General features: G+C 46.1%; 3 protein-coding genes across 9 annotated transcripts; 1 reads left to right on the top strand and 2 right to left on the bottom strand.

The window, feature by feature from the left end:
• Window positions 1-4,741: 4,741 nt before the first annotated feature.
• On the bottom strand, window positions 4,742-8,752 carry CD164L2 (CD164 molecule like 2; the record flags this gene model as incomplete). 4 transcript variants are annotated; one of them, XM_080655194.1, is made up of 6 exons in its annotated part: window positions 4,742-5,060; window positions 5,588-5,732; window positions 7,234-7,278; window positions 7,817-7,888; window positions 7,987-8,154; window positions 8,593-8,751. In XM_080655194.1, the coding sequence occupies 6 exons, from the start codon at window positions 8,678-8,680 to the stop codon at window positions 5,054-5,056; spliced, it is 525 nt and encodes a 174-aa protein (XP_080511320.1). The 4 variants fall into 4 exon arrangements, with proteins under 4 accessions (XP_080511320.1, XP_080511319.1, XP_080511322.1 ...); XM_080655193.1 differs by having other exon boundaries at window positions 4,742-5,330; window positions 8,593-8,750; XM_080655196.1 differs by lacking the exon at window positions 7,234-7,278 and having other exon boundaries at window positions 8,593-8,752.
• Window positions 8,753-16,448: 7,696 nt separating this feature from the next.
• On the top strand, window positions 16,449-19,680 carry GPR3 (G protein-coupled receptor 3). Its single transcript, XM_080655192.1, has 2 exons — window positions 16,449-16,576; window positions 17,650-19,680. Exon 2 carries the CDS (start codon window positions 17,658-17,660, stop codon window positions 18,645-18,647), a length of 990 nt encoding a protein of 329 aa, XP_080511318.1. The 5' UTR covers window positions 16,449-16,576; window positions 17,650-17,657; the 3' UTR covers window positions 18,648-19,680.
• A 9,532-nt stretch (window positions 19,681-29,212) lies between these two features.
• On the bottom strand, window positions 29,213-99,419 carry WASF2 (WASP family member 2). 4 transcript variants are annotated; one of them, XM_080657839.1, is made up of 10 exons: window positions 99,215-99,396; window positions 88,541-88,657; window positions 47,567-47,739; window positions 40,054-40,188; window positions 39,387-39,540; window positions 37,202-37,319; window positions 36,236-36,366; window positions 33,386-33,538; window positions 31,141-31,658; window positions 29,213-30,009 (listed from the first exon to the last, which is right to left on the bottom strand). In XM_080657839.1, exons 3-10 carry the CDS (start codon window positions 47,694-47,696, stop codon window positions 29,852-29,854), a joined length of 1,497 nt encoding a protein of 498 aa, XP_080513965.1. In that variant the 5' UTR covers window positions 47,697-47,739; window positions 88,541-88,657; window positions 99,215-99,396; the 3' UTR covers window positions 29,213-29,851. The 4 variants fall into 4 exon arrangements, with proteins under 4 accessions (XP_080513965.1, XP_080513963.1, XP_080513966.1 ...); XM_080657837.1 differs by lacking the exon at window positions 88,541-88,657 and having other exon boundaries at window positions 99,215-99,419; XM_080657840.1 differs by lacking the exon at window positions 99,215-99,396 and having other exon boundaries at window positions 88,620-88,639.
• Between the last annotated feature and the right edge of the window lie 22,307 nt (window positions 99,420-121,726).

Below are 121,726 nucleotides of genomic sequence, written 5' to 3' on the forward strand. Positions count from 1 at the left end.
ACAGTTCGTATGTCGCCTCTGATCCTCACACAGCCCTGCTCATAGTCATTATTATTGACCCTGGGTCTTAGGCCTGGTACAAAGCAGTTGTTCAACAATTATTGGTTAAATGAAGGAATAAGCAAGGAGAAACTGAGGCCCAGAGACAGGACATGACTGGTGCTCTCTCTGGCACTTATATGCCCAGAGCCACAGCGATTTTGCACAAGCCCCATGCCCTCCACCAGAGAGAGGGACCCTTAGCAAAGTGACTTCATGCCCACCCTCAAGTCCCTTGGGGAGCCCCTGGCTGGGCCTAGGAAACAGCTGCTAATATAGGCCAATTGCATGGGTGGCCCAGGCAGTAAGGAGGCAACAGCCATGATCCAGAGGTGAGGACTGAGGTCTGAGCTGGAGAGGGACCACAAGTGGTAGGGGATGTGAGGGCAATCTCATTCATTCATTCACTCACTCATTCATTCATTCATTCATCAAACCCTCCCTGAGGGCTTCCTCTATGCTAGACCCAGAGCTTGTGGAGGTGAGGAGGGCTCAAGTACAATGGGGCTTCAGGAAAGGGGAGGCCAAATTCCCAGGCAGGATGGATCTGTGACATGGGTGCTCTGAGGACCCCTAAGTTCCAGTTCTGGAAATCTGTCCTCCCCAAACTCTCCCACTGGTGTGCCAAGATCTGCGGGCGAGCCTGTTTATCACGATGCTGTTTATACTAGTAATATCCAATGTGGAAATGACCCAACTGGACATTGAGAGGATGCAGGCCAATACGTTATCACCATGTGGACAAGTCATAGGGCGAATCTGATGGATAATGAAAGGGGCAAAGTTGCAGAACAATATGTACAGCACAGTCCCACTGTGTATTTAAAGAAGCTAAACTTTGTCAGTTTACAGGAAAAGGTCTGAAGCATACGTGAACCACGGTCACGTCTGGGGAGTGAGACCAGTGGGACAGCGATTCTCATTCTTCCTTTCTTTTCTTTCTTTCTTTTTTTTTAAAATATATTTTATTGATATTTTACAGAGAGGAAGGGCGAGGGACAGAGAGCCAGAAACATCGATGAGAGAGAAACATCGATCAGCTGCCTCCTGCACACCCCCCACTGGGGATGTGCCCCCAACCAAGGTACATGCCCCCAACCAGAATCGAACCTGGGACCCTTCAGTCCGCAGGCCGACGCTCTATCCACTGAGCCAAACCGGTCAGGGCTTCCTTTCTTTTTTTAAAATCCTCACCCAAGGATGTTTTCCCATTGATTTTTAGAGAGAGTGGAAGAGAGAGGGAAAGACAGAGAGAAACATCGATGTGAGAGAAACACATCCATTGGTTGCCTCCTGCATGAGCCCCGACCAGGGCCTGGGCCAGGGAGGAGCCTGCAACCAAGGTACACGCCCTTGACCAGAATCGAACCTGGGACCCTTCAGTCTGCAGGCCAACGCTCTACTCTCGCAGGTGTCCTCAAACTACGGCCCGCAGGCCACATGCAGCCCGTCGAGGACATTTATGCGGCCCGCCGGGTGCCGCTGCCTGTCCTGCTTAGAAGCGGACTCGTCCCGGGCCCGCAGTGCGCATAGGAATTTGTTCATAGTTTTTTTTTTAAACTATAGTCCGGCCCTCCAACGGTCTGAGGGAGGGACAGTGAACTGGCTTCCTGTTTAAAAAGTTTGAGGACCCCTGCGTCTAAGCCAGCCGTGGGCAAACTACGGCCCGCGGGCCGAATCCGGCCACGTTCGGCTGTTCTATCCGGGCCCGCGGAGCCGAAAGAGAAGAGGGTTCTCTTGCTCTCCCCTCCACTCCTTCACCAGCAGCAGTGTTAACATGGCAACGTCGGGGAAACACGGCCACAGCTCCTTCTTCTGAGTGGGTGGATTTATATCCACCCATTCAGTAGAAGGAACAACCTCTCAATCTTCCAGAGGCTCCTTGTAATGCCTGCGGACGGACGCGTCCCCCGACATCACCCTGGGAATGCGTAGACACGTTATGGTGGTGATGTAGGGAGACACGCCCCTGGAGAGCACAGTATCAGAGCATTAGCTAAAAAGGAGACCAACAACACTGTTCCCACTGAAGTTGATGTTTTAAACCTTTCAACCCAGTCTACATTGCCATCTACATCTACGTCCCAGACATAATTTGGAAGTTGCACTAAAGAAAATGTTTAATTTACTGTTTACACATTTTGTTCTTTTCTATTTGTTTTAGTTTTAAATTATTTTATTATATTTAAGTTTAATTTGAAAGGCTTTTGTACCTTTCCTTTGTTAGGCAATTTTATTTTGCCTTTGCCATCTTCAATAAAAGGTATGTTATTGTGCTATGATTCCTCCATTTTTTGAAGTTTCAAATTATAATAATTAGTGTTTACATTCTTCTTGTTAAAATGTTTGAAATGAATAAAACTATTGAAATAAATTTAAAAAAAGACCGTTCCTTTTTATGTAATGATGTTTACTTTAAATTTATATTAGTTCACACAAACACTCCATCCATGCTTTTGTTCCGGCCCTCCGGTCCAGTTTAAGAACCCATTGTGGCCCCCGAGTCAAAAAGTTTGCCCACCCCTGGTCTAAGCCAAACTGGCTAAGGCTCACTCTTTTTTTTTTAAAATATATTTTATTGTTTTTTTACAGAGAGGAAGGGAGAGGGATAGAGAGTTAGAAACATCGATGAGAGAGAAACATCAATCAGCTGCCTTCTGCACACCCCCTACTGGGGATGTGCCCAAAACCAAGGCATATGCCCCCCTACTGGAATCGAACCTGGGACCCTTGAGTCCTCAGGCCAACACTCTATCCACTGAGCCAAACCAGTCAGGGCAGTCTCACTCTTTTTGTTGTTGTTGTTAATCCTCACCTAATGATATTTTTCCCCATTGTGTTTAGAGAGAGTAGAAGCGAGGGAGGAGGAAAGAGGGAGAGAAACATCGATCTGAGAGAGACACATCCATTGGTTGCCTCCCACACATGCCTCTGTTGCGGGGAGGTTCAGGGCTCAAATCTGCAACCCAGGTACTTGCCCTTGACAGGGAATCGAACCTGAGACCCTTTGGTGCATGGCCTATGGTCTTACCACTGAGCTAAACCAGCCAGGGCTTCCATTCATTTTAGAGAGAGTGGGAAAGAGAGGGGATAGGAAGGGGGTGAGGGAGACATCAATTGGCTGCCTCCTGCACTTGCCAAGACCAGCCAAGGATCCAGCCTGCAACCCCGGTACCTGCCCTTGACCGGGAATCAAACCCACGACCCTTTGTTGCATGGGCTGATACTCTAACTACTAAGCAACACTGGCCAGGGCAATTCTCATTCTTTATATAAACCTCTGTATAGTCCTTTTGTTCCTTACTGGCATTTACTACTTTAGAAAAAGAAAACATTCAATGAGTAAATTTTCTTAACTGCTCGGAAAGCCAGTAGGAGGCGGGGGCATTTCCTCCCTTGGTCCCAGAGAGAATGGGCATTATTCCTGCCAGCTCTTTTTTTTTTTTTTTTTTAATATATATATATTATTGATTTTTTACAGAGAGGAAGGGAAAGGGATAGAGAGTTAGAAACATCAATGAGAGAGAAACATCGATCAGCTGCCTCCTGCACACCTCCTACTGGAGATGTGCCCACAACCAAGGTTCATGCCTTGACCGGAATCGAACCTGGGACCCTTGAGTGCGCAGGCCGAAGCTCTATCCACTGAGCCAAACCGGTTAGGGACCTGCCAGCTCTTAGGTGCTGGTTGGAGAAGGGAGAAGCCGGGGAGGGGCATCCAGGCAGGAGAAACTGCATGTGCAAAGGCTTGGAGCAGGAAGACAGGCTGTGTAACAAGAGGTAGATCCAAGTGGCTGGAGGCTCAAGGGGAGGCTGTCTGAGAGGGTGGTGGGCACTGGTGGAAGTGTGCGTGGACTGCTTTGTGTGGATGATGGTGTGATGTGTAGGCAGGTGAGCCCTCTGTGAGGCCAGGGAGCAGCCAGAACTACCCGTGGACATCCATCGGCAGTGGAGACCCTGGAGAAGAGGTACAGAAGGCTTGGCTGCAGGCTGCGCAGCTGGCAGAGTGGGTGGGTGCGCTGGCATGAAGCAGATGGGGCACGTCGCCTGCTCTGAACCTTCCCCAGTCGCACTGAGATGGATACTGCTGTTACCCCTCTTGACAGATGAGGACACTGAGGCCCAGAGCTATTAAGTAACTTGCTCCCGTCCACACAGAGCAGTTAGGTTCCACAGGCTGAACTCAGCTTCCTAGGACAGTCCTGGGATTATGGATCAGACTCTTGGCCACATGCCTGGCATCCAGCATGCGCCCTCCAGCGGGAGATGCTATTAGTCAGGGAAGACTTCGGGGCCCAGGGATTGGGGGAGGGGGGGAGGAGGAGGGAGGGCATGGTTGGGCCTCCCAGGAGGGCCTGAGTGAGGAAATGGCTGTTGAGAGTTATGGGGTGCCTCTACCTCGGCTGAGGGAGCCCGGAAGATGCCTGGGAGTTCTGAAGTTCTGCTCACCTGGAGCTAGAAAAACCTGGATTCCAGCCCAACCCTGCCCCGTCCCATGTGTGATCTGGAGAAGTATACCTATCTTTCTGAGTCACTGTACTCTTATCTGTAAAGGGGCGGGGGAGGGGCGGGCTAAACACGTATAACAGATGGGAATATTTTCACAGGTGACAGCAGCAGCCCAAGGCTGAATTCTCACTAAGGAAGGGATAGTGGCATTCCCCCATCCAATCCACGCACAGTCCAAGACACGGACACGAAGCACAGCTGGAAAGAGTTCCTTTATTTGGGGGCAGTGCCCAGGCCAGGTCGGTGGGAAGAGGCGGGCACAGCCCCAGTGCCAAGCAGGTACTGGAGGGGGCCCACAGGGATGACAGATGAGACAGGAGGTGGTTGGCCGATGCTCTCAGCTGCAGGTACCAGGCCCAGGTATTGACACTGAGACTGCTCGGTGCCTTCAGGGGCCAGAAATTGGCGGCCAAAGTTTTTCCCATCCCCAGTGCCCTCAAGGGGGCCAAGAGGACCACCTCTTCGTCCTCCTTCCCCTCAGTGTGGAATCCAGGCCTGAAGGGGGTCAGATTCTGCAGAGGCCAGACAGAGAGGGCACTCGGAGGGGGCCCTGCCTCAGCCGGGCTGAGGCCCCCACCCCAGAGAGCAGGCAGCAGCTGGAAGAGCAAACACTTGGATGGAGGCTGCAGTGACCCGCCCCACAGCACACACGGCACACGGGGGCCTCTGAGCAGCTCCCTGCGCAGAGGAAAACCAAACTGCACACACAGCCAAGGTCCTGCCAAGGCCGCAGAGCTGCAGGCCAAAGTCGCGCCTGGGCTGTCACCTACTGGTTCTCCTCCCTGCTGGCAGCATGAGGGAACAAAGACAAGTGGGCTCAGCTGGGCTCTCAGAACCAGGCCAGGCTGAGTCAATACCTGGCAGAGAGAACCCCACAACTGGAGGGAGGAGAGGGGTGTGACTCACATGGGGGACACTGGGAGGGAGTCATTGCCCTTAGGGAAGACAGCACACTGTCACTTAAAGGGACCCCAGGGGCAGGAGTGGGGTGGGGGAGTGAGCCGGCCTCTGCTGGCTGACTGGCTGGTCGGGCACTCACAGCGTCTGGTAGGTGCTGTCCTTGGCCTTGAAGAAGCGCACGACGAAGAAGGCCACCGCCTGCAGGCTCAGCACCAGCACCATGCCTCCGATGAAGCTGGCCCCGTCAAAGCCAGGGTTGTGGGCTTCGGGGACAGGAGGACTCCCTGCAGGGTGGAAGTCATAGCAGGCCACCAAGGACCAGGACCCCAGGCCTACCCAGTCACCCACACCTGGAGGCCCCAGTCCTCACTCTGGGGGCCAGAGCAGCGGGCCCTCAGCAGGATCCTGTGGGCAGTTGAAGGGAGGGTGGAGGAGGGGGCAGGGCCTTGGCTGCAGCCCTGGCTCTGCTCCTGAATTGCTCTGTGTCTGGATGCTCTTCACACCCTCTCTGCCTCCTGGCCACACGGACCAGATGGCAACAGAGCTCCCTTCCAGACTCCCCTCCACACTGGCCCAAGAGGATGAGGATGGACCCAGGACTCAGACATCCAGATCCCTTTTGACCTTGGATCTCCGGGCTCAAAGTCCAGGTACAGATGATATGGTCCCCTTTCAGGACTTCTGAGACCCTGGAGCTACCCAATGTCAGAACCCTAACTTAGAGAGGGAGGGAGCAGAGGGAGAAGGGGAGGCCCACACCCTTGTCTACCACACGGAGTGGATAAATGGAGACTACATGATGTATGTCTGAGGGAGAAGCCAGGTTCCGAGGGCCAGACCTGTCTAGAGTCTCCTCACAGTTAGGACATAGTCCGGACGTACACAGTGTCCCCTAACCCCTCCCCATCTCCACCGTAGGGACCATGATTGTTCAGACTGAGCCTGGGTGGCTCCCAGGTGTGCCACGTTAGCCATCAACTCTCAATAGGGATTTGATTTCAGGCTCTGGGCCCGGTGCCCAGGGCAGGGCAGGGCTGGTGGTGGGAGATCATTCTGGGGTAGTGGACAGGAGCCCCACTGGGAGCTGGTCCACTCCCCAGAGGGTGTAGCTTGTTGTTAGGAGGTCTGAGAATATGAAGGGCAAAGGTGGTCCCAGCTGCAGCTCAGGGAGCCCTTTCTGGGGGAAGAGGAGAGAAGAGGGAAGAAATGAGCTGCACAAGACTGATCTGGGGCTTCAGCTGGAGGGAGATGACCATCAATAATTCAGCCTCTGAGATCACGTTTCTGGCTTTAATTAACCAAGAGCCTCTTCAGCCATCCCTGCCAAGGCTGCTGAACTCCAGGTCCCAAGGGGCAGGGGGGGCCCAGGGGAGGGGTTCTTGCCTCTGTTCTGCTGGGATCTGCTTTGTGACCCTCTCTGGACCAGCGGGTGGTCACAGTGGACATCTCATTGGCAAACTGAGCCATACACCCTCAGCACCAAGCGTAGGTCCCTGAGGGGGTCACCCTGATTCTCAGAAGTGGTGTTGGGGAGAAGGGATTGGAACCATCATTGCTTATCGCCTTCCTTCCATCAGACACGGAACTAGGGGCTACACGTCCTTTCATAAAATCCTCACAGCAACAATGTAAGGTGGTTCCCAGACAATTTTACAGACGTGGAAACAGGCTCGAAGGAGAAGTCACAGGTCTGAGGTCACAAAGCCTGTCAGTGCCTGAGCCCAGCTCTGCCTCTCCCTGCACCTCTAGTCCTGCCACTGCCCAGTTCCCCTAGGTAGTACCTACCTGTTGTGATTGTCTTCGGTTCATAGGTAGGGTGGTGGTGGGCAGCTAAAGAGATGGGGAATCCATAAAAACCCAGCTCTCCCAACCCGCATCGCCCATCACGATCCCAGGCCTGGCCTACAGCTGGGCTTCTGACTCAGATCAGGTCCTCTGTCCCAGGTCCGGATCCACCCAACACACTCTCAGGCCTTAGTTCATGCAGTTCTTTCCACCAATGTGCCCTCTCTCCATCTCGACCTTTAAGGGTCATCTCATGCTACCTCCTCCAGAAAGCCCTCCCCTGTTCGCTTCTGAACTTCCGAAGTCCTCATTGTGCTTTAAATGGGAAGAGCTAACTCCCCCGCCCGCTGGCTCCACACACCTGTCCTGTATCCTCCATCTGTGCCAGTTTACAGACGAGGAAACAGGCCAGAGAGGGAAGGAGTTCTCTGTGAGCTAAAGGCAGAACTGAAACTGGGCCCAGGTGCTCATAGGCATGGTCTGCTCCGCGAGAGAGGAACTTCTCCTGGAGGGCAGGCTTTGGCTGGGGACACCTCAGCCCCCCCCCCCCCAGTTGGGCTTAGGCCAGTGGGAGCCCCCCTACCTGGACACGACTCGGAGTGGTTGTAGACAGAGCAACCTTCCTGGATCACCTCAGCTTGGTCCACACAATGTCCTGGTGGGAGGAAGTGCAGGGGAGAAGAGTGGGGAGAGGGCCAAGGCCCTGGGGTTCAGAACTGGGGCACTTGCCTTGGGGAGGGCTAAACGCCATACCTGGCTCCTCGGGCTGACATTGCTCCCACACGCAGCCCGAGAGGTTGTGCGCTCTGTCCTCCCCCACACAATGCTCACAGAGCTCCAGCTGTTTGCAGGTCCCTCGGACAGCTGGCCAGATGTTCATTCGGAGCAGGGCTCCCCGCCCAAAGCCTCGAGCTCCTTTACCTGGGAGTGGGATGGAAGCAACTCCTTGAATCCGAGCTGCAGCCCCCCTTCCTCACTACTGTGCCTCTCCCTGTCTGCACACATACACTCACCTGGATCCCTAAATCCCCACTGCACACCTGGAGCTTCCACACAACACACACTAGAACCTCCTGACATTCACCCAGAGTCCCCTTCCTTTGCTTATACCTGTGGTTCCCAGGTACATTTGAAGTTGCCTCCCTCAGACACACCTGAAGCTCCCTACTATGCACATACACGGGGCACCACACACAGCTAGAGCCGCCTTTACCCACCCCTGGGGCTCTGCACACCTCTGGAAGGTCCCCTCCGCACCCCACCCCCACCCCTCCCAGCCCTGACTGCTCCTGGATGGGCGGCTGGATGAAGGGCGCGCTCCACCTGCCCCGCTCCTAACCAGACCCTGGCCCGCGTTACCAGCCACAGCGAGCTGGGCACACAGGAGGAGGCAGCAACAGCCGCCACAGAGCGCAGCCCGTAAAGCTCGGGGTCCCGGCACGGCCATGGGCGCGGGGCGGGGGCTGGGGGTCAGCGGAGAGCTGGTGTGGCGCGTCCCTTCTGGACTGGCTCCGCCGGGGTGTGCGGAACAAGACGGGGGCGGCGGGGGCTGGGCCGGGTGGGCGGGGCCAGTGGCGCAGCCAGGGGGCGTGGCGTGAGGCCCTGGGAGGGGCCATATAGGGTGTGGGCAGTGGGCGCGGTCAGGTGGGGCGGGGCTCCGTGGTCTGGGGCGGGGCTCAGACAAAAGGGGGCGGGTCCAGGACTAGTGGCCGGCCGGGTCCTGGATACCCCCAGGGCAGCTTCACGGAAACTGCTGAGTAGCGAGTTATGCCTACTTCACAGGTGAGGAAACTGAGGCTCAGAACAGGTGAGTGTCTAGTTAGAGTTAATGGCAAAATCTGTATTTGAGGCAAGGTCACTTTCCTGCCTCCCAGGCTCGGCGCAGGCGGGGCCCTGTGAAGTGCACCCTCCAACCAGGCCCCTCTGCTGACCTGCTTCCCTGGCCCCAGGCTCTGGCTGCCACCTGGCTTTAACATTTGCACCCTCCTTTCTTTGCCCCGCAGCGCAGCGCACCGTGTCTGCCTCCAGCCCACCGCCTCTGACCAAGTCACGGTCTCATTGTTACGGGCAATTGAGCCTTTTCACACTTTCCTTTCTGCCTTGACTCCTGCCCTGGCACCGACCTCTTCTGGTTCCTCTCCCACTACAGCCACTTCTCAGGTTCCTTAGAGAATGCATCCTCTTCCTCTTTTTTTAAAAAAAATTATTATTAATTTTCAGAAGGAAACATCAATTTGCTGCCTCCTGCACGTTTCCTACTGGGGATCAAGCCTAAAACCCGGGCATGTGCTCTTACCAGGAATCTAACTGACAACCTTTCAGTGCACAGGACGATGCCACACCGGCCAGGGCCCCCTCCTCCTCTCCCCCCTCCTCCTTTCCTCTCCCCTCCCTTTCTTCCCCCCTCTGCTTCTTTTCCTCCTTCATCGCTAGTGGCCCAGTTCAGTCCTGAACACCGTTCTGCCTCTCCTAGGGTCAGCTCAGTCATTCCTCTGCCATCAATTCCCATTTGAAAGCCAACAAGTATCTCTCCATCTCCAGCCTTGTGCTCCCTCCCCAGCTCCCTCCCCAGCAGAATGTACATTCTACAAAGAGCTTTTACTTGCAGCTTCTCATCTAATTCCCACTACCCTCTTGGTATGGGTTTTGTTATCACCAAATTGCAGGTTTCAGAAGTAACATCACCTGCCCAGGGGCACATGATTACAATGGGTGTGTGTGTGTGTGTGTGTGTGTGTGTGTGTGTGTGTTAGAATGTAGCCCAGGATCCAATGGCCAGAGGCTGCTCTCCCCTCTGGGTCCATCTGTTTCCTGGGCACCTCTACCTGAGTGTGCCTCAGGCCCCTGAAACCTCCCTCTTCCTCCTGTCACCCCGATTGGAAACCATGGTCTCATTCTCACCCCCTGCCTCCACATATCTCCTTGATCCTAGCCCAGGGGTGGGCAAACTTTTTGACTGGAGGGCCACAATGGGTTCTTAAACTGGACCGGAGGGCCGGAACAAAAGCATGGATGGAGTGTTTGTGTGAACTAATATAAATTCAAAGTAAACATCATTACATAAAAGGGTACGGTCTTTTTTTTTTTATTTCAATAGTTTTATTCATTTCAAACATTTTAACAAGAAGAATGTAAACACTAATTATTATAATTTGAAACTTCAAAAAATGGAGGAATCATAGCACAATAACATACCTTATATTGAAGATGGCAAAGGCAAAATAAAATTGCCTAACAAAGGAAAGGTACAAAAGCCTTTCAAATTAAACTTAAATATAATAAAATAATTTAAAACTAAAACAAATATAAGAGATCAACTGAAGGACTTGTATGCATGCATATAAGAGTAACCAACAGATGCAAAACATTGGGGGGTGAGGGCATGTATGGGAGTGGGGTGGGGGTGGGGGGCAATGGTAAGATATGTACACATATAATACCTTAATAAAAATTTGAAAAAAAAATAAAACTAAAACAAATAGAAAAGAACAAAATGTGTAAACAGTAAATTAAACATTTTCTTTAGTGCAACTTCCAAATTATGCCCGGGACGTAGATGTAGATGGCAATGTAGACTGGATTGAAAAGTTTTTGGTCTTTAAAACATCAACTTCAGTGGGAACAGTGTTGTTGGTCTCCTTTTTAGCTAATGCTCTGATACTGTGCTCTCCAGGGGTGTGTCTCCCTACATCACCAGGATAACGATAACGTGTCTACGCATTCCCAGGGTGATGTCAGGGGACGCGTCCGCGGGCATTACAAGGAGCCTCTGGAAGATTGGGAGGTTGTTCCTTCTACTGAATGGGCGGATATAAATCTGCCCACTCAGAAGAAGGAGCTGCGGCCGTGTTTCCGGACGTTGCCATGTTAACACTGCTGCTGGTGAAGGAGCGGAGTGGAGAGCAAGAGAACCCTCCTCTCTTTCGGCTCCGCGGGCCGGATAGAACAGCCGAACGTGGCCAGATCCGGCCCGCGGGCCGTAGTTTGCCCACGGCTGAAGCCCCTTATCTTCTCTTTGCTGGCCTCACTGCCTCAGCCTCCGGGCCCTTCCCCAAGTTGGTCCTCACAGTGCAGGGCTCTATTGAAACCATGAATGTGACCATGTCTCTTCCAGTTAATCATGGCTTGGCCTCCACAACCCTTTAATTCCTGGCTCTATAAGTCTCTCCAGCATGTCTTGGGCTTACCCCAACACCTTCCTATGCCCCAATAAAATAGAATAGCCCCTCCCCAACACACCTTGCATCTTATACCTCCTTGCCTTTATCCGATAGCTGTTCTGTCCTGGAGAGTCCTTTCTCTCCTGACTCCATCTGCCTGGCAAGTTAATCTTTCATGACACCACTAAAGGGCCACCTCCTGCAGAAAGCCCTCTGTCACTGCCTCAGAGCTAGGCTGAGCTGTTGCAACACTCGTCTAGCTGGTAGATCTGAATCCATCTGCTTCCTGCACCAGAGCACTCCCCTCCTCACCATCTCTTGCCTGGGTGACTGCAGGCCTCCTAATAGGGCTCCCACTTCTGCTCCCCACTCCAGTCTGTTTCCCACCTAGCAGTCAGAGCAATCCTTGGAAAATGTAAGTCAAATCCTATCACTCTCTGCGTCAGCCAACCAATGACTCCCATGATTTACATGATCTTCCCCTCCCTACCCTCAACCCCTTACCCCACCCACCTCCCTGAGCTCAATTCCTACCCTCAGCTCATTCACCTCCTCTCCATTCCTCAACTCTTTTCCTTCTGAGAGACTTTGCACTTGCTGCGCTCACTCCTTGAAACTCTTCCGTTCTCTCTTCAAAGGACTCACTCCGTGGTCTCCCTTCTTAAAAGAGGGCTCCTGGTTATGCCACATCATAACACCTCCTTTTTCCTTCAGAACATAAAGTACTCATTTGTTTCCTAGGCTGTAAGTTCCACGAAGGCAGGAAAAATGTCTGTCTTCTGCCCTAGCCAGTTTGGCTCAGTGGATAGAGCGTTGGCCTGCGGACCAAGGGGTCTTGGGCTCGATTCTGATCAAGGGCACTTACCTTGGTTGCAGGCTCCTCCCCAGCCCTGGCCCTGGTTGGGGCTTGTGCAGGAGGCAACCCGTCGATGTGTTTCTCTCACATTGGTGTTTCTCTCTGTCTTTCCCTCTCTCTTCCACTCTCCCTCTCTCCTTAAAAATCAATGGGAAAAAAAATATCCTTGGGTGAGGATTAAAAAAAAAAAGTCTATCTTCTTCCAGAGTTAATTCCCAGCACACATAGGGCTAAGTAGGTGTTTATGAAATAACCATACTGTGCCGTGTTGTGACTGTTTGTGTATATGTTTGTCTGTCCCATTGGTCTGTGAGACCCTCAAGGGGTTCCTACTCAATATCATATTAAGTACCTGTTTGTGATTGTCCATCTCTCTCCATTAGACTGGAAGCTCCAAGAAAAAGGCAGGAATTTTTGTTTATTGCTGTGTCCTCTGTGCCTAGAACAATGCCTGGCAAAGGGCAGTTGCTCAATAAATACTTACTGAATGTTGAAAATGCAGGATGTGCCGAAACCGGTTTGGCTCAGTGGATAGAGCGTCGGCCTGCGGACTGAAGGGTCCCAGGTTCGATTCCGGTCAAGGGCATGTACCTTGGTTGCGGGCACAATCCCAGTAGGAGGTGTGCAGGAGGCAGCTGATCGATGTTTCTCTCTCATCGATGTTTCTGACTCTCTATCCCTCTCCTTTCCTCTCTGTAAAAAATCAATAAAATATATATTAAAAAAAAAAAAAAAAAAAAAGAAAATGCAGGATGTGACCAGGTCATCTCTCCACCGCACCCACTCAAACCCAAGCCCAGGGAACTGTCCGTGAATGAATGGGTCTGTGCTAAGGATGCTTGCACTGGTGAAGCCCAGATTCTCTGTGCTTGGCCAAGGAGTTTATGTGGATCTTATCTGGGTCTCACTCACACAAACCGCCTTTGAGAGCCTCCACCCCCAGGAAAGTCTTACCTGGACCTGAGTGCTCACAGCCATCTGCTGGTCACCTGGGGAACTTCAGGTGTTGTCATTCCTGGTCAAATGTCATTTCTGGGGAGATGGTGGCCTTAGGCTAGCTAGCATGGGAAGGCACACTGGACTTGGTTACAGACAGCCCTGGCTTCAGATCCCAGCTCTGTCATTTGCTGTGTGATTAGGGGCAAGACTTTCTGCTTCTATAGGCTTCATCTATGAAATTGGGATGCAGGGTTGTTGTAAGCACTGGGCTCTGTTTTGGTACCTGGTAGGTGGAAAGGACTGGAGAGGGCGTTGATGGTGGGGAGAAGCAAGGAGCTAGAGCAGAGGAGGAGAGAGAAAGAAGGGCTGCCTCTTCCTCTAGATGGCAGATCTTTGGAGAAGAGAGACCTGGTTGGCATCGATGGCCTCAATTAGCCTGTCGGCATGGTGGCAGCTTTGGAGCATGGAAGTGTGCATGTGAAAATCCATAGGCTCACTTGAGTCTCTGGGATCTCAGGGTTAGAAATATCACTGCACGCTTTTCCTCCCTGACTGCCTGAGGATCAACCTCCACCATGAATGACACAGTAACTCCCTGGATCAGGAAGTACTGGCTAATCAACTACATAGTCATTGCTGTCCTTCCCCCTGGGAAGGCAGTGGTAGCTAAGACAGAAATTTGGGACAAACTAGCCAGATTCCATCTTATAGTTGGAGTCAGAAGCCACTTGGTGGTGGTAAAACAGCTGGCTTTGACATTATTTGTGATTCCTTGAATGTAAAGAAAAATGGACCCAAAACAAGCTTGCAAGATATGACCTACGGAAGCAAAATACCCCAAGGAAACAGCGAATGGAATGCAAGAACAGAATGAAGGAGGTCAGGGCTACAGGAAAGGCCAATATTGGTGCAAAAAGAAGGAGTAAGGACTCTGCAATGACTTAATCTGTGGTGATTGTGCAGATTTTTCATGAGATAATTAGTAACCTATGAATAAACAAGGATCACTGCCACTCGGAATAGCAGAAGACAGTCAATAGTACACACCGTTCTTGCCAACCTCCCAGCAGCTTTCACCTTTCTCCGAGACCAGCTGGACAGCTGTTGGGACCCAGCTCTGATGGGGGAGGAAGTGGAACCCTGAGTCCTGGGGTGCTGATGCCCCTAGACTTTTCTCTTTGACACCCCCACCTTCCTCGACACCGTGGGTATTACTACTCTCTGTTTTCCTTCTCTTTTTCTAGATGTTGCTTTTCAGTTTAATTATCCAGTCAACAAAATATATGTTGAACATCTACTACTTGCCAGGCACTGTAGGAGAGTAACCATCTAGGACAGAGGTCCGGGGAGTCTGCTTCGGAAGAAGTGACTTGGATGCAGAGATCTCAATGAAGTGAAGGATTCTAGGCAGAGGGAACAGGCAGTGCAAAGGCCCAGAAACAGGAATACGTTCACCCACAGTCTGTGCCCTTAATGGTGGGGTTCCCCGGGGCTCCTCACTCTCTGCTTCCTCCCCTAGGTGGTGTCATCTACCCCTCGACCTCAGTCACTACCTGCATACCTATGCCTCCTGGTGTCCTCCAGCCAGATATACCGTTGGTAGCCCACACAGCCAGTGCTGACAACGTGGCAGGCCCTTCCCAACAATCCTGTGAGTAGATACTAACATCATCCCTATCTACTGATGAGAAAACAAAGAGTATAACCAGCTCATCCAAAGTCACACAGCTAGAAAATGGAGGCTCTGGGGTTTGAATCCAGCCCACCCTCCTGACCACCTCCATTTGCTAAGCACCCTAAACTCACTATATCCAACCTAAGTGCGTTATCTTTCCTAGCCCAGCCCTCTCCTCTTCCCATGTAGCCTGCCACTGGCCCACCACCTCCTTCCTCCTTCCCCACACTAACTGGGAACTGCAGTGGTGCTGTGTTGCGGGAGAAGTCAGGTGGGGCCTGGGATCTGGGTCTCTCTGGTATCCTAAAGCCCTAACCTGATTCCTCCCTCCTCCCCCATTCAGTGGGGCCTGGGTGATTCCAATGAGGATCAAAGCTAGAGACAGGGAGGAGGTGCAGGCAGCTCCTCTCCCCAGGACTGGCCACATTTGTCCCATCTGGAGAAATCTGGGAGAAGGACAGACAGCATTGGGGAGGATGGGGCTCCTTCTCCATGCCCCCGCCAGGACGCCCGAGATGGGCGGTGGAGAGCGGCCTGTCCTGGGACTGAGCTGCCAGGTTTTCTGCTTCCAAGTTCTTCCTGGCTCCCTCTCTCCAGCTGCTTCGGGGAAGTTCTCCCCCCCCACACTTACTCCCCCCGCCACACACTATGCTGCTGGCTTTTCAGATTCTTGAATAAATATTTCAGGTTTTGAAATCTTGCCAGACTCAACCTTCCTGTGCTGTGAAGGTGCTGCTGAGCTGACATGAGTGAGGTCGCCCAGCCTCATCCCAGCCTCAGCATCATGAGGACCTGCCCTGGAAGCCTGCTCACTGTCGGTGCAGACCCTCTACCCGGTCCATCACCCTGGGCCCCTCACCACAGTCACCTGCTATCTTCATTCGAGGACCCCACAGCCCTCCTCACTGGAGTAGCTTTGTCACCTCAGTACCTCAGCACCCATGACAGGGTCATGGTGACCCGAAGTTCCATCCCCTGAACACTCCATCTTCCCTTGCCACTGCCTCTGCCACCCTGGGATCTCTGAACCCCATCATGCCACAGTCATCCCCACACTGGTATGGTTGCCCTGGAGGCTTCCCTCTACGTCAGCGTCCTCAGCCACCATCCCCCAAGATCCTGTCACCAGGCTCATACCGTCACTGCCACCCACCTCCCCGCGAGGCTCCCTCGCGCTCCTGTCACCGTCACCTCACCGGGGAGGCCCATTAGCCCCATCACTCGGTCTCCGTCACCTGGATCTCGTCAGACTTCCTCTGCCACCTGAGGTCCCATCACCCCACAGCCTATCCGGGCCCCTTTCCGCTGCCCTTCCATCCCCCGCAGCCCCTCTGATACTTTTCCAAGGCTCTCCCACCTGCGCCCCCAAGCCCCCGGCCCCGCAGCGGGCGCCGCGTCAAGGACAGCTCGGGCCAAGTCGGGAGGGGCGGGGCCGCGGCCAGGCGCTTTTTATGAATGGGGGAGCGGGCGTGCGAGGCCTCATTAATATGCCTCGCGACGCGCTCTGCGCCCGAGCGCGATGCGCCCATTGGTTCGCCGAGCCGCTGACGTCACCAAACCGGTGGCCGGGGGCGGGGCGGGGCGGGGTGACTCACGCCGCTGCTCCCGCGGCTGCGGGGGGCTTGTCGTGGTCCCGTGGTCCGCTCACACCCTGCGCTGCCCAGACCCGACTGGAACCTTCCTGCGCGGCCCGGCCGCGCCTGGACCCGAGAGGTGAGTATCGGTCCCCGCCGCGGTCACCAGGCGTCCGGGAGGGCACGCAGGATGCTGGGGCGCTGGGTCGGCTGTCAGGCTCCCAGCAGCGGGCCAGGGTCGGAGGTCAAGACCTGGGACCCAGATTCTGGGCTAGCAGGTGGGACCCAGTCACCGGGTGCTGAGCGCCATCAGCACGGTGACCCGGCGGGGGGTGAGCACTCCTACAAGGACCCGAGGCCCTGGGGGAACTGATGGTCATCTGAGGTTGGGCTGGCAGGAGGCGGCTGGACAGGACCTAGGAGTCTGGGAAGGAGGAGGTGTCTGACTTAGGGATCCAGACTTCCGGGCAGGAGGCGGAGTCAGGCCCAAGGTCCAGGTGTCTGGGCTTGCGGGGTCTGCCTCAGGAATCCAGGCTTCCAGCAGGGGGTGTCTGTTCCAAAGACCCAGAGGTGTAGGCAGAAAGAAGGGTCTGGCCTGGGCAGAAATCTGGGCGGGTATGTTTGCGGATAGAGCTGAGTTCCCAGGTGTTGTTACCCTAGGAGTGCTGGGTGGGGGCTGGCGAGAGCTTCACACGCACTCCCTAGGGGCGGGGCCTGGGGCTGGCTGTTCTGAGTATCTTGAGGGGTCTGGCGAGGCTCAGAAACTGAGCGTCATCCTCCCTGATGGGGAGGGAGCAGAGCTGCCTTCAGTCTTGAGATGTGTTTCCCTCCCCCAGTCCTGCCTTCCCCAGCATCTCCTGGGTCTTACAAGTTCCCATCTACTGGTACTTGTGGTAGTCCTTCATCTGGTTGGGCTCTAGTCACACATGCGGAAGGAAGAGGCCTGCAGGACCCAGGGAGTTGGAAGGGAGATGAAGATACTAGGACAGGGATCCCCAGGAAAAGAGACCTGTGCTGGCCTGGGGACATGGGAGGGGACTACGGTATCCTGGAAGGAATCCTGGGGCATGAGTGGGGGGATAAGACATTGGGACCAGCTAAGCATCTTGTGGAGAGACTCCCCCAAGTATCCAGAGAAGCACCTCAGCTCCTGTAGACCCCCCTACCCAGCACCTAACCCTGCCAATTTCTCACAGGGCCTTTCTCCTGCAGGTACCAAGATGTGGGGTGCAGGCAGCCCCCTGGCGTGGCTCTCCGCTGGCCCAGGCAACGTGAATGTGAGCAGCATGGGATTAGCAGAGGGGCCCACAGGCCCAGCCGCACCACTGCCCTCACCCAGGGCTTGGGATGTGGTGCTGTGCATCTCAGGCACCCTGGTGTCCTGCGAGAATGCGCTGGTGGTGGCCATCATCGTGGGCACTCCCGCCTTCCGTGCCCCCATGTTCCTGCTCGTGGGCAGCCTCGCCATTGCAGACTTGCTGGCAGGCCTGGGCCTGGTCCTGCACTTTGCTGCTGTCTTCTGCATTGGCTCAGCTGAGATGAGCCTGGTGCTGGTTGGCGTCCTGGCAATGGCCTTTACCGCCAGCATTGGCAGCCTACTGGCCATCACTGTAGATCGCTACCTTTCTCTGTACAATGCCCTCACCTACTACTCAGAGACAACGATGACTCGGACCTACGTGATGCTGGCCCTAGTGTGGGGGGGTGCGCTGGGCATGGGGCTGCTGCCTGTGCTGGCTTGGAACTGCTTGGATGCCCCAACAATGTGCGGCGTGGTATATCCACTCTCCAAGAACCATCTGGTGGTCCTGGCCGTTGCCTTCTTCATGGTGTTTGGCATCATGCTGCAGCTCTATGCCCAGATCTGCCGCATCGTCTGCCGCCATGCCCAGCAGATTGCCCTTCAGCGGCACCTGCTGCCTGCCTCCCACTATGTGGCCACCCGCAAGGGCATTGCCACACTGGCCGTGGTGCTTGGCACCTTTGCCGCCTGCTGGCTGCCCTTCACCGTCTACTGCCTGCTGGGCGATGCCCACTCCCCATCTCTCTACACCTATCTCACCCTGCTCCCTGCCACCTATAACTCCATGATCAACCCCATCATCTATGCCTTCCGCAACCAGGATGTGCAGAAGGTACTGTGGGCCATCTGCTGCTGCTGTTCCTCTTCTAAGATTCCCTTCCGGTCCCGTTCCCCCAGTGATGTCTAGTCACATACTGGTGACCCTTCAACCCTGATCACTACAGAATTCCAGAATGTGAGGTCCTCCAGGGTTTTGTTCCAACTTCCAGCTCCACACCCCCAAGACCCAGCTAGTTCTGGAGTTCTAGGACATTGGGTGTTTCACAGGATTCTGTTCAGATCTCTGCAGGGCCAGCTGGCTCCATGGTTCTAGAATGTTCAGATGGTCAAGGTTCCACTCAGAAAAGTCCTACAGCCCAGCTGGCTTGGAGATCCAGAATGCTGCTGGGTGCTTTACAGTGCCATTTCAAGTCCCTGGACTTCCCCCTTCCTTGACCTTGATCATGTCACTTTACTTTTGAGTTTCTGAGCTAGAGTCCGAGATTTAGCCACTCAGTTGCCTAGATAGGAGAAAGAGAAAAATATTTATCTATATATGCGTGTGTGCACATACAAAGAGAATATCTAGTAATTATTTATTTATTTATTTATTTATGAATTTATTTATGGATATAAGGGGGGAAAAGAGACCAACACCTTGAAATCCAGGCCATACCAGGGTACTCCCAGTCCCCACACCCCCATTTCTGACCTCAGTTCCTAGAGGGGGGGGGGGAAGGGAGAAAGAGAAACCACGTATTTTGTTATTATTTTCGCTTATTTTTTATTGAAGAGATCACATAAACCAGAACCTTCTCCCCAGGCCCGCCCCTCTGGGGTTTGTAAGGGGAACACACCAGCCTCTGGTTTTTTATTTTTTTAAGAAGCCATCACCTGAGCAACCGAGAATTCCTCTGCGCTGGGGGCCTGCTGCCCTCTGGTGGCGGTTTGGGGAAAACCAGCCTGGCCAAGTAGCCAGGATAAAACGTGGCAACCCCAACCCCACTCTAGCCTGGTGTCCAGCGCCACAGCCATGGCCTGGGAGCCAGGTCTCACTTTGAGGTGCCCTCGAGGAGGCAGGATGCGAGCCAACACCTGACCCTCTCTGCAATCTGGGTATGGCCCCCAGTGCATTCCCTATTCCTGTCCCTGACCCAACCCTCAATAAAAACTGATTTTGTAATAAATATTGCTGTCTGTGTGCGGAGGGAATGGAGTGGGGCCTGATGGGAGAAACCATGGGATGGGAGGATTAACCCACACCTGGGTGCCTGTTGGGGGACATGGGAAGCTGGAGACCCAGGGTGGAGAGTGGCTGGCAGGTGACACAGGTGACACTCCCACCCCAGGATGCTAATCTGATGGGGCCCCTCTGCTCAGACCCAGGTACTACCAGACAAGGACCCCACCTCCCGGGGGACAGGAACCAGGATGCTGGAAGCATCTTTGGTTGAGGATGCCCCCCCATCCTGCCCATATAAGCTTTTGTTTGGGGCTTTAGCATAAAGTATATACTCAAAGCTTTTAATTTCCTTAGCAACAACCCATTCTAATCGTGGGTTTGTACTGTGTGCTAGGCACTGTGCTGAGTGTACTGCATGCGTTACCTCATTTATGCCTAACAAGCATCCCAGGACACAGGTAATATCTTCTCCATTTTACAGATGAGAAAACTGAGGATGAGGGGGGGTTGGTGAATGGATCAAGGGAACATGTTTCCAGGACTTTTGCCCTATCTACTGGCCTCTCACTACCTTTCCTTCCAAGCCTGGGACCTCGGACATTCTGACCCCTGATTGGTGTTGGGGTTCATTCTGAGCCAGTGGCCACATTTGGGAGGTAGTTGGGTGGGGTCTTGTCATTCTGGAGCTGGAATTGCTTCTTTTTGTATGCAAAGGTGAGCGATGGTAAGCATGTACATGTACCCTTGGGTGCATTTGAAGACTAAGGGTGCAGGACCCTGAGTTAAGGGGTTTGGGAACCAGAAACAATGTGTTCACCAGGAACGGGCAAAAGCCGGTTTGAGGTGTGGCTGAAGAGGAAGCTCTGACTAGCACACCGCCCAGCCCCCTGGGTCAAAGCCTGGAGATGGGGCCCTCAGGGCTGGGGAGTCTGAGGCTGGAAGAGGAATAGCCATTTGCTCAAACTCACACAGAAGAGTGGTGTGGGGAAGGGCCTCCTCACTGACTCCCGATGCCCCACAGAAGCCCCCACCAAGGCCCAGAAGGAGAGCGACCAGTGCCCATCCCACCCTGGGCGGTGTGGTCCTTGGCTTCCCCATCCCAGCTTCTGGCTCCAGGGCGTAATGCTGGCCAGCCTCCTATCTGGGAAGGCCTGTGGGGGGCCCCCACGCTGTGGATGCCCCCGGCTGGGTGTGGTGTGTAGGTAGGAGGTATTTCTGGACCTGCATCTGGAGTCTCTGCCTTGGGTCCTGGGCCCACCCTGAGGGGTGTCTGAACCTGCCTCCAGGTTGCAGCCTGTGTGTCCATGGGATGGCTCCTCTCTCCTCAGAGTCTTCAGATCCACCTCAGGGTCTCCCTGCGCACCCACTCCAGGAAGCCTCCTTGGCCAAGCCCTGTAACGGTGACGTGCTTTATACAACACACCTTGCTGCACTTCTCCTGAGTAAATGTTTATAGTGAAGTCTCGCCTTCCTTGTGAGAATGGGGGCTCCTGGAGGCAAGGCTGTGTGTTCCCCCTCCAACTGAGGGTCCCTGAGAGAAGGGATATGTCTGCCCCTCACACTGAAGCCTTCTATGTCTCTTTCAGCCTCAGACTCATCTGGTGCTTAGCCTGGGGCTGCTCAAGACCGCATGCCTGTGTGTGTGTGTGTGTGTGTGTGTGTGTGTGTGTGTGTGTGTGTGTGTCTGTGTGTCTGTGTGTATGTGTGTTGGGGGTGGGTAGCCAAGACTTCCAGCCTCTCTGTCTCTGCCAGTTTTCCAACCCCACCCAGCTACAGAGGTCTGGGAGGGTGAGCTGGGCCCCCTGGACTGAGGGAAGCAAGGGTTGGGGCCCAGAGCGCTGCCTTCCTTCAGGGGTGGGCCCTCGGCTGGAGGTGGGGCCCATCTTTACCCTTCCTCCCAGGTCCTGGGTGGGGAAAGGGGGGCAGCCCAAGTGCTGAGCCCCTGCTGGGGCCATGACCGCTTCTCCTTGCAATAAGTGAGGAGACAGCAGCTATTAATATAAGATGAGTTCACGGGCTCACAGCTTCTGCAGGCAGGAAAACAGGCTCCCGGGGCTGGGGGCTGCGGCAAGTCTGTCTGTCAGATTCTCCTCTGGAGCCTGGAGCCCTCCAGCCCCCATAGCCCAGCTCCCTATGTACTGAGACCTTTGTGTACACAGGCACTTGCACACAGGCACGTGCATGCAGGCCCATGTGGTGGTCCAGGCCCCTGGCTGTTCAGAGAACACACACATACATACTCACCCAGACATGCATGTATAGCCAGATTATCTGAACACTGGTACACACATTTGTACACAGATATATCATTGCACACATAGTCATGTATATACATTTGCACACAGGACCACATTTAATGGAGGCCAGCACATGCCCTTTTGCACACAGTGTACACAGTTGCACAGGCTCCCCGCTGCTATCAATGCTCAGCAATCATGAATTCACAGGCAGGCCCTTGGTTTCTAGCACCATGGAGCTGAGCTGGTTCAACTTCCCCTCCCTGCCTCTCCCCTCCTCCAGCCTCATGACAGGCAGCGGCAGCTCCTGCCAACCCCAATGTCTGCCTTCTGACTTCCCACCCCCCGGGGGTCCCCAGATCCCTGATTAACCCCCTCGCTAATTGGCCACCAGCCCCTTGACTTTGCTGCAGGCCTTCTCAGGAGCTGGGAGCAAGAGGCTGCAAATTGGCTAGGCAGGATGGGTCTGGGGAATAGAGTGCAGGAACAGGGCGAGGGTGCTGTAAGCCCAGTGCCTGACTGCAGCCAGGCAGGGCACCCCCTATACCAGGGCTAGGGGAACACCAACATCATATTTTCTTGTGAGGGCCCTCCTCCAATTCACATGTATACAGTCCTATGAAGCCATCCCTTCCTGCACACTTACACACCAGTCGTGTGCATGGACATGCCTCACCCTCTTCTTCACACAAATGAATGTGAACATTTGCACATATCCAAGTACACTCATGAACAAATCCAGTACACATGCAAGCAATATCTGACATGTACATAAATGCGCCTGCCAGATATCCTGAGACCATTTATATGTACATCAAAACACACTTCGAACCCCGGCCAGGTAGCTCAGTTGGTTAGAGCATCATCCCCCTACACCAAGGTTGCAGTTTCAATCCCTGGTCAGAGCACATACAAGAACCAACCAATGATTGCATAAATAAGTGGAACAATAAATTGATGTTTCTCTTCCTCTCTCTCTAAAATAAATAAATAAACTTAAACACACACACACACACACACTTTACCTAAACACACAAATGCAGTCACATGTGCAGGCTTGCAAACACATATACACATGCCTATGAATGTTCTCCCAAGTATATTTGCAGGTATGCACGACCATACACCTACATGTGTGTGAGTGCACACTGTGGAGTCCAGGCACACATGTGCACCCCACTCACATGCATGTAAATACTTGAACCAGCTACCAGTGACCACAGCCTAGGGAGAAACTCCTATAGCCTGCCTCTGGCTCTGCAGAGGCAAAGGAAGCTGAAGGTTGGTGCAGTCTGTTGGTGGGGGTGGGGAGTGGTGGAACCCACCCACGTTCCAAGTTGCCTGGCAGAGCTTCTGGCTTTAGCCTCTGTAGCTCCTGTCTCCTTGGCTCTGAGACAAGCCCACAGCGTATTCCACTCTGTTGTAGGCAACCTGGGGCAGTGGAAAAAGAGTTTCTATTTCCATGCTTGATACCAAATGGCTGTGTGACTTTGGGCTGTGTGACTTTGCTGTGCCTCTCTGTGCATCATTTTCTCAACTGTAAAATAGGAATAAAAAGCTTTGTGTTGGTAACCCTCCTAGGACTGCTCTGAGGAGTCCAAGGGTCACGTTTATGGATGTGCTTTACTCAGGCACACACGTCTGGGGAGGTGCTAGTTCCCAAGATGATGAGATGCCAGAGTGGAAGGGCCTGCCAATGTCATCATGGTCAACTCCTCACTGAATAGGTGAGGCCCACCTGGCTGGTGTGGCTCAGTGGTTGAGTGTCAACATATCAAGTAGGACATCACGGTTTGATTCCTGGCCAAGACGCATACTGATTAATAATGCTCTCTGATCTTTCTTTTTTCTTTTCTTTTATCCTTTCTTTCCTTTCCTTTTCTTTTTCCCTTCCCTTTCCTTCTCTTCCCTTCCCTTCCCCTCCCTCCCTCCCTTCCTTCCTTCCCAGAAAGGAAGAGAGAGAGAGACATCAATGACGAAAGAGAGCATCTTTAGAACATCATTGATCGGCTGCCTCCTGCACGCCCCACACCAGGGACCAAGCCTGTAACTCAGGCATGTGTCCTGACCAGGAATCTAACCGTGACCTTTTGTTTTGGTTTATAGGTCAATGCTCAACCACTGAACCACACCAGCTGGATTCATTGATGTTTCTATCTCTTTGTCCCTCTCCCTTCCTCTATGAAATCAATTTTATATATATATATATTTTATTATTATTTTTTAAAAATAGGCGAGGCCCAGAGAGGGAGAGCAAGGTGGGAGCCTAAAGATATGACTTTTGACCTCAGCCAGCACGTCCGCTTCTGTGTATGTATGAGAGTGTGTGTGCAGTTGCAGCACTCCTCACACCGCGGTTCTGACAATTCAACCACATGGTTTCTTTGGCTATGAAAGGCTTTTTTGTCCTCCAGCTTCAGAACCCCATCTCCTGGGGCTGAGGGGCAGCCCCTGGTGAGCACCTGAAAATGCTCTCTGCCTCGTGATCTAGGGGGGGACTAGCTGACAACCACCCCCAGAATTTATATGGAAATAGAGCCAGATTGCCCTGGCCACTGGGTGGCCAGGAGGGGGCAGTGAGGAACTGGCAGTGAGAAGGGAGGGGTGGCTCCCAAGCACTTTGTGTGAGGTTTGCCTGCGATTTTGTGTATTCCTGTAACCGTGTGCGGATGTCTTTGTTTACACAAGAGCAGGGCTCTGTGGGTGTGCCAGTGTCCCTGTGCCCACTGACGTGTGTGGGTGTCTATTTGCGTGTATACATCTGAGTGTGCATGAATGTGTGCATCTGAACAGGTGTGTGTGCCCGTACCAAGTAGGGTGTGTCTGTGGGAAGCCCCATCCGAAACCCAGGGAGCTTAGGGGGCAGGTATTTCCAACTCTGAAGGCCTACAACAGCTGGAACCTCAGCCTAGCTCCCTGGATTTCAAAGCAAAAGCAAAACTAACCATTACCTGTAAAACTGGCACCTGGAATGGACAAAAAGGGAAACCCTTTAACATGCCCCTTATGACACCAACGTCCACGCTTCCAGCTGCAGATTCTGAATGCTGGTAAGTTGCACGGTGAACAGAGCACCAGCTCGGAACTGTGGCTGTTCCTGGCCAGCTGTGTGATCTTAGCAAACTCACTTTAACCCTTTGAACCTGTTTTTCTCATGTGCAATTTGGGGGCCCCTTGCCTCCTAAGGTTGAAATAAAATGTCTGCAGTTTGGGGCAGGTAGTAGGCACTCAGTAAATGCTCCTTCTTCTCAGGATTAGCCCACGGGGGAAGCGACGTGCAGAGGGACAGCTCCAGTGGAGAAGCCGGAATGTAAGCTCGGACCTCTGGCTTCCCAGAACCACATTCCTTCCCTCCAATTCCCCAGCAAGGGCGGCTCCCCACACCATTTTGTCTTCTCCCAGGGCAGGCGCCTGGCTGCCTGTCAGTCACCAGCCTTGGGAAGCCAAGTGCTGACTAAACACAGGCCTGAGCAGGAGGGTGGAGCGAGGGGCTCCACAGGGGCTAGCGGCTCCCACACCCCCTCCCCTGTACCCCCACCTTCAGCGATGAGCTGAGTGGCTGGCGCAGCAGTTGCTGACGATTCAAAACTTCTGCCCCTTCTCCTGGGACGCCAGTGGGTGACTCTCTGAAGCACAGGCATGACCAGTCACCAACCCTGCTCCCGCCCCTCTTCTGCTGGGCCCGGAACTGGGTGTCTGTTCCTAAATCACCCCCAGGGACAGTTACCCACAGCAGCTGTGCTCGGAACAACCACAACCGTTGCTTCCTGGGCAGGTCATTTTTTGGGTCAGAATAAAAACCCAGCCCCCTCGCCTGGGAGAGGGGCATGCAGCAGCCTAAACCTTTTATCGGATTCCACTGTAAATTGTTCTATTTAAGGTAAGTTGCTTGGGTCTGAGAAACAGACAAGATGCCGGCCAGATGTTGGGAGGTGGCATCAGCATTCAGCCTGTGCTCCTCTCCTGCTGCAGCACGGAGTTGCCAGCAGCACACTCCCCCCAGCTAGCTGGAGGGGCCTGTGGATCTGGGCGTCTAGGTCCCCAGACCTGGGTTTCCTGCCTTCATCCCCACCTCCCACAGGGTGCACCATCACATCCTGGGCCTGCTGCCTCCTCTCCCCCGCCCCCGCACTGGACCTCCCTTGGGAGCTGGCTCCGTGTTGCCCCCTTCTAACCACTTCTCCCATTAAACACACACACATACACCAGAGGTGGCTGAGTGGCTACAAAGATTTTATCAAATTATTTAAAACATTGGCATTTACGTATTTGCGTGTATACAGTTACATGGAATCTTCAGGTCACTGGGGAGCTAATGTACACATGAGCCTGGCAGGGAAGCAAATGAGACCAGACTTGGAGCCACAGGGCTTTAAGAAACTGGACATCCTTCTAAGGACCTGAGAGCAGTAGGGCAAAGGGAAAGGGTCACTGAGGGGTTTGGCTTAACCCCACAGCTCAGATCTCTAACTTAAGCTCCTTCTCCATCCTGGAGGAGGGGGGGGGGGAGAAAGGGACCCATTTTCAGACTGTATCCCCATATCCCCACTACATATGTGCTCACTCCCTAAGATCTTGATGTGGAACACACACCCAAGAATCCTTTGGTCCAGGTCCTTCTAAATGTTTGTATCAGAGAAAAGAAGGCACTTGGGGAGCATTATGGTCACTCTCCTACAGGCACATCATTCTAGACAGGAAGTAAAAACCGGTTAGTTTCTCAAGTGAGTGAACTGAAAGTCAACACAGTAACATTGTTCCCTAGCACTCACTGAGGCACCGACAGAGGTGGTCCCAGGTCAGCTGGAGCCCAGCAGAGCTCAAAGCCCGAGGAGGCCCTGGCCTCGGGAGGGGGCTGCAGTGGGAGGCACAGGAGAGCAGAGCTGGGACGCGGTGGGAATGCTTAAGCAGAGGGTCACCAAAGCCAAGAGACCTCAATCTGTCCAAGCCGGCGCTGTGGAGCCAGAGGATTGGCGCCACGGGAAGAGATTTCACATTAGCCTGACAACACCGTTCGGCTCTGCGGTGACATTGGCCAGGTCGTTCCTGAGGGCGCTCGAGCTCCTGGAGGCAAGCTGAGCTTGGGCCCGCTGTTCTGAGCTTCCGAGGGACAAGAGCCTGCCCCCACCCCGAGGCTGCTCCTTTGGAATGTACTCATCTCACCACCTGGGCAAAGCCACCAATCACTTCTGACACTGCCTGACGGTCAGAAGCTGGGCCCCTGGGCCACAGGAATGGGGGCAGGTTCCCTGGGCTGAGCAGACCAGAAAGGGAGGTGGTTTCTTGGCCTCAGCACTTAAGAGTCCTTATGAGCCATTGTTCCATACACTTACCAGCTTGGGCCCAGTTTAAATAATCACTAAACTTTGCATTCCACAATTACAGGATTCTAAAGACACATGATTACCTGCATAGGGTCCTTTATCATTTTAAAGGGCTCTGGGTTTAAAGCAGCATTTTTGGGGGTGTACCAATGCATAAGTAGAGCCCAGCTGACTGGGTCCCAGCCCACCCCTCCCCCTCCCCCCAGCCGAGGAAGCCGGCTGCTACAAAGCGCAGAGCTTGGCTGCGTAGATTTTAATGAGAACGTCAGGCAGAGCTATGCTGTTGCTCTCCGGGACTTGCAGATCATTACCAAACCAGCTGTAGGATGAGAACACAGCACATCGAAACCCTAGGAGGTCACTGAGCTAATGATCTAATCCTACCTTCCGCAGGCAGTGCCCCTCCCCACCTCCTCCTGCCCCCAGACCTTTCCACAGCGGACTGTCCATTCCAGAAGCCAGGCCAACACCGCCCCCTTCAAGGTCAGAGCAGAATGATAGCGAGTGGCACTGACTCCCCTCTTCCGGAAAGGAGGGGGATGGGAGTAATTTAGTCAAAGCCATTAGGCCCAAACCCTGGCCTGGCCAAGCCCCAGGACTCCTATTTGGGAGAACCACTGCCCTCCGCCTGCCTCTACCACTCCTGGCTGCAGCGCGGACACCTTCAACAGCCATTTTAGGGTTCTGAAGAATGTACCTTCAGCTTCCAAGAGCAAGGTGGGAAGCAAGGCAGGGGCACACACACAGCCTGGCATGCTCAGCACTAGAGCCAGGTGCTGGCCCTGTGCCAGAGACACTGACCTGGGGAAGGGGGAGGGGCCCTCCGAGGCAGCCCCAGGGGGAGGGCATGCTGGTCCTACAGACCCGAGTTCAAGGAAAAGAGGCAGAGGGGGCGCTTTCAGCAGGGCACAGCGGCGGTACCCACGATCACACACGCTCCTCAGGCCGGAGGGTTATGAGGGCTTTGGCAATTACCACAACCATTTGCTGTGCGGCACAGACAGATCCTGTTTCTCTTTGTTTCAGGGCTCTGAAAGCAGGAGAAGCCAGGAGAAGCCGGTTTCAGCATAAGAGGCTGCACAATAGTTGGGGCAGAAGAGAAGAAACCTCACTGCTGGCCAAAGCAGACCAGGTTTTTCTGAATAATAGCACCTGTGTATTAGCTCTGGGAAAAAGGGGGAGGAAGGGCGGGAACATCACTGTGTACTGAGGAGGGGAGCTGGAAACAAGATCTACAGTCCCTCTGCTGATTTCAGCCTTCCTCAGGGCTGCCAGGCCCCCCAGGCAGCTACCTGCCACGGCTGCCAGCCTGAGGGACTGAAGCAGAAATGGGGGAAATAAAAAGGGGAGGAGTTGAAGAGGAATTGAAAACAGCACCTGTCAAAGCTGCCCACCCCCTTCCTTCTCTCACTACCTCTAAGTCCCCCAATTGGGCAATTCTCAAGGCCAGTTGGCTGGTAGATAGCAAAGGGGAAGCAAAGAATCACGAGAGGCCATAAGGGTCTGAGCAACACTGAGGGCCTGGCACAGGCCCCCAGCCCTCCTGCTGGAACCGCCCCCCCCCCCCCCCCCCCCCGCTTATGGTGAGGTCGGAAGCAGCAGAGCCGAGAATGCTCGGCCCAGGCCCTAGCAGGTGCCCATTAGTTGGTCCCAGAAAGCACAGGTGACTTGGAATCAGAAACCCTGGGCTCTAGACCTGTTACGATCCAACTGCATGACCTTGAGCAAGTCACTTCCCATCTGTAGACTTCAGCATCACTAAGAGGGTAGGACCCAAGGCGTGCCACCATTTCTCCGGTATTGCAGTTCCAAGTCTCTAAGCTTGGCTCCCGACATCCAGCAGAGGCCCAGATCCCTGTGTGTGAGGGCTAGTTTGGTCATGGGTATTAGAGGTCAGAACTGGGCTATGGTGCCCAGAGGCACCTGGTGACGACAGAGGGGTGTGTAAAGGAAACCCAAACACCACACTCAGGAGACGGGGCCTGGGAGGGAGGCAAACACCTCATTCTTCATAAAAGCATCATTTCTGGGCAGAGGGGTTGAGACCTTCTTTAGGGGCTTGATGGCTCCTGGAATAATGGGGATCCAGATACAGAAAGAGCTTAGCAAAAGGCAGATCGGGGCAGAAGGGTGCAGCCGTCTGGCTGCTGAGGCACGTGGCCTGCTGACCTCCCAGGGCATGGGAAAGGGGCCAGTTGTGTCCATGCAGGCTTTAGGACCACGAAGTGGCTGGCATTATTCGAAGTAGCTGAGGACAAGGATTTAGAGAGACCACAGTGGAAAATGGCTCCTCGGGAAAGGCACCAACTCCAATTTACACCCACTCAAAGGGATCAGCTTTGGGGTTTTCCCTTCTCTTCAATATGAAGGGAAGAGGGAACATCTCAGCTACTGACCCTCAGGGGCCCCGTGGGGCCTGACTGTGGGAGGTGGGAAATACATGTTGATTTGGAGGAAGCACATGGATATATCTTTGGTAGCTTCAGGGAAGGCTTTGGCCCCTTGAAATTTGTTTCCCCTCCCTCTTTTCCCCCTGGGACTGTGGGGGTAGGCATTAAAAAAGGCAGGTAAGAAGAAAAGAGAAGAGGTGGGCAGCAGGCAGAAAGAGCTAATCCGACCAGTCGTCCTCATCAAACTCAGAGGAGTCATCTTCTGAGTCACTGTACTCAACAGCAATGCGACGCGACAGGATGGTGGCCACGTCGTTGCCCACCACGTCCCGCTTCTCTTGTTCCTGCTGCTCCTCAACCCTGCGCAGCTGGAAGCCTGGTGGGAGAGACAGAAGGGTTAAAAAGGTGAGTCGGTCTCAGAATCCATCCAGGAATGAGGAAGGGGGAATGGCCATTGGCTGGTGGAACATGGGAAAGGACAGTGAAAAAGAAGGATCCTCTTGGAAAGGAGGAAGCAAGAAAAAAATAAAGATGGAGGTTGATGAAATGGTGGCCCTGATGCTAGAAGTGTCTCTGAAAGGAAGCCTGTCATCTTTCCCACTGTCAGCTCTCAGGCTAGTGAGGATCCTACTCCGCATGAGTGGGGACTGGCCACCACACCCCACCTAGTAGCACACAGTCTGCCCAATTCATCAATTACCACAAGGCTCAGCTGCCCTAGGTTGTCTCCTCTAGACCCGTGGTTGGCAAACTGCGGCTCGCGAGCCACATGCGGCTCTTTGGCCCCTTGAGTGTGGCTCTTCCACAAAATAGCACGGCCTGGGCGAGTCTATTTTGAAGAAGTGGCGTTAGAAGAAGTTTAAGTTTAAAAAATTTGGCTCTCAAAAGAAATTTCAATCGTTGTACTGTTGATATTTGGCTCTGTTGACTAATGAGTTTGCTGACCACTGCTCTAGACAATCCTTCAGTTCCTTGGGGATCCCAAGCAGAAGAAACCACTCTAGCCCCGTGGTATCAAACCTGGCTTCTGACAAAGAGAATAAATGCTCCATGAGGGAGAGGAAGAAGGAGGGGAGAGGTGACAAAAGAGGGAGGAGGCAATGGGTGAGAAAGAGGGAAAGAGAGTGGGCAGGAAGGGTATGGAAGGCAAAAAGGTGAAGGACAGGAATGACTGAGTTCAGTTGAACAAGTAACCTCCAGGATGTGATTCTTGTTCTCTGGGGTACAAAATGGATGCAAACACACACAAAGCACACATTTTCAAGAAGTTCAAAGATCCCAGGTTAAGAATTCTTTACTTTAAACCAGGGTGGAAAGAAATCCAAATCCCCTATTTTTAGGGTGAAGACTTTCTTTAGGCTGATCACAGGCCTGAGGTCCCAATCTCTCCCCATCCAATGAAAGCTACTCCCTGGGAAGGGCTCAAAACCCCCCACCCACCCTCAACCAGTCATCCCAGCTGCAGAAAGACAATGCTTCCTGGTCCTGGACCCACTACTGCATTTACCTTGGCGGATGGCTGAAAGCAAGTCGCTGCGGGCGTCGCTCACAGGAGGCAAGGAGGACTTGGACTTGGGTGTATCAGAAAGTGGTGGTGGTGGTGCGGCAGGCTGGCCGTCTGTGCCACCATAAAAGAGAGGAGGTGGCCCAGGAGGAGGAGGAGGAGGGGGAGGAGGAGGTGCTCCTCCTGTTGATTGGGATAAGGGAAGTGGGGGCAGGGTCGGGTAGTCAGCTGCCGGCGGTGGGGGAGGAGGGGGAGGGGCAGCAAAATCGGGGTGAGGTGGGAAAGAGGGTGGTGAAGGTGGCGGTGGGGTCACTGGAGACCCAAGTCCTCCAGGTGGAGGTGGAGGAGGGACGTTTATCATTGGAGGCGGAGGCGGAGGGGCTGAGGGTGGAGCGTAGCCGGATTTGAGGCCCAGTGGAGAGCCCAGAGGAGGAGCTGGTGGTGGATGGCTTGGGCTGACCACACTGGATCTTTTGGGTCCAGCTAAGCCAGACGCCCTTTGGTTGTTGTCTGCTGGGTAGCTAAAAGGACAAATAAAAAGACCCACCATCACTTTCAGGATGCAAATACTACCTATGGTTAAGCTACTCTATAAGCCTAGGTTTATTTTGGTTGATTGTATCATTTCATTTTGTTTCAAATAGAAAGAAAAAAAAATGGAAATAGTCAGAACAGACCAATAGCAAATGGGCAGTCTTGTAAAGTAATGAATGAGCTTCCTTCCCATTAGCAGGAGTCTTAAGCAGAGATTGAGAAAAACTACCTGAAAGAAGTAAACTTGGGATTCCTATATCAGGTAAGGGCGAGCCAAGATCACCTCCTAGTTCCCTCAAACTTTTAGCTCTGCAAGAAAAGGCACTCTCCTGAACCTCCCCCCGGAAAGGAACAGCCAGTTTAATCCTGGAGCCAGGACTACAAAGGCATGCAAGAAAGAACTGGAATAAAAATTCAACCACCACCCACCCACCCTCTGTTCCTCAGGTTATTAACATTCACTAGATCTTCTGAGGGCAGGAAACTCAAGCCAAGCTGACCAAACCTGAGGGGGTACAGATTTAAGCAATGGTACTTTCAGTGTTCATGTGTAAAAACCTGAGAAAGAAGGGAGGGTCTGAGGGTCAGCAGAGACAGGAAATGGATGTGCCACCAAACTTAACTCAGGTTGAGAGAGGGTTAAGTTGCACCTCTCCTGGGTCTGGTATGCTTGGCTGCAGGCTCTCAGGCCATGTGTGAGGATGAGGGCTTCTTTTCCACCTTTGTATTTGCCCTGTACTAACAGCTACTCCTTAGAAAAACTACCATCTTGCAATTTACCACAGACCTTCAAGCCTTAGCTGCATCTGACAGGACAGCCGGCAGGGAGTGATTTGGGAGGCAAAGATTTGGGATTAGTGGTTTCAAGAGCCAAGAAGAATGGAGCGGGGGTGGGATGCTTAGAGCATTTGCTTTAGGTTTCCATCTGAGGGGTCCTCAACATATCCAATCTCTAACTGAACAGTGTCCGAGGAGAAGAGTGTGCCAGGCACCAGAAAGGGAAAAGTAACTGTGAGGAAACAAACCCCAACACTCCTCAGAGCCCTTGTCAGCCATGACTTGCTAACTCTTCCCCGTATATCTCTGCCAGGGACACGGACGAATATCAAAATGAACAGATTTTAACTTGCATCTCTCCTTCCCTTTGTTTCATTCTTTCTGGAGAGTCTATCCAACAGTGAAATTAACCAGAAGCAACAGAAGAAAAAGATGACTGTAACTTCCTAGATAACTGAACAAGGTGTCATAAATAAGTGTTTTATGGGCGGTAAATATACCACTTCAATTCATGCGGAGTTAAAGCTAAGTAACATGCAAGAAATAAGTTTGGTGACTTCTCTATCTTTCCAGGTATAGGTAGTAGTAAAGAACACAGGTTCTGGAGTCAGACTGACCTGCTTTCCAATCAGGTTGGACTCTGCCTCTTACTGGCTCAGTGATCTTAGGTAAGTTCATTGACCTCTCTGTGCCTTCTTTTACTCAGCTGTAAAATGGGTACCTATCTCAAGAGGATTCTTGTGGGAATTTAGTAACATATATACTGTTTGGTATAATGCCTGGCACCTTACAAACACTTAATACATGTTAATTATTTCTATTATCTAGACAGATTTGCCTGAACTTATTTTAGTGGTCCTGGCCTGGATTTGGAACTCTTATTTTGTTCTTGAGTTTTTAAGCATCCAGAGTAGATGGAAAAGGTACCACCATTTACCTGAATTCTGCTGGTGGCGGAGGTAAGCTCTCCTCAGAGAAGGAAGAAGGTAGAGAAGTGGAGTCTGACTGTGGTGGTGGTGGGTAGTTGCTTGCATCCATATTTTCAACAGAGCCGATGCTACCATTCTGGTACACCAAGGTGGGTGGATACCTGACAATGAACCCAACACAAAAACTGTCATTTTAAAAATCTGGCTGGTGTGGCTCACTTGGTTGGTCCTCAATCCACATCAATGTTTCTCTCTTCCGCTTCTTCCTTCTTCTCTCTCTAAAACTCAATTTTAAAACTTTTCTAAAAAGTCTAAGTGATACTCCCATTTTTTAAAAAGACCCCACAAAAATGCATTTGATACAAAAGCTATTAAGAAAAATAAAATAAGTATATTCCCCATATAGTTTCTGTTATACTGAAATTTTATTTTAGGACTAAATATTCCATCGTTACCATCTCCCAGGTATTTCTGCTGGATTGTTTGTAGGAATGGGATTCAACCCAGATTATCAAAACCATGCTGTTCCTTTCTCAGTGTTGGACTTGTCAAACCCAGCAGTTCTTTTAAATTCTCTCCCAAATGTTAGGAGCAGCCTATACCCAAATCCTCAAGTATGTCTGTGGCAAAGGGCAAAGCCAAGCCCCAAGGCTAATGAGCTGGTTGTAAACACGTGACTGGCACACAGCCTGGTTTTGAGGTCGGCAAGCCTCTGCAGTGCTCTAAGGCCAAGGAGGCATCTGACTGCAAAAGCAAGCTGAGGACAAATCCAAGGTGTTGGTGGTTGTTAGATGTGGTCTCTCCGCCAGCACTCTCTTATCAATAACAAAATGAGCTGCCAGTTAAAGTAGGATGCTAGGGCTTGCCTTATGAAAATCTGCCCCTCAGAGCACTGGGCTTTGGGTGAATCTGCTCTGGGTGAACAACAACAAACCTACAAACAAGCACAAAAATACCAAGCAGCAGCTAGCAAAATATGGCCTGTTGTGCTCCCCCTCCCCCACTTCCACAAAGAACCCTTCTCAAATAGACCTCAGAGAACCAGGAGGTCACAGTTTTGATTCCTGGTCAGGGCACATGCCTGGTTGTAGGCTCCCCAGTAGGGGGCGTGCAGGAGGCAGCCAATCAATGATTCTCTCTCATCATTAATGTTTCTCTCTCTCTCCCCCACACACACACCTGCCTTCCTCTCTCTCTAAAATAAAAAATTTATATATATGTATATATATATTTATTTAAACAACAGAAATTTATTTCTAAAAAAATAAAATAAAATAGACCCCAAGGAGAACAGAGTTGAAGGGAACTGAATCAAATGATGCTCTGATATGAAAAATCCCCAAGGCCTGGAGCCCTATAGTCTTGACACATCTCTTTATAGGTTCGCCAACAAGCACGTCCAGGTAAACCAGCCATGCAACCCAATTCCAAATCTCTTGTAGAACAGGGAAATGGGAGGCGAAGTCCTTGTTTTCACCATCCCCATTACACACACACACACACACAAAACAACAAAACCCAACCCCACAAAATAGTAGGAATATTGCCCGGCTGGCATAGCTCAGTGGTTGAGCATCGACCTATGAACCAGGAGGTCACAGTTCAATTCCTGGTCAGGGCACATGCCTGGGTTGTGGGCTTGATATCCAGTGTGGGGTGTGCAGGAGGCAGCTGATCAATGATTCTCTCTCATCACTGATGTTTCTATCTCTCTCTCCCTCTCTCTCTGAAATCAATAAAATTTTTTTTTTTTTTTAAATAGTAGGCATATTCTGAACATGCAAGCTTCTGGCCTTAAGAGTCACTGAACCTATGACAAGGGCCTCTCTGAACAGGATGGGACACTACAGAATAAAATGGCCCTTTTACTGGGAGGTGAAGGTAATGGAGGACCCTCAGGGCTGATTTCCCTGTAGAGAAAAAGGTTCGTTTTTCCTCTCACCATCTTCATCACTCATTAAAACAAATCTCTTAATCCAGAAAGAACAAGTGTCAGAAGTGTCAAGATTTTTAAAAGTCAAAAATTTCATGGTAGAGTTATTTCTAAAAGCAAGAACAACTCAACTCTTTCCTTTTATCATTCTTAGACACCTGGCATGGGCTGGTATGGTTCCCTGACAGTCAGGATACAATGTATTTAGGGGAAATACAGGGTGGCATTCACACCAAGCAGTTGTGGTGACTTGACTTTGAATGTCACACAGGTTGGGCACTAGGATAAGCATCAAACCAAGCTTTAAGACCATTCTTTTTTTCTTTTAGACCTCGAGTGTGATTTGGTATTGGGAAATGGGGTCAGACTGACATCTACTATTTCTCCATGGAGATATATAGCCTCAATCTGGCTGAGCGACCTTTCCCACACTGTCTCTGAGACCTGCTTTCAGTCCCTTGGCCAACTTCTCTCCTGAGACTGACAAAGGCTGACTGAAAAGTTGCTTTGGTGATGTGCACAAATTCTCTGCTGGGCCTTCCCCATTCTTGGGAAAGGCCCAGCGCTTAGGCACTACCTTCAGGTCAATGCTCTGGAGGCAAAGGGCTCCCAAGACCACTTTTCTCCCCTTCCAGTCTTTCCTTTGAGGCCCTTAGTTGGGCCAGTGCCTGGCAGAGTGAGGGCACTAGAAGCCATGGTTTTTCCCCCACACCACTTCAGTCACCTCATTTAAACTGCTGAGTCTTGATTAACTTAGCAAATTTTAATCACCAGATGGATGCACTTTAAAGTAGTTAACAGTGCTATCAATCTAAGCCACACAGCCTGACTTCAGGGGGTGTGCAAGGTGTCACATAAAGCTGTCAGACTGAGGTCCCCAGCCCCTTCAAAGAATGCTACCAATGGTACAAAAAATATCACCTACCCAGAAGGCCCCAGCTTTTCTTTGGATTCCACAAATTCTTGTCCCATCTTCATTTTCTCCCACTCTTCCTTACGTGTCTTGATTTTACGTGGGTTTATGTTACCTCGATTTGGATTATCTTTCTTTTCTTTCTATAATAAAAAGAAACAGAAAATCCTATGTAAAACATTTTCCAATGTTCTTCTCTAAAATTCCATCCACCTCCATGGATGCACACTCAAGAGATGCTTTACCTAGACAACATATAGTAACTACAGAATTTATAATAGAATTACTCTGCCACAAAAGTCAGTTAAGAGAGATGACAAGTAATGATAGCTCTGAATATCTGGGGTAGATATAAGGAAATAGTTAAAACAAAACAACCAATGAGGGTTTCTTCAGCCTGTGCAGCTGTACTAGCCCCTGGCACTCTCCTGGGCCTCCTGGCAGCCATGCTAATGGGAGTGTGAGGTTGCAACAGATAGGTCATATATGCTTACACACATCACTGGGAGTCTAAGGGGAGCATCTCCTAAAACCAGGCCTACCCCCCACCTCTACTACCCACCAGTAGTGAAGGTGTTAAACTGCTCCTGTTGCAAATCAAACACTGTAGAGTCTTGTGCTGATCTCTCAGAAATGAGCTGCAAAACTGGCAGGGAAGGGACTAGCCTAGCTTGAGTGTCCAGCAGAGTCAGGTGCAAATTGCAAGAGAAATAAATGGTGAATAGAAAAGTCAATTTCTAAAACTCAGCCTGAATATACTATTGTTAATAGTGCTGGGGGGAACAAACACAATTCTGGTGTGATTTATACTTTCATCTTGGTTGTGCTTGGAGTGGACACATTTTTTTAAGTGTTTCACCTGGCATCCAAGCAAGCAGCCACTCAGAATGATTACTTCACATAAGACTGGCTTCCTTTTTATCCCCCCTCCACAATCGTGCCTACTGATGTGTAGAACAGAGGCCCCTTTCCCCTCACCCTATGCTTTCTCTTCTCTTTCATGATATCCTTGGTGTCCTGCAGCATCTTCTCCTTCCAAAGATCAAAGAAGTACGAAGGGTCGGTGTAGAATTTGAGTGCCTCTTTCCCATCGTCCCTGGGATAGAAATGAAGACAAGTAGCTGTCAGTAGACAGATGAGCTCCTAACCAAATCCAATATTCCAAATACTTACCAGTTAGCAGTTTTCACACTCAGGAATCAAGTCATTCAAATTGATGGCATACTTCCTCTCCCATACCAGCGTTCCAATGCCCCTTCAATGCCACCTCTTTATTTATCTGGCTTTTAAAGAACCTTAGCCTTACTTTCAATTCCTGGTAGAGGAATTTGCATGGTCAGGGAAAAGAATGGGCTTAGCAGCAGGGATCCCGATTATTTCTAATGATCTGCATGGCCTCTGACATCTCCCTGAAGATATCCTAGCATATCAGAGGGGATTTCTGCCACTGGTTCCCTTTCCCTGCACCAATTACTCTGGCTCTCTAGGAAGCATTAGTGGCCTCCCACTTACCTGAAACCTGTGCACACATGTGTAGGTTCACATGTGTACGTATATACACACATCAATGTACATATGTGTGCAGCTGGTATTCCTCTGTGAAAACACATAACCACAGCACTCCACCTTCTTGCTTCCTTCTAGAATAGCTCAGCATCCACCCAGCACCCACCCCCCCAGCTCCCCATCCACAAGGGGGCCCTATTGAGAACAGATGGCCAGATGTTTTATGACCACAAGATTTAATTACCATCTCTTTGTGGCTGTGACAGAACAGAGTGAGTGACTGAGTGTTAAGGTAAGAGTTATCTGCCAGACTCAATGACCCTAGTGGAATCCTACACTTTGGCATAAGTCTCTCTCACTTTCCAGAAAGCATGTACTTAGGACATTTATTTTAACACTATTCTGAACTAAAAAGAATTGGAAAGGCAATTCTATATCCTGGCTTCCAATTCTATTACAACACACAAAAAGCATTTCCAAATCAAACACTAATGATTTTTATATTAAATCTTGTTGTGTTAGCTACACCTCCACTCATTTATGTTAAACCAAATTCAGATAACTGAAAGAATGTTAAAGAGGAAAATACCTTTATCTAAAATATAAACTTGTTTTATATTGTTTGTTTATCCTATCCTACCACACCCTATATCATATTCACTTTGATATTATCAGGTGTGTACTCCCACTGCCCAAATCCAACTAAATAATAGAGCCTGCAGAGTCAAATCTCTGCCCTACTATGATAGCTAGTCCCTTTGAAAGTCAAGGGACACACATAATTTCACACAATAATAATATACGATAGATGCCAGGTACTTTCTCAATATCTGTGTCAGAAGCTACCATGCTCCTATTCCAGGCTCCCTGGACCAGCAGGTGTCCTTCAAATCCTGCGCACTGGTACCCCCCCCCCCCCCGCCTCTGCATTCTACTTTGTAGTATACCCATGTCTCACAGAAGATATCTGCCTCCAGCTAGCTGTAATTACTTTTTACCTGTTCTAAAGATATTTATGGATGCAAGCAAGATAAATATTTGCTTTCTGTCCTGCTCAGTGGTTATTTGCAGGATAACATTACCAGACCATTAGAGGAGAAGGGCTACCTTCTTCTTTAAAGTCCAGCCACATTCCTTTCCAAGGGGACTGTTCAAAAAGTGAACAATACTCATTTGGAACAATGCCAGTCACTCCTTAAGCTTTGGAAGGACCCCCAGGGCCCAGAGCAGCCAGTCCACAAGGCTGGCCCCACTAAAACGCCCCAACATCTGGTAATCCAGTGGTTTCTGAGTACCTGGGAGCCTTGCTAGAATGTTGCCCCTGGGATGTACTATAGGACTGCCTTGTAACAAAGTCCTTTTGGTTCTATAATAACTAAATTCCTTGGATGGAATCCAAGATGGGTCTGGCTCTATCAAACTAAACTTGTGGCATACAATAATATAGCCAACTTTCAATATATGAATTTTAGAAACCAAACAATAATAAGTGACAACTGTTTATGTGGTAAATGTTAGTTTCTGCTGCCACAAGTAACTCTGGGGTAGGTAGTAAGCTTTTTAATACAATTCTCTGATGTACACAATACCTTTAAATAAAAAGACAATCTAACATTGTTAACCACAGGTCAGAAAAAGGAGGAGCTAGCCAGGTTACCTGTAAGGGCTAAGGTTGTTGAGAGGTGGAGGAGTATCACACGTGTTGTATGTTTCCAAGACAGGTACAGGGAGAGAGTTTCTGTCAAAAAGCTTCTGGTCTTGAATGGTAGAGCTTCTGAAGGCCTTTCGGGTGTTGATTCCTTGTAGTGACACTGAGAGAAGATGGAGGCATTAGAAAATGGACGCCAGGCTATTCGAGCAAACACTGAGTCACACCAGTCGGAGAGGCCTCAGCTGCTACATTTCTTGGCTGCGGCTGTCTGCAGCCAGGCTTTTTTTCTCCCCCTCTGGGGAAGCCCCACAAGGCTGTCAGCAGCCCAGCCATTTCAGACTGAACAAAATGAGGCAACACAAAGGTTTACTATGTGGCCAGATCTAGCAGGCCTCTCCTGAGGAGGAATGAATCTTCCAAGTACTTTTATGGTAGCAAAGTAAGATTGGGGGAGGGGGAATCTGAGAAAGGGAATTGGGGGAATGGGAGAGAGGGAGTGTGTGGGAGTGTGGTAGAGCTAAAAAGATTTCTCTATACCACCCAAGCTTGTGCTACTTCAAAGCAGAACTCCATAGGTTTCTGTGATTTCTCCTCTCACTTTTTTACAAATCAGGAAAAAAATTATAAGAAACTGCTCAGCAGAGCCTGCAAATGCTGAGCTCAGCTTCCTTACCTTCTTCTTCCTTGGGATCCAGCTGAGTGACTTTAACTTGTAGGCGGTCAATCCTCTCAGCAAGGGAGCTTACCCGAGAGGCAAAGGTATTTGCCTGAGTAAAGAGCTCTCCAAAAATGTCCTCTGCATATTTACCTGCACGAACAAAGAAACCAACTCATTAGTGCATAAAAGTGACATAAATGGTCAGAAAAACTGGCTACTAAAGACCATATTCCCCACCTCCGAAATAGCCTTCCCTCCCTCAAGATTGTTTGGGTTATATGCAGATGGTTGCTCCTGGAGACAGAGACATAGCCTCCATAGCGGGGCACTCTGCATATGTTCTACAACTGAGTCTTCTTGGCAAACTATGAACAGTCACAAAACGCAAAGCAATCTGAATAAAACTGAAAGGTATGATACAAAAAATGAATCCTGGAAGGGTAGACAATATGTCTACACCTTTGCCTATAGCCTTTAACCCGTTGCTACTCTGTAAAAGCACCTTGTAAATGGTTCTTGAAAACAGACGGGAAGTTAGGACCTTCTAGGTGTCTACAATTAACATGAAAAACAAGACATTACATCCTCAGTGGAGCCTCAAAAGTATATTGAACAATCATGATGAGTAGCGCTATCTTCGAGGAGCCTTGAACTCACCAGCAGCTCACAGCAGAGACTTACAACTTCTTTTAAGGGGTGAAAAGCTTATTCTATGTTTTATAACTTACAGTTCTGAAAGTCTTTGCTCTAGGTTATAATCCTTCAAATCCACATCTCAGGGAAAAAGTGAAAAGCTAAAACTTTCAAGCCCTCCATGAAAAAAACAGCATACCAGTGGTCTCTTTCCACAATGTCTTGTTTTTAGAAAAAGAAAAGAGTTCCATCAATTTCTGTACTTTCAACCCTGGAATGCAAGGAGAATTTGCAGCCAAAGAAACATAAGAGCAATTTGATGCTACCTTCATATTGTCACTCCAAGCCACAAAGCACATTCTTGCTAGGAATGAAAAGTGGTGCATATAAACAAATACACCATCTGAGTTTCTTATTTGCACTGTGAAGGCAGGCATAAGCGACCATGTTCAACCAAAAGAAAGATAATTTCTTTGAGAACTATTCAAAATGGACTCTGGCCCTAACCGGTTTGGCTCAGTGGATAGAGCGTCGGCCTGCGGACTGAAGGGTGCCAGGTTTGATTCCGGTCAAGGGCATGTACCTGGGTTGCAGGCACATCCCCAGTAGGGGGCGTGCAGGAGGCAGCTGATCGATGTCTCTCTCTCAACGATGTTTCTAACTCTCTATCCCTCTCTCTTCCTCTCTGTAAAAAATCAATAAAATATATTTTTAAAAAATGGACTCTGATTTTTAGGTTCTAAAGTTCATTTATGCTTAGTCCACACTTGGGGGTCGGGGGTTAGTCCAAAACTGCACCTTCAGGGTGAACTGTAGTTCACCTTCCCAGTGTAACCTGGCGAGTAAGGATGAGACTAATCAACTGCATATTTTGAATTGCCGGTAAATTTAGTCAATAAGGAGTTTCTAATCAAGGAAAGGAGCAAGTCTTTGCATACTGAACGGTTTTGTGATCTAAACAGCTATGGGGAGCTCCTGGGCTCAAAGGACTCAAACTGGCTGACAAGCTCAAACCACACTGTATCCTGCTCATCCAGGTAACAGAAAATTGTGAGTGGAAGGCTAAAGCAGAGAAACATGCAACATTATGAGTGGAAAATAAACCAGGCTCAAAAATATTTGTTGTCCATCCAGCTGTTCTGGAGGAAAAGAAAACCCCAAATTAACTTATCTTTAGGTCACCATGAGAGTACCTAGGATTTCCTGCTCTTCAGTGAAGGGAGCAGTGATAGAGAGAGTAGAGGGTTACTGTGTGGCACAGTGGTTTTCAAGATAAAAATCTTACAAAGAAACCCAACATATAAAAATGGCAACACTGAGAATGCTATTTGAAGAGAAAGTGAGGTGGTGTGAAGGCTCCCCCCGTCACATCCCATCAGGCCCAACGTATGCTTAGAGCTACAAGATGATACATGGAAGCAGTAGCCTTCAAACCAGAAAATTTAAGTCTCAGTTTCTTTCTGTTTACACCTGTGCACTCTTCAGCAAATCACAATCTCTCCGCTTCAGTTTCCTCATCTGTAAAACAGGGCTAACTGTATCTACCTCACCAAGTTGTCATAGGATTAAATGTAAGTTGTTACAATGAGATTCTTCCTTATATTACTCAACCATATCAGATGACTTTTAAGAGTGTGAATATCTAAAAGTCTTGTTGTATGCTTAGAAGAAATTTTAAATATAATTCCAGTCAGTAATTTGATAGTCCCTATTCTTCAAGTACTAAAAATTACTTCACCTGTAGGAGAAAACCAGAGTGCCTTGTTCAGAGTTACATTTCACTCATTCAGATTACCAAGATAGACCCACTATCACATCGGGACATTCATAATGAACATCACGTTTTGCAAATCAGTCATCATTTTTCTCCCTTTGCAGAACTCTTCAAACTAAATATTACATGGAGTTGGAACAGGTAAAACTGAGTTTTTTAAAATGTGAAGCTACTCTTGTTGAAGCCTGAGTGGGACTCTTGAAGCACCTCCCTCTCCAAATGGCATGACCCCAGTACACTTGGTTATTAAAGTCAACATCATAGCATTTCTTAATGACCCAAATGGGGGCGGCACTCGCCTGGGTGGTCAAAAGTGCTGGCTGGCTGTGCCTTTATTTCCTAAGATATGGCAACCTAATATGGGAAATACCAATCTCACTGCACTAAGGGAAAATACAAATTCTGGATATGCTATCACAAAGCAACCCACAGCTATGGAATTTTTAGTTTTGTGCTTTATCCATTCCATAATCACACTTTCCCTACTAGACTGAGCACTTCTGGCTACAGTACAATACATGAGGCCAAGATCATGAGCTTGAAGCACATGAGAGTCCACTCCTGCGTCCCTTTCTGCTAGGTGAAATCCCAGCACCTTCCAAGGTCTGGTTTAAATGTAACCTCTTCTATGTAGCCTTCCTTGACCCTGCCTATCCCCAACTGTGTGCCCACTCCCTATAGGTAGTCTTCCTTCCTTCCTTCCTTCCTTCCTTCCTTCCTTCCTTCCTTCCTTCCTTCCTTCCTTCCTTCCTCCCTCCCTCCCTCCCTCCCTTCCTCCCCCCCTCCCTCCCTCCCTCCCTCCCTCCCTCCCTCCCTCCTCCCTCCCTCCTTCCTTTCTTGTATTCACTGTGCACCAACAGCATGAGATGGTGAAGAGAATACAGGTATGAATCACTCAACAAACATTTACTGAGCTTCTACTGGGTGCCAAGTACTATGTAAGACAGACACTGACTGGGGGTCAAGGACGAACAACACATGATTTCTGCCTTCAAAGAACTTTTAAGATATATAATTTTCAATCTAATGTGATAGGTAATAATACAGGCATGTAATTGGAGCTCAGAGGAGCATTTAGTCCAATTTAGAGGAGGAGATCCCTGAGCTGGGCCTTCAAAGATCAGCTATAAGGATGGCAAGGGCTCTCCAGGTAGGGGAAACAGCAAGGGGACTGTATGAAGGTATGAGAGTATGCTCTAAGACAGTGGTCGGCAAACTCATTAGTCAACAGAGTGGCAAACCGTGGCTCGCGAGCCGCATGTGACTCGCGAGCCGCAGTTTGCTGACCACTGCTCTAAGAGGAACTACAAGGAGTTGATAATTCATTCTTTCTTCCTCCCTTTATGCCCCCCTCTTTTTTCCTTTTAAATCCTTCAGAAAGACTATAACATGGGAGAAGATGGACTGCAGAAAATGAGGCTGGAAAGGAAAGCAGGTCTTGAAGAGTCTTGAATGACAACAGACCAAGGAACTTTTTAGGTAATTCCATAGTGAGGCACAGGGGAGATAAATAGTTAACATTTGTACTCCTAGTTTAAAAACACTTTTTATGATGATTCCAACAGGAAATGGTACCATCTCTTTCTTTTTCAAAAGAAACAAAGAAATTGCTAGAAGGCCTGTCCATAGGTAGGTGCTATAGAGGGAGCTGTACAATAGAACAAACACCAGAATTTGTCCAACAACATTTTTTTCCTTAACAAAATTCCATATTATCATTCCAACACAGACAATAGACTGAGCGATGAGCAAATTAGTTGTGAGCATATGAGGAAGCTGTTTATATTTCTTACTCAAAAGTAGAATAGCTAGAGACCTGATCAAGGAAACCAGGCTGATAATACTTATATCAAAACTAACATTCTTGCCGAAACCGGTTTGGCTCAGTGGATAGAGCGTCGGCCTGCGGACTGAAGGGTCCCGGGTTCGATTCTGGTCAAGGGCATGTACCTTGGTTGCGGGCACATCCCCAGTGGGAGGTGTGCAGGAGGCAGCTGATCGATGTTTCTCTCTCATCGATGTTTCTAGCTTTCCATCCCTCTCCCTTCCTCTCTGTAAAATATCAATTAAAAAAACAAAAACAAAAAAAAAACACCTAACATTCAGGATGGCATATGCCAACGGCTTAGGGTCCATTGAGGGAAAGGTCAACAACCAGGCAGAAATGTACATGATTGGCACAGATACAAATGTGCTTATTACCATCCCTGAGGTTATAATCTCTACTTCCATGTTGAACTGTGTTGCAAAGATAGCCACTCCTGGTGCTACAGGAAAGACACCATACAAAAATGCATAATTCGATAAACTTGTATGGTTTACTACACTGTCGCCCTTGTCCAAGACTTCCACCATTTCTCTGCACAGAAGTGGCAGCACCAGGCTGAAGTTTAGCAAGTCAGCATCCAATTATATCCTGGGAAAGCTACTGATTGGTACAGGTACCCATAGCTGAAGTAGGAGCTGCTACGCTGGCAGCCCCCGGGCCGCGAGGAGAAGGGAGTCGGTGCTCGTGGAGGGGCCAAGCAGGGAGGAAATCACCGTCATCTCCTACGCACAGCGCCCCTCACAGAGAGCTGCCGGCTGTAGGAGCTCAGTCCCGTTCCATGAAAAAGTCTAAAAATGCTTTTTAAATTACAAGTTAACACAGCCTTAACTTTTAAAAATTCAAACAACTCAGAATTATAAAAGTAAAAAGCGATATTTGCACTTTGGGTAGACGACTGTGGCAGGGTATAGGCTTAAGATTTTTAGGTGTATGGATTGAGGGGTTGATCAGAGAAAGGGAAGCCAGAAGGAGGCTAGGGCAATAGTTGAGGTGAGAGTCAACAAAGGTCTGAACCAAGGCCCTACTGGCAGAGACAGTGCAGGGGACTGAGATGAGAAATCCTTGATGAGCAGCGATATCTTCAAGGAGCCTTGAACTTAGCAACTCACAGCAAAGACTGACTTGCCTCTTACTGGCTGCTGTCTCTCTAGGCAAGTTATCTTACTTTTCTGAGCCTTCATACCTTCATCTGAAAAAACAGAAATATCTATTTTTACAGGATTATTGAGAAGATTAAATGAGATAATCTATGTCAAGATCCTATTAAAACATGGCATAAAGTAGGCAGTCAACAAATATGAGTTCCCTTCTCATCCTCTCCCCATTCTCCCCTTAAGGTTTATTTATTTCTGTCTCCTCTGATAGATTATAAGCTCCTGGAAGGCAGAGACCATTTCTTTTCTTTTAAAAAAATATATTTTTTTATTGATTTCAGAGAGGAAAAGAGACAGAAACATCAATGATGAGAGAGAATCACTGACTGGCTGCCTCCTGCATGCCCCCTACTGAGGATCAAACCCAAACTCAGGCATGTGCCCTTGACCAGAATTGAACCCAGGACCCGTCAGTCTGCAGACCGACACTTTATCCACTGAGCCAAACCGGCTAGGGCCAGAGACCATTTCTTATTGCTGTATGCCCTCAGCACTGAATATAAAGTATGTTCAATAGATGTTTATAGGATGAATAAAAGGTCATTAGCTCCACGATGTAAGGAAATCCTGTTTCTGTAGGCACAAGCTGATCCTGGCCCTCAGATCAGCTTCCTTAAGATAGGAGTGGTCTGATCTCAGATGAGAGAGTGAGCAATGGCATCCATCAACACTACCCTGAAAAAACACCTGAGAGAGAGCATAGCTCCTGCTGAGTGAGAATAAGCAGCAACATTAGCTAGATGTCCTTTGTCCTATGAAGAAGGAACCCGTGTGTGATTGCCTTCTACCCATTTGGCCTTCTCAGGGGGACAGAAGCAGAAATGATGCTTTTAAGAAGCAGTGAGGCACTCTGCAGCTTTCATGCGCTTCCTTGTCAGCTGCACTGCTGTTGCACTGCTGTCAACATTCCTTTGTGTAAGACAGGCATCGACAGGGTTTCGTTTCCTCGTGACGCCCATCCAGGTTTCCCTAAGTCCTGGATCAACCGAGATAGCCTCTGAGCTAGGTGAAGGCTTAGGAATCTCAGACCCCATATATCACCTGGTCACTGAGCTCTGTCTCCTCAGGCCCCTGTTTTAAAGGCAGGGTCTATTACTATCTGGGGGAATGCAGGCTTTCTATTCCACTGCCTTTACTAAGGACAGTGATTCAACAGGAGGGGTGAATGTCTGAAATAATTCACACCAAGATGCCTTGCTAAGGAAGATCACTAAAATACCATTTTGATGGAGGTTCTTATGGGGAGCTGGAGTGGCACTACACAAATGCACAGCCTATCCAAGCATCTGCCCTTCCCATACCTCAGCTTAGCAAACAAAGTCAGCTTGATTCAGAATGAAATCCAAACCACATGTATGTACCCCACCCAAGACAGTCTCATTCATTCTTGCCAATTAAAAAAAAAAAAAAAGATACAGTTGAGCTGGCTTTCCCTCAGCTCCAGACTGGACTACACCCTCCCCCCATCCTCCTCCTAGAGAAGAATGGCTCCAGCTACAATTTGTGTCACTGTGTGTTCACGTAGCTTGCAAAATTCCCAATACCCCAGAGATTGCAGAAGTAATTTGTACCCTGAACTTGGACCTGGGGGCTTGCAGCACAATTAAATGTGTACCAGGGTAGACAAGTCAGCCAAAATCTCTCTGAGTGCATGTTTGCTTTACTCCTCTTTGGGAAAAAGGGGGGGTGGGGGATGTCGGGTAGATGTGACTATTGGCACATTTGAGGCTTCAACGAAGTCAGGCTACATTGAACAGTTCGTGCAATCACAGGCACATTCCCCAACCCAAGATACTGTTCTGTGAACCTCCCACTTTACACACACAGAATTCTGCTCTGTCATTCCATCTGCAGTTTCTGCTGCAGCCCTTCCTGCCACCCTTCCTACAGATTTCTTTAGAAACAGGTGGAGAGGGAGATGGAGGGAACCTAGAGGGTGGTGGCAGATGAAGAAAGGGTTGAGGGGAAGAGTCTGTACCAAAAAGCAGCCTCTCTTTGGGGAGAGGGGGGTGGGATACGTTTTTGCATTACCTAGGGAAGGCAGATGGGGGAGAAATAGTTACACAGGAGGGGAAGGAAACTAAATAAAGAGCACCAACGACCCCTGAGGGCAAAGCACAGGCTCTCTGCGGCACTCACTCAGGCTGCCCAGCTGTCGGATGACATTTGCCAGGGTGATGTTGGTCACGCATTCCAGCTCGCTTCTAACACTAGGCAACGTCTGACGGCACAGGTGCCTTGGCTCGATGTTCCTCGTTACTAACGGCATGGTGGACCTGCTTCAGGCAATGTTCTGAATGATGAAAAACAACCTAAAAAAGAAATAACAGGAAAGTATTACTCAACCACAAATTCCAGGCACACTAGGACTGTGTAAGTCTTTTTGTCTTGCTCTGATCTAAAACAGCTTTAAAAAATCTTCTCTCTCCCTATCTTTTTTTTTTTTTTTAAGAACCCCCTCAGCACCTCCCCCAACCACCACCTTTTTAAGGTTTGGTAAAGGATTGCTGGGTAAGTACAGAAATTCTGCACTGGTGACTGCTGGCTGGGGTACTACAGACAGCATAAAAAACCTAAAAACCTTAGAACAACTATGCTCGACCAACAAGAATCTCCAGAGGCGCCCTGACCAGTTTGGCTCAGTGGATAGAGAGTCAGCCTGCGGACTGAAGGGTCCCAGGTTTGATTCTGGTTGGGGGCATGTACCTTGGTTGCGGGCACATCCCCATTAGGGGGTGTGCAGGAGGCAGCTCATCGATGTTTCTCTCTCATTGATGTTTCTAACTCTCTATCCCTCTCCCTTCCTCTCTGTAAAAAAAATCAATAAAATATATTAAAAAAAAAAAAAAAAACGAATCTCCAGAGGCAAGGAGTTATGGTCAGAAAACAGCCCATTTAGCAGATCCTAGAAGGTACAGATCCTATTCTTGGGGTGTCCAGGGCAGATCAGATTCCAGATGATCAATTATAAGGATCAAAAAAGAGCTTTTGTCATCTGATAATATCATCTCCACAATGAAATTAAGTTGCCAAAAGTGATTCCATGGATCTACATCAGGACATAATTTCTCCAGTTCTTCCCTGATGGATGACTGTTAATGTACAACTAAATACTAGCTGCCAGTATCTATTAGCACTACTAAAGTTTAGTCTGTAAATTGACAGAAAGAATATTAAGGAAAAATTTACATGTTCAATATGTCAAACATGATGCCGAGCAAACTGTCCTTTAAGATTCCCTAGTCCTTTTTCTTCTACCCAACAGTTCCCTTTCTCCCTCCCATCTGGTTCAACACACCTGGGCCAAAAGGCTCTTGAGACAGCAGGAAGTGTCTGGAGCAGATCTGGAAACCTTCCAGTTACTGTTTCTTATCCTGTCGGCCCTTTCCCTAGGAAATCCCCCAGCACTTCAGGTTCGTTCTGAGCTATTGTTTTAGAGTTAGATTACCAAATTGCTAGCTTTACAAGGATAGAAGCAGGTTTTAGTCTCAACAAAATGAATATGACTACAGCCATGGCACACTGGGCTGCCATACGATTTCTCTATTTTGTAAAACTTTAGCTATCCAAAACAGTCCAATGATTTTCATGCTAGGGAAAATGGCAGATTCACTTTAAATAAAAAGGCGAAACATAAAAGCAACATACCCAAGTCCCCAATATTGCAAACTCCTCTTAAACAACAACAACAACAAAGTAAAATAGAGGTTTACTTACATCAAATCTTATAACACCAGTTCATCACCAAAAAGTTGATTGTGAATACAAAATGTTTAAACCAACTAAATATCATAGATCTTAAAAGTAAACCAACATATTGTCCAACCAAAAGTTTTAAAAAAAGCCCTTCAGGCTCAAAGGGGGAGTAGAACCCTTTGGAACAGACTGCTCCTTGTTATGGACATTCTGATCTGCTAAGAGTAAAAATAAAACAGGAAGCCAGCAGCTTGGGGAACAAGGTTTCCTGTCACCAACAGCAACAGCCCAAGAACCAAGAGAATCAGCTGTTTGCTCATAACTCTGAAGCTCCCTTTAATAGGCACTGCGTGGCAGCTGTGCCTATCTTTGGGGTGCAGAGGTGTTTCCTGAATATTTGTCTACTAAGGAAATAATTTTCATTCCGTTCCTCTGCAAAGTTCCCCTTTGACTCAATAGGTTTTCTAACCCTAACTCTGGACTTTCCTTCTAGTCTTCTTCTTCTCCTCTTTTACTTAATGGAAAGGGTATCGGGTACTAAGATGCAATCTTTAGTAATTCATGGTGAAAAGGAAGTTTAGGACAGCAAAGGAGGCAGGAGGTTACAAATGAAAGAACCTCGCAGGGCTCTGTACACCATCCTCAGGATGCCCTTAGACTTCCATATTTCAAGCTTTCTGAAAGAACCAGAAATTCAAAGGTGTAGTCAGAGATGATTGAAAACAGCCACTGTGGTTCCCTCCATTACCAATAATTTCAGTCTTGTTCCAGCTTCTCAGAGGAGCTAAACGAGCCACATCTCCTTGAAATTCTGTGTTGAATGTGGCCATTGACAGGGCATTCCAGAAGTTCTCTCTGAACACCTAATAGAAACTGGATTCCAGATGGCTAGGTAAATGCCAGATCGGGGAGGCAGGGAGTGAGGGGCAACTTCTAAGGTCTTGGTACTTTAGCATTTATGCTTTCCCAAGTGCTGTGGGTAAGCAGACACAAATGGAGTCAATTCTGTCACCTGGGTTGGATTTACCTAAAACCAAATTTTCAATAGCAAGATGGCTTCTTCTTGCCAAAAAAGCCAGCTCCTATAACCAGCTAAACAGTACTCAAGAAATGACAATATGGTGCACGCTTTGGCAGCACATATACTAAAATTGGAACGATTCAGAGAAGATCAGCATGGCCCCTGCGCAAGGATGACACGCAAATTCGTGAAGCGTTTCATATTAAAAAAAAATAATAAAGAAATGACAATATGTAAATAACCACCAAGACAAAACAATTAGAAAAGTATATCTGCTACTTAAAAGGTCATTTAATATGTTTCAGAGCCACCAAAAAGAGACAAGATTCCCTATTATATGGAATTACCTGCATCACTGCTTACTTTTGTTTTGGATAATCAAGGTTAGTTATGCTTTGCATACGAAGTATGGAATTATTCATGATCTGAACCACAATAGTAATTTGACTATGAAAAAAAATCCTACCTTTTGGTGAAGATAAACTTAGAAATGGGCAAAGACTTTTAGGTTCTTGACTCTCAACTCAGTTTCAAGTTGTAGAGTTGAGACATACTGGGTTAGAACACTGACTCTGACACCTGACTAGCTGTATGATCTTGGGCAATTTCCCTAGAGATAGTAAGTAATATAGCATATATAAAATGTCCACTACAGGGGTAAAAAAAATGTAGTTATTTGTAGTTCTACGAGCCCTAGGAAAATCTTCCTGGAAAATCAACTTTTTCATTGATAAGTATTTTAAAACATTTTTAACCCTGGACTTATTATGTAGTAGAATGCAATAGTGACATACATTTAAAGATGACATACATTTAAAAATGAAATTTGGTGGGTTTTTTTTCTGGAAGTGGCTCCAAGTCATGCTGGACCTACTGAAGAACATACATTCTCTCTCTCCTCCACTCTTTCATACTGGGTTCCTTATCTGAACCACAGAACAAACAAAAAAATTATTCGAGAGACTGTTTTCTCAATTCTCCTCAAGACTGTACATAACTAGCTCCATTCCAGATGCATTGAAGAAAAGTAATACATTTACATATAATGGATGTCTAATGGTATCAGGGATTAATTCTCTCATGGAAATCCAGCCGAGAAAGGCTCCTCTATCATCAGTAGTCACTTAGTGGAAAATTTCTGAAGCACTGAGTGCTGAGGAACCACTGAATTAAGGAAGTTAACACGATCAAATTTGCATTTTAGACAAATCATTCTAACAGAAGCAAAGAATTTACAGTTGGGCACGAGAAGGCTGGAGGGTAAGAAGACCAACTGGGAAACTCTTCACAGGCTAAGAAGGAGACAATAGAAATCACAGACAGGTTACAGGGTTGAGTTCTGCTACCAAAACTCCTGGTAGTTCTGTACAATTAGACTCACAAAGTGATAAAATGTAGGTTTGTTTTTTTTAAAGTTTCATGGAAAGAGCTAAATGCTAGTGCCAGTTACAGAAATGAAGAGAAAGTGAAAACCAAAAAAGTAGTGATTCATAGCTCAGAAGTTTTAAATACATGAAAGAGTATAGAATGCCATGTCTTTATAGAATCAATAAAGTTCTTTTTCAGTTATACTTTGATTAAGAAAAGTATATGGTATAGTGATATTTGCTAATTTGGGAGTTTGAGGTGGCCTTACCTTGGGGAATATTACATGGGAAAGGAATTAAATTAGAACTATTGAGAAGATAAAAGTTACAGAGAAAGAGATTTCAATTCAGTTAGTTCCTTTTAATTACAGCTGTTCTCTCTTTACAAATTATGAGTTCCCCAGACCCATGGTCGGCAAACTGTGGCTCGCGAGCCACATGTGGCTCTTTGGCCCCTTGAGTGTGGCTCTTCCACAAAATATCACGGCCTTGGCAAGTCTATTTTGAAGAAGTGGCGTTAGAAGAAGTTTAAGTTTAAAAAATTTGGCTCTCAAAAGAAATTTCAATCGTTGTACTGTTGATATTTGGCTCTGTTGACTAATGAGTTTGCCGACCACTGCCCCAGACCATCCTCTGGGGTGACCAGCTGTCGGGCATTTTAGGGGAGACATTCCTAGATGTTCATGTTGACAGGTCAGAATGGATGACTACAATGCCTTCTAAATTAAAGATAATTCTCACTCTGTGCTATGTTTCCTCGTCTGCAAAATAAAGGGACTAAGCTAGATACTCTTTCAGAAGCTCTAAAACTCTGAATTTGCTTCTGCCTAACCTGCCATAACCTCCTCACGTAGCTAACATTCACTTGCATTCTGAAGCAAAGTCAGTGGCAGGTTTAGGTGAATCTTGGCCATGAATCAAGCCCTTCTCCAGTCTAGATTCACCTAGTTACCAGAACCTGCAGGATCCAGAATGGCCCAAAGGACGGTTCACACAGAATCCTGAGGTTCAATTATTTACACCCTGGGAGGCTCCCAGACCGATTTGGGAGTTGGCTCCCCATAAAAGTAAAAAAAAAAAAAAAAAAAAAAAGCTTTGGACCAGTTCTAGACATCCAGCCAGGCTCAACAGCAAACCCCATCTTTACCCCTGACTATTTTCAGCCTAAGGGACCTGAGAATGAGTGAGAACAAAGAAAAGACTTCAGGCATTCCTTCTTAGCCATGGCCTGGCAGTATACTGACCAGTCTAGACCAGCGATTTCCAGCCTTTTCATTTCACATAAACTAATTACTAAAATTCTGCGGACTGGGGCAGGAGTGGAAGGAGGTGAGAAGTAGGAATTGGTAGGGTGGAAGAAGGTAATAAAGGAAGGTTGCATGTGAGAGGGGAGGAAGCATTTATAACCCATATTCTGAATTCCTGTTATTAACAGGACAGAAGACAGATGACTGCTCATCCCGGCAATGATGTTTATTATAAACAAATAAACACTTCATTTAAATAACATTATATTTCTATAGTCACATCCAAAAGCAAGTATATTTGAGCTATACCAATAACCGTAACAACAGAAATGCCTTTCAAGGCAGTTCCTTTTTGAAACATACCTCCAAAAAGCTGATCAGCAATAGCAGAGGACGACAACATGTCGGGATGTTGTATGTGTGGCAATTAGGACTTCTGCTTTCACTTCAGCATTTCCCACTGTTCTATAGTTAACAGCATTTTGGATGGGGGCATATGAGAAGAGCTTTACTTTGTAGACCAGTTTGCTCTTTCAAGAGATAAGATTCTTTTTTTTTTTTTTTTTAAATATATTTTATTGATTTTTTACAGAGAGGAATGGAGAGAGATAGAGAGCTAGAAACATCGATGAGAGAGAAACATCGATCAGCTGCCTCCTGCACACCCCCCACTGGGGATGTGCCCGCAACCAAGGTACATGCCCTTGACCGGAATTGAACCCGGGACCCTTTAGTCCACAGGCCGACGCTCTATCCACTGAGCCAAACCGGTTTCGGCGATAAGATTCTTTATGTTAAAGAATATGCATAAACAATTTCAGTTGAAAAGTCAAATAATCATTTAACTTAAAAATGAGAGCCAGCACACAGGCTTACTGTAATCTAAGTTTATCTACTAAAATGTTTAAAGAAGCATGAATTTACTGTTGATTATAGCCATCTTCACTACCATGCAACAACCACAAGCAGGAATGCCTCATTATAGACTCACGCACCCACCCACATCCTGTTGAAATTCAGTGTGGAGCTGAACCTACAAATATAACCAGACTCTCTCCAAACACAAGGTGTTACTGACAAATTAGTTTAGGTCACTAGAGTAATGTGGAAAAGAGTAAGACAGAAATGGAACTCCTAGGGTGGACAGAGAACCTATCTGATTGGGAGAAACAAGAAAAAAAAGAGCTTACTTGTGATGTAAAACAAGGAGAAATTTCTAATTTCATAAAGGAATACCAGCTATGGACCTACATTAAATAAATGTAAGGCTCCTTCTTGTCCTGATTTGGTTGGGGGAAAGCAGCCCAGGAAATAGGACTTCTAAATTCTAGTATTTCACTTTTTAAAAAAAGTTATTACCTGAGGATGTTTTTCCATTGATTTCTAGAGAGTGGAAGGGAGGGATGATGGTGGAGGGGGAGGGGGAAGGGGAGAGAGAGAGAAAGGGAAGAAGGGAGGGGGGGAGGGAGGGAGAGGGGGAGAGAGAGAGAGAAGAGAGAGAGAGAGAGAGAGAGAGAGAGAGAGAGAAATCAATGTGAGAAAGATACATCAATCAACTGGCTGCCTCCTGCACATGCCCCGAAAGGGGGTGTGAGGTGCTGGGGAATCTGCAACCAAGATATGCACCCTTGACCAGGAATCAAACCAGTGACCCTTCAGTCTGTAGGTGGATGTTCTAAGCATTGAGCAAGCAGGCCAGGGCCAATATCTCACTTCTTGAGCACACTGTATATTTATCAAGGACCATTCACATCTGGTAATTCTGTAATTTCCTATTCTCTTTTGGGGGGAAATACCACCTTCTGTTCTTACCTTTATTACTCTTCAAGCTCTAATCACAGCTTTGCTCTTAAAACTAAAATTTGGGGGGATCATTTTCCATTCAAAATTGGTTTCTTCTAGTTTCACCTATTCCATAGAAAACTACCTCTTAAATGGCCAAAATTAGGCTTTCCTTTGAGTAGGATCCATCTGGTTGTCCAAAAGAAAATAGATTTAAACTGTCAGTCGGCCCTAACCGGTTTGGCTCAGTGGATAAAGCGTCGGCCTGCGGACTCAAGGGTCCCAGGTTCGATTCTGGTTAAGGGCATGTACCTTGGTTGTGGGCACATCCCCAGTAGGGGATGTGCAGGAGGCAGCTGATTGATGTTTCTCTCTCATCAATGTTTCTAACTCTCTCTCCCTCTCACTTACTCTCTGTAAAAAAATCAATATATTTTAAAAAAACACACAAAAAAACTGTGATTCCAGTCCTTAGTCTAATGATGACTGGCAATTGGGGGGATGGGGTGAGATGGGGGGGTGGGGAGTCTCAATTTATCCTCTAGTTCAGCTGTGAGCTGCACTAAAAAAAAAACCTCTTAAAAGATGTTATATGAAACTGGGGTTTTGTTTGCAAAGTATTCTGAACTCCAAAGAAAAGATTTATTGACATATTTCTTGTATCTCTATCTTGGCTCAAGTTCCCTGTTATGTATCCACTTAAATTATACAGAGGTCTACAATGTTATCATTGATGACTTTGTCACAGACACAAAGTTCATTTTACTGTCCCAGTTTAATGCCAATTTCTAGCAATAGCCAGTTCATCAAAATGGAATGGTTTGAAATATTCCATACTACTCATCTAAATGAGCTTACCTTTAGACCCTGATTAGATAAATATAAATTATAAATGATTTTATTCAGAAATGGAGAAATCTTACCCCTAACATTTGTGGGTACTCAAGTTCCAGATTTCTTTGAGCTATAATCATCAATTGAGCATTATAAAATCATAGAGGAATTTAACATGAAAAACAACTAAGTTGCTTTGAAAAATAAATACCAACATAAAAAAGTATCAAACCTCAACAAATCAGTTCACAAGATTACTAGAAATATGTCAATAACTTGCAATATTGCCCTAACTGATTTGGCTCAGTGAATAGAGCATCGGCCTGCAGACTCAAGGGTCCCAGGTTTGATTCCGGTCAAGGGCATGTATCTTGGTTGCAGGGACATCCCCAGTAGGGGGTGTGCAGGAGGCAGCTGATTGATGTTTCTCTCTTATCGATGTTTCTAACTCTCTATCCCTCTCCCTTCCTCTCTGTAAAAAATCAATAAAATATATATATAAAAAAAACTTGCAATATTATAATAGATAACAATAGTCTTCATTTTAAAGAGCTTCCTTTCTTATTTATACCCTGACAGAAGAGAGTGAACTCCAGTTGGTGGTGCTCAAAAATCTGAGATAAGAAGATACAAAATGCATTATTCTTCTCCAAGTACCTGGGCTTGAGTACCTGGGAGGAAGCCAAACATGGGCATATGCTACCATATGGGAAACACACAGTTGTTTTTTATGGATGATTGTCTAATCCCACTTTACTACCTTCCTCAGAGATGGAGAGAATGCTGTAACCTTTGTTTCCTGGTTCCTGCAAGGAGCAGTGAGTACTGCACTAGGTTAAGCTCCCTATAGACAAGGTACTGGAGTACCCACTGGTGGATTAGATACAGAGGCAGGTTTGAAAATGAGGGAGAAAGGAGATAATCAGAGCCGAATCACACACCAGGCACCAAGTAAGTCTCATTTCATCCTGCCAGCTGTCTAACCATTCATTTTAATCTCTATGATGCCTCACTTCATACTTCAAGCTTCTCTGCAGTAACTGCTCCCTCTTTGGGATGGAAAGGCCAAAAAAGAAACTTACTTTACACAACTGAGAAAGGCCAGGGAAAAAAGGTTGCAGAGCAACAACAAAAAAGGATATTCAGCAAAATGTCTTGCTGACAGCTCAGGGCAATATACAAACACACTGTGTGGTCATGGAGCAGGCAGAAGCAGCAGTCCTAGATGTGACTGTTAATACACTAAGTGATGAGACCTAGCAATCACAATTACATCTGTATACTAGGGAGTGGAATTATGGAGCAAACAGACATATAATTCCATATCAATTATTCTATTCTGCTATCTGTAACAAAAATTCATTCCTGAAAAAGTGTCACACACGCACCTGTCACTAACAGCCAAGCCACCAGCAACTAGGAGTCCACAGCAGAGGGCAGGGTACATCTACTTCTCACAAGGTCTATTCACCACTCAATACGTGGTATTTATAAGAAAAAGTCCACAAGCAGAGGGGAAAGTAAGTACCCATTCTTTCTTTCTACCCTCTGTTTACTAGGATGTTACCAAAGCCCTCATAACCAAATAAGCAGTGGCATAGAGCAGCAAGAACATAGACATTAAGAGGTAGAGGTGTGGCCCTAACAGTTTGGCTCAGTGGATAGAGCTTCGGCCTGCAGACTCAAGGGTCCCAGGTTCGATTCTGGTCAGGGAAATGTAACTTGGTTGTGGGCACATCCCCAGTGGGGGGTGTGCAGGAGGCAGCTGATCGATGTTTCTGACTCTCTCTCCCTCTCCCTTCTTCTCTGTAAAAAATCAATAAAATATATTAAAAATAAAAAAAAAGAGGTAGAGGTGTGGGTTTTAACCCACTACTGGCAAATTTAGTTTTGGGACCTTGGTAAGCAGTGAACTCTCTTAGTCTGTTTCCTAAACTGTTAAATTAGTATAATGATTCCTGGTTTGTAAAGTTGTGAAGAAAAATAAAATAACCTATAAAATAAAAACCCAGTGGTTGTAATGCCATAATGACCAAAGATCAGTCACCAGGAGGCTGCATGCGCAGTGAGGCGTGCATGGGTGGGCGGGACTGCGTGTGCGGTGAGATGCACGCAGGTGGGCAGGGCTGCTTGTGGCAAGGTGCATGTGGGTGGGCGGGGCTTCGTGTGCCACAAGGCGCACGCGGGTGGGTGGGGCCATGTGATTTCGCATGCTGGGCTTCTAAAGTATGTATAAAACACTTAACATGGTGCCTAGCACAGAAGAGATTATTGTAGTAGTTGTGGTGGTGATAGTGATTATGGAAGTACTAGTTCTACATCTATCTAGCATTTAACTATGGGCCAGGCACTGTTCTAAATGTTTTATATGTGGTTCTCTTCACCATTAAAGAACATTAATAAGCTTCATTAACACTAATTATAGTACTCTTATCAATCAATGAATATTTATCAAGCAGATACTAGAAGACACAAAGAAGTATAAAATCCCTCCCTTGACTCCAAGAACTTATAATTGAGGTGAAGACAAAACCAAACAATCTATCTATCTATCTATCTATCTATCTATCTATAAAAGCCTAAGTGACTGCTAGGACCAGACAATCAGCTGATAGCTATGACATGCACTGACCATCAGGGGACAGACGCTCAATGCAGGAGCTGCCCCCTGGTGGTCAGTGCACTCCCACAGCCAACCTCCCATGGCTGGCCAACTTCCTGCAGTCCCCACCCCCCCACCCAAGCCGGCTGGCCCCAATCAGCCCCAATCACCAGCCAGGCTGAGGGACCCCACCCATGCACGAATTCGTGCACTGGGCCTCTAGTATAGCAAATAAATACAACTTCAATTATCAAATAAATGATGTAGTCAATAATGACAATAGAAAAAAAGAAAGTATCATTGTGAACTGAAGGGACTGAGAAGATTTCTTGGGATAAAAATCTGATCTGAGCAGAATATGGATATAAAAAATAAAGAGGAAAAGGTTTTCCAGGTGGGGGTAATATAAGCAGAAGCCTTGAACTGTACCACTAAGACAGTGGTCGGCAAACTGTGGCTTGCGAGCCACATGCAGCTCGTGAGCCACGGTTTGCCGCTCTGTTGACTAATGAGTTTGCCGACCACTGACCTAGACTCTCGATTCCAGTAATTACAGGCTGTTGTTGTTCCTTGTGATTAAGCCTCTATCCCAGTGGTCGGCAAACTCATTAGTCGACAGAGTGGCAAACCGCAGCTTGTGAGCCACATGTGGCTCGCGAGCCGCAGTTTGCCGACCACTGCACTAAAACTTTATGGAGAAGCCACAATCCTAATGGGCTTTTACCATATTGCATCAAATCTAAGATACCACTAACTGTTAAGCTGCATCATGACTTAAGAGAAGTTAAAATGTATGGGGCAGGGCTGAACCGGGCATAGGGAGGCAATGCGGGGATGTAGAGGGTATCTGAAATACTCTCAACAATAAAGACTTTTTTTTTTTTTTTTAAAGAAAATGTACATCTCAGAATCAATAAAATATAATATTTCTTTTTCTATAATATGTGAGAGTAGACAAGATGATCTTTAAAAGTTCTCTCCAACCTTGCCCTGGCCAGTTTGGCTCAGTGGATACAGCAACAGCCTGTGGACTGAAGGATCCCAGGTTTGATTCTGGTCAAGGGCACATGCCCAGGTTGCGGGCTCGATCCCCAGTAGGGGGTATGCAGGAGGCAGCCAATCAATGATTCTCTCTCATCATTGATGTTTCTATCTCTCTCTCTCCCTCTCCCTTCTTCTCTGAGATCAATAAAGAATATATTTTAAAAATAAATAAAAATCAATGAAAAGATATCCTCAGGTAAGGATAAAAAAAAAGTTCTCTCCAACCCTAAAATGCTGATTCTATAACTGTCTTACAATATTCAAATTTCACCAAACAACACTATGGAATTAACAAAAATAACAGAAACAGAGACGAGCCCTGGTTGGTGTGGCTCAGTGGCAGCTTTCGGGTTCAATTCCCAGTCAAGGGCACATACTTGGATTAAAGGTTTGTTCCCTGGCCCCAGTTGGGACAAGTTTCGGAGGCAACCAATCAACATTTTATCTCTCTCTCTTTCTCTCTCCCCATCTCTTCCACTTTCTCTAAAAAAATCAATGGGAAAAATACCCTCAGGTAGAGGATTAACAAAAAGAGACAGAGAGAGGCCGAAACAGACACAATCCATAATCCAGTATTTATTTCATAAAAAATGTTTTTATTTATTTTATTTTTATAATATACTAGAGGCCCGGTGCACAAAATTCGTGCACGGGGTTGGGGGTGGTGTCCCTCAGCTCAGCCTGCACCCTCTCCAATCTGGGACCCCCGAGGGATGTCCGACTGCCCATTTAGGCCCCATCCCGGTAGGAGCGGGCCTAAACGGGCAGTCGGACCTCCCTCTCTCAATCCAGGACTGCTGGCTCCCAACTGCTCGCCTGCCTGCCTTCCTGATTGCCCCTAACCGCTTCTGCCTGCCAGCCTGATCACCCCCTAACCACTCCCCTGCCAGCCTGATTGATGCCTAACCACTCCCCTGCCAACCTGTTTGCCCCTAACTGCCCTCCCCTGCAGGCCTGGTCACCCCTAACTGCCCTCCCTTGCAGGCCTGGTCCCTCCCAACTGCTCTCCCCTGCTGGCCATCTTGTGTCCACATGGGGGCAGCCATCTTGTGTGTTGGGAGTGATGGTCAATTTGCATATTAGCCTTTTATTAGATAGGATTAGAGGCCAGTGCACGAATTTGTGCACAGGTCAGGTCCGGCCAGGCCGGCTTGGAGGAGGGGACATGGGTGGTTGGCTGGACGGCCCCACTCCCTGGTCGAACTCATGGTCGAGGGGACAATTTGCATATTAGCCTTTTATTATATAGGATGTTTATTGATTTTATTTTATTTTTAAAAAATATTTTTTTATTGATTTCAGAGAGGAAGGGAGAGGGAGAGAGAGGTAGAAACATCAATGATGAGAGAGAATCATTGATCGGCTGCCTCCTGCACGCCCCCCACTGGGTATTGAGCCCACAACCCCAGGCATGTGTCCTTGACCGGAATTGAACCTGGGACCCTTTGGTCTGCAGGTTGACGCTCTATCCACTGAGCCAAATCAGCTAGAGCTTAGAAACAGAGGAAGGGAAAGGGAAAAGGAGAGAAAGAGAAACACTGATGTGAGAAACATCAATTGGCTACCTCCTGCATGTCCCCTACTGGGGGATCAACCCCACAACTCAGGCATGTGACCCAACTAGGAATAGAACAAATGACCTGTCAGTGCATGGGACCACACCCAACCAACTGAGTCACACTGACCAGGGCTGTGTTTATTGTTTTGAGAGAGAGAGGAGAAGGGAGAAGAAGGGAGAGAGAAATATCAATGTGAGTGAAAATAAATCAATCAGTTGCCTCTTGCACACCCCCTGGGGATTGAGCCTGCAACCCGAGCATGTGCCCTGACTGGGGATCGAACCCTGACCTCCTGGTTCATAGATCGACACTCATTCACTGAGCAAGTCTGTTAACTGTTAATTGGATGTTGGACATTGTGATTTTACAATGTTCAGTATCTAGTATTGTTGTCTTCATTTCAAGAATGTTAAGCTTTATTCTGGTAGGCAGTTAAGTTACTTTTCATTCAGTTTGGTACCTCTGAAGGCTTGTTTTTAAGCTTTTTTTAGGGTGGGTCTACAGTAGTCTTTACTCTATGACTATTTTAACTCTAGTACAAAGATGTGGACCTTCTGCCATCTCTATTGAACATTCCCAGTGAGCAACATGGGCTCTTCACTCTGGCTGGTAGGAACTCGAACACCTCCCTGCTCTGGGATTCCTGATTATCTTTCCCCAACTTCCTGGAGTTTGACTCCAGGCCTGTGTGAGGTCAGCAAAGATTGAAGGGGACCCTGAGGAGATTCCTAGAGCAATTTTTTTCTGCACAGCTCTCACCTTTCCAGAACTCCACCTCACAGCTTTTAGATTCCTCAGCCTCTCCTGAACTACAATCTCTGTCTCTTCAAAAAGAACAACATGCTCTGCTTGAGATCCCCCACCCTGCTCGATGGTTAGAACAGATTTAGACAGAAAGACAGGGTAATCACGGGGCTTTTCCCTCCTTTATTTTCCTTCTACAAGGAATAACAACCCCGTGCTTTCTGATCAAGTCAGAATTGATTTCCACTGTAGTTTTGCAAGGTCCCCAATCATAAAGAGGTACTGCAAAATTCTTGAAGTCAGACTAATTTCAATTTATCTTTAATAAGTGTTTATCATGAATACTTTTAGAAGAAATAACAGGAACCCTAGTCGGGTAGCTCAGTGTTAGAGCATCATCCCAAACAACAAGGTTGGGGGTTCCATTCCCAGTCAGGGCACATACAAGAATCAACCAATGAATGTATAAATAAGTGGAACAACAAATTGATGTTTCTCTCTCTCTTTCTCTGGAAAAAAAAACACACACAAAACCCTAACTAATAAGAGTAATATGCAAATTGACTGTACCTCTGCTACACCCACAAGCCATGCCCACCAGCCAATCAGGAGCGAGTATGCAAATTAACCCAACCAAGATGGCTGTGGCCATGGAGAGAGCAGGAGGCTTGGGTTTCCCCAGCAATGGAGGAAGCCAAGCTTCCTGCACACCCTGGCCGGCCCAGGCCTCCGCTTAAGGCTACAAAGTTTTAATTATAGAAGATAAATAAATAAATCCCAGATACCAGGGCCTCCACTTGGGCTGCCGGGGGGCGTGGCCGGCCTGCAAACCACCACAGGCCCTTCGCCCAGGCCACCTCATGCCCCAAGGGAACCTCCACCCTGATCCAGGACACCCTTCAGGGCAAACAAGCTGGCTCCCACCCATGCACCAGGCCTCTATCCTATCTAATAAAAGAATGATATGCAAATTGACCATCACTCCAACACACAAGATGGCTGCCCCCATGTGGTCATGATGGCTGCCCCCATTTGGACACAAGATGGCTAGCAGGGGAAGGCAGTTGGGAGGAACCAGGTCTTCAAGAGAGGGCAGTTGTGGGCAATCAGGCCAACAGGGGAGGGCAGTTGGGAGGGACCTGGCCTGCAAGGGAGGGCAGTTGGGGGCGATCAAGCCTGCAGGGGAGGCAGTTAGGGGTGACCAGGCCGGCAGAGGAGGGAAGTTGGGGGCAACCGGGCCTGCAGGGAAGGGCAGTTGGGGGTGACCAGGCCTGCGGGGGAGGGCAGTTAGGGGCAAACAGGTTGGCAGGGGAGCGGTTAGGCATCAACCAGGCTGGCAGGGGAGTGGTTAGGGGGTGATGGCAGGCAGAAGCGGTTAGGGGCAATCAGGAAGGCAGGCAGGTGAGCAGTTGGGAGCCAGCAGTCCTGGATTGTGAGAGGGATGTCCGACTGCCTGTTTAGGCCCGCTCCTACCGGGATGGGGCCTAAATGGGCAGTCAGACATCCCTCGAGGGGTCCCAGATTGGAGAGGGTGCAGGCTGGGCTGAGGGACAACCCCCCCCCATCTGCACGAATTTCGTGCACCGGGCCTCTAGTATGTATATAAATTTTTAAATTTTCTAAAAGAAAGAAATAACAGGAAAAAGTAGGTGTTCTGAAATCAAACAAGCATAGCAAATAGAAAAGGTAATATCACCGTAAGTATATGACATACTTGAATAACATATTTAATTTATCCTTTTGAATGACCACAATTACAAACAATGAAAATTTATCTTTTCTTTTTTAAAGTTAATGTTCATATAGGTGCTAACCACATTTAAAAATCAACAGTGAACCCTGAGACACGTTCAGTCAAAGGAATCAAGGATGCCCTGAGCCACTAGCTATATGACTTCAGGCTGCTTAATCTCTGAGCCTCACCTGTAAAATGGGAAAAATAAAACCAACCACATAGGATGGTTTTAAGGATAAAATGAGATAACATATGTGAGCCTTCTAGAGGGGTGTCTAGCACCAGTAGGTACTCAGTAACTGACATCTCTCATTATTACTAATTCAAAGGAATGCTGAGTTTGTTTGGACTCACCTAATGGTAATGAAACAAACTAAGGAGAGCAGATCAAATTAAATAGCACTGAGCATTATACAAACATCTCTTCTAATTGGTCTCTTTTCTTTGATCTCAGTGGAAGCTTGTAGTAGGTAGGCCTCTTAACCTTCTGAGACAGGCTCTCCATGAGTGTGGAGACAAACTCTGAGAAAGAAATGGATGGCCCCTGCTTATATTATGCCAGTTTTAAGAATTAAGACAAAGGGTATCAGTCTTCCAAAATCAGAGTCAAGAGTCAATTCAGTATTTTCACTTTAGGTACTTTGAAAGTAAAATAGTTTCAAAGGGATTATTATCGGGATTGTGGCATTTCTTAAAAAAAAAAAAAAAAAATCTGCCCTAGCCGTTTTTTTTCAATGGATAGAGCGTTGGCCCTTGGACTGAAGGGTGCCAGGTTCGATTCTGGTCAAGGGCACATACATACCTCAGTTGCAAGCTTGATCCCAAGCCCTGGTCAGGCCTGTGTGGAAGGCAACTACTGATGTTCTCTCTCACATTGATGTTTCTCTCTCTTAGTCTCTCCCCCTGCCTTCCACTACTCTAAAAATCAATGGAAAAAGATCCTCAGATGAGGATTAACAAAACAAAACAAAAATCCTTTCATCTTAAAGGCCCAAGGCAAATGTCACCACTTTCTAAGAAGCCTTCCTTGACCCTTCTAGTCTGAAGTCATGTCTTCCTCTCCAAAAGTTCCAAAGAGGTATGCTGAACCTTTTTTTGATGGCAGTCACTATATTCTATTTTGTAGCACAGGTTTTTGGAATATACAACTCTATGAATACAGGAACTGAGAAACAAAATAACTTTAAACCTAACAGAAGTAGTAGTTAGAACAGCAGCTATCTGGAGTTAAGGTGGGATTCTTAAAAAACTTCTTTGAATCCTATAGTGTCTATTCAATATCTCTAATCCTCGAAACACTTCTTCAAGGTTAAGTAAGTAGTAGCATTCTGAAAACTAAGAGTGGTTCTGTAACTTTATCAAAGTCACACAGCTTTTAAACCCAGGCCCACCTGTGTCCATACTTCATGCTCTTTCCACGACACTGCACTGACTCTTCACAAAATGCCTGAACCAAGAAGTTAGACAAATATGTCCATATTTCTCCTTTTCATATACAAGTGCCACCAAACCCCAGACTAGTTTCTTCCCCCTTGAAAAAAAGACTGTAGGCTAACACAAGAAAACCTTCCTGACATATTTACCCTAGAATTGAAATGGTGTTAATGAGGATAACACACTGCTCTCTCCCTCTCTACACCCAATTTTAGCCAGCTGCTCAGAGGCTTCACAACTTTCACTTTAAACAACATAAACACTGGCTCATTTAAAGTGCCAGCCTCAGATAATATGTTCAGATGCTTTTCAAACAAATTTCTGTTTTCAAACAGCTAGGCATTTGGGGTTCCATCACTTCTGACGGGTTACTTTTATCTATAGGGTCCCTGAGAATCACTTTAAGTTTTATTTTCTGTGTACTGTTCAGCTCATCGAATCTTGTCATTGGGGACTTCTTTTTTTAAAGCAGATAATCTTTCATCTTCTTTTACAATGAACCAAAATACATTCCTATGGGTAATTCCTAAACTGTATATGTATGTTTTAAAATAATATTCTTCTAACCATTCTAAAAAGCACCGTTGTTTTCCCTTTTTAGCCCAAGTAAAGATATTTATATCAGAAGTGAGTTTTCCCTACCTCTTTCTGCATATGGGGAATACTAAAAAGATAAGTCTTTTTAGTTATTAAATGTAAATAGGTCATTAAATACAATCCAATTACTTTAATTGTAAAAAGAAAGTAATTACAATATGTACATGTATTCTTGCCTAGATTTAATATCTTAAATTAATCTTTTCAGCATTAATATTTTAAATTAACCTTTAACACTTAGCAAAATGCAAGAAACTGATGTTTCTTTTTAAATATACATATAGCTGTACTTTGTGGATCTTTGTTGTGATTTTACCCACAAACAATTTTGGTGGGAACAGCCCCACCCCACCGAGAAGGGTATTTAAATACCACCTGCCCTAATTGAACTGGTATTTCTTGTTTCCCATAAATCATGTTAAAGGATCTGTTTTAAACTCCAATGCCTTCATGGGACAAAAAGTCAGATGAATTCTGTGGCATTTCAATCATCACAAAGGCTTCCCTTAGAAAGACAATTCCAAGCCAAAATGGAATTTTGTCTTTAGTATATAGTAGCCTAACATTACCATTACTTATTTCCATTTTGTCACTACCAATCACAGCTCCCTGAGACCACCCCCCAGCATTCTTCTTGCTCTCTAGTCTCTAGCCCCTCAAAAATTTGCTGTTACATTTTTCCTTCAGTAGCCATCTGGTTCTTTGGTTTTTACTCTTTCTTGGTGACCAAGGGTAAATAAATTGCATAGCTAAATCTCTATGAACAGCTTTGAAAATGGGCTCTGTCATAGTCTGGGCACTTAAGAACTTCTATTAAAATGGAGGGAAAAGGCTTACACAGAAAAAAATTAAGACTGAGCTTTGTTTTTCTACCTCCTAAGAAAATCTAACAATGAGTGTTAAGATATGTATTTAGAAAAATTAAAATTTTATTTAGATTAACATAAAACTTTTCCCCAAACTTTAGAAATAGCAAGAACTGCATGAATATATATGTTGTACAGGCAACAACTGAGGCCATGCTTGTATAGCATTTTCCCTCCCAAATAAAAAAGGTATTTTTAAAGTACTAAGAGTTTCAGCAACTCTCAAGGATTTCACAGAAATAGATTTTCCTGTTCAGACCCTGTATTGATGAGCCAAAGATACAGCTCTGCCTCACAGATACCCACAAAACACATTAATGAGATGGAGGGGGCTGACTGTGACTACTCCTTTGGTCATTCAGTCTGTAGCCATGTTGGAACAGTTCCTGACTGCATAAGACTGGCTTCTACTGTCATCCAAGCTAATTATGGAAAGCTATTTTATAATCCGAAATGATAGTGACATGGGTCACTGTGGGTTTCCTCATCCCAAACAATGCAATGGTTTCTGAACAGTTACCAAATGTTAGCAGAAGAAAGGAGCCTAACATCTGATCATCACAAACCTCCTGAAGGACAGCACCATTAAAAGACAACAAGAATTTTGCAGGTAAAAGGTATATCAGCAGTTAAAACTAAGCCCCTTTCAAGATTTAAATGATTCAAGTCTCATTTTGATAAACTGGTACTTTTGTACAAAATGTATCTTATGAGGCCAGCCCTTGATTAAAAAGGTGTTTTTAAATGTCTGCTGACCTACAATTGCCATGTTTCATGCCTTAAAGGAACTGATTTTCTGGAGGACAATAAGGTGCCAAGTTCTGTCCAATGGAGATCAGAAAACTATTTGGTGAACCTATTCTGCACTTGTGGAAGCAAAGAAAGACTGTTCACACACCTAAGAGGGAGGATGGTATTTATGTGAGCTCTCCCTATGACCTCTTTGGCAGCAAATGTAAAAAGTCTTTTTTGAGACTAAGGGGCAGGCCCAGGATGTTCAGCTACTCATTCAAGCAGGGTTACGATTCCCCTCCTCCATAATTAAGTTCCTTTTCCCACTCTCCATGCATGCATGAATTGCAGTGACATTGACATGGGGGGCCTGACATTAGCCTTTGAAGGTCATTTAAATCTTCCTCCTTCCAACTGCCTTAAAAGCTATACATCATCCACTCCACAATGCCTAAGTGTAGGGTTTGACTAGATAGTACTTAAAGTGGAGTCACTTAACACATAAAATGAAAGAAGGCTCCAAATTCAGATATCATAAAAAGAACAAATCAAAGAAATAAAATATGATAAAACTCAGTTGCTCAAGAGACAACAGTAAGAGAAACACTAAACACCTAACACTGCATGAATGAAAAGACTCCTACTTGATAATCCCTTGATAAATCTTTTATTTAGGAAAGTAGAAAAGGTCTTTCACAATATGGTCCCTTTATATGGCTCATCTATCACATCTTCATACATACATACTCTTCCATGAAGTCTAAGACCTTCCCATAGCTCCCCATTGCATCATGTTCTCTCTTGCCTTCATACTTTTTTTAAAAAGAATTTTTATTGACTTTTACAGAGAGAGGAAGGGAGAGGGAGAGAGAAACATCGATGAGAGGGGACACATCCATTGGCTGCCTCCTGCACACCCTGACCAGGAATTGAACCAGCAACCTCTTGGTGCATGGGTCAGAGCTCAACCACCGAGCCACACCAGCCTGCCTTGCCTTCATACTTTTGCTCAAGTCTGACCACCCACTACTACCCTCACCAACTTCTAAGGTCTTCCAAGACTGAGCTCAAGTGAAATATCTCTTGACATGCCTTGCACCAAAGGTTGGCTCTCCCTCCCCTGCACACTCTTTCAACTTCCATAACATCCTGTGAATGCCTAGCCCATCACACTGCGCTAAAGTGACTGATTTTCTTACTTGCACTCCCACTAGACTGTGAATTTTTTTTAAAATATATTTTATTGATTTTTTACAGAGAGGAAGAGAGAGGGATAGAGAGTTAGAAACATCAATGAGAGACATCGATCAGCTGCCTCCTGCACGCCCCCTACTGGGGATGTGCCCGCAACCCAGGTACATGCCCTTGACCGGAATCGAACCTGGGACCCTTCAGTCCGCAGGCCGACGCTCTATCCACTGAGCCAAATCGGTTAGGGTTAGACTGAATTTTTTAAGGGTGATGATTAGTCATCCCTAATCCTAATGCCTATCACCAAGCTAGGTGCAGAAAGAATGCTCAATAAATATCAAATGAATGAAGCCACAGTTAGTGGCTCTTGTGTTTTGGCCCTTCGAAAGGTGAGGCTGGGGAGGGTGTCTGGATCTCCAGTCTTATAGCAGAGAAGAGAACCCAATCTGAATAGTCCAAGTTCCACCTCTGTTTTAGAATTAAAATCCCTAGTAGCTCACCAGATCGCAAGACAGGATATACATATACTCTCCAAGCCCTAGAAATTGATCAGGGGTTTAATCTAGTACAGAGAAGAGTGAGACATCAAAAATTAAAAACCAAAGCCACCCTGACCAACATGAGCTATCCACTACCTCCCTTTTATTCATGCACCTCAAAGCTCTTATTCCCTAATATAAAGAGAAAAAAATTATAGTTATCAGCCAAAGGAGATAAATTTTCAAAAAAGCTAACGAAGGTCTGAATAGGGCAAGTCATCAAAATTAGCACATGTCCAAAGCTTGAAAGAAATCCAAGCTGTCATTAAAATCACCAGGCACTTGGCCTAAAATGGGTTTGACTAGATAGTACTTAAAGTGGAGTCAGAACCTTTCCTTTCCCTCCCAAATCAGAACCTTTCAAGCCCCAGAACCTTTCCTTTCCCTCCCAAATCAGCTTCCTGCTTCCCTTCCTTCAATACTCCCCGCCCCCACATGCCTTTCTCTCTTTCCCTTTCTTTTCTTTCTTTCCTGCCTTTATAAATCTAGCAAACAAATGACTTCAAACTATATGTGGGATTTGTATAGAGTGATATCCAATTATTTGTTAGTTTTTTCATTCATTCATTCAATGAACCTTATGTTTCTGGCACTGTGCCACAGGCTGGATATAATTCAACAATGCCCATGCCTTCATTAAGCTCAAAAGCTACTAAAGGTGATAAATAAAGTGGACAATAATATTCTGCGATGTGTGACTATAAATATAAGTTCAAGGTTATGGAGGCATCCAGCTCTGGCTAGGGGCAGAGGAGGGTAAGTAAAGAAAGGGTATCTTGCCCAGCCGGCATGGCTCAGTGGTTGAGCATTGACCTAGGAACCAAGAGGTGGTGGGTTCAATTCCCAGTCAGAGCACATGCCTGGGTTGCAGGCTCAATCCCCAGTGGGGATGTGTGCAGGAAGCAGCCGATTGATGATGTTTCTCTCTCATCGATGTTTCTATCTCTCTATTCCTCTCCCTAAAAATCAATAAAAACATATTAAAAAAAAAAAAGAGAGAGAGAGGGGGTATCTTAAAGGACAAAAAAGGATAGTTAAAAGAAGTTTTAGGTGGAGGGAGCAGAGTGTGCAGAGGCAGTGTTCCAGGAACAGCAAATAGCTTGGTGTGGCTGAAGTGCAGGAAGTCATGAGTGATGAAGCTAATAAGGGAAACAGAAGCAGAGGCACAGAGAGCCTTGTATGCCACACTACAGCACTTGGAGTGTGCAGAAGGCTATTGGGAACTATTTAAGATTGAGGCCAGAGAGTGACATGATGGATTTGCATTTGGAAAGCTCTCTGGAAGCAGTGTGGAGACGTTACTACATGAAGGGGTGAAAGACTGGGGCAATAATCCAAGTGGAAACACTTCTAATTGAATAGAATCTACATAATGAGAAAGTTGTAACATCAACGTAAGATGATAGAAAGTGCTCTATATAGAGTTTGAGACTAGGTGGTCACTGAGAAACTTTCTTGAACAATTAAATTAACCTCTCTGGGCCTCAATTTTGTGTGTGTGTGTGTGTTTTATAATTCTCACCTGAGGTCATGCTTATTGACTTTTAGAGAGAGAGGGAAGGGAGAAAGGGAGGAGAGAGAAACAGTGATGTGAGAGAAAAACATCAATTGGTTGCCTTCCCATATGCATCCAGACCAGGGATTGAACCTGTACCTTATACCTAACAGAGGCAAACCTGAAATTTTTCATCTGAGAATTGAAGGTAAGAGGTATTTTAGAACAAGACTGAGATGGAAAAATCAGAGAGAGAATGATCAGGGCAAATATGTGGTATTTAAGGCCTTTCACTATCTGACATCAACATACTTCTTTAGCCTCCTTTCTGTCCATACCTTTCCAATACTCTGCACTTCAACCACTGTTCACTACAGAGGCCCTCCTGCACTCTCATGCTTCTGTGACTTGACAAGACATTTTCTGCTTCCTGGAATATCCACCATTTTTGTCCCCCCCGCTTCTTGAAATTTTATTAATCTTTCCTTGCCCAGTCCAAATGTAATTGCTTCCACAAAGTCATCCTGACCTGTTCCCCAGAAAGAATTAATCAAGCCCTCCTCCACTTCCAAAACCACCTATTATTCCTCTATTATAGCATCCATCCCACATTACAGTTTTAACAGGGATACGCTGTGAGCTCTTTGAGGGAAGGTACAATCTTTTAATCCTGAGGTGCTAAGCAGCACTTCTGTCACCCATCGATCCTTCATAAAATACTGGATAAGTGGATAGAAAGATGGGGGGGGGGGGGGATGTCAGTCTCCAAACAATGGAAAAGTCCTTTCTGACTCATGTTGACTATGAAGGAAAAAAATCAGAGAAAAAGCAAGGAAGGAGAAAGGGAGTGAGAGATAATGAAGAATAAAATGTGACATGCCGAAACCGGTTTGGCTCAGTGGATAGAGCGTCGGCCTGCGGACTGAAGGGTCCCGGGTTCGATTCCGGTCAAGGGCATGTACCTTGGTTGCGGGCACATCCCCAGTGGGGGGTGTGCAGGAGGCAGCTGATCGATGTTTCTCTCTCATCGATGTTTCTAACTCTATCCCTCTCCCTTCCTCTCTGTAAAAAATCAATAAAATATATTAAAAAAAAAAAAAAGAGCCCTAACCGGTTTGGCTCAGTGGATAGAGCGTCGGCCTGCGGACTCAAGGGTCCCAGGTTCGATTCCGGTCAAGGGCATGTGCCTTGGTTGCAGGCACATCCCCAGTGGGGAGTGTGCAGGAGGCAGCTGATCGATGTTTCTCTCTCATCGATGTTTCTAACTCTCTGTCCCTCTCCCTTCTTCTCTGTAAAAAAAAATCAATAAAATATATTTAAAAAAAAAAAAAAAAAAGAATAAAATGTGACAATTAGGCCTGGTTGGTGTAGCTCAGTGGTTGAGCCTCGACCAATGAACCAGGAGGCCACGGGTTCGATTACCGGTCAGGACACATGCCTGAGTTTCAGGCTCGATCCCCAGTAGAGGGTTACAGGAGGCAGCTGATCAATGATTCTCTCTCATCATTGATGTTTCTGTCTCTCCCTTCCTCTCTCTGAAATAATTTTTTTTTAAAAAAATGTGACAATTAAGTCCCTTTAATAGAGATCCACGTCAGAAAGGGCAGGAAGTGAAAATGTAAACTATTCAGTCACTTTCTTAATGGGGGGACAATAGCATAGAAAAGTGGAATTTATAACTGACTCTAAAACCTTAGCCTATACCTTGAAATTCATCTGGGAATTATTTGGATAGGGTGTTTTCTGTAGAAGTTGCTTAATTTACAACTTTAATTTTTTAAAAACATTTTTATTGATTTCAGAGAGGAAAGGAGAGGGAGAGAGATAGAAACAACAGTGATGAGAGAGAATCACTGACGGGCTGCCTCCTGCATGCTCCCCACTGGGGACCAAGCCTCCAACACAGGCATGTGCCCTTGACTAGAATCAAACCTGGGACCCTTCAGTCTGCAGGCCAACGCTCTATCCACTGAGCCAAAGCAGCTAGGGCACAACTTTAATTTACTTATGTTAAAGGTTTTCAAATTTTTCTTGTGTCATCTTGGTAAGTTATCTTTTGCTACTAGTTTGTCTCTTTTATCTAAATTTTAATATAAATTGACATAGCAACCATATATTCCTTAAAATGATTAGCAAAATATATTGTTATGAAAACAAAATGGCTAGGAAAATGAAATAATGGCAGAGAAAAGAATCCAAAGGGGGTTGGGGGAGGGGGTGGAAAGAGATTAACCAAAGAACTTATACATGTATGCATACACAGCCCATAGACACAGACTATAGTGTAATGAAGGCCAGAGGTGGAGCGGGGGTGGGGGGAGGCCTCGGTGGGTGGAGGGGGGCAAAGGAGGCAAAATGGGGGACATCTGTAATACTGTCAACAATCTATATCTATAAATAATAGAGAAATATGCTAATTAACCGGGACACTGTAACGGCTTGACCGGACAGGAGGAGGTTGCGTGCGCAGTGTTGGGGGTGGGGCAGCAGGGCCTCTGCGCGCCTGCGCTGGGGGAGGGCCTGATCAGCAGCGGCCGCGGCTGCTTCAAGGGCCGGAGAGGGAGGCAGGCCAGACCAGCAGCAGCTGTGGCTGCTGCGGGCCGGGGAGCAAGGCAGGACCGGACCGACTCGAGGGTGGGCAGCGCCATGCGATTTTGAATTGCATGCTGGGCTCCTAGTAATATATAAATTTAAAAAAGAATCCAAGACATAAAGTTTTGAGATTTCACAATATTGCAACATTTTCATGTTCTTTGTGTTCCTAGAATATAAGCTTCTTTAGAACAGGGGATCATGCCCTAGCCGGTTTGGCTCAGTGGATAGAGCATCGATCTGCAAACTAAAAGGTCCCAGGTTCGATTCCGGTCAAGGGCACGTGCCCAGGTTGCAGGCTTGATCCCCAGTGGGGAGCGTGCAGGAGGCAGCCAATCAATTATTCTCTCTTATCATTGATGTTTCTCTCTCCCTCTCTAAAATCAATAAAAAATACATTAAAAAAAAAAAAAAAGAACAGGGGATCATGTCTAGCATAATCATTTGTATATAATGTGTTCTCAAAAGTATTTGTTGGTCCTAGCTGGTTTGGCTCAGTGGATAGAGCCGCGTTGGCCTGCGGACTGAAGGGTCCCAGGTTCAATTCCGGTCAAGGACATGTACCTTGGTTGCGGGCACATCCCCAGTAGGGGGTGTGCAGGAGGCACCTGATCAATGTTTCTCTCTCATCGATGTTTCTAACTCTCTCTCCCTCTCCCTTCCTCTCTGTAAAAAATCAATAAAATATATTTTTTAAAAAAAGTATTTGTTGATTTCCTATATCAAATAAAAAATACAAAACTGATAATTCATCAGGTTTTATATAATAGTTGATTTTGATTAATACATAGTTGACCTGAGTGACATTTACACTTGTCTTCAAAATAAAGATTTTTTTAATTAAGTAAAATATTAGCTTCAGAGGCTACTCTCATTCATTAAATTAAATGTAAAATTCCTTTTACCCGTTAAAATGCAATATACTGAACTTAAAGAAAATCAGCAGATAAAATAAATTTATCAGCTTTGAAATAAAATAAAAATGTAATTAAGACTTGTCACTATGAAAGCATATTGAACGATTTAAGAAAAATAAGTCATTTTAATGATTAAAAAACAAATAAAAATAAATAAGCCCTAGCCGGTTAGGCTCAGTGGATAGAGCGTCGGCCTGCAGACTGAAGGGTCCCAGGTTCGATTCTGATCAAGGGCATGTACCTTGGTTGCGGGCACATCCCCAGTAGGAGGTGTGCAGGAGGCAGCTGATCGATGTTTCTAGCTCTCTATCCCTATCCCTTCCTCTCTGTAAAAAATCAATAAAATATATTAAAAAAATAAAAATAAAAATAAATAAAATAAAAAAACAAATTATGCTAGCTAGTCATTTGTTTTATCCACTCCTTCCCCAAACCTTAATACCATAATAGCTAACTGAGCATGAAAACTCTGATTTAAATTCTAGTGTCCTTGCTCTATACCACCCTCTCCTGCCTTAGTGGATTATGTACTTTGTTAAGTACATTCTGTATGAGGAAAGAGAAACAAAGAAGCAGTTTGATCTTTAAATATCCAAAGCAGATTGTACTAGAATAATTTTGAAAGCTTTTTTAGAGATTGACCAAAAAATACTGTTCTTCTATCTTTAACTGAACACAGCTCCAGGAGAGTACATTACAAGTAAGTACAATTAGAAGAATGACAATGTACACTGCCTGAGCAATAGATCAATGAGACAGCACACACACCTTTGATTCTAAACTGGTATAATACTTTTTTTTAAAATATATTTTATTGATTTGTTACAGACAGGAAGGAAGAGGGATAGAGAGTTAGAAACATCGATAGGAGAGAAACATCAATCAGCTGCCTCTTGCACACCTCCTACTGGGGATGTGCCCGCAACCAAGGCACATGCCCTTGACCGGAATCGAACCCGGGACCCTTCAGTCTGCAGGCCGACGCTCTATCCACTGAGCCAAACCAGCCAGGGCAGGTATAATACTTTTTAACAAACATTAACAGCCTCCAGTTACCATACAATAAGGTTTTCCCATCTATCTGTGGGAAGTTGACAATAGTAATACTTCTCTGCCAATCCAGTAACACAGATGCATTTTACCAGCTCCTCTCCTTGTAGAAATCATGTTAATGAAGATGTTTGGGTATTTATGGTTTTAAATGCCAAAATTTAAAAAAACTGTACAAGTGTTACAGAAATTCCTGTTGGTATTTTTCAAACTTGGAGGAAATGAAGTTTGACAAAGAATACTTCCCAAGTGGTCTAGAAAGAAGCAAAAGAATTAACAAAATGGAGAGGAGAAAATATGAAAACACATTAGGTGAAGGATTGCTGTTGGCAAGAGAAAAAAAATGTCTGTGTTGTGTAAATAAGAATCCATGGTAAACAAAATTCAATTATAATGAAGCCATTATCATGTCTTATCATATTTGTTAAAACTGGACTCTACCAAGAAGTATCCTTTTAGGATGTCCATCCATCTTGGTTTACATCAATTATTCCAGAATAATTAACAGTATTCCCTTTTACTCTTTTTTTGTTGTTGTTAATTCTCACCCGAGGATATTTTTCCATTGATTTTTAGGGAGAGTGGAAGAGAGAGGGAAAGACAGAGAGAAATACTGATGTGAGAGAAACACATCGATTGGTTGCCTCCTGCATGAGGCCCTGGGTAGGAGTCTGCAACCAAGATATATCCCCTTGACCAGAATAGAACCTGGGACCCTTTAATCCACAGGCCAATGTTCTATCCACTGAGCCTAACTAGCTAGGGCCCTTTTTACTCTTAAAAGTGAACTGGTTAGCCCTGGCTGGTGTGGCTCAGTTATTTGGAGCTTTGTCCTGCACACCTAAAGGTTGCAGATTCAATTCTCAGTCAGGGTACATATGCAGGTTACAGGTTTAATCCCTGGTTGGGGTGTGTATAGGAGGCAGCCGATCAATGTTTCTCTCTCACATCGATGTTTCTCCCTCTCTCTCCCTTCTTCTTTCTCGAAAGTCATTTTTTTTTTAAGTGAACTGGTTTACACAATAAATTATATGAACACCTGCCCTGGCTGGTGTTTCTCAGTAGTTAGCGCATCAAAGGGTCGCAGGTTCGATTCCTGGTCAAGGGCATGTACCTGGGTTGCAGTCTCGATCCCTGGGCCCTGTCAGGGCACGAGTGGGAGGCAATCAATTGATGTGTCTCTCTCACATCAATATTTCTTTTTCTCTCTGTCTTCCTCTCCCCTTCCTTTCACTCTCTAAAAAAAAAAAATCAATGGAAAAATACCCATGGGTGAGGATTAACAAAAGTTATATGAAAACCCTATCCTTGAGGAACCAGGAGGCAAAACTGCTAAACAGCTCAATGTTCAGAATCCAAGCAAAGTCCCAATTATGTAACATTCAGTATAGGTTTACCTCATTTATTTAGCACCATGAATATAACAGCAAAATAGCACTGTGATTAAGAACATGGGTATCTCTGTTGGTTAGAGCATCCTCCCAACACACCAAGGTTGCAGGTTCAATCCCCAGTCAGGGAACATACAATGAATGCATAAATTAAGTGTAATAACAAATAGATGTTTCTCTCTTCCACTCTCTCTCTAAAATCAATTGGGGGGGGAGGGAAGAATTCATAAAAGATTAAAAAAACAAACAAACAAACAAAAACAACAACATGGCTTCTGGAAACAAATGGTCTGAGTTTAAATCTCAGCCCTGCTATTATATAAACTCTACCTGTGTGACCTCAAGAAATTTTTTTGTTGTTTTACTTTTTATTTTGAAATAATTCTAAACTTGGAGAAAAGTTGCAAGAACAGTACAAAGAACTCCCAATACTCTTCACCTAGGTTCACCAATGAGTATTTTGCCACTTTTACTTTCTCTCTTTCTTTACACACACACACACACACACACACACATACACACACAATTTTCCTTTTTTTTAAATAAATCTTTATTGTTCAGATTATTACAGTTGTCCCTCTTTCCCCCCTCATAGCTCCCCTCCACCAGATTTCCCCCCGCAACCCCATGCCCTTAGCCCCCGCCATTGTCCTCATCCATAGGTGTAAGATTTCTGTCCAATCTCTTCCCACACCCTTCCACCCCAAGAATTGTCAGTCCATTCCCTTTCTATGCCCCTAATTCTATTACACTCACTAGTTATTCTATTCATCAGATTTTTTATTCACTTAATTTTTAGATTCACTTGTTTATAGATATGTATTTGTTGTTACTTTGTTGTTCATAATTTTTATCTTTACCTTTTTCTTCTTAAAGGCTACCCTTCAGCATTTAATATAATCCTGGTTTGGTGGTGATGAACTCCTTTAGCTTTTTCTTATCTGTGAAGCTCTTTATCTGCCCTTCAATTCTGAATGATAGCTTTGCTGGGTAGAGTAATCTTGGTTGTAGGTTCTTGCTGTTCATCACTTTGAATATTTCCTGCCACTCCCTTCTGGCCTGCATAGTTTCTGTTGAGAAATCAGCTGACAGTCGTATGGGTACTCCCTTGTAGGTAACTAACTGTTTTTCTCTTGCTGCTTTCAAGATTCTCTTTGTCTTTTGCCCTTGGCATTTTCATTATGATGTGTCTTTTTTTTTTTTTTTTTTTTTTTTTAAATATATTTTATTGATTTTTTTACAGAGAGGAAGAGAGAGGGATAGAAAGTTAGAAACATCGATGAGAGAGAGACATCGATCAGCTGCCTCCTGCACGCCCCCTACTGGGGATGTGCCCGCAACCCAGGTACATGCCCTTGACTGGAATCGAACCTGGGACCCTTCAGTCCGCAGGCCGACGCTCTATCCACTGAGCCAAACCGGTTAGGGCTATGATGTGTCTTGATGTGGTCCTCTTTGGATTCCTCTTGTTTGGGGTTCTCTGCGCTTCCTGGATTTGTAAGTCTATTTCTTTCACCAGGTAGGGGAAGTTTTCTGTCATTATTTCTTCTAATAGGTTTTCAATATTTTGCTCTCTCTTCTTCTGGGACCCCCATAATTCAGATGTTGGTACAGCTCAGGCGGGTTTGTAAATTGGGCGGGGTGAGGTCTCAGGGAATCACTAGGGCGTGGTAAACAGCGATGGCTGCCAGTCAGCTCTCTCTGCTTCTCCACGTTTCCGTGTCCCCGTGCCCGGCACCCCAGCGCAGTAAACAATGATTCCTGCGTGCACCTCCGCAAGAGAACCACCCTCACTTTCCGACCCGATGCCAGACAGTCCCGCTTCTCCCGTAGGAGTCTGGGTCCCCAGAGTCTCGCCAGAAACTGGAGTTCAGAGCATTCAGGAGCTTGTGTCTCCCTTCGGATTGAAAAAAACAGCGCACCCTGTAGTCAGCCCGATTCGCGCGCCTCCGTACCTCTGTTTTTCCGCCTGTGCACGTCCTACCCAGTCTCAATGCTCTTTTCTCTTTCCTTCTAGTTGTAGAACTTCTACTCAGTCAGCTTTCCCGTGGTTCTGGGTGATAGACGTTTTGTCTTTTGGTTGTAGTTTTGGTGTGGTTGTGAGAGGCAGCACATACAGGTGTATACCTTATGCCGCCATCTTGGTTCTCCCAATTTTCCTTTTTTTTTAAATATATTTTTATTGATTTCAGAGAGGAAGGGAGAGGGAGAGAGAGATAGAAACATCAATGATGAGAATCATTGATCGGCTGCTTCCTGCATGCCCCCTACTGGGGATCGAGCACATAGCTGGGGCATGTGCCCTTGACCAGAATAAAACCTGGGATCATTGAGTCCACATGTTGACACTCTATCCCAGCCGTGGGCAAACTACGGCCCGCGGGCCGGATGCGGCCCGTTCGGCTGTTCTATCCAGCCCCCGGAGCCAAAAGAGCGGAGGTTTCTCTTGCTCTCCCCTCTGCTCCTTCACCAGCAGCAGTGTTAACATGGCAACGTTGGGAAACACGGCCACAGCTCCTTCTTCTGAATGGGCGGATTTATATCCGCCCATTCAGTAGAAGGAACAACCTCTCAATCTTCCAGAGGCTCCTTGTAATGCCCGCGGACACGTCCCCCGACATCACCCTGGGAATGCATAGACACGTCATCGTGGTGATGTAGGGAGACATGCCCCTGGAGAGCACAGTATCAGAGCATTAGCTAAAAAGGAGACCAACAACACTGTTCCCACTGAAGTTGATGTTTTAAAGACCAAAAACCTTTCAACCCAGTCTACATTGCCATCTACATCTACGTCCCGGGCATAATTTGCAAGTTGCACTACAGAAAATGTTTAATTTACTGTTTACACATTTTGTTCTTTTCTATTTGTTTTAGTTTTAAATTATTTTATTATATTTAAGTTTAATTTGAAAGGCTTTTGTACCTTTCCTTTGTTAGGCAATTTTATTTTGCCTTTGCCATCTTCACTATAAGGTATGTTATTGTGCTATGATTCCTCCATTTTTTGAAGTTTCAAATTATAATAGTGTTTACATTCTTCTTGTTAAAATGTTTGAAATGAATAAAACTATTGAAATAAATTAAAAAAAAAAACCGTACCCTTTTATGTAGTGATGTTTACTTTGAATTTATAATAGTTCACACAAACACTCCATCCATGCTTTTGTTCCGGCCCTCCGGTCCAGTTTAAGAACCCATTGTGGCCCTCGAGTCAAAAAGTTTGCCCACCCCTGCTCTATCCACTGAGCCAAACCAGCTAGGGTATACTAGTACACACATAATTTTCTTATTAATTTTTTAACCATTTGATAATAGGTTGCAGAAATGGTGCTGCCATTCTTACTAATTTTTTATCCATTTGATAATAGGTTGCTGACATTGTGCCCATATCTCTAAATACTTCAGGGAGTCAAAGTCAACTCTTAAGAACAAACTATAGTACAATTATCACCTTAGGGAATTTAACAATGGCACATACTCAACTAACAAAAACTCCATATCTAAATTCTACTAGCATCCCAATAATGCTCTTTATAGGATTTTTTTTCCCCTCAACCCAGGATCCCAATCCAGAATCATGGGCAGATTTCTTAGCCTCTTTGTATATCAGTTTCTCTATCTGTAAAATGGAGATTAATAATAGTACCTATCTCATGGGATATTGGGAGAAATAGAGGAGAAAATATACATAAAGAATGTAGAGTAGCAACTGGCATTTAATGCAGTTGTTAGCTGCTTTTGGAGAATGACTGACTCCACGTAAGATAGAATTGTCAGATAATGGAAATAATTCTTTAGATACTATACTTTTTTAAGCCATTTTATAAAAAAACTCTGTATAATATATTGTGCATATCCATTATTTTTTAAACAGAATATATTAATCATAATTTAACCTTTTCTTGGTAACTTAGAGTCTTCACATCAGCAGTGGTACTATGCTATAAAACTGCGATGCTCTCAGAGGCCTTGAGGTGTGAGGGCTATATGCCTTTGTAGTAAAATGGCTATAAAGTTCTGGATAGTCTTCTTAAATCTCCTCCTTCTGCTGTCTTGCTTCTGATCACTAGTATGTATTAGTATACCTAATCTATATTATTCTAATAATGCTTAGGGTCATACAAAGCTTCTAGTTAAAAAAGCACTTTCATATCATCTCTCATCCTATATAATAAAAGTCTAACATGCTAAGTGTTCAGTCAGCCATTCAACCAATCAAAGTGGGCTCACGGCCTCTCCTGCCTCCATGGCAGCTCTAGGGATGTCTGACTGCCGGACATCCCCCAAGGGTTCCTGGACTATGAGAGGGCGCAGGCTGGGCTGAGGAACACCCCCCTCCAGTGCACAAATTTTGTGCACCGGGCCTCTAGTTAATTCAATAAGTATCTACTATATTATTTGATTAATTAGCTAATTTGAATCTCACAAGAAATCTATGAGGTAAAAAGAACACGTATTACCACTCCCGATTTTAACTATCTTATTATAGATGAATAAATTAAGACTCAGAGAGGTCAAGTGACTTACTTTGTGCCACAGAGCCAACAGGCAACACAGTCAACCCTCACATACCTGGATCCTCTGTTCCTCAATACACAAGTATCTCTGAGTGAGGCCCTAAGGTGATAATTGCTTTTGAGGTAAAGTGAACAAGCTTTCTGAAAGCTCTTTGCCACTCAAATGCATTTTTAAATTTTATTTATTTATATTATTATATATTTATTTTTATTTATTTTATTATTTTTTAATCCTCACCTGAGGATATGGTTTTCATTGAGTTTTTAGAGAGAGAAAGGGGGGGTGGGGGAGAAACATTGATATGAGAGAGAAACATAGATTGGCTCCCAATGGGATCTGAACCCTAAACCTGGGTATGTGCACTGATTAGGAATCGAACCTGCAACCCTTGGGTGCATGGGACAGAGCTCCAACCAACTGAGCCACAGTAGCCTGGGCCAACTTACTTTTAAATGCAAAGAGTTGCATTCTGATTGGCTGAAACTGCCAGATGTCTCATGCTCAGATGTTCTTCCTCTTCACTTTCTCAAATATTCTTTCTAAAATTCTCTGAACTTTGCAGCAACAATTTATTAATACAAACTCCACACATTTGAAACTTGAGATAAATTCAGACCTGAGCTGAAATTTACCTCTGCACTCTAAGACTGGCTAAGAAAACAGTGTAAATAAGATTGCAGGGGAAAATGTTTAATAAATTGTTTTTAAGTATTTCTGGAGTCTAATTTACACACAGTTAACGTTAAATAGCACATCATTCTCAGCTATTCATTAAACCAGGTCCAACGATCTCTACCTAACAAAATAACCTGGTAACACTATTAGCCTAGTTTCAGCTACTGTATGACTCCCAAGTAACAGCTGCACCTAAAGAAAAACAACATACAACAATCTCACTAGGATTTACCCCAATTAGCCCAAATTAATGAGTTCTAATTGTACCTCCAATGATAACCTAAAAAACCTATTTCTCACCCTGGCTGGTTTGGCTCAATGGACAGAATATCAGTCTCCAGACTGAAGGGTCCCGGGTTCGATTTCAGTCAAGGGCACATGCCCAGGTTGCGGGCTTGATCCCCAATGGAGGGCGTGCAGGAGGCAGCTGATGAACGATTCTCTCTTATCATTGATGTTTCTACCTCTCTCTCCCTCTTCCTTCCTCTCTGAAATCATTAAGAACATATTAAAAAACAAAACAAAAAACACTATTTCTCCTGATGTTCTAGAGCAGGGGTGGGCAAACTTTTTGACTTGAGGGCCACAATGGGTTCTTAAACTGGACCGGAGGGCTGGAACAAAAGCATGGATGGAGTGTTTGTGTGAACTAATATAAATTCAAAGTAAAGGAGCAGAGGGGAGAGCAAGAGAACTCTCCACTCTTTCGGCTCCGCGGGCCGGATAGAACAGCCGAACGGGCCGGATTCGGCCCGCGGGCCGTAGTTTGTCTAGAGTCAAAGCACAAATGCAGTTAACCACCTGTCCTAGAAGCTAGGTAAAGGAAGCAAAACAAAATAGCAATGCCAGAGCAAAGAGCCTGGCTAGGGTTCTAGGCCAGATGATGCTGTTAAATTCATGTGACCTTGGTTAAATCACTCTTTTTTCAGCCTTGTTTCCTCATTTATCATTCAATGAAGGAGCCAATATCAATGTGGTCTCCAAATACAATGTTTCACTAAAAGGACCCACAGCTTTTTGGCTAAAGGGCAGGAAATGTACGAGAGGAGTCTGGAACCTCTTATCATATTAGAAAGCAAGGGACACTATCAAAGACTACTACAGTTATGTCAAAAGGAATCAGTAGCCAACCTGAATAGGCTCCTACAGGAACAAACTGAACATCATTAAAAATAACTTCATTGAATTAAAACATAACAAATATGTTAAAACGCATAAATTCATGATGCTTGAAAAAAAAACCTCACTGATCCCCTTTGGAGAATAGCAGGGTTAAAATTTTAAATAGCAGTTTTTACCCAAGATGGAGGTTACTAAGCTTCAGAGTATGTCAGGGAACCAACTTATTTTTAAAATCTATAAATAAAGAAATAAAAGGGAAAGAATCAAGTATATATCCTGCCTTTCTCACACAAATCAAATCTCAGGGTAACCAAAAAGTTGATAAGAAAAAGTTTTTCTTTTTTGAAATATTTCAGCTAATAAATAAAGAATGATAGATTTATAATATCATCATTTTGCAAACATCTAATGAAATAAAGGATCTAGATAATCGTTATCCATGACACATATAACACAAAAAAACACACCTGGACATTATAAGCCTCCTGGTGGACGAATACAACACCATTTATGAAGTGTTAATGCCAAAGCAAGAACTTGATTCAAGTAAAGCCTCTAGAGCAGCCTTGGACAAACTACGGTCCGCGGGCCAGATCCGGCTGTTCTATCCGGTTCTCTTGCTCTCCCCTCCGCTCCTTTACTTTGAATTTATTTTAGTTCACACAAACACTCCATCCATGCTTTTGTTCCGGCCCTCCGGTCCAGTTTAAGAACCCATTGTGGCCCTCGAGTCAAAAAGTTTGCCCACCCCTGCTCTAGAGCTATGCTGTCCAATTGGTAGCCACTATACACATGTGGATATTAAGCAAGTGAAATATGGCTCATCTGAATTGATATGTGCTTTAGCACACACCAAGTCACAAAGAGTTAGTATTTAAAAAAGAATGTAAACTATCATATTAATAATTTTTTATTAATTGTATGTTGAAATGCTAATAGTTTGCAATTATTAGGTTATCAAAATATTAGTAAAATGAATTTCACCTGTTTCTTCTTACCTTTTTAAAAAATATATGTTTTTTTGCCCTGGCTAGTTTGGCTCAGTGGATAGAGTGTCAGCCTGCGGACCGAAGGGTCCTGGGTTCAATTCTGGTCAAGGGCACATACCTCAGTTGCAGGCTCCTCCCCAGGAGGCAACCAATCGATATATTTCTCTCTCTCACATCGATATTTCTGTCTTTCCCTCTCTCTTCCACTCTCGCTAAAAATCAATGGAGCCTAGCTGGTGTGGCTCAGTGGTTGAGTGTCAAACCAAGAGGTTACCACTTCGATTTCGGGTTGTAGGCTTGAACCCCAGTAGGGGACAGCCGATCTTTGATGTTTCTCTCTCATCAATGTTTCTATCGCTCTATCCCGCTCCCTTCTTCTCTCTCTAAAAGAAACCAATAAAAACATATATTTTTTAAAAAATCAATGGAAAAATACCCTACCCTTGAGTGAGGAGTAACAACACAAGAAAAAAAAATGACAAAAAAGAAAAGAAAAGAAAAGAAAAGAAAAGAAAAGAAAAGAAAAGAAAAGAAAAGAAAAAAGAAAAGAAAAGAAAAGAAAAGAAAAGAAAAGAAAAGAAAAGAAAAGAAAAGAAAAGAAAAGGAAAGAAAAGAAAAGAGGCAAGAGCCTGGCCAATGTGGCTCCGTTGGTTGGAGCTTCATCCCTTACAACAAAAGGTCACGGTTTTAATTCCCAATCAGGGCACATACCCAGGTTGCAGGTTCCATCCCAGGTCAGAGTGTGTGCAGGAGGGCAGGCAACCAATCGATGTTTCTCTCTCTCTCCCTCTCCCTTCCTCTATAAAATCAATGGAAACATATCCTCAGGTGAGGATTAGGGGGGAAAAAAAGGGCAGGATTGGGGCATGCAGAGACAAGGAGTATTACTGAAGGTAGATAGACAGTGTGAGCAGAAAATATAATGAGATTATTTCTAGGGAACAAAGGTGAGTACAATATTGCAAAAGTAGTGGGATGCAAGGCTGGAAAGACAAGCTGGGCCAGATCACAGAACCTTAACTATCAGGCCGAGTCTGTACTTTAGTCATTAAATGATAAGAGTCACACAAATGGAGTCACAGATTACAGAATATTTAGGAAGATGCTATACACATCACTTAAGCACAGAACAGAACAGAGCTGGAAAGGAAGATTGGAAGTAGGGACAACAGTCAAGGCAAAAGGTAACAAAGGATCTGAACTGGAGTACTGGGAGAAAAAGACAGGGAAGGACCTGAGAGTGTCTTGGTATGAAAAGAGATAGGGCGTTCAAGGAAGTCAACAGTAACTAAGGCTTTACATCTGAATGATCTGGGAAAATAGTGGAGCCAATGTTTGGTATGTTGGCAGTCCTGAATGAATGAAACATGTGAGTCAGGATAAAGAGTAGCACATTATGGAAGATGGGGCTAGGGGGGTTGGCAGGGAAGAAGATAAGCTTAACCGTCACATTTTAACCTATGAGGAAGCCAAGGCCCTGAAGGAAAATGCTGCCCAAGTGTGCTAAGCATGTTTCTTAGAAAAGCAAAGGCTCCATCATTAAAACCTGTATAAAAGGTGTAACATCCATCCATAAAACCTGTAAACGTATCTCCCAAGCAAGGAGGAAATAAGCTATACAAATCTCACCACTAGTTCCCAAAAGCAACCAGTCCACAAAAAGCTGGAGATGCAAAAGGGATATCCAGGTGGTGTGATCCAGTAAGAATTCTGGGACTATTGTATGTCAACTGCAACAGAAATTTTACTTTTAGCCCTAACAGGTTTGGCTCAGTGGATAGAGTGTCGGCCTGCGGACTGAAGGGTCCCTCCCAGGTTCGATTTCGGTCAAGGGCATGTACCTTGGTTGTGGGCACATCCCCAGTAGGAGGTGTGCAGGAGGCAGCTGACTGATGTTTCTCTCTCATCAATGTTTATGACTCTCTATCCATCTCCCTTCCTCTCTGTAAAAAATCAATAAAATAAATTTTTAAAAAAAGAAAATTTACTTTTAAATTATTTTTTTTTTATAAAGAATTCTGGAACTGGGATTGAGAGGTGCAAATACAGATTTGGGAGTTACTACATGGAGGATATACTTGAAGACATGAAAGAGTAGATGACTTCCCAATACAAAAGCACAAACAGAGAGACAAGGTCACTGATAACCTAGAGACTGACAAAGAAGGAAGCATCAAGGAAGGTAGAAGGAAAATCAGACCAATGCTTTGTCCTAAAAGCTAAGAAAAGAATTTTCAGAAGGAAGGCATGATCAATCCTTGTCTTCCTCCTTGACCCTCCTATCTAATCCATCATCAAAATATATACAAAATACATCCACTTTCCATTTCTTTTTCCATCAACCTAGTTGAAGTATCTAGCATTACCTGGGACAATCAATTCCTCCTCCCAGATAACCCACTTTGTTTGCAACAACTGGGTTAATCTTTTAAAAATAGAAATCATATCATATACACCTTCCCTACCCCCCCCACCCCTGCCTAAAATTTATTTTTTCTTAATCTTCATCTGAGGATATCTTTAAAAAATACTTTTATTGATTTCAGAGAGGAAGGGAGGAGAGACTGAGAGAGAATCACTGATGGGCTGCCTACTGAGGATCGAGCCCGCAACCCGGGCATGTGCCCTTGGCCGGAATCAAACTTGGGACACTTCAGTCTGCAGGCCAATGCTCTATCCACTGAGCCAAACCGGCTAGGGCCTGAGGATATTTTGTCCATTGATTTTTAGAGAGAGTGAAAGCGGGGGGGGGGGGGGGGGGGGGAGAGAGAAGGGGTAGAGATTGGTTTGCCTCCTGCAAGTGCCCCAACCCAGGTATGTGCCCTTGACTGGGAATTGAATTCTCAACCCTTCAGTTCATGGGCCAACACTCTAACCACTGAACATACCGCTCAGGGCTTAAAACTCCTTAAGTGACTGGATATTTAAAGATACTGGGATATGACAATGCTGATATAATTATGCTCCAATGGGGAAATACTTGTATTTGAGAGATATATAATGAAATATTTACTAACAAAAATAAGTCTGGCCCTGGCAGGTTTGGCTCAGTGGATAAAGCATTGGCCTGAAGACTAAAGGGTCCCAGGTTTGATTCTGGTCAAGGGCACATACCTCAGTTGCAGGCTCCTCCCCAGCCCAGGCCCTGGTCCAGATGCATACAGGAGGCAACCAATCAAACACATCAATATTTCTTTCTGTCTCTCCCTCTCTCATCTACTCTCTCTAAAAATCAATGGCAAAATATCCTTGGGGAGGATTTAAAAAATAATAATAATAAATAAATAAAAATTAAAAGGTATTCTAAAATTTATATGAGGAAAACTAGAATAAAAAAAAAAGAAATTGAAAAAAAAAAAAAAAGAAATTGGTTTGATTCCTGGTAGGGGACGCGTAGGAAGCAGCTGATCAGTGTTGCGCTCTCTTTCCCTCTCCCTTCCCCTTTCTCTAAAATCAATAAGAGGGCAGGCTGGAGAGGATCAAAGGGGAGAAAAGGGGGACATATGTAATACTTTCAACAATAAATATTTTTAAAAATAATAAAATAAATAAAAATATTTTTTATGAAAAAAAAAGAACAGGTAAAACCATTTATTTTTTTTTTTTTTTTAATATATTTTATTGATTTTTTACAGAGAGGAAGGGAAAGGGATAGAGAGCCAGAAACATCGATGAGAGAGAAACATCGACCAGCTGCCTCCTGCACAACCCCCAGTAGGGATGTGCCTGCAACCAGGGTACATGCCCTTGACCGGAATCGAACCCGGGACCCTTCAGTCCACAGGCCGACGCTCTATCCACTCAGCCAAACCGGTTAGGGCAGTAAAACCATTTAAATAAACATTCTCCAAAGAAGATACACAAATAGCCAACAAACACATGAAATGATGTTCAACATCATTAATCATTAGAGAAATACAAATCAAGACATTAGTTATCACTTTGAACCTACCAGGATAACTATAATTAAAAAGACAATAAAAAACATTGGTGAGAATGTAGAAAAACTGGCTCATACACTGCTGGTGGAAATGTAAAATGGTGCAGCCACTTTGGAAATTTACAAGACATCAGTAACACATATGCATACCTGAAGTGAGAGGATGCATGATATAATAAAAATTAGACAGAATTTTTTTTAAAACCTCTTCCAAAGAGTACTGAAAACAGCAAATAAATATGACTTAAGAAGACTAATCCCCCCGCCACGAGAATTAATTTAGAAACAGAAAGAAGAGTTCTAATACAGTCCCTTCTCTAGATGAAGATGTATAAACAAAGGGATCACCCAGGGACTGATATTGAATTAAACACTTTTAGAAATTATCTAGGAAAAAAACTAGTGAAATTTTCTCAATTTGCAGATAACTCTACAGCAATAGCTTGAAGTATGATGGTATAAAGTTGCATGTTGAGAAATGTGAAAAATAGCCCCCATGTAGACAAAAATAAGGTAATGCAAATGGAAAAATAGTCCAAACTATAATTATTAGGTGATGAGCTCTAAAGAAAAGCATTTCTGAGTCCCTGGACTTATCCTGAATACATCTACCAAAGGCAACAAGATGCTAGCTGTTGTTATGAAAGCTTTGGAAACACAGAGCACACTATCCTGCCCTTTTACAAACCAAAGTGTATCTGTACCCAGAATAGAATGTACAGTTGTAGTCATCGTAGCACAAAAAAAGGTAAAATAGAGAAGATCTAGAAAGGTATCCAAAAAGACCAAAGGACAGAGGAACTTCTGCATGCATAGGGATTTTTTAAAAATAGAGATATAGATATATAAAGGACACTTGAATATGAAACAGAGGGTATGAAATAGTAAAAAGAGACTGCACCAAATCTTAGAACTTACTAGTATAAACCAGAATTCTAAAGAAACAATAAAGTCTATTTTTTAAAAATTTTAAGCCCAGGTTTTAGAATCATAAATGTCAGAGAGAGAGAGAGAGACAGAGAGAGAAAGGAGGGAGTTTGATTGGTTTTGAATTCTAGCCCATGGACACATTCCTGAATTTCTTTGAGCCTCACTTTTCTCATCTGTAAATAACTAATTTGAAGGATTGGTGTGCAATGGTCGGCAAACTGAGGCTCGCGAGCTGCGGTTTGCTGCTCTGTTGACTAATGAGTTTGCCGACCACTGACCTAGACTCTCGATTCCAATAATTACAGGCTGTTGTTGTTCCTTGTGATTAAGCCCCTATCCCAGTGGTCGGCAAACTCATTAGAGAGCGGCAAACAGTGGCTCGCGAGCCATATGTGGCCGACCACTGGTGTAGGGAGAGGCAAGGCACCTGGCACATGGTATATACTTACTTCTCAGCAGCTACTGCTTTTATTAGGACCAGTAAAAAATAAGTTTACTCACCCTGGCCGGTGGCTCAGTGGTTAGTATCAGCCCGTGCACCAAAGGGTCTTGGGTTCAATTCCTGATCAAGGGCATGTACCTGGGTTGTGGGTTTGCTCCTACCTCCGGTTGGGGCACCTGCAAGAGGCAACCAGGCAATATGTGTCTCTCACAACAATGTTTCTCTCTCTCACTCCCCGCCCACTCCCTCCCTCCCACTCTCTCTGAAAAGCAATGAAAAAAATATCCTCAGATGAGGATTAATATTGTCAGGTAAGGATTAACAAAACAAAAAACGTCATAGTTTACTACTCAATTCAGTAAATAAGTGCTAAAATTTATTACTTAGATGGGGAGTACAGAATATAAAAAATAATAATTCAGCCCTGGCCAGGTAGCTGTTGGTTAGAGCACTGTCCCAATATGCCAAGATTGTGGGTTCAATCTCCAGTCAGGGCACAGACAAGAAGCAACTAGTAGCCCGGTAAGTGTGTGACTCAGTGGTTGAGCATCAACCTATGAACCAAGAGGTCCCCGGTCTGGGCACATGCCCAGGTTGCAGGCTTGATTCCCACCCCACAAGGCAGGGGGTGGGAGGAGCAGCTTGCAGAAGGTCTGACCAGGAATCAAACCAGTGACCCCTTGGTTCCTGGGTCAATACTCAACCACTGAGCCACATGGGCCGGCAGGAAGCCAACATCTGAACCCAAATGGAGGGACTCCAGAACCTACATTCATAACCACGGAACTATATTGCCTCCTACTCTACAAGAAATGTTGAGTGTTGTATATATGAGAATGAGGTTAGTGATGAAGGAGTGTACGGATGAGTATTCAAAAATGCTGCCTGACAAGGCCAACCCTGCCAAGGTCCTACCAGCTACTTAGATTTAGGGTGGCCACAAGCATGAACACTGAAATAACAAGAACTGATTAATGAGGATATGACAAGCCTAATATAAGAAGGGAAGCCTAAAAATTCCTCAACTATGGTCTCAGCTACAGTAAACAAAGTGCAGAGAAAGAGAAAAATATGTCAAAATGCTAACTGGTGGGATTATGGGTGATTCTTATTCTCTGCTTCTTATTTTTTAATATGGCTTTTTTTTTTTTTTTTTTTTTTTTTTTTTTTTTTTACAAAGAGCACTCATTTTCATAATTGGAAAAAGGCAGAAATAAAAATAAATCTGAGGAAACGTTCATTCTTTATTCACTTCTGGTCGTGTCATTTGTTGCAATGAGCATGTATTACTTTTGTAATTTCCAAGAGATTTTATAAACAAATAAATCTAGGATATTAGGAAAAGGAAATAAATTACATGTGGATATCAAAGCAAAAATAAAAATGGATGTGATATAAGAATAAGCAAATTAGAAGCTACCGTTTGTTGGAAAGAACTCTAGATATGTATCAAAAGACTTGAGTTCATACTGATACACACATCAATGTGGAGGAATCTCAAAAACTTTATGTTGAACAGAAGAATTCAGACAAAAAAAGAGTGCATACTGTGAGTTAATAATGGCAAAATTAATATGTGATAGAAATCAGAACACTGGCTGCTGCCTGAGACAGTGGGGATTGACTGGAAGGAGTGTGAGGAAACTTTGAAGGGGTATAAAAATGTTCTCTTGTTTGGGGTGTTGGCTACACGTGTTTACATTTGTCAAAACTCATATAATTAATATACTTGCATTTCTATTCATGTCACTGTATGTACATTTTACCTTTAAAAGATCTCATTTAAAAAAAGACAGGAGCCTGGCTGGTGTGACTCAGTGGTTGAGAGGTCACAGTTCAATTCCTAGTCAGGGTACATGCTTGAGTTGCTGGCTTGAGACCGCTGATGGATGATTCTCTCTCATCATTGCTATTTCTATCTCTTAGTCTCTCTCCCTCTCTCTGAAATCAATAAAAACATATCTTAAAAAAAAAAAAAAAAAAAAGATTTACTTGTCCTGGCCTGTTTGGTTCAGTGGTTAGAATGTCCGCCCTCAGATCAAAGGGTTGCAGGTTGAATTCCCAGTCAAAGGCACGTACCTCGGTTGCAGGCTCAATCCTCCCCCCGCTCCCCCCTGCCATTGGGGCACCTGCAAAAGGCAAAAAATTGATGTGTCTCGCTCACATAGATGTTTTTCTCTCTCTCCCCCTCCTTTCCACTCTCTCTAAAAAACTCAATGGAAATAATATCCTCAGGTGAAGATTAAAAAAAAAAAAAAAAGACAAGGTTCAATCTCAAATCCATTATTAATTGAGTGACTCTAAAGAAGTTACTTAACCTTTCTGAGCCTGTTTATCTATAAAATGTAGCTACTAATATAATAGAATTTATCTCAAGTGCTGAGGACTGACTGTAATAGCACAGATCAAAGTGGGAGCACTGTGCTTTGCAAATTATCACCCAATGAATGTTGAAGAAGCTTTAAAAATAAAGAAGGGGAAAAAATTAAAATAAAGAAGGGGGCAAAGTTTGTCTTATACTTCTCATAATTCCACAGATGCCTTTGTCATCAGAAATACTATTCCTTAAAGACTATCAGTATTCTTACAAAGGGAAATTTACTTCCAGTTCTCAATTGTGAATAGAAGGGAACATCAATGGACATGACATAAGACTTTCTTTTACACAGTTAAACAATTTCTCAAGATACAATTTGTGAGAAAGTTTATAGACTGAGTACTTGCTAGAGCAATGGCATTATCAGGGGAGAAAAGGGTCTCAATTCTAAATGCTTGAGAGTAAAAAATTGCTCTTGTTACTTTACTATGTCAGTTACAAAGTTTAAATGCTGCCATCATTTATAAGTGTGTAAGTATGTATGTGTGCATATACACACATATTCACTCAAATTGGAACTAAGATGAACCATTGCTTCTTCCCAAAATGTCTTCTATACTCAAAAACTAAGAAACTTAATTCTGTTCAAGTGGAATTATTCTTATAACTAAGAGAGTATGTCTCAGACTTTTCAACATTTTGCCAAAAAAGAAAAACAGCTTGAAAAATAATATCACAGGCAATCAATTTCTTTATTAGTGTGTGGAAATCATGATGAAGATCAAAATTTTCTGAGATATTTCTATATTTGAACATTATTTCTTCTGCAGGCATTCAACAATTCTTGTTTCTAATTCAATTGGTTGGTTTCTAAATTAAAAAGAGTGTTTCATATTCATGAATGGTAACTATTCTGATATACCATTCATAACTATACATTTGAATTCTCTAGAGTACCATTCATAACTTCTAAGGCAGTGGTAGGCAAACTCATTAGTCAACAGAGCCAAATATCAACAGTACAACGACTGAAATTTCTTTTGAGAGCCAAATTTTTTAAACTTAAACTTCTTCTAACGCCACTTCTTCAAAATAAGACTTGCCCAGGCCGTGGTATTTTGTGGAAGAGCCACAATCAAGGGGCCAAAGAGCCGCATGTGGCTCACGAGTCGCGGTTTGCCGACTACTGTTCTAAGGGAACAGGAAAAAAAACACACTCATTCAACTTCACTTTAATGGTTACTAAGACATGAATGATTATAACACTATTTGTGGAGAGCTGGCCAAAGAAGAATGAAGTCCCCAAATGTTACTACTAACTTGTCATCATTTTATGAATGTCCAAAGGGACCAAGGATTGCAGCCTTGACCAATCTACCTATACAGTGGTCGGCAAACCGGCTCGCGAGCCACATGCAGCTCTTTGGCCCCTTGAGTGTGGCTCTTCCACAAGATACCACGGCCTGGACGAGTCTATTTTGAAGAAATGGCGTTAGAAGAAGTTTAAAAAATTTGGCTCTCAAAAGAAATTTGAATCGTTGTACTGTTGATATTTGGCTCTATTGACTAATGAGTTTGCCGACCACTGATACCACAAAAAACAATGAGCTTAGAAAAACATGCCTGTTGGGTAAACGTGTTTGTTTGTTTTTTAACTATGTTTTTATTGAATTTTTTTTTAAGAGGGAGAGAGAGAAAGAGAAACATTGATGTGATAGAAAACATTGATCAGTTTCCACCTGTGGGTTCCTGACGGGGGACCCACCACCTGGATATGTACCCTGACAGGGAATTGAACCCGGGACCTTTCGGTGCAGGGGATGACACTCAACCAACTCAGCCACACCAGCCAGGGCCTAAAGAGGTTTTTTAGAGTTATAGAGTATCTATGCAGGGCCATCAAAAGATACATTTTAGCCATGAAACTCAAAAATTAGCAAAGGATCCTGACAAGTGCTGGCAAGTTCTCTATAAACCAATGCTGATTATTCTTTAGGTGTTCAACTTTTCAGCTATGAACTTTTCTGAAAGTCTTTTATATAAGGTAGTAATATCCTAGTAGTTCTTTACTCCATCTAATCAGTGGTAGAGACTGATTTTACATAGATCTGTTTGCATAAATAATTCAGCTATCTGCACTGCTCTAATATATTTAAATCAAATCAAATAAAATTTGAACAGAATAAAAATAATGGGGCTATTTTAAGGTTGTCACCTCCTGATTTCCCTCATTTTTCTTTCTTATCCAAAGTCAGAGACAAAAGACTATATAACTAGAAAGAAGGAATATGAGTGTACACCTAAGGACATTTATACTCACTTCTCTCTATAACTATATACTACCCCTACCCTTGATTTAGTAGTTCTACAGGGGGGCAATTTTGCCCTTCAGGAAACATTTGACAATATCTGGAGATAGTTTTGGTTGTCACAAGTTGTAAGTAGAGACCCGGAATGCTGCTGAACATGCTACAATGCCCTCCACAATTACAGAAGCCCTCCACAATTATAGAATTACCAGCCCAAAATGTCAATAATGCCAAGGTTGAGAAACTCTACCCCAATATTCAAGACCTACCTCTGAGAATAATAAATATTTGCTGATCTGAACTAAAAAAGACCATGAATTCGAAGAAAGAGAAGCCTACTAAAATGAAGAAAACAGAGACCATAATTTAGCATCTATTACATCTTTTATTGCATGTTGAATACTAATCATACAAAAATAAACCAATACGGTCTGGCCCTTAAGGAGCTCACAAGGGAAAGAGTTTTATAATTTGTCTGATATCAGATCTGATAATCTGATAAATGCTTTAAGGAAGGAGAAAACATACAAGGGAGTTACCCATCTTTTCCTGAAAATGCTTCATGGAATAGATGGCATCTTAGCTCAGTTCTGAAGGATGAGTAGGAGGAATCTTATTTCACAACTCATATGCCTCTTTCCAGAGAGCCATTCATTTCTTCAGTCAACAAAAAGTTATAGAATACCAATTATTTTCCACGCACTGTATTATGTGTTGGAGACCCAGTCAAATTACAACTTTCCATATTTCTTCCCCTGGCATCACTGGTGTCTAGCAGTCCACCTCCCTCACCCAAAACCCCAACAATCTTGTACTTCTACCTATTCCTCATTTAGCAATTGTCACCCAAATAGATCTTAGTAAGGCCACCACTCGAGAAGTAAACAAAACTTTGAAAAGCCTGTTGACACAGAGAGTAATCATGCCTAGGTCACAAAATCAGGGTGGTAATGCTGGCAGAGTAGCTAGCAATGAACTGACTATGGGTCTCCAGATCTGCCAACTGTTAAGATGTGTGTTGGTATCTTGGAAAGCTATTTTACTTGATAAAAAAAATCTGGGGCCTCTTTCACACTACCCAATTCATGCCAGTGAATTAATCAATATGTATATATTGAGCACCTATAATGTGCTTGTCAGTGGTCCTCAATCCTGGTTGTGCATTGACACCGAAGCTCCCAGGCCAGATATGAATATTTTTAAATGGTAAATTCTGACGCCTTTAGGCATTACAGAATACAAAAGAAGTATAAGACAGAGTTCCTATCTTGAGGAATAATCACAACAGTCTTGGTATAGGATGTTAGTCCACTAATTTGTAATCCTTTTACAATATTATCTGTGCTTATGAAATAGAAGAAACTGGAGAAATCTGGGTAAGAATTGCTCCTATTCCCTAGTCCAACTGTACACCAACTCCACCTGAAACTCCTGATATACCTTTCCACATTCCTTCTATCTTCCAGACAGTGACAGTACTGTTCTCAGGAACTGTGGACACGCCCCAGTAGAAGGATAAGGATATGTGGAATCCTGAAGTTCAGAATCTCTCAAATTCATGCTGTCATAGAACTTCTTTTAGAAAGAAATAATTCTTTAACTTCCAACAATACCAGTCATCACAGTCTATAGTTAGCATGTTCAAGAAAAGTAAAGAGTAGACTGAGTTTTTGTAAATATGCTCTTAGAGGTCCTTGGCCGTTTAAAGAAATCACCCAAATTCATAAGACTAGTTAACTCACATTTCTCAGATAGCATATACTTAAAAAATACTCTAAATTAAACATATTTTAGAAAACTCCAAAATGTGCAAATTGTGGAGGCTTCATAAATTAAAAATAAATTTTTTTCTTTTTTTTTTAATCCTAACACAAGGTTGTGTTTTATTAATTTTTTTTTTTTTTTTTTTTTTGAGAGAGGAAGGAAGAGAGAAAGATCGATGTGAGAGAAACATCGATGGGCTGCCTCCCATATGCATCCCAACCAGGGATCAAACCCACAACCTAGGCATGTGTCCAGACCTGGAATCAGACCTGCAACCTTTCTGATGTACAGGACAATGCTCCAACCAACTGAGCCACCCAGCTAGGGCAAAAATAAAAATTTTTGCCATAAATACCATCCAGCAGTGATAGCTTATACTAAATACCTCCCTGAAGGGAACATCAGCTTTAAATTCTGCAAACGTGAATCTACATATCCTCACCTGATAAGTATTTCTCTGAATTACATGAAAAGGTGCAATTCTCTTAATTGCTATACAAAGAGGAGCATAAGACACTATAAATTACTTTTTTATAAAGAGGGGTAGCCCTGCCCAATGTGGCTCGGTTTGTTGAGCGTAGTCCTAGGTACTGAAAGGTCAATAGTTCGATTCCCAGTCAAGGCACATGTCCAGGTTTTGGGGTTTGAGCCCCATAGGGGGAGGGAGAGGCAACCGATCAACATTTCTCTCTCACATAGATGTTTTTCTCTCTCTCTCTAAATCAATAAAAACATTAAAAAGGGGGTGGGGCCCTGGCTGGTTTGGCTCAGTGGATAGAGCATCGGCCTGTGGACTAAAGGGTCCCAGGTTCAATTCCAGTCAAGGGCACACGCCTGGGTTGCAGGCTCAGTCCCCAGTAGGGGGCGTGCAGGAGGCAGCCAATCAATGATTCTCTCTCATCATTGATGTTTCTGTCTCTCTCTCCCTCTCCCTTCCTCTCTGAAGCCAATCCTATACAATAAAAGGCTAATATGCAAATTGTCCCCTCCACCGGGAACTCGATCGGGAGTTTGAAGAGGTGGTGGGGCCGGCCCGCCAACTGCCCTCCTCCACACCCTAATCGGGGGCAGGGCAGGCCAGCCAACCTCCTGGGTCCCTTCCCCTTGGCTGGCCTAGCCAAATCAGCCCTGATTGGGGCAGGACGGCCAGACCCCACCTGTGCACAAATTCGTGCACCTGGCCTCTAGTAAAAATATATTTAAAAAATTAAAATAAAATAAATAAAAAGGGGATGGGGGTAATAGGGTATCAGTCAAAAATCTAAAACATGGACCACTGAGTGTATTAAAAGGTAAATTTTGGCCCTAGCTGGCATGGCTCAATGGTTAGAGCATTGGCCCATGCACTGAAGGGTCTCAGGTTCGATTCCCCGTTAAGGGTATGTACCTGGGGCGTAGGTTCCATCCCTGGTCTGGGTCGGGGTCTGTTCGGGAGGCAACCAATCAAAGTGTCTCTCTCACATCGATGTTTTTTTCTCTCTCCTCTCTCTTCCCCTCCCTCCCTTTTTTATACCCTCTCTGAAATGCAATGAGAAAAATATCCTAGGGTAAGGATTAACAAAAATAAATAAATAAATAAATAAATAAATAAATAAATAAATACAATTTAAAGATATGATTAGGGAGCATCAGAAGCAGATCCTCAAAAAAAAAAAAAAGGCAATTTTTCGTTCTTAAGGAAAAATGCACATTGGCACATATTAATTAGAATAAGATTATTATATGAAAGAAACAAAGTCTCTTCTATGTAACACTGTTCTTAGAATCCATGACTTTGAAATTAATTTGGTTTACAATGTTTTTTCTTATAATTGTTCTTGTCATCATATAAGTTTTATCCATAGAGGTTCACCATCCCTTAACTTCAATTCCAAAATCCAAAAGGCTGCAAAAACCAAGTTTTTCATTATTCATTTGGCAGCAAAACCTAATGTGAAATGACATGAGGCTATTTATAGTACTTATTTATCCCACTTGGTTCGAATATTCTGACATTTTACTACAGAAATAGTAAAGTGTTTGATTACAAGGCGCTGCCCCATACTTCTCTGGATGTTACATAACCACAGTACGTGTACCATATTCCATTTCTAAAATCCAAAAACTTCTAAATTCAGAAACACCTGCAGCCCCAATAACTTTTTTTTTTTTTAGCCACAAGGTACTTTGGACTGGTATATTAATTAAAATTAAATATTATATGGAAAAATATAACCAATACTGAGAATAAAGGTAGATGGTCACATGCAATAAATTCAGTCTTATAAGTAATTCACAGTACACAAACCTTTAAAATAAAGCACTAAAGAGGTTTTTAACAAATGTCAAAACCCTAAAATACCATGTGTTTTTTAAGTAATGGTGACATTTGCATCACCCAATACCTAGATCAACTCCTCTTAGGTTAAAATGCACTAATTTAAATCATAGTTAAATAGAACCAAGGACTGCAATTGGTTAATTATGTTGAGAAAAAGAATCATCTACTGATAAGTAACATACCGTACCCAGTAAAATATTCTGATTTTTAAATTTTTTTATCTGCGTTTAAGATCTAAAATGATCTTATTCCAGATTATAATTTCTAAACGTTGAACAAATTACAATTGATTTTTTCTGTAAAAGCAGAGTCGGACAGGGACAGCTCTTGCATATATTTGAATGGGAAAAAAAGTTTCACAGTCCTTTCCTTCCTTCCTCCTGCAGTTGCTGCCTTCTGGTTTTAGAATTTCAAACAAAGAAATACATATTGGCTCCACTGCTAAGAAACGCCCTCTTTCTCTGCAACTTCCTCTTCCAATTTTCTTCCCTACCATTGACATCCGAGAACAATACACATTGACAATCCTACCATTTTGATTAACCAAAAGCTCTGAGGTCTGGAAAAATTAAGGGCTGCAATTTATAGTACCCAGCTACCTCCCAATCTGGGTCCACAATCTTTAATCAGCTAGAACTTTGATAACAGGGACCACAAAGAAAGAAACATGCTTAATCAGAGGAAGGCTATTGAACTATTTACTCAAAGAATCCAAAGACATTTGAACTAAATGGGAAATTTCTTCCATCCAAGAAAACTTGGCCTTCATAGGGAGGAGGAAATATTACCAGGCTGGCACCACTCTGAAACAAGTGTGAAGCCTACGGATAGATAGTTGGTGAACTTCCTACTACAGGCCACCCAGTCAGGGTTCAAGCTGAGCTCTCCCAAGTTCTAACACACTTCCAAGTGACGTTTACAACTTAGAAAATGGTCTTTTCCAACTACTCACAGACTGAACAAAAATCAAGACCCAGCTTATCTTCATGCCAGAAGTGTCTGGGACCAGACCCCTCACCCCATTTGTGGCAAAGCAAACTTCTTTGAAGTGGACAGAGACTTCCCCATTGCCCAGTGAGCCTCAAAGGAAACGCCTTATCCTTGGTAATCTCTGCACCTGGGTGATCGTGAGCAAGTTATTAGTTTTCTTTATGTGTAAATTCTCAAGGGTAGCTGTAAAAATGAAAGAAGAATATATGCCTAAAGGTCTGACACACAGTAGGAGCGCCATGCATGTTCTCTCCTCCTCCTAATCCTCCTGAATTCTTTGGGGCATAAATTTCAATCATAGCCCCAAGAGGCTCCAAGGATTCCTTCCTCTTCTGATTTTATGGGGAACTATGTAATACTTCCCATCTCAGAGGCTCTAGGATCCTGGAGGACATGACTCCATCACACTCTGGGGTCCATCCAAAGTCTTCGTGGAAAAGCCCCTTTAGCCAACTATCCTTACTCGGCAGTACGGTCCTGCACACATACGTACGTACACACGTACACACACACACACACACACACACACACGCACAGTCCAACCTCCATTTGCAATTTAGCAGGCCAGGGGTTTCAAAAAGCTCCTCAATTCCTTCATGGCCCATAGATGGAAACTGAGGCTCCGCCTGAGGAAGAACTTGCCCAAGATCTCAGACATCTGGGATCCAACTCATGTACATATGACTGACAAGTCTCCGCTTCAAACATCGGGAAACTGAGGCCCAGGGAGGCAAGGGACTTGCCCAAGGTCACACAGCGAGTTGGTGGCAGAGCTAGGTCAGGTTAGGGCACTTCCGAAACCTCATGGACTCGGTGCCCCGCAGTCCCAGAGGGGATCTCCAGGATACCTCGCTTAGAGGAGGTGAGTGGAGAGTAAGACGCCGCCCCGCGCAGACCGCTCACGGGCCTCTGCGGGCCCGTGACAGGCGAGGCGCCCACTCCCGCAGGACCCAGCGCAGCTCGGGAGGGGCGGCCCTGCCCGGCCCGGCCCAGCACCTCCCGGCGGGGCCGCCCGTGGGGACTTGTTGCTCACCTGGCCTTGCGCAGTCGCCCTCAGCGACCGACGGGCCGGCCGGTCGCCCTTCTCCGCCTCGGGTCTGTCCCGGCGGGCCGCCCAAGCGGCTGCCACACTGCTGGACCCCGCTCAGTGCGCTACGCCCCCAGCCGTGCTTCACCGGCCCGCGTCCGCCATTACGCGATTCCCCGCCCTGGGACGCAGCCACACCCCGCCAACGGTCCTGATTGGCTCTCTGCCCCACCCGCCTGGGGCTTTCGGGCCTTTCATTGGCCTGAACGGAATGCCAGTTAAATAGCCACGCAAAAGACGTACTCAGAGAACAGTCCCGGGAGCTCCACCCGAGCTACTTCCGCAATCGGAGTAAACAGCGAGGGGCAAGCCAAGTGACGTGGGGATGGAGATTACATTAAATCAACTCCTAAATTCAAAGTAGGAAAACTCGACCTAAGAAAGTGTAAAAACTCATACAAAGTGTATTTAAGACGAATTATTTTTCTTAATGTTAAAAAGAACCAGTATTTTTGGTGGAGCGGAGGGGCCAAGCTCATGAACTTGCTGTGGACACCCCTCAAGTTGCGCATAGTTTTGTCTCTTCCCTCCCGGTCTCAGGTGGGGCAGAAAGTTGGGTGGAGAGAGTGAGTCACTGTCTCGAATCTCCACTGCAGGATCCAATCCGGGGGGAGGCCCTGGGTCCTGGAACTGGGAGATGGTTCTGAAAGGCCGAATCAGATGACCTGGACCCTAGTCCAGCCCTCACCTAACTCTGCGACTTCAGACTACTTCCTGAATTTATCTGGGTCTCAGTTTGTCCTGCGAAATAGGAGCAGTCCCGTGAGTGGGTATATGTGCATATTGTTAATTATAAAAGTCTGCAGCTGGATATCCATGTGACATTCGCAAGTTAGCAAAGATACCTCATTTAATTCTCTATCTGGGCCGCAGTTTGCAGTGGTCGGCAAACTGCGGCTCGCGAGCCGCGGTTTGCCGCTCTGTTGACTAATGAGTTTGCCGACCAGTCTAGAGCAACTCTGTAAGGCAAATAGTGTTCTTGTTTTGGAGAAGAGAAACTCTATGACTTATCCTGTGTCACCCAGGGAATTTGAAACAACCCTGGGACTCAAACCTGTATATTTTGGTTTCCTCTCCTGTATTCCTCCCTTGCAGGCCTGGTGTCCCCTGAGAAAGACTTCCCTCCCCCAAACCCTTAACATTCCAGGGAGGGTCTTGAGGGTGCCAGGCCAGTTTCCCATCTCTCTGGTCACCCAAGACTGGCACAGCGCCCCTTCCCCCACCCCCAAAGCTATTGTCAATCACTAAGGTTTCAGGGGAAAAGTGATCCTCCTCCGGGTGTGCCTGAGCTGTTTCTGGTATCCTAAGAATCAGGAAGTGAGTAAGGGATGACAGGTTGGTCAGCAACCCAGACAGAATTCCAAAGGAGGTCACAAGCTCCAAGAGAGGCAGTGACGCCACTGTGGGCCCTCAGTGGGGCAGCATCCATGCCAGGACTTAAATCCAGGTCTCTGCTGCACTCAGGACAGTGCTCTTTTCACTGCAGCATGGTTACTCCCAGAAGGGCTGCCTTGGCTGTAATTTCTAGTCGTTTTCCCTCTCTGTAAAAAAAAGGAAGTCAAGAAGGGAGTGGGGAGGGGAAGCTGTCTAAGACTTTAGAAGGACAGAGACCACCAAGTGGGTGGTGTCCATGGCCCCAGTGCTGGCTGAGTCATGACCTCCAGGCTCAAAATGGGACCTGTGGTCTGACAATCAATTACTATTTAAATCCTGTCTGTGGCCATTGGGTGCTGGTAGACAGCAGGTGCTGTGCAGAGAATGGGGTCAGACTGACCTTCCATTTAATCCAAGCTCAACCACTTTCTAGCTCTCTGAGCTTCACCTACATCTACTCTAACATGGGTAGTTGTGAGGACTCAGTGAATAATTGTGCAATTAATGAGGTGTGTGTATAAAGTGCCTAGTAGCTATTTGTTCATTCATAAATTCATCTATTCAATAAAGAAACTATTTAACACTGATCATGTAGGGCAGCCTGCTAGTGATGCAGCTACAATGGCAAACAAAACAGACTCAGACCCTCATAGAGCTTAGAGTTTGGTGAGGAAGTAAGTTGTTAAACAAATGATCAGAATACAATTAGAACCTGTGATAAGGAACGAGAAGGCAAAGTGCAATGTGTTTATAAGAGCAAATGTCAAGGAATGGGGTGGGGTTAGAGCAGCCGTGGGCAAACTACGGCCCACAGGCCGGATCCGGCCCATTCGGCTGTTCTATCCGGCTCGTGGAGCCGAAAGAGCGGAGGGTTCTCTTGCTCTCCCCTCCACTCCTTCACCAGCAGCAGTGTTAACATGGCAACGTCGGGAAACACAGCCGCAGCTCCTTCTTCTGAGTGGGCGGATTTATATCCGCCCATTCAGTAGGAGGAACAACCTCTCCATCTTCCAGAGGCTCCTTGTAATGCCTGCGGACGCGTCCCCAACATCACCCTGGGAATGCGTAGACACGTTATCGTGGTGATGTAGGGAGACACGCCCCTGGAGAGCACAGTATCAGAGCATTAGCTAAAAAGGAGACCAACAACACTGTTCCCACTGAAGTTGATGTTTTAAAGACCAAAAACCTTTCAACCCAGTCTACATTGCCATCTACATCTACGTCCCGGGCATAATTTGCAAGTTGCACTAAAGAAAATGTTTAGCCGAAACCGGTTTGGCTCAGTGGATAGAGCGTTGGCCTGCAGACTGAGGGGTCCCGGGTTCGATTCTGGTCAAGGGCATGTATCTTGGTTGTGGGCACATCCCCAGTGGGGGGTGTGCAGGAGGCAGCTGATCGATGTTTCTCTCTCATCGATGTTTCTAGCTCTCTATCCCTCTCCCTTCCTCTCTGTAAAATATCAATAAAATATATTTAAAAAAAAAAGAAAATGTTTAATTTACTGTTTACACATTTTGTTCTTTTCTATTTGTTTTAGTTTTAAATTATTTTATTATATTTAAGTTTAATTTGAAAGGCTTTTGTACCTTTCCTTTGTTAGGCAATTTTATTTTGCCTTTGCCATCTTCAATATAAGGTATGTTATTGTGCTATAATTCCTCCATTTTTTGAAGTTTCAAATTATAATAATTAGTGTTTACATTCTTCTTGTTAAAATGTTTGAAATGAATAAAACTATTGAAATAAATTAAAAAAAAGACCGTACCCTTTTATGTAATGATGTTTACTTTGAATTTATATTAGTTCACACAAACACTCCATCCATGTTTTTGTTCCGGCCCTCTGGTCCAGTTTAAGAACCCATTGTGGCCCTCGAGTCAAAAAGTTTGCCCACCCCTGGGTTAGAGGAAGCTTCTGAAGAGGTGATGTCTGGATGAGTGAGGCTTAACTAGGCAGCAGGAGGTTGAGAGAAGTGTTGCAGGCCTAGGGAGAGGGTGTGGAAGACATCTAGGCCAATAGAGATAGTGGCAATGGGAAGGGAGGACAAAGCTCACTGGGGCCTAAACAAACGTGGTGTTGTAGGGAAGGGAACCTAGCTTTGAAAGTGGGGCTATTCTTCAAGGGTATCTATATTTTTCTGATAGTTCCTAAAAAAATGCAAGTTCTGAGGCCAACCCATCTGGATTTTAATCTTGGCTCTGCAATCTTATTTTAGACTGTGTGACCTTGAGCAGTCACTACACCTTTCTGTGCCTCAGCTACTCTTCTGAGAAATGGGGATAATAATAGGGAGCCATAAGGTGGAGGTGAGGATTCAATGTGGAAATGCGTACAAAGCATTCTGGCACATGAGGGCACTCCGTAACATGGTGCTTGGATTTTCCAGCACAAAGGGAGGTGAACCTGAGGCAACAGATGCAGCAGATAGGTGCATTTGGGAGAAAGCTGACGCAAGAGTCTATACACTGGATAAATTGTCATCTGACCTTAATTGTCACAGAAGACTTTGGAGCCATACAAACTTGGGGTCAGCCCTGGCCAGTGTGGCTCAGTTGGTTAGAGCGTCGTCCCATATATCTAAATGTTACAGGTTCAGTTCCCAGTAAGGGCACATACCTAGCTTGTGGGTTCAGTCTCTGGTTGTAGCACAAACGGAAGTCAACCAATTGTTGTTCTCTCTTACATTGATGTTTTTCTTTCCCCCTCTCTCTAAAATCAACAAGCATATCCTTGGATGAGGATTGAAAAAAACAACAACAAAAAACTGGGGTTCAAATTACAGTTATACCACTTCACCTTTCTGAGCCTCAGTTTCCTTATCCATAAAGTGGAGATCATAATTGTTTCTATTTCCCAGAGCTCTGAGTATTAAATCCTATATAATAAAAAGCTAATATGCAAATCAACTGAATGGCAGAACGACTAGTTGCTATGATCCACACTGACCACCAGGGGACAGACCCTCAATGCAGGAGCTGCCCCCTGGTGGTCAGTGCACTCCCACAGGGGGAGTGCCTCCCAGCCAGAAGCCAGGCTCATGGCTGGCAAACGCAGCATTGGGAGTGGGCCTAAGCCATCAGTCGGACATCCCCCCAAGGGCTCCCAGACTGTGAGGGGGCACAGGCCGGGCTGAGGGACCCCCCCCAAGTGCATGAATTTCATGCACCGGGCCTCTAGTAAGATAATAAACGTGAAGCACTTAGCACAATGATTGGCACATAGTAAGCAGTTGTTGAATGTTAAATTTTTAAAAAATATTTTTATTGATTTCAGGGAGGAAGAAAGAGAGAGAGAGAGAAACATCAATGATGAGAGAGAATAATTGATTGGCTGCCTCCTGCAGACCTCACACTGGGGATTGAGCCCACAACCTGGGCATATGCCCTGACCAGAATCAAACTGTAACCTCCTGGTTTATAGATCATTGCTCAACCACTGAGCCACACCAGCTGGGCTGAATGTTAATTTTTAATAATTATTATTATTGATATCAGCTGTTACTACCTTTAATAGATAAGACTCTGGGGCTTTGCTTGAAGGTTATCTGGCAGTAGGAGCCTTGGTTTCTGCTTTTAGACAATAAAGATAGACAAGTTGCTTTCAGAGGGGGTAATGCTGTCATTTTAATGGTGGTAATAATAAGCACTGACATTCACTATTTACTATGTGCCAACTATGTGCTAAGTGCTACATATGCATTAGCCATGCCCTGGCCGGTGTGGTTCAGTTGGTTGAGCATCGTCCCATGCACCTAGAGGTCATCCGTTTGGTTACTAGTTCCACACATGACCAGGTCGCAGGCTCAATCCCTGGTTTCCCTGGTAGGAGGCGTGCAAGAGGCAGCCAATTGATGTTTCTCTCTCCCTTCCTCTTTAAATTCAATTTTTAAAAAACCAAACATTTTAAAACAAATAAATAAATCTGCATGGCCAGTCCTGCAAGTTAGGTCCTATTATTATCATCATTTTACAAATGAGATAAAGGAAACACAGAGAGGTTAAGTGACTTGCCAAAAGCTCCCCAGCCAGGAAGCAGCACAGCTGGAATTTAAATCAAACCTTGATTTTGGGGGGTTTGCTGTTCTTGAGGGCAAGCCCTCTCTCTTCTATTCAAAGAATTAGAGTTATCACCTGGATTTAGAGGGATAAAATTATTCACTGCCCCCTAGCTGGTTTGGCTCAGTGGATAGAGCGTAGGCTTAGATTTTATTCCAGTCAAGGGCACACACCTCGGTTGCAGGCTCAATTCCCAGCCCTGATCTGGGCACATTCGAGAGGCAACCAATCGATTTGTCTCTCTCATTGATGTTTCTCTCTCTCTGTTTCTCCCCCTCCCTTCCACTCTCTAAAATCAATGGAAAAATATCCTCAGGTGAGGATTTACAAACAAAATTATTCACTGTCAGTAGCAAGTCCCCAGGTTTCCAAGGCCAACCCTCATTCCTTTCACATCAGTTCTAAAAAGTAACCCAGGTCTACTCCCTGTCCCCTGAGGCTGGTAAGAGCAGGAAACAGACCCTCTTCCTCTACCAGGCGTATAAAAGATATTTAGAGTCACCAGAACTGGGTCTGAGTCCCAACTGTGCCACTTAATGGGTCTGTGGTCTTGACCAAGTCACACCCCCTCTCTGAGCCTCAGTTTTCTCATCTATGAAATAGGGACATTAACAGCCCTGCCTGTGGGGCTGTTGTGAGGAGCAGAAAAAAATAAGGCCTGCATAAATTATAAAGTGCTATTAGCACAAGAGTTCCTCTCCTTGTTGCTATGGGGATGGCAAGTACTCTGGGAAAGCAGCCCAAACCAATATAACAGGCAAAATAACCTTCTCTGAAAAATAGTCCTGGGTTCGAGTCCAAGATCTGCCTTTTGCACTTTGTGTGACTTTGGGCAAGTTATGTAACCTGGCTGAGCCTCAGTTTTCTCATCTACAAAATGGAGTGAATACTACTGATCTTGTAGAGCTGGGAAGAAACCATGAAATTGCATAAGAAGTCATGAGTCAATGGCTGGTACAGAGCTGGCAGAGCGAAGCCTGCTAAGGGATTCTAGGGGAAGAGACCAAAAAGGAATCACCCTGACCCCTCCATGCCACCCCTTATCTGAGGGGAAGACAGTAGAGAGCTCTGTGCTCAGAGTCTAGAATGGTTTCCAGCCAATAACTACCCTACCTCTGGCAGAATTCTCAGCTCAGCTGGTTTCTCTCTCTCCCTCCCTCCCTCCCTCCCTCCCTCCCTCCTTCTCTCTCTCTCTCTCTCTCTCTCTCTCTCTCTCTCTCTCTCTCTCTCTCTCTCTCTCTCTCCTTCTCTCTCTCCCCTCTCTTATCAAACAAGTTCTTCTCCACTGAGCAATCCCAGGGGGCCCCATCCTCAGTTCCAGCCAAGCTCCAAGGCTTTCTCCACCTCCACATCCTTAATCCACAGCCTTTGCATTTGCCATTCCTTCCACCTGGAATGCTCTCTCCTCCCGGAGTGCCTTTGATGGGGACGAGGCGGATGCTGGAGGGAAAGGATCTGGAATGATGCTCCCCCACCTCTTCACTCCCCTCCCTTGCACGCCCCACGCTGCATGCCTGACCTCCTCCTCCCAGCTTGGGGATGAGGCAGCGCTGGGAGGGGGAGGAATAGGGGGAGAACTCAGTGAAGAGCCCTCTGTGGGGTTTTTCACCTGCTCAGAAGAGGCAGACGGAAATGAAAGCTCTAGAAAAATGCCTGCTGCTCTTGCTCCCGAGGCCTCAGCTTGGTGAAGCCTCCCTGCCTTCCCACTGTGCCATCTTCTCTTCCTCCCCCTCCTCCTGCAGGCAGGTGCCACAGTCAAGGAACATTGGTGGGCGGCAGGCCTGAGAGACCAGGGTTCAAACCCCATTTCTGCCACTTACCCAGTGAGTGGCCTGCTTACACCACATTTCTTTGTAAAAGGACAAACAATCCCTGCCTTTCAGGCTGCTGTGAGGACTGAGATGCCAGATGAAAGTGCTGGCACAACCAAAGTGCTCAGCAATGGAGAGAATAACAATGACAGCAAAGACACATGCCCAGGTGTGGCTGGCACAGTTCTCAGCACCTTGCACTTATTTAATTCCTGATAAGGCAGATACCATTACTATCTCCATTTTACAGATGAGGAAACTGAGGCACAGAAAAATTAGATAATTTGCCCAAGGTCACACAGCCAGTAAGAGGCAGAACATAATCTCTGTTCTCACCCACTACACTATGGTGTGCTCAATGATAGTTGGCCATTATTATTGTTAATACTAGGGGCCCAGTGTACGAATTCATGCACCTTGAAAGGGACTGTAGGCTGCGAGGCTGCGGTAGGCACAGGGGCGGGTCTCGGCCCATCCTCTGCACCCCCCACCTGGCCCCTCCCACCACGGCCACTGGTCCCCTATATGCCAGCAGCCCTGCTCCCACACACCAATGGTACCGGCCCCACTTGCACCCACTGACAGCACGGAGCAATTGGCATCGGCGCCAGCAGTGGGTGCAAGCAGCGGCTGCTGCCCCGATTGCCCCTCAGGAGCAGGGGGCGATGGAGAAGCCCTCAGGGGCAATTGGGCCAGCAGCCGCCGCTTGCACCGCTGATGGCGCCAAGTGATTGGGACCGGAGCCAGGGGATGCAAGCAGTGGCTCCGGCACCAGCTGCCACCTGGGCTGGCACTGGTAGTGGGTGCGAGCACTGGGCGGGACCGCGGCACGCAGGAGCAAAGAATTTTCAGTAACCACCAGAGGCTTGCTCCAATGACAGCAACTGGCGTCCCACCTTGGTTTGGCACGTGCTCCACCATCCCGTTGTGACCAGCGCCTGCTATGTTCCGCACACGCCCCCTGGTGGTGAGCACATGTCATAGAGATCGGTTGTTCGGTTGTTTCTGTTGTTCCACTGTTCAGTCTATTTGCATATTAGTCTTTTATTATATAGAATTATTTGCTTTTATCTATACTGACTCTATGCCCTTAGTAAGTACATGTTATTCTCTTTCCTCCTACCTTCAAAATCCTGCCTAAATTTTCCCTCCTTTGTGACACCTCTTAGTCTCTTCATTTAACAAGCATATATTGCTATCTGCTCTGGCCAGGCCTATACAGGGCATTGGGGACCCAAGGGTCAATCCACCCAGTCTTTGCCTGCCAGTGGCTCCAAATCTGTTGAAGGAGACGACACATACATAAAAATTACAAAAAAAGAGGGAGCCAAAACCGGTTTGGCTCAGTGGATAGAGCGTCGGCCTGCGGACTGAAGGGTCCCGGGTTCGATTCCGGTCAAGGGCACGTAACTTGGTTGCGGGCACGTAACTTGGTTGCGGGCACATCCCCAGTGGGGGGTGTGCAGGAGGCGGCTGATCGATGTTTCTCTCTCATCGATGTTTCTAACTCTCTATCCCTCTTCCTTCCTCTCTGTAAAAAATCAATAAAATATATTAAAAAAAAAAAAAAAAAGAGGGAGACACCAGCCCTGGCTGGGTAGCTTAGTTGGTTAGAGCACTGTCCTGATATGCCATTGTTGTGGGTTCAGTTCCCAGTCAGGGCACCTAAAGAAGCAACCAGTGAATGCATAAATGAGTGGAACAACAAATTGATGTCTCTTGCTTTCAAACCAATAAATAAATTTAAAAAAAAATTTTAAAGAGGGAGATGCCAATTCAACAGGAGCTGTGAGCTCACAGAAGCATAGAACTTAACTGGGAGTTTGGGCAGGCTTATGGAGGAGGGATCATTTGATGGGGTCTTGAAGAATGAGTAGGAGTTCCTCAAACAGAGTTATGAAATGGGAACATAGAATACGATGTATAGTGCAGATCCTGTGAAAGGGATTGAATAAATTAAGTCTAGAGGGCCAGGCCCTGAACTGGGTGCTGCAGGTATAGAGGTGGAAACATATTAACTGGGCCCTCAGAGAGCTTACAGATTTGGTGTGGGGGGATAAAAAGTAACAAGTAAAGCCCAGCTGGCATGGCTCAGTGGTTGAGCATCAAACTATGAACCAGGAGGTCACAGGTTCGATTCCCGGTCAGGGCATATGCCTGGGTTGCGGGCCCGATCCCCAGTAGGGGACGCACAGGAGGCAGCCAATCCATGGTTCTCTCTTACCATAGATGTTTCTATCTCTCCCTCTCCCTTCCTCTCTGAAATCAATAAAAAAATATTAAAAACAAAAAAAGCAACAAGTAAAAATATTCATATTAAAGAAGCATCCAGAGAAGCTTTGGGGCTACCAAAAAGAGACCTAAACAGGTTCAGTGAAGGCTTCCTGGAGGAGTATTTGATGTCTAGGCTGAGACTTAAAGATCAGAGCCAGGTTATGTCACCTACTGCCAGCCCAGCCCATATATAAAGTCAGCGTAAAAACAATACTAGCTATAAAGTAAGAATAGGAGCCCGGTTTGGTTCAGTGGATAGTGCATCGGCCTGCGGACTGAAGGGTCCCGGGTTTGATTCTGATCAAGGGCACATGCCTGGGTTGCAGGCTCAATCCCCAGTAGGGGGCATGCAGGAGGCAGCCAATCAATGGTTCTCTCTCATCAATGATGTTTCTATCTCTCCCTCTTCCTTCCTCTTTGAAATAAATTTAAAAATAAGAATAGGAAACTACAAAAAAAGTTCTGATTTTGTCCATTAACACTATTTCAATAATTTTTTACAAATTATCAGCCTGGCCGGTGTGGCTCAGTGGTTTAGCGTCGAGCAAGGAAGCAAGAGGTCGCCCGTTTGAATCCTGGTCAGGGCACATGCCAGGGTTGCAGGCTTAATCCCCAGTGTGGGGCATGCAGGAGGCAGCCAATCAATGAGTCTCTCTCATCATTGATGTTTCTGTCTCTCTATTCCTCTCTGAAATCAATAAAAATATATATATTTTTTAAATTATCAAACATCAAATTATTTTTAGAAAATGTTGTTTGTTGTTTAAAAGTATTTTTTTATTGATTTCAGAGAGGAAAGGAGAGAGAGATAAAAACATCAATGATGAGAGAGAATCACTGATTGGCTGCCTCTGCATGCCCTTCATTGGGGACTGAGCCCAATCAGAATCGAACTGTGACCTCCTGGTTCATCGGTTGACACTCAACCATTGAGCCATGCTAGCCGGGCTGAAAATAATGCTCACTGGGTAATCTAACAGGGTGATAGGCCAGAGGGAGTCAAGCAGGTGAGAGGTGGAGAAGGGTGTGGCAGACACTGGGAATTTCACCTGCAAAGGACCGGGGAGGCAAGAGAAAACTTGGTGGGGAGGGAGGAAATCTTTAGATGGATCTGGTAAGTAAAAGTGGTGGGGATGGAAATTAGACTAGATTCTCAGGGTGCTGGGAAGGCACTTTTAATGGGGATTTGTCATAATCAAATGTCCTTTTTGTGAGATCACTCTGAATATTTCTAGAGACTTATTTATGGTTTGAATTCATTCATTCAAGAGACACCATGTATCTACTATGTTTCAAGCACTGACCCAGGCGCTGGAGCTGCAACAGATCATTAAGGGCTCTGCAGACACAGCAAGATGTGGCAGGGACACCGAGTTCCACCCCTACAAAGGTGCCTGACTGGATAAAGGTTTGGACTGTGAACGTGTATGGCTTCCACAGAAAGAAAGGTAAGCCCATGCTGGACAGTGAGGCGGCAAAATGGGAGCTGGCGCTCAGGGAACTTGCAGTGGAGAGATCAATGATTCATACGACAGGAGAATAAAGGAATGCGAGCAGGAGTGGAGGCAATCGATTAGGGGTGAATCCTGCTCTTGTAACCTCCACAGAAGGTGGCCAAGTGGGCAGAGGGGCAGAGGCCCCAGCCAACCCCTTCAACCCGCCCATGCTTTCTCAGCCCTGCTGAGCCCTGCAGCTTGTGCTCTGGCTCCAGAAGTCAGACCAAACTCTGAAGGAGAACAGAGGCGGGTGAGGATGGGGTGGGCCGGGACACAAGCCCAGACCTCTCACCCCAGCAGGGCCTTCCTTCCCAGTGGCTGGAGCCAACCCACCCGAGGAATCAGAGGTTACAGGGAAGGATTAAGGGGTTGGTTGCTTTTTTACCCAAAATATGGCTGCATTTCTCTCTCTCTCTCTCTCTCTCTCTCTCTCTCTCTCTCTCTCTCTCTCAAGAAAAATGTTCCTGTACACGCACCCGGAGGCTTTTGCAGGAGGCGGCTGTTGGAGAACCGTGAAAACAAGCCAAGAAACAAGAGAGAGGAAAAAGACCACGCCTTGCCTGGCAGATTCCTAATGGCCCAGGAGACCTGAGGCTTTACAGAGGGAGTCCGGTGGGGGCTGCCTTGGGTGGGAGGGAAGGGCAGGCCGAAGGACAGCCACTTTCTGGCTGGTGACCTTGGGCGGGATGCTGCCTGCTTTCCTCTGGTGAGAATGGGGAGGAGGGGGGCAGGGGCAGGGCTGGCCAGCTGAGGTCACAGGAAGGCCCCTTCAAGCCTGAAACACGATCTCGGGATGTGGGGCCTGCCAACCTGCAGCGACCCTGGGCCAGCAGAGATGAAAGGCTGCCTGTCCCCAGCTTCCGGACCCCTGAGGCCCCAATGCCTCAAACTTGAAGGGCAGTAAAGCTGCTACAGCTGGCTGGAGCCGGTTGTTGGGCTCCCCACCCCACCTGATGTCATCCAACCCTCCCTTCCCTGTTTTGCAGAGGACACTCAGGCCCAGAGAGGGCTGGTGACCTGCCCAAGGTCACACAGCAAATTGGAAGCTGAGCCAGGACTCATCATGAAGTCTTTGGACTCCAAGTCCAGGCCTTATTCCCTTTCCCAGAAACTTGGCTGCTTGGGGGTTTACCCTGGGGAGTTGGAGAGACCCAGGCTTAGGGAGGACAGTTAGGAGCTGTGTCTGTTTGAAAGCTTAATGTTGACTAAAGTGCCTTTTTTTTTTTTTTTTTTTTTAAGACAAAAAGAACCGTTCCAGTCCCTGACATGAGCCTGGGCTTGCTCTGCTGGCAGGGGAAGGAATGCAGTTCTGGCCGCCACAGCTGCTGGTGGCCAGCTGCGGCTTCAGCTCTTGCTGCTCCCACCCCAGCAGGCAAAGGGACAAAGGCCTCTTCTCAGGCCTGTCTCTTCCAGCCCCTTGGATCAGTTGGGGCAGAGAATCTACCAGGAGGTTGGGTCACTGACCAGCTAATGACTTAGCTGTTCCTCTCTGGATCGCCGTGCCCTTTCTAGAAAATGGGGACAGAGTATTTGCCTGACTGACTTCTCAGCATTGTTTTCCAAAGAGGTGAGGTTACAGAAATGCCTACTCAGAGACCCCTCTACCTCAAATGCCCCCCGCCCCCACCTCATGCCTCACCTGGCCAGCCCCTGCTCACTCAGTGTGGCTCAGCAGAACCATCCCCTGCTCTGGGGAGCCTCCCCTCACCTCCAGACTGTGCTGCTCCTGCAGGGTATTAATCACTGCGGTAATTAAATAATTAATTGTGTAATTGTATCTGTCTCCCCACTACAACGTGAACCCTGTAATAATAATAGCTGACACTGACTGAATGCTTCCCCGGTGCCAGAGACTACAGGTATTAACTAACCCACTTAATCCCTTTGGCAGTACTGTTAGTTTCCCCATCTTACAGATGAGGAAACTGAGACAAGGAGAGGTTCAGTAAGTTACCTGATGTCACAGCAAGTTGGAGGCTGAGCCAGGACTTAGCACAAAGAAGTTGCAGAACCAGGATTCAAACCCAGACCCCAAGCTACAACCATTACCCACTAATAAGTCAGCTTGTTTCCTGGCTATTCCCAGCTCCCAAAACGTCTGGTATACAGTAAGTGCTCCATTTATAAACAGTAGGTGAATGAATACATAAACAGGTAATGAGTAACAGGAGTATTTGGAGAAGAATAAAGCACCTTCCAGGAGTCAGTTTTTCAGGACCGTATGTGGAGCTAAGCCATGGTGAGGGGAGGGAGTGCCTGATATACAGTAGTCCCCATTATGCCTTTTCGCTTTCTGCAGTTTCAGTTACTTGCGGTCAACTGAGGTCTGAGAATATGAAATAGAAAGTTCCAGAAATAAACAATTCATAAGTTTTCAATAATGCACCATACTGAGTAGCATGATGAAATCTCTCACTGACCCACTCTGTCCTGCCCAGTACAGGTATCCACACTGTATACACTCCCTGTCACTTTGTTAGTCACTTAGCAGCCACCTCAGTTATCAATCAGATCAACTATCACTGTAGCACAGTGCTTGTGTTTTACTTAATAATGGCCCAAAGCAAAAGAGTAGTGATGGTGGCAATTTGGACATGCCAAAAAGAAGCTTAAAGTGCTTCCTTGAAGTGAGAAGGTGAGTATAGTACAATACGATGTTTTGAGAGAGAAACCACATTCACAAAACTTTTACTAGAGCACATTGTTATAATTCTATTTTTTTAAAAATATATTTTATTGATTTTTTACAGAGAGGAAGGGAGAGGGATAGAGAGCCAGAAACATCGATGAGAGAGAAACATCGATCAGCTGCCTCCTGCACACCTCCCACTGGGGATGTGCCCGCAACCAAGGCACATGCCCTTGACCAGAATCGAACCCAGGACCCTTCAGTCCGCAGGCCGACGCTCTATCCACTGAGCCAAACCGGTTTCGGCATAATTCTATTTTTTAAACATTGATTTTAGAGAGAGAGAGGAAGGGAGAAGGATAGAGATGGAAACATCAATGAGAAACATCAATTGGCTGCCTCCTGCACGCCCCCTACTGGGGGTTGAGCCTACAACACGGGCATGTGCCCTGACCAGGAATTGTACCAGCAACCTCTGGGTTCATGGGTTGGCGCTCAACCACTGAGCCACACCTGTCAGGCATAATTGTTAAATTTATCATTATTGTTAACATCTTACTGTGCCTAATTTAGAAATTAAACTTTATTATAGGTATGTATGTATAGGGAAAAAACATAGTACATATAGGGTTTGGTACTAATCTGTGGTTTCAGGCACCCACTGTGGGTCTTGGACATCCCCCACAGGTAAGGAGGGACTACTCTGTTGTTAAAGACCAATTAGTGGGCTTCTTTCTGGAGCACACAGGCCTATGTGCAGGAACAGTGGTGCCTTTCTGGGACATCATCTTTGACTCCTACTTCATCTGCCAGAGCCAGTCACTCCCCAGATTCTGCATGGCTTCTCCCAGTGCATCTCCTCTTCATCCCTCAATCCCTATCCTTTTCTTGGATTTTTTGCAGCAACTCCTACACAGGTTTCTCTGTCTCTAATGTCTTGAACTTCAAAGTGGGCCTCCAAAAGCAGAAAACTAATTGGGGTGCCATCCCTCTTTACCCTTTTCCTCACTAACGAACGAACCTTCTGTGGCTCCCTGTCATTCTCTGGATAAAGCCCACTCCTCATCAAGGCTTCCACCACCCAACCCCTCCCTCCACACTTCCAGCCTCACCTCCTGCCCCTCTCCTCCACATGTCCTTTGCCCAGGCCACTATACTAGTATATAGTAGAAGTTAAGAGCATAGAAGCAGAGAGACCTGGTTCTCCATTCTGTTCCACCATTTACCTGCTGTGAGTGTTTGTAAATATATCAATTCCCTTCTCTAAGCCTCAGTTACCACATCTGGAAAATGGGTGTAATTATAATACCTACTTCCTAGCATCATTGTAGGGATGGAGTGATTACATAAGGTGCTGAGCACAGTACCTGAGACTCTGAACAGTCACTATAGTTCTTATACTTTCCTCTGCCACCAAGGGCACTTCTTACTGTCAGTCTTACTAATTCTTTATGACCCAACTCAAATGTCACCTTCTTGGTAGAAATTTTCCTTGATATTCACACTCTGTTCCCCAAGTGAAATCAGCCTCACTCTCTATACTCGCTTGCACTTTGCACCTCTCTAAAGCACATGTCATGTTGTGCATTCTTTCTCCCGTTACCCCAAGAATTCCCTGAGAGCAGGAACAATAGTGCCTTTCTTCCTTTCTTTCTTCTTTCTTTCCTCCTCTTTCTTTCTTTCTTTCTTTCTTTCTTTCTTTCTTTCTTTCTTTCTTTCTTCTCTCTCTCTCTCTCTCTCTTTTTTTTTTTGGGGGGGGGGAGAGAAATATCAATGTGAGAGAGACACATCAAATGCTTATCTCCCGCACATGCCCTGACCAGGGCTGGGGATCAAGCTTGCAACTGAGGTATGTGCTCTTGACAGGAATTGAACCCGGGACCCTGTAGTTCACAGGCCAACACTCTAGCCACTGAACTAAACCAGCTAGGGCTATAGTGCTCTTCTTAACTCCAGCACAGAGCCTGGCATACAGCAGGTACTCAGTAAATATTGGTTGAATTGAATGGAGTCACCACTCTCAGTGCCTTTCTTGAGTACCTTGCAGGGAGGAGACCTGAGTGATGAGAAAGCTGGACTCTGCTGGTACCTGGCTGCTCAAGTCCTACTTCAGCTCTGGTTCGGGGCATATTGGTTTGTGTATGAGTGGATGGAGGAAACTCCTGACCTCTGGGCTCTTTCTTCGTGGCAGAGACTCTTCCATCCTCCAAGGGAGTGAGAAAGAGGGGAGAGGGGGTCCAGGTGTTGAATAGGGATGAGGTGGAGCTATAGCAGGAGCTGGCAGTGTGGGTGGGAGCTGGCACACTCCAGCTCCTCTAAGGCCAGGGTTGGGCGTGGCAGGACAGGTCCTCACAGCCCAAGTCCCCACCTGCAATGCCCTGCCTCATCCCAGCACATGGATTAAGTGACTTTTCAAGTTGTAAAGCTACTTCTTGATTTGCAAGGAAGCAGAATCCAAGCCTGGCCTGCCCGGTTGCTGAGCAGGAAGAAAGGGGAGCGTTTCCTTTTATTCTCCTTTCTGTGTAGGCAACACCTTGCAATCCTGGCGTACATCAAAGAAGGTAATACTCGATTTTGCAAACCTAGATTAGGGTCACACTTTCCCCAACTGCTGCTTCAATTGCTGCTCCTGCCACTCCCCCTATTTAAACCATTCTCTGTTTGCCTAGTATCCTCGGGATAAAGCCCTAACTTCTAACCCAACCCACGAAGCCCTGGATGGTCTGGCCCCTGTATACTTTTTGGACTTTCTCTCCCTTCACTCTCCTGCTGCCTACGTTTCATTTCTTCTGGCCTTTTCTCAGTTCTTCCAACAGACCTGGCCCCTTCTTTCCTCTGGACCTTCACACATACTGTTTTCTCTGTCTTGACTGCTTGTCACTATCCCCTGACAATTTTGTTTTATGTTCCGTGCTTTTGATGCCTAAGAAATCCTTGCCTGTCCCAAGGTCATGGAGATATTTCCATATATTTTCTTCTAGTGGCTTTGTAGTGTTAGCTTTCACACGTAGGTCCATGACTCACGTTGAATTAATTTTTGTGTGGTTCGAGGTAGGGACTGAGACTCATTCCCACTCTGTTAATTCCTACTTCTCTGTAATTCAGCTTATGCCTCACCTCCTTTGAGAAGCCTTCCATGACTTCTCCTGTGTGAGATCCGGTCCTCCTACTCCACAGCCCACAGCACCCTCTATTGTAGCATTTGTTACACTTGTAATTAAATAATTTATCTGTAATTACTTGTTTAATATGGCATCTCCTCGAGTATACTGTCGCTCTGTGAGCTCAATGCTTGTGACTGTCTTTTAAAAAACTTTTTACTGAAATATATCAAAATATATAGCTTGGTGAATTTCCACAGACTGCATACACTATGTAATGGTACCCAGATTCAGACAGAACATTCTGATGCTGCACATTTCCTATCCCTAGAAGCCCCCTCATGTTCCTGCCAGCTATAACTGTCTTTTTTTTTAACCCTTACGTTTTCAGCACTCAGCCCAGGCATTATTAGGCTCTCAAAAAAGAAATCTTTGTGGAATGAATGAATTAGTTGGTGATGCTTAATTCTTCTTCAAAGAACTGGACATGGAATCTAATATCTCAGCTCTAGCTCCAGCTCCATGTGATCTTGAAGAAGTCACTCCTGCTTTCTAGGTCTCTGTTTGTGAAATGGAGGTGGATGGAGGCAGGTTGGACTAATAATCTCTTTGGCCAAAACCGGTTTGGCTCAGTGGATAGAGCGTTGGCCTGCGGACTGAAAGGTCCCAGGTTCGATTCCGGTCAAGGGCACATACCTTGGTTGCGGGCACATCCCCAGTAGGGGGTACGCAGGTGGCAGCTGATTGATGTTTCTCTTTCATCGATGTTTCTAGCTCTCTATCCCTCTCCTCTCTCTTCCTCTCTGTAAAAAATTAATAAAATATATTTAAAAAAAAAATCTCTTTGGAGCTTTTCCAGATACGGCATTTGGGGCAAAATTACCCCCCTGGGTTATGAAAATACATTGTCAGGGACTCTTTGGGTCTCCTCCCTGAAAACAAGGGCCTGGGAGGCTTAGAAACTTGATGCAGGTAGTGAGTGTGTCAGAAGCCTGAGCCTTAGAGTCAGAAGGCCTGGGTTTGAGTCTTGGCCTGACCTCTGGGTGACCTTGGGCCAATCTGTTCCCTTCCCTGGGCTCCCTGGATCTCTTCACCTAAAATGAGGCATAGGTTGTCCTCACACACTTGAAGAACAGTGATGCTGGCTCTGGGCCTCTGAGCATCAAGGTTCAGTTCCTGCAGCAGGGGCAACTCTGGCTCCGGGCTCCTCCCTGCCAGGCACTGGGGGGGGAGAGGGAGGCACAGGATGTGATAACCGCCCTGGGGCAGGGAACTCGAAGTCTGGCCAGAGGGACCCAATGTTCAGCCAGGAACCAAATGGAAAATGGGCGGATGGTCCAAGTGATTCTGTGTGTGGGGCTAAAGGGAGAGGAGCTGCAGTTCCAAATAGGGGTAGGAGACCTGGGATTGGGGGGGCCGGGAGGGGTGAGACAGAAATGGCTTCCTGGGGGAGAAGCCTTTGGAAATTGGCAGGGCAGCCTAGGGGCGCTTCCCAGAGATGGGAGGAGGCAGGAAGGAGGAAATTGGGTCCAGGTGACCACAGAGCAGCAACTTGGCCAGGGAGTAGAAGAGGAGGGGCTGGCGGGAGCTGGGGCAGCCGCCCCACAGCTGGGCTTTAAGGGGAGGGTGGGGGGCCGCCTCTGCTTTGGCCCTGGGAAAGCACCATCTTCTCAGGCCGCAGGCTGGGAAGCAGGGCATGGTTGTGAGCTCAGGCCAGAGGGGCCTCTCTGAGCAGCCCCCAGGGCCCTGCCTGGCTATGCTGGGCTGCAGAGGATGCAGAGCAGAGTCAAGCTCCAGTCCCCGAAGCTTCGTCCGTCCGTAGGACCCTCCCTCCGGCTTGGATCACTTTTCGGCCTCTTCCTGGCTTTACAACCAGGGGGCACTCAGAACCCCTATACTATACCCATTCCTGAGGCAGGTGACTGAGGCTGAGTGGTTGCTAGCCAAATTAAGAAACTGAGTTATAACTATGATAATGGTAAAACACAGCAGAGCTTATAGTTCAGAGCATAACTGCCAAGGTCCCACTCCCAGATCTGCCATTATGAGCTGTGTGAGCTTAGGTAAGTCCCTTAACCCTTCTGTGCCTCAGTTTCCTCATCTGTAAAGTGGGATGATAACATTACTTATATCATGGGGTTGTGGTGGGAATTAAAGGAGTTAATAGATGTAAAGTATGTGAATATAGAGCACTGCCACTTCAGAGGCAGTAAAATGAACAAGTTTGGAGTCGCTCCTCTAGTCTGAGCCTCGGTTTCTTCATCTGGAAAATACTGCTAATTCCTGCCTTCAAGGGCATTTGTGACGATTAGTAAGGGCAAGCTGGTCTCTAATAAGGGTACATCGGAGGCCTTTCTCCTCTCCCATCTCTCCCTGGCCAACCATCTGCATGTTCAAGCTCTAGTCACCCGTCCCCGGAACAGAGCTGCCCCTTGGCCACCTCTCAGGCCTGGGAATCCACCCTGATAGTGGGGTCTAGACTAGGCAATGGCCCATTCAGGCCCTTGAAACTACCTGAAGGGCCTCTAGGATCTGGGTACCCAGAGGTGGTCTAGAAGGGGTTAGGGGTGTGCTCTAGTGTGCATGGCCTCTTGGTTTATCTGGCTTCTCACTCGGTGGAGAAGAGCCTTATACAGCTGGGCTAGAGTGGGCCCTCGAAACGCAGGGGCTCCTGTCTCCCTGGTTGCCTGGGCCTAAGGGCCAGACTAATTAAGAGTAAATGGCAAAGCCCGGCATAGCACACAGTAGACACTTGGGAGAAAGTAAGAATGGCTGTCACCCATTCTCTTCCCAACAAACCTGGAAAGCAGGCACTATTCAGCCTATTTAGAATATGAAGAAAGAGACTCAGAGAGGTAAAGTCACTTGCTTGAGGTCACACAGCTATATCGAAGGGCACAGCTGGTAGTTGAAGCTGGATCTGATTCTGAAGGGGCTGCTAGCCAAGGAATGGGAATCTCAAGGTCACCAGCAGATCCTTGTTGGGGCTGGGCCAGGAACCAGGTGCTGGCTGGGCATGGGGTCTATCCCAGGAGGATAACCAGGTCCACTCAAGATAGAGGGCTTCCGTTTACCCCCAGAAACCTGTCTGTGAGCCCATCTCACCACCCTCTAGCAGTATTCTAGCTAAAGTTATTTATTCGTCCTGCACACGTTTGCTCCCCCCTCCAGTGCATAGAGCTCTAGGCTAGGCTCTGGGGACCCTAGATGAATCACACTTACTACCTTTGGAAACCGGGCCAGTCACTTAACCTTTTGGGGCCTCAGCTTCACATGTGTGAAATGGGGATGATGATAAGATACTTTTTTACAAGGTAGCCATGAGGATTAAATAATGTCACCAAGATAAAATTCTTCTATAAAGTCTAGCACATAGGAAGAAGCATTCAATGAGTATTAACTACCTGTAATGAAGGGCGTAGACTGAAAACTGATTCTTGTTGGGGAACAGGGTCAGATCCTTCTTAGAGAAGGGGACAGCTGTGTCGGGCCCTGACGAATGAAGAATTCACCTGGGGAAGTGGGGAGGTCATTCCAGGAGGAATGTACTACATGGACAAAGGCCCAGAGATGTGGAAGGATGTGACCTGTCTGGGTGTGGCTGAGCAGCGTCAGCTGGGAGGAGTGATAGGAAATGAGGCTGGAAAGGCGGTTTCAAGGGCCTCGAGAGCCTGGCTGCCGAGTTTAGACTTTAAAGGGCTGGGGACAGAGCAGGACTCTCAGAGCTGGGCAGGGACAGGATTGTGCCTATTTTAGAAAGATGATTCTAACTGTAGTGTGGAGAGTGAACCGGAAGGGGAGAGCCTGGATGTCGGGGAGCAGATCTGAGCATGCTCCCTGTGGCTTCAAGTCCCTCGGTGGCTCCCCACCAGCCTACAGGCCAGGCTCTGACCTCTCTTATGTCCCGCCCATCCACAGGCTCGCTCCTGGACGAGGGATATCTTTCCTCTCCCTTTGTCCAGCCACTTTCTCATCCTCCTTCAGGTCTCTGTTCACCACACTTTCTCCTGGAAACTCCTCGAGGCACCTCCTCCTCCTCCTCTTCGGCACTTGTGGGCGTGCCCATCTCCCTGAATGACTCTAACCAGAGCAGGGCTGTGTGGTCCTGCTCACTGCCGTGTCCAAAAGTCCCAGCAGAGTGCACAGCACATGGAGGACACGCAACCCCCTGACCAGATGAGTGCATGAACCAGTGAGTGAACGGGCAAACCCGTTAGAGGGGGTGTGATAGCCGGAATGCCTATGATGGGGTCTGCGGTGGCAATGAGGAGAGAGATGGTGAGAGAACTGACAGGACACATGATTGATGGAAGGTGAGCCCAGGGGAAAAGAAAGCGTTGGTGAGAACTCAAGAGGCGGCTCCCTTGGATAAGCCCTGATGCCTTTAACCAAGATAGGAAATATGGGTGGGGGTGGGGGTGGGGCAGGAGGAGCAAGCCAGGGCTGGAGACGGGGGCCTAGGGCAGGCTGTTCTTGGAATGCTCCACTTCTCTGTCTCCCCAGAGTGGGTCCCCATCAATGTCCATGACTCTGCCAAAATATGGCCTCCTCAGAGAAGCCATGCTGGCCGCCCCAGCTAGGCTGACCCCTACAAATTATTCTCCACCACCCTGGCTGGGTAGCTCAGTTGGTTAGAGCGTTGTCCTCATAAGCCAAGGTTGTGGGTTGGATCCCTGGTCAGGGAACATACGAGAAGCAACCAATGAATGCATACGTAAGTGGAACAACAAAGTGATGTTTCTCTCTCCCCTCCCTAAAATCAGTAAATAAAAACAAGAGAAAGAGAGCAAATACCCTTTAAAAAAATTATTCCCTACCAATACACACTCTCCATTTCCTTCCCAGCCCTCCTCATGATTGTAACTAGGTAGCTGTTGGTTTGTATTTGACTTACAGTGTGTCTTCCTCACTGATTTGGAAGTTCCTTCAAGTCAGGGATCTTGCTTGTTTTATTGACTGCGTATACCTGCTGCATGAATGCGGGAAGGAAGGAAGGAAGGATTTGAATGCCGAGATAAGGAATTTGACTCTGAGCCTCAAGGGAATGGGGAGCCATGGAAAGTTCTTAAGGAAGCCAGTGTCAGGATTCAGCTTGTGTTGCAGAAAGCTCGCCCTGGGGGCTGAGTGGAAGATGGATCAGGAGGGAAGGCAGAGGGGATTGAGGAGCCACAGGGGGAGACAAAGACATAGCACCTGGGGCTGGGCTTGGGAGCCCCCTGCCTGTGGGAGCCCAGAGCCCCCCCTCCCTGTCCTTCACCACCCCCGTTCAGGTCTGTTGTCTCTGAGCCCGGCAGAGGGCGGTGGGAAGAGCAGGGCTGGCAAAGCTGACACTCACTAATCACGGCCCTCACCCCGGAGGAGCCGCACTGACTGTCTGGTCTCCATGGAGACACGGCAACCTCCGGCCACTTGTTAATGGCAGCTCAACAAGGCTGCAGCAACAGGGACGGGCCTGACCAGCGTGCCCCAGCCCTGCACCACCTGTCGCAGCCTCCTCTTTTGCAGCAAACCCCAGGGGGCGCCTGAGTTGGGGGACAGGACCGGAGGCCTGGTGGCTGGGAAGCTCCCCCAACCCCTCTGCAGCCCCGCCTCCCTTGGCACTGCCAAGCAGTGAGAGGGCAGAGACAGCCTCTGCCCTGGCTGACTCCTCCGCAGGGCTGCTGGGAAGCTGAGCTCATGCAGGTCACCCAGGCAGGGCCAAAGGGCTGGAGGGGG

Source organism: Plecotus auritus, assembly GCF_963455305.1.
Source record: "Plecotus auritus genome assembly, chromosome: 2".
Taxonomy (NCBI): domain Eukaryota; kingdom Metazoa; phylum Chordata; class Mammalia; order Chiroptera; family Vespertilionidae; genus Plecotus; species Plecotus auritus.

Coding starts and splice junctions, on each gene's coding strand:
- GPR3 (XM_080655192.1), top strand. CDS start 17,658: ATGTGGGGTGCAGGCAGCCCCCTGGCGTGGCTCTCCGCTGGCCCAGGC.
- WASF2 (XM_080657837.1), bottom strand. CDS start 47,696: ATGCCGTTAGTAACGAGGAACATCGAGCCAAGGCACCTGTGCCGTCAG. Junction 33,539..36,235: donor GAAAAGCTGGGGCCTTCTGG/GTAGGTGATATT, acceptor GTTCATTGTCAG/GTATCCACCCACCTTGGTGT. Junction 30,010..31,140: donor GCTTTCAGCCATCCGCCAAG/GTAAATGCAGTA, acceptor CTCTCCCACCAG/GCTTCCAGCTGCGCAGGGTT.